The sequence below is a fragment of the Chenopodium album genome, chromosome 15 (genome assembly GCF_948465745.1).
Source record: "Chenopodium album chromosome 15, dcCheAlbu1.1, whole genome shotgun sequence".
NCBI classification, from domain to species: Eukaryota; Viridiplantae; Streptophyta; class Magnoliopsida; order Caryophyllales; family Amaranthaceae; genus Chenopodium; species Chenopodium album.
The window spans coordinates 1,155,327-1,299,505 of NC_137848.1; the positions used below are offsets into that span (position 1 = coordinate 1,155,327).

General features: G+C 33.5%; 11 protein-coding genes, 1 non-coding gene and 2 pseudogenes across 12 annotated transcripts; 3 read left to right on the forward strand and 11 right to left on the reverse strand.

Moving 5' to 3' along the window:
* Nucleotides 1-1,092: 1,092 nt before the first annotated feature.
* LOC145581508 (ribonuclease 3-like) lies at nt 1,093-2,280 on the reverse strand. The gene is made up of 3 exons (XM_081638518.1): nt 2,161-2,280; nt 1,865-2,020; nt 1,093-1,521 (listed from the first exon to the last, which is right to left on the reverse strand). Exons 1-3 carry the CDS (start codon nt 2,272-2,274, stop codon nt 1,093-1,095), a joined length of 699 nt encoding a protein of 232 aa, XP_081494644.1. The 5' UTR covers nt 2,275-2,280.
* A 7,978-nt stretch (nt 2,281-10,258) lies between these two features.
* Nucleotides 10,259-11,743, reverse strand: LOC145581509 (ribonuclease 1-like). The gene is made up of 3 exons (XM_081638519.1): nt 11,564-11,743; nt 11,270-11,425; nt 10,259-10,888 (listed from the first exon to the last, which is right to left on the reverse strand). The coding sequence occupies exons 1-3, from the start codon at nt 11,675-11,677 to the stop codon at nt 10,460-10,462; spliced, it is 699 nt and encodes a 232-aa protein (XP_081494645.1). The 5' UTR covers nt 11,678-11,743; the 3' UTR covers nt 10,259-10,459.
* An 8,319-nt stretch (nt 11,744-20,062) lies between these two features.
* LOC145583436 (ribonuclease 1 pseudogene) lies at nt 20,063-22,681 on the reverse strand (annotated as a pseudogene).
* Nucleotides 22,682-24,971: 2,290 nt separating this feature from the next.
* LOC145581510 (ribonuclease 1-like) lies at nt 24,972-26,353 on the reverse strand. The gene is made up of 3 exons (XM_081638520.1): nt 26,237-26,353; nt 25,933-26,088; nt 24,972-25,417 (listed from the first exon to the last, which is right to left on the reverse strand). The coding sequence occupies exons 1-3, from the start codon at nt 26,351-26,353 to the stop codon at nt 24,989-24,991; spliced, it is 702 nt and encodes a 233-aa protein (XP_081494646.1). The 3' UTR covers nt 24,972-24,988.
* A 1,972-nt stretch (nt 26,354-28,325) lies between these two features.
* LOC145581511 (ribonuclease 1-like) lies at nt 28,326-30,032 on the reverse strand. Its single transcript, XM_081638521.1, has 3 exons — nt 29,866-30,032; nt 29,583-29,738; nt 28,326-28,858 (listed from the first exon to the last, which is right to left on the reverse strand). The coding sequence occupies exons 1-3, from the start codon at nt 29,980-29,982 to the stop codon at nt 28,427-28,429; spliced, it is 705 nt and encodes a 234-aa protein (XP_081494647.1). The 5' UTR covers nt 29,983-30,032; the 3' UTR covers nt 28,326-28,426.
* An 8,438-nt stretch (nt 30,033-38,470) lies between these two features.
* LOC145581512 (ribonuclease 1-like) lies at nt 38,471-40,317 on the reverse strand. The gene is made up of 3 exons (XM_081638522.1): nt 40,075-40,317; nt 39,807-39,962; nt 38,471-38,941 (listed from the first exon to the last, which is right to left on the reverse strand). Exons 1-3 carry the CDS (start codon nt 40,195-40,197, stop codon nt 38,513-38,515), a joined length of 708 nt encoding a protein of 235 aa, XP_081494648.1. The 5' UTR covers nt 40,198-40,317; the 3' UTR covers nt 38,471-38,512.
* A 4,852-nt stretch (nt 40,318-45,169) lies between these two features.
* LOC145583437 (ribonuclease 1 pseudogene) lies at nt 45,170-46,704 on the reverse strand (annotated as a pseudogene).
* A 20,550-nt stretch (nt 46,705-67,254) lies between these two features.
* LOC145583484 (small nucleolar RNA R71) lies at nt 67,255-67,360 on the forward strand. The gene has a single exon (XR_014100128.1). It is a non-coding gene; the product is annotated as a small nucleolar RNA R71 (small nucleolar RNA).
* A 7,513-nt stretch (nt 67,361-74,873) lies between these two features.
* LOC145581514 (ribonuclease 1-like) lies at nt 74,874-77,328 on the reverse strand. The gene is made up of 3 exons (XM_081638523.1): nt 77,148-77,328; nt 76,891-77,046; nt 74,874-75,512 (listed from the first exon to the last, which is right to left on the reverse strand). The coding sequence occupies exons 1-3, from the start codon at nt 77,256-77,258 to the stop codon at nt 75,087-75,089; spliced, it is 693 nt and encodes a 230-aa protein (XP_081494649.1). The 5' UTR covers nt 77,259-77,328; the 3' UTR covers nt 74,874-75,086.
* An 8,689-nt stretch (nt 77,329-86,017) lies between these two features.
* Nucleotides 86,018-89,094, reverse strand: LOC145581515 (ribonuclease 1-like). The gene is made up of 3 exons (XM_081638524.1): nt 88,921-89,094; nt 88,253-88,411; nt 86,018-86,593 (listed from the first exon to the last, which is right to left on the reverse strand). The coding sequence occupies exons 1-3, from the start codon at nt 89,062-89,064 to the stop codon at nt 86,177-86,179; spliced, it is 720 nt and encodes a 239-aa protein (XP_081494650.1). The 5' UTR covers nt 89,065-89,094; the 3' UTR covers nt 86,018-86,176.
* Nucleotides 89,095-92,839: 3,745 nt separating this feature from the next.
* LOC145581516 (ribonuclease 1-like) lies at nt 92,840-95,171 on the reverse strand. The gene is made up of 4 exons (XM_081638525.1): nt 95,053-95,171; nt 94,803-94,958; nt 94,267-94,459; nt 92,840-93,075 (listed from the first exon to the last, which is right to left on the reverse strand). The coding sequence occupies exons 1-4, from the start codon at nt 95,143-95,145 to the stop codon at nt 92,852-92,854; spliced, it is 666 nt and encodes a 221-aa protein (XP_081494651.1). The 5' UTR covers nt 95,146-95,171; the 3' UTR covers nt 92,840-92,851.
* Nucleotides 95,172-100,677: 5,506 nt separating this feature from the next.
* Nucleotides 100,678-103,238, forward strand: LOC145581517 (salicylic acid-binding protein 2-like). Its single transcript, XM_081638527.1, has 3 exons — nt 100,678-101,040; nt 102,493-102,633; nt 102,828-103,238. The coding sequence occupies exons 1-3, from the start codon at nt 100,678-100,680 to the stop codon at nt 103,149-103,151; spliced, it is 828 nt and encodes a 275-aa protein (XP_081494653.1). The 3' UTR covers nt 103,152-103,238.
* Nucleotides 103,239-104,178: 940 nt separating this feature from the next.
* On the reverse strand, nt 104,179-114,152 carry LOC145582650 (putative apyrase 6). Its single transcript, XM_081639631.1, has 8 exons — nt 113,208-114,152; nt 110,805-110,917; nt 108,443-108,550; nt 107,208-107,262; nt 106,501-106,686; nt 105,575-105,672; nt 105,266-105,462; nt 104,179-104,901 (listed from the first exon to the last, which is right to left on the reverse strand). Exons 1-8 carry the CDS (start codon nt 113,833-113,835, stop codon nt 104,637-104,639), a joined length of 1,650 nt encoding a protein of 549 aa, XP_081495757.1. The 5' UTR covers nt 113,836-114,152; the 3' UTR covers nt 104,179-104,636.
* Nucleotides 114,153-117,076: 2,924 nt separating this feature from the next.
* LOC145581518 (uncharacterized) lies at nt 117,077-123,517 on the forward strand. The gene is made up of 8 exons (XM_081638528.1): nt 117,077-117,201; nt 117,474-117,751; nt 119,535-119,606; nt 120,744-120,811; nt 120,994-121,150; nt 121,360-121,440; nt 121,539-121,628; nt 122,961-123,517. Exons 2-8 carry the CDS (start codon nt 117,503-117,505, stop codon nt 123,078-123,080), a joined length of 837 nt encoding a protein of 278 aa, XP_081494654.1. The 5' UTR covers nt 117,077-117,201; nt 117,474-117,502; the 3' UTR covers nt 123,081-123,517.
* The last annotated feature ends 20,662 nt before the right edge of the window (nt 123,518-144,179 follow it).

Genomic DNA, 144,179 nt, shown 5'->3' on the forward strand with positions numbered 1-144,179 from the left:
CTCACTTTCACTAGACCCGACATTGCCTATGCTGTTCAACAAATCTGCTTGTTCATGCATGCTCCCAGAGATCCTAATTTTAATGCATTGAAGCGCATTATCAGGTATATCCAAGGCTCTATTGCTCTACACCTTCTAGATTGATTTCCTACACGGATGCCGATTGGGGCGGCTGTCCGGATACTCGCAGGTCTACATCTGGTTACTACGTATATTTGGGAGATAATCTTGTTTCTTGGTCCGCCAAACGACAGGCTACATTGTCGAAGTTTAGTGCAGAGGCAGAATATCGTGGCGTTGCTAATGTAGTTGCCGAAACTTGTTGGCTCCAGAATCTCCTTCTAGAGCTTCATTGTCCGTTGAGACGGGCAACCCTTGTCTATTGTGATAATGTCTCTGCCGTATACTTTTCTAGTAATCCCGTACAGCACCAACGCACCAAACACATCGAAATGGATATACATTTTGTCAAAGAGAAGGTGGCTATGGGACATATTCGGGTACTCCACATTCCGTCAACCTATCAATATGCAGGCATTTTTACTAAGGGTTTACCTCGACAACTATTCCTTGACTTCAGATCCAGTCTCAGCGTCCGGCCTCCTCCCGCTTCGATTGCGGGGGTGTGATAAAATATGAAATATTCTAGGATATTCTGTAAATAATATACTTTGTGTAAATATTTATATTTCTCTTAGAATTAGGGTTGTACACCTATATATATTAATCTAATGAGAATACTCCAACCCAAGGAGAATTACACAATTTTACAGATAACAATAGATCATCTTTATTTTGTTTAAAATAAGGATCACAATCACATAGGTTGACTTAACTTTGTTTATTTAAAAGACATGGTAATATATTTCGGAGTACTACAATGTAAAACATAATGTCTCAGAGATTGAGATACATTTTAGTTGAATATTATTGAACTTATACGATGAAATAAAGTACATAATTAATAAGGGAATTACATCTTAAAGTAATATAATTGACAATAGGAATAGTGGTAGCTTAATAGTACTAATTATACTTCAAAACAATTGAAGTAATAACTAACCATATTAATTAATTGTCTTAATTTCTTGATTAATAATAGGAGGAGAATTGGATATTGTTGTCGCAATTACCACGTCCACTAGGAAGGTAAGGGCATTGGATGAGTTTCTTCCCCGATTTATCGGAGCATAGAGTGACTTGCCAAATTTGCTTGTTACCTTGAGCATTTGTGTTACAAACAATCCATGGATGAAACCCGGTGGCTCGAGCAATGGCGGTCTTGATGGTCTTGAGAGGGTAAAATCGATTATCCGGTCGGATCCCATATCTCGCTAGGGCTTGTAAGATATTAACCTTCTTCTTAAGGTACAAGGCACCCTCAAAGTAGTCAATTTCACCTAGAATGTCTTTGGTGCATGTGCCATGCTTATTCCACAAATGTACCCAAAATTTCCTTCCGATTTGTGGGCATGTAAATGTTGGCCATGATTCTTGTAACCTCTTCTCCATGTACTTAATCTATACATTAATTAAGAGAAAGTTTGATTAGAATTTAAAATAAGAATTATAATTAATAAGTCAATCTACTAATCTAGGCTTCATTTTGACTTCAGCATTAACTTTTGTGTTCCTAAATTTTTTGTTATACTTTTTAATTTAACATGCAAGCTAAGTCAATATTATTATTAATCCGGTCAATGGTTTTATTATATATATATATATATATATATATATATATATATATATATATATATATATATATATATATATATATATATATATATAGATTTGCACAAAATGATCATTGGTTAAATATACGAAGTATAAGATTAATTGCATGCATTAGTTTTAGAAGATTTACTCGGCCAACGTCATAATTGTCATCGCCGCAATTGTAGGGGAAACTACCATCGTTGTAGTAAGGCCATAGCCCATAAATTGTAAAATCTGGTTTTGGCTTCCCGGTTGGTGGGTCGCAACATTTTGTTCCTCTTTGGTTACAGTATGATCCTAGCCACTGCATGAAATAACGATGTTCAATAGGGTGCACCAAATTGAAAAGAATAATACTCGCAATATTGTGTGTAAAGAATGTTTGTACCTCGTATATATTAAGCAGTGCATAAAGATAAAACCAACATAAAAAATATAATGTACCTGTTGCACAAAGTAGAAAGCACGTAAACCACCAGTTCGATAGCCAAGAGCACCCGTTGATAAACTTAACATTATAACAACCTTCAAAATCATCATGCTCCTATTTGCTGCCATTTTCTTAATTAGTCTTCTTATCTTAGCTTAAATTTTGTATGATGAGATGTTTAAGCTTAATTTGATGAAATATAATGAGGAGATATGCCCGTTATATATAGTATTTGGAAGTAGGGATGGAATACATATCCACCACCTTAGAAATTGTATTTAAAATTATGTTATATGATTGTTACATTAATTACATAATAACGTGTGTCTAACCTAGTGGCATCAAATTATATGGAGAATAATTATTAGGTTGAATTAGGGTACCGCGTCATTGTGATCCAATACAATTGCATGCATATACTTCATCTACTAATTTTAAAATGTTGATCAAATGATGAATGAGTATAATTTTAATTTAAGAAAATTTTAACATAAATTATTAACATGACGTAAACTCTTCATGCTAATTGTACGACTATAATCTCAACTACCCAAATACCCAATAGGCCAATACCAAGCTTAATTTTATTTATTAACATTGCGCACTATAATGAGACATACAATGAAATTTTGTGCGAAAATAATTATCAAGCATAATTAAAGACTATTGTAATTAATGGATGACCTTTAAGTGGCCACAATAAAATTGTGGCCATTATATTAAATTAAATCATAGCCATTCATTTTTATTGACTAATTTAAACCGTTGATATAGTTTACTTTGTTTTTAGTTTTTAAAAAAATTTGAACAAAATAAATTAAAATTTTATCACACGTTCTTAACAGTTTTCTTCAAACAAAAAAAAAAAAAAAAAATCCCTTTACTTCTCTTCAATCTTTCTTGTTTGTTTCCTTTGTTTTGGAATGGATACATATTGCAAAAAATTCAAGCTACTCTATTGGAATGTCTGATCTATTGCCATAACGTATTGCAAAAAATTCAAGCAACTTGATCTATTTGAATGTTTGATCTAATAGCATTGTGGTGATTTCGTTATCCCATTACAAGATTCGTAGCACAGACTCCGAAAAAATGAAATTAATTTATAAACTTGAAAAAATGAACTTGATAATCACCAATCTAATTAGCTGTAATTATTTGAAATCAATTTACGAACTTCCGACTATTTAACCTGAAATAAAGACATAAAAAGCTAAAGACATAATGGAGTAAACTAAAGGGTGGATTCAAGAAAAAAATACAGTGATCGAAGACAACAATAATGGTTGGATAGAAAATCATCATTATCAGTATACATAGATCACGAATAAAAATTGAAGAGAAGTAAAAGGGGGAAAATACAGAGTAAATAAAGAAGAAACAGAAATTGAAACTGAAGAAATTGAACGTGGTTTTTTTTTTTGTTCTTTTTTTGGTCAATTTTTTTAGTTTTAAAATAAAAATAAAAACATAGCATATCAACGGTTTATATTAGTTAATAAAAATGAATGGTTACGATTTGATTTAATACAATAGCCATAATTTTATTGTGGCTATTTGAAAACTGTCTTGTAATTAATAAACCTAACTTTTTACAGTTCATGCAATGTAGTCTTGAAATATTAGTTACGCAAATTAAATCTCTTAATATGAACTTCAAACGGATTATCCTATATTGATTTAATTATTGTTTAAATTTCTATAAATAGATAAGAGATACATAGCCGATGTAGGGGGTCAAATTGCATTTATCGATCTTACATATAACAAGTGTGTATCACAGACACGTAGATCATATAGGTATTAAATTACCTCTAAAAAAAAAAAGTATTGAATTAGTGGTTCAATAACTCTTCAATCGTGTATTTTATTAAACTTGAGCTATAAATAAAATCTATCTGAACGCAGAAACTTCTATGAGGTTAAAAACATAATGCACAACTCGATTGCTAAAAGCAGGTTTAATGTCAAACTTTTAAATAGATTAACTAGTTAAAGTTTTTAGAGAAGGTATATATGAGTATGAGATCACATTATGTACACATTATTAATCTTTTACAGGTTTTTTTTTTTTTTTTTTTTTTTTTTTTTGGATTTTTCTAAGTTATGCCTCCGTGTTTGTTGGGTTTCTAAGTTGTGTCCATGTTTTTAAAAAATTACAAGATGTGCATTCCAACGTAACGTGTTTATTTAACCGTACCCTACTACCCTCTACTGTTAACCCAACATTAGTAGTTGTGTTAACCGTTAACTACTCCACTTTGAAGAGAAATTATTTCACGCCCAAATTGAGTAGGAGTTATATAAGGAGATAAGCATTAAGCATTTTTGTCCACATTTTCTAATCTACGTTTTCTTCTTTCTTTTGAATCAATCATTGATATGTCTAGCTCTTCATGTACTTCATCTTTTTTCTCATCCATTTCTAATTACTTCCCATTTTTTCACAATTATTATTACTAATGTCGAGTTAATGTTAGAGGGTACGATAAATTAAACATCTTAAGTTAAAGAGCATATAATTTTGAAAAAACATGGACACACCTTAAAAACTCAACAACTTCAAGGGCATAACTTAGAAAAACTTTATTTTTTAAAATTTTTTTTATTTACTTAGAAGCAAGAAGGAAATCGCTATATATAAGATTAAAAGTTTAAAACCCATGAGTATCTTGGAAAATTGGAAAGTATGTACCGCACCATAAAGTGAAATTCAGCATGAAAACCGTTAATCATTAATCCGTTTGCTCGGTTGCTCTCCAATCTCCATGCATATTTACTTCTTTTTATTACATGCCACTTTTGAAGCATGCACTCAAGAATAATATAGATTTGATATAGAACGAACACAAAATTCTAGGAGATTGTATGATTTTCATGATACTGAATCAAATGGAGAAAATTAATGTTCAGATTTAAATTAAAGTTAATCATTAATAGTAAGAACACGATTATTGGCGACTTTTAGGAGTAAAAGTGAGGTAATATAGAAGTGAAATCAGTTAGACACAACCGTCATGATGTCTAAACTAGAACAAATTAATACAAGTTCGAGTGACATTTCACTCTTCATAGCTAACAAATTCTGATCAATCAATTAACTAGTTGATATCCACTAATCCACATGATATAGGCATAGTATTAAGAGATGATATACAAATTTTAGAGGATTGATAATAAAATACGGAGTACAATTAACTAGTTTACATCTACTAATCCACATGATTACAAAACAATGCAATGTTTAAAGAGGAAAATGATAACTTTTTTTTTTTTCTTGAAAGGATGGTGGGTATATAAGTTTTGAATCAGTAAACTTCTCGTTTTACAATTTTAAGCCTGATAAGACCTTACTTCAAATTTTTTTTTAATGATTAACCACTGAGCAATAGCTAATTTTATTTACCAAATTGATTCTTTCAACAACAAATTTCTTTTATTCATAGTTAAGATAGATGATATCCGAAGTTATGTTTAAAAATTAACCCTACGCGCAATTATCGACAATCAAGTATAACCGCTGGTGATAATGTATAATGGCCGGTTAATTTTTTTTTTTTTTTAATTTTTTAATTTTTATTTTTTTCGATGGCAAAAATTACCAATGAATGAAATTCCAATGTTCAATTACCGAAGACTTATGATAGGTCGTCGATAAAGATGTGTTTTCAAATCATGTTGTGTAACGTATCTATTACTTTACCAATTGATGCATAATAAACAAACGCAACTATTATTTCTTTAGCCAAACTTTTCACAAGGCCATGACAGCCCACGAGTGAGCCTACGGCCGTACAAGGTACGTACAACAAATACTTTCCGATAGAACATGGAGTTTTTGTAGGTAACAAACATGGGAACTTGCTTGAACTTGGAGGCCGTCGATCGGACATTGTGCATGCAAGCAATGACGGTTATTCACATGGTTTGACTTAAGGAAGAAATGCACATGTTATTGATACGTGATACTACATCTTATAACTTAAAACATACAACCACTATTTACGGTTATTCTCACATGTAACGGCATAGATACAGTTGACTTATAAATCAATTAATATGCATGTTATTCATAAGCTGAAAGGTGAGGTGCCTTAAGGTTATGTTCCCCTCCACTTGCTAGTTGCTACATTTTCATAACTTAATTATATAGTTCCCAATTACATACTTTAATTTTATAATCATTGATTGATGAAACATCATAGATTAATTAAACATAGATAATTTAGAAAAATTTTAGAGATCTAACCAACTAATTATACATATGGAGTAATAGATAATTTATACTTCGTATTATGAAAATTACGATACGTTATCTTCTATAATGATTAATAATGGAAAGAAGAAAAGATAAAATTTATAAAAATAAAACAAGTTCGTCAATTTCATGTGGAATTAGCCGTACACACCGTTAATCCACGATGATAGAGTTTTTGATGCGTTGAATGTACCGTTATTTGTTTTAGTTAGGTAGTGGGAATATTTAAAAATAAAATGAAATACAAGTATTTAAATAAGGTACAATTACAAGGCCGTACACAAAGGATCATGGGGAGTACAACTAGTACAGGTAAACGTGTACACAAGAGTCTTAAAATGCGAAGAAACTACTGTATTTGAGAGAATCTCAACTTCTTCTCTGTCTTTAACTTTTCTTTAAGGAAATTAGGGATGTCCGTTCGGTTTGGATTTAGTCCAAATCCGATCCAATCCGAAATATAATTCGGTTTTTAATTTTTCAATCCGATCCGATCCGAATTTCTCTCTTGATCCAATCCGAATTAAAATTCGGTTATTTGGATCCGATCCGAAATTCCGAATTATAATACATTATTTTTTAGCTCCTAATACAATTATAAAAATAAAGCTTTAATATAAATAAAAGTCTTTAAAATAATGGTTAAAATAAATAGTTCAACGTCAAGTCATTAATTAATTAATACAAAGTCTCCCTAATTTATTTTTTGTAGTAGTAAGAATTTGAGCTAAACTTCAAAAAATGAAGAAATCCATATTTATACAAGCTTAATTTTACAATTCGGTTTTCGGTTTGGATTGGATCCAATTAGGGTCAATCCGATCCAATCCGAAAATCCGAATTTCCAAAAAAATCTCAATCCGATCCGATTTAAAGTTCGGATATGATCCGAATTGATAATTCAGTTTGGATTGGATTGAATTTCGATTTTTATCCGAATTATGGACACCCCTAAAGGAAATTGAGAATAATTCGTTCATTAAAAAGTTAACTTGTAGAGTTGTATAATTTTGAAACTAAATGGAGTATTGAAGTACATAATGTGATATAAGATGGATGTATACGGTGCATCCACAAAAATGACAATTTAGTATGGATCTGACATGATTCAAGTTATTTGTTTTTATATTGAAAATATTGGACGTTAAAAAAAATAGTCAGACGAGTTGGAGTAAGATGTTATGGTCAAATTGATGAAGTCGGATTGTTAGAATCAATTTTTGGAATAGGATTAAATTATAATTCAACAATTATTTATATATAGGGTTGAAGTCGGATTATGCATAATTCAACCTAATGCCATATCTATTGTATATATAATCATATTGCAACCTAATGCCATATCTATTGTATATATAATCATATTGTGTTACGCTACTCGGGTAAGCCCCAACAATCTAGAGGCAATAGATGAGGTACTTTACTAATTAATGATAACCATAATTGTACCATGGTAGCTATGACAACAATCTTGAAAAAAAAAACTATCCGATCCTTGCTAACTTCTTAATTATCTACCGTTCTTTAAAAAAAAAATAGAATTAATAATAATAGTTGCACCATGGTCCATGGATACGATACAATAATTAGTACATGATTTTAGAATAACCGTCAAGTTATAATTGATTTTATTATTTGAAGTAGATTAATATGCTATTAGCATAGAGAGGATGTACAAAATCATATCGAATTTAGTACTTCCTCTTACCACAATCAATTCAACCCCTTTTTGGGTGGGGGGAGGGGGTTTTGAGCATCGATCCTTGGATCTCTTAAAATTGGAATAGAAGCTTTAACCACTTGAACTATCCCTCACCTCTCTTCAACTATGTTAATTTTAATTGAATATTTTTATTTTTATTTTTTATTTTTATTTTTTGTTTTTTAAAAAAGACAAGAATATCAAGGCCTAGAGCCGTCGATAAAACCCAATAATTCTTAAGAGTTGCACTTCTTCTCCCTGTGACCTGTGTAACCTAACCTACCCACCTCCTAAACCTTAAAGGCTTAGACGCATTAGCCCAATTCAACTCCTCATTTTTTAAATTTCTTTCTCCGAAAATGTACATAATTTAATTTATTTTTGATTTTTTAATTTTATGCATTGTAGGAATATGTAATTTGCTGTATTAATTAAAAATAAACTGTTAATAAGTCTGCGTTCATTTAAATTCATTCTTATTTCATTGCACAATTCCCATTTGAAACTTGTGTAATGCTTCATGTAGGTAGGTTTCAGGTTTCTGTTTTTTGCAAACAATTACGGATTTTTTAAAGTAATTAAGGACTGATTGACATTAATTAATGACCGTATATGCAGTCGGTGTATGTATTAGTGACGTCTTCAAAGTAGCCACTATAACTTATACAACCGTCGTTAATTTGTACGGATGGCATGTCCGTCAGTAAAAATCATACGAGTATTTACCAATGTGTGGATTACTGTCTTTATTGGTTTTTTCAAGCTTTAACTCTTGCAATATACGAAGTATATATTTGGCTTTTGCTATTTACAACTACAAGTATATTTTAATAGAATAGTCTCAATAATTACTAAATATAAAATAAGGCCAGGCGTCCCAAATTATAATCAGAGATCCATACAATAGTCAATTAAAAATGGGATTTTATGTATCTGTAAATCATGCTCAGCTCAAAAGATTCATTTATAGGCTATGCAATTAAGTTGTAAAGTATAGGCCACTACTACCACCACCATCATAAATACCTGAATGATAAAACAAGAAAACTGAACCTCATAAAAAAGGAATAACGAGTCGCAGATCAAGCCGATTTACTGGCACGGGTTATTTATGACATGCCCTATTTTTTATTTTTTAGCTGATATTAAATAAAGGCAACCCGCTTTGTGTGTGGCTGACCACCTATAAGAAGAACAAAGCAACCCCTATAACACTGACCGATCCGAGTAACCCTGTTATACTGACCAAGTAACCCCTATAACACTAATGAAGAAGCCCCTATGTGACCGCTTGCATTGTAAATTAATAAAGTAACCCATATAACAATGATAGAGTAACCTCTATAGCAATGATGAAGTAATCACTGTCAAATTGTCTAAGTAACCCTAGTAACATCAACAAAGTAACCTCTATAATGACTAGTCACACCGTGTGGCCAGGTACATATAAGAATTTGTGAATAAACTACCCCTTGATTTAATTTCAGGATGAGAATAGTTCGGTCCAGCAACAATTAAGTAAGGAGTAACTACTTCACATTATAAAGTGAAACATTATTTTTCCTCTTTTCTCCAATCTGGGACAGTTAGAAGTGGATTTACAATTGATTTCAACAAACAATGTTAATATGCTTTTGAGTTTTGATTTGACAAAAAAGTTCATTGGTGCAAATTTTAGATGAGTAAAGATAGTTGTACGTTGTATGTATGATTTTAATATACCATGTTGATCGATAAAAATTAACAATACTATTAACTTGTCTAGCTACTTAAACCATAATCCATACTTCGTATTCTGGTTGTGCAGAATTCTTTGAACTAGATAAATTTTTTGTTCCTTAAAGATCTTTTAAACTACTTCCATTTCATGTGATCCATCACATGAAAAGTCCCATGCACTTTGTTTTATTTACTCCGTAATTTGTATGACGTTTGAGAAAAATGTTAATGTAAGATCTTGTTATATATGTTGCAAATACATATGTAATATATCAAAATTTCTTAATAATAACCATTATAAAAGTGCAAACAAGTAAGAAGACCTTTAATAGCTAACATAGAGAGTATATATATATCGAACTTGAATTAAAATCATAATATTTCAAATATATATGAAATCACATAATGAATCGAGTGGATTGAATATTCAATATACACAATACCGCATCGATTTGTTTGGATACAATGAAGAGAAAAAAAAAAGTAAAATATTTTGTTTGTTGCTTAACAAAAAGGTGCAACAAATTAAAAACACATACGTAGTACTAATAATTGATACAACATTTTAAATACACAAGCAATTGAGCTTTAAAAATAGCTAATTAAGCTTGCATTAATTAATTAGTACCCTTAATTAGTAGAAGGAAGGGAACATAATTTTGGAGGCACAATTACCACGTCCTCTAGGAATGTAAGGGCAATTAACGAGCTTCCTCCCAGTTTTATCAGCACACAATGTGACTTGCCAAATCTGGCTTTTCCCTTGAGCATTATGGTTACATACAACCCAAGGGTGAAACCCGGTTGATCGAGTGATCGCCTTTTTTATGGACTTAAGGGAGTAAAATCGGTTGTTTGGCTTAATCCCAGCTCGGGCCAGGGCCTTGAAGACGTTAGCCCTGTTCTTGAGGTTTAAAGCGGCTTGGAAGTAGGGGATTTCGCCTAGGGAGGATTTCGAGCAGGTTCCGTGCTTGTTCCATTCGTGCACCCAAAACTTCCTTCCTATTTGTGGGCATGTGAATGATGGCCATTCCTTTCGTAACCTGGTCTCCAAGAACTTAATCTGCATACCAAAATATATGTACTTTATTCGCATGTTTTAAGGAATCAAAGAACAGAGCATTATAGAAAAATGATGTCGACAAAATTTGATCTATATCACCCAAAGATTTGAATTGAACCAACTTATATTAGATAATCAACATTTAGAAAACTAAATGATTGTATACGGCTCACTTTAAATCGCAATAATAATAATAATAATAATAATAATAATAATAATTATTATTATTATTAATAATAATAATAATTATTATTAATAATAATAATAATAATTATTATTATTATTATTATTTTAAAAGTAATATGGGACGACAGACCCATTCCAATTCAAGAATATGGTATGTAGTTAAAAGAAATTATCAAAGTTACTATAAGAACATACCCGACCAACGTCGTAGTTGTCATCGCCGCAGTTGTAGGGGAAACTACCGTCCCTATAGTAAGGCCAAAACCCATAGATGGTAAAATCTGGACTAGGCTTCCCTGTAGGTGGGTAACAACATTTCGTCCCTCTTTGGTTACAGTACGATCCTAGCCACTGCACGAAATCATGTTCGTAAGCAAACGTGTATATTAGGAATTCATAGCTATATATATACATTGATCAATAACAAAACAAGAGATTTACAAAAATATATGAACACGAATACATATACGAAACAAAGTATACATGTACCTGCTGGACCAAATAGAAGGCACGTAAACCACTATTGGAATTGGCAAAAGAGACTGTTGCAAAACTTAGAATAAGGACGAATTTCGTCAAAATTGAGCTTTCCCATTTTCCCATTATTCTCTCTTTTATTTTTAAGTTCTCTCTAAAAGAAGTGTAGTGTAGATGTTATAAAAATTGGTAGATATGGTCCTATTATATAGAATTCTTGGCTTCATTAAATATTAGTTAAATTACTTTGTTTGGCAGTTATTATTTTTATGATTTGTTGACATTGATAATTAAGGTTATGCTTTCTTGATTGAGAAGTTATGGCGTACAACAAGGTACCACGTGAAATCAAACAACTTGCATTTCTACAACACTTAATTTCAAGGATTTATAGAATATGAAATGATGATAATAATAATAATAATAAAATTACTTATAAATTTAGGTAGATAGCTAGCTAGAAAATTAGAGATGATTTTGGACGTAATTAGCAAAGGTTCATGTCAATGTCCTCTTAATAATGGGTAGGTGATGAGTCAATTATTTATAATAATGGAGAGAATATTTACAAATCTATGCATATAATTAAAATACAATAATTTATGCCGTACATATATGCTTATGCTAATTCATTTGTTGACTAATGCATACATTGTCAATGAATTGCATTCTGGTTATTATAATTGTTCAATATTAGGATACCATATAATTCACTTGAGAAGTTAAATGACTTATAAGTTAATTGATACAAGTGGTTTAACATAAGTTTCATTTATAGTTCGACCACATATATATCCTATTTTCACAAATAGATTAGACATTAGTTCATAAATTACTAAATAAGTAATTAAGTAGTGTTATCAAAGCTAGCTTTTCATGTGAACATACAATGATACAAGTCATATACAAGTGAACGAAATGTAGTCATGTAGGGGATTTTGAAATCAAGATAAACACACTTTCACATTGCTTGTTTTGGTCTAGAAATAAAGTCTAGTATAGAATGGTCTAATGTGTAAGATTTTTACTCCCTCCATTTTGGAATAATTGACATACAAACGGTCTTTTACATGAAACTAAGAAAATAATACGAAATAGGTGAGAATTATAAAATTAGTTGTTTAGTGTAATTAAAGGAATGGTAATAGATTTAGCTAGGCCTAATCTAATTCTCTTCCCCTTAAAAATAATTTCAATTTAGTAAAAATTATGTTCGATTAAGTAGAAATAAGTTTAGTTTAGCTAGTAAAAATAATATTTAATCAGTAAAAGATTCTTAATTTTGAAGAACAAGTAAAATAAAAAATTCATAAAAATAATCAATTATATAAAAGTTTAATAAAAATAAGGTGGAGAGAACAGAGCCTTTAGTTTATATTATTCCAAAAAAAAAAAAAAACATGTGAGTGAAAAAAGTTGGTGCATGGGACATGGGAATTACAGATTTACAGTATACGAAGTATAATAATTGTTGGCCCTTGTCATGATTTATTTACGGTGGTGAGTCGATTAATATAAAACGACCAAAAAAAAGAAAGTGTGTCAATTATTCGAAAGTATAATGCATCTTACTCCCTTCGTTTTTTCAAATGTTACATATTTTGACCAACACATAATTTTAGACTTTTGGTAAATTAGTTAATTGACTTTTAGGTAAGTGCCTAAGTGGAGTAGTTCATTTCAATCCTCTCCTCTCCATCAACATCACTAGATGAAGCCCGTGCTGCGATGCACGGTTTGTTTGAATTTAAAACAAAAATAATTTATATATATATATATATATATGCTAAAATTTGTTATATATTTAGATAAAATTCCTTATATTAAAAGATAATATTTTATATTTAATTAATTTAAACTGGAAAATCTCAGTCGTCAAGTTTGCTTACGTGTCATTTAAATTATTTAATTCTAAAAGAAATTAATAATCTCGTATTTAATATTGGCTACCACTAAAATTTATTATCCTACATGGCGCGCTAAAAAAATTAAATCCTACGTGGCTCTCTAAAAACTTGGGAAAAAACTCCCCTTTATATATACTAGGGTATCCTACGCACGCGATGCGCGCGGAGGGGCTAGCTCTTGCGGAGAACTTGTATTGGCGTGTATTTACACCTTTGGTTAGGGTGGTAGACCTAGTAATTTTAATACTGACTATTTGATTTATGTGCATATGTGGTGAATTTGTAGAATTATAAGAAAGCCACCAAAATCTTTTAAGACAATTATTTTTTAAATCCTCAAAAGTTTAATAGTGTTATATCAAAATTATTATTATTATATAATATTTGATTGTTTTCCATCCCTTCATATTTTAAGTGGCCATTGTTAGTTTAGAACTCTTAATTGTTGTGCATGTTTCAATAGTACTTAGTATATTTCTATCGTGTTTTTCTTCAAATGGATTTTTTTGTGAGCTTTGGTCATGTGGAGTAATAATATGTAAACAAGTTCTTTAATGTTCTACGACGACCATCTAATATCTATATCAATACTAAAGCAATAGCCAATTAGTTATATTTTTCATCTTAAATTCTCTTCATAATTAATACCATTTTTTTCTACCACCGATTTCCCTTGATTTTAGGATATTTAGTTCTTTATACCTCTTGATAACATACGCCTGCTCAAATATCACCAAACTATTTAATATATGAATCCCATTCAAATTCTATGATGGATGTTGTTTATATGTAGACTTAAAAAGCTAATAAACCACATAGTGAGGGATAACTCAAGTGGTTAGAGCTCCCCTCCCGGTCCAAGAGATCTTTGGATCGATATTCATCATTCGCCCTTGTGGCTCTCTAAACACCAAAACAAAGCTAATAAACCTTAACAATAGTTGCAATTAAAAAACGACAAGATTTTTTTTTTTTTTTTGGGGGGGGGGGGGTGGGGATGATAAGTTAGTAGGATTTTATTCCAAATCAAAATACGCAAGAGTCAAGAGACTTTGCGGAAATAAGAAGAGCAACTATGAAAAAGTAAAAATAAACAGTCACTTGGTAATAAACCGTTTCATTGTACATACAAATTTTTTCTTTTTAAATAATAATAATAATAATAATAATAATAATAATAATAATAATAATAATAATAATAATAATAATAATAATAATATCATATAAGTGTAAAGCATTAGAATTTTTTTATTTAAAAAAAAATCATTACAAATTATTTGTTAACAAAAACAAAATTAATTGATGATATGTTTAATGATAAAATAAAAACATTAAATATATTAATGATAGTAAACATATTAATGAGGGTATTAAAGTAAATACACATTTTGTACATAACTTTGTACATAGTTTTGAGGGTAAGATTGGTAGTACACTATTCCTAAGAGAATGTTTCTACTTATAAGGTAGGGATATATATATATTAGATTTATTATTTTACTCAATTCTTATTTTGCTCTATTTATATAACGACTTAGCTTTTATCAAATTTATTTCTATTAACTAGCTAGTTTTGGACTCTTTCGGTTCCATTTTAAATTACTCTGTGTCATTCATTAGATTTGGATAGAAACAAATCATGATATGTAGGATAAGTCTTTGGTTATAAACTTTGACGCTACATGTTCAAACTGTTCATCAACTATAATTATATTCTTAACATCTTAAAGGAGTGAACCAAAAATTATATCCTGATACAAGGTCAAATTTTCAATTGTATATACAGATAATGAGCTAGTAGCCCCATTTTGTTTTATTTAATTTACCTTTGATTAAACAAACATAACTATGTTGTTGTTTTATTCAACTTCCTATAAATGTGTGCAAATGGAAAATATTTATATACAAGTATATGTTTTAAATATTTGTCAAGTGTTACTACTACTAGTAGTATTAAAAAAAAATGGAAAAAGCTAGTATAGCTAGCATAAAAGTTTTATTTAGAAATTTATCACTCTTTCTTTCACTTTATCTTACTCCATAGTTAAGGTGATTTGGAAGCCAAATACAAACAAAGCTATCAATTACTTTTTTTTTTCAAAAAAATTTAATTTACAATATTTTAAATAATATGGGATTATTAACCCAAATAAAGGTGGTAATAAATATATATAAACTATAAATTGAAGTGTTGAATTGCTTTTTTTTTTTTTTTTTTTTTAAAAAAAAAAAAAATTTATAATTTTGGTGTAGGACAACCATACATAGGATAACATGACAATAGTGTAGATGAAATGTAATCTGGTTTTAATTAATTTAACCAATTAATTTAATTGACATTCACATTTAAATTTTTTATCTCCAAATTTGAAAATCGAAATATTTACGAAAACAGCAAAATAATAAATGCTTTCTCGTCTTTTACATTGATTTTCTCCAGTACCTCGTCATTTTATTTTTGTATCCTTTTTCTTGTTAAATTGGGGGAAGTAGTAGTGTTGGAGACATATGAAAGAACTTGTTAACATGGGCACGTACTTTACGGGTCATCGTCTCACATGCATCACCTCACCATTTATAACTTGTGGTTGACTCTTCGCCTAAAGAATAATGCACATGTTTACGATTTTGAAAATGGCTTTTAGTTTCATAAAAAACCATAAATTATACGGTTGAGGTGGATTAATGTATGAAAACATAACTAAATAATTTTATTAACATTTTGCAGTCCTATAACAATACGGAGTAATATTCAACTATTATATTGTCAGTTTTGCTTGACTAAGTTATTAATAATGTAGAGAACAAAAATTACAATCTGCCGCATAATTAAAGGTCCTACGCGTTAAGAGCGGTGCATTAATAAATTTCCTGCCTTAATTAATAAACCACCGTATGGTCCTTTGCAAATTGCAATAGGCCGTACACTACGGATCGTGAATCATGTTGTACTACGGGCAAGCCGTTACCATATCCGTTTATGTCAAATCTTTCACAGTCTTTTTAGTCTTTATCTTTTATTTTTTACATCGATATGAAAGAGTTGTTATATCAAATGTGTGGTTTAACTAGTTATGAACTTATGAATGGATCAGATCACAAATAAGTTAAGATATTATCTGTGCGACCATTCGGTTAATGTCAACTTGAATTGAATTGGTTTAGGTCATTTAATCATTTCTAATTTATGGAAGTTGGATTATTTGTTATTTTAAATTTGAGATGATATGAGTTTAGTTAGGACCGTGCAGAGCTATTCAACATTTGAATATTTGATCTACTATTTTCGATTTTTTTTAGTTGCAACTTTGAAATAGTTTATATCTCACAAATAATACCTTACAACTAAAAAAATTGGAGGTAGTATATTAAATTGATCCGATAATTTAGAACTACCATAACGTTTTAATGATTATAGTTCATAATTGACATATATTTATATAAGTAATAAATTGTATTAATTTATTTTGGTATAAAATAGTATTATCAACATTTTTTTTTTCAAAACAAAGTCAACAATTTACTCTATAAATTAACAAAATGGTTAATTAATTCCAATAACAGGTACAAAACTAGTCTTTCGATCAACTAGAGACGGAGGAAAGGAAAGATACAAAAGTCTATACCGAATAGAAGATTTAAACTCTTTAGAGAATGGCGATGGAGGTACAATCACAAGGCTTACAAATGGTCCTTGGATCGATACTCATTGTGAATGGTCTCCAAGCGGAGAGTGGATTGTATTTGCATCGAACCACAATAGAGCTTTAAACGATAAAGACCATGGTCTAGACTCTAGACACAGGCTAATTCGCCGTGTATATAATGAAATCAGACGATCCAAATGTGTGTGTGGGAGTTGTAGGAAGTCGAGGCCATGACTTAGCCGGGCATGTGAACCATCCATTCTTTAGTCCTGACGGAAAGAGCCTATTTGTGGTCGCGGATCTTGCTGCAGTTTCTTGTGATCCTATCTCCATGCCACACTTCATCCATACCGTGAGGCCTTATGGAGAGATCTTTATCTTGGATATCGACCACCATGACATACATAAAAATGAAGACGTTGGTCATTTTAGGCGCGTAACGCATACTAGGTATGAAAATTCTACGAATGTTTGGACAAACTTTTCAAGTCATGTGTTTAGCCAAGTGTGGAACACATTCTTCACAAGAAATAAACATAGATTGAAGAATCATAAGCATGATGATGAAGGTGAAACTTGGCATGTCAGTGGTCACATTTGCATACTGTTAGATTATGTAAATAATCTAGTGTATATTATTAGTTGTATTTTACTAATGTATCCTTAGCCCTAACCCTAGTATAATCTTGTATATATACTAATGTTAAATCAATGAGAAAGGCACGAAAAAGTTGTTATTTGCAACGATTAGACATTATTTTTTACTCTTTACTTTTTGTCAAATTGTTGCAAAGAATATGAAATGGAGGTAGTATTTTCTTGGTCTATCATTTTAATAAATTGTAGGAAAATTTGTTATTATTAATCCCAACTTTGGGCTATTTACTTTCATTAATCCCATCTATTGATTATTTTTGAATAATCCCAACTTTGGGGGGGCATTTGCTTTTATCTGGTCAATTGACCGGTGACCGGTTTAAAAGGTAACTTTTTTTATTTTAATTTTCTTAAATGCCACATGTCGCAATTTTATTAGTAAAAAAAAAACCAAAAAAATTAAAAAAAACCAAACCCAGCCACCTTCATCCTACTACACCCCCACCGCCTACCTCCTTAGCACCCACCGACAACTACCATCTCCCACCGAAAATCACCGCATCCTCACTCCCTTCCCCCAAACCACTCGCAGCCCCACCCCCCATCGCCGAAATCAACTCCCAAACCACCATTTTCACCCCTCGTTGCCGAAAACAACCCCAAGCTACTGCAACTCCACTCCCCTTCACCGAAAAATCCCCAAGCCACCGCAACCCCTAAGCGCACCTCCACTCTTTAATTCACCGCTTCCTAGACAAATCTATGCCCTTCATCGGTGCCTATGCGCACCCCCGCCTTCTTCTCTGACACCGATCTCCCAACCTCACTCACGAAAACCGCTGACTTTCCTCCCCCACACACCGAAAATGCTGATTTCCCTCCCCCACTCACGAAAACCATCGAAAACTCGAACGAAATGGTGGGGAAGGGGCGTTTGGTGGTTTTTGTGAGTGGGGGAGGGAGTCAGGGTGGTTTTGTGCGACGCAAAGGTTGGTTACTAGGGCTAGGTGGAGTGGCGATGCTGAAGGTGGGGGTGGGACGGTGGGCCAACGAGGGAGGAGATGAGACTGGGCGGTCAGGGTAGGGGTTAGGGTGGCTCGGTGAATGGAAGGGGGGAGGATGGAGTTTTTTTTTTTTTTTTAATTTTTTTCAATTTTTAATTTTTTTTTGGACCAATCAGAGCTTGACACGTGTCAAGTTATCTGTAACAATAGGTCATTAACTTTTATTAACCGGTCATGACCTGATAAAAGAAAATGCCCTCCAAAGTTGAGATTATTCAATAATAATAGAAAATTGGGATTAATCAAAGTAAATGACCCAAAGTTGGGATTAATAATAACAAATTTTCCTAAATTGTAAGATTTCATTGCTTTTGTATTGTGTTTCTATGCTAGCTAATGGAGACATCGGACATGTATTATTTTTCATTATTGTTTTCCTTTAATCCTAGTACACTTGAATGAAACTAAAAATTAAAGAATGCAACTCCTCAAATTTTATTATCATTTGTTGTTTTGTTTATTTATTACAGAGTAATTTAATTTGGAGTCCTTGAGTAATTTAATTACAGAGTACAAATGCTAAACTATGATCAAAATATATAAGCGTCATACAAGGATGATTATGTGAGATGATGTTCTAGAGATATGGCAAAGTGTAATGTAATCTTTGATAAATTAAAAGTTACATCACAATTATATATTTATATGTTGTTATGGTTGTTGTCCACATCGCGAACGTGTATTCTTTCATTTATCATGTTCATCCCATTGGTTTTAAATTTCAAAGTAGCATAAAAAATTCTACCAAATTGATCCAATCAAATGGATAGCGTCCTCATAAATGTAGTTCAATTCCATCACCCTTTTGCAAGCAAAATATACTAGAACAAGTTTCCCTTCACATGTATGTCACAAAAAAGGTGGATTTTGTTATATATACGCGGGGGTTATTTGCTCATTTAATCAACAACTAAGCAAATAATATTTTTACTCATTTGTTGGTTGAATGAGCAAATGACCATGGGTGTACAATACAAATACACCCGGATGTAAATAATAGGCTCTCTAAAAAAGGATATTCACGAGGAAAACCTTTAGAGGGAAATTTAAAAGGAATTGAATCAAAATCATCTAAATTAGTTAGGAGTTCTAACTCCATTAATTAAATATGAAATCAATATACAATTCCTGAAGTCTTAAAATTTTTTGTCAATCATCTATATGGATCATGCATTTTTTTGTCTAGCTCGAATAAAAAGAAAAAAAATATATATGTTGATTAAGCACAAACCTCATATTTTTATTAATTAAAATATTGATTTATTGATATAAAATACTAACAAACATGAGAATTAATTAAGCAGAAGGAAATTTAATGGTGGAATCACAATTTCCTAGCCCCTTAGGAGTGTTGGAGCAGTTGATAATATTCGTCCCAGTTTTATCAACACAATGAACAACTTGCCAAATCTGATTATTCCCTTGTGCGTCACGGTTACAGAAAACCGTAGGGTGAAATCCGGTGGCTTGAGAGATGGCCGCGTTTATACTTTCAAGCGAATAATTTTGGTTATTGGGTTGGATCCCTGCTTTTGCGAGAGCTTGGATGATGTTGATCTTGTTATTGAGGTTTAGAGTGACATGAAAATATGCCATTTCGTCTAGGACAGATGTTGCGCATGTTCCATGCTTGTTCCATTCATGTTGCCAAAATTTCTTTCCAATTTGTGGGCATGTAAATGATGGCCATTCCTTTTGTAGCATGTCCTCTATGGGTTTAATCTGAAATAATGACAAAATTTTATCAGTTTTATGTTTATTGAGCAAAATGCGTTATGAATTTATACTTTTAACGTTATTATACTACCTCCGGTACACATTATATGCAACTTTTGCCAAAAATGAAAATTTCACATTAGATGCAACTTTCCCATTCTTTCCTTTTTTAGTAAATTTTTTTAAATGAAATTCCTCAAATTCCCTTACTCAAAATATCATAAACACAATTAAACAACTAAATCAGAATTCATTAAATAATAATTTAACTTAATTAAACATAATTCTTCTCATCAATTCAATTCACCCCAAATAAAATCCGTTCAACTTCTATCCATTCATCTTTCACAACGTCACTGACCACCACCTTCAACGTCACCGACCACCACCACCTTCAATGTCACTGGCCACCACCACTTTCAACGTCAACGACCACCACCACCTTCAATGTCACTGGCCACCACCACCTTCAACGTCATCGACCACCAGGGGTCCACCACCACCAGTCGCGCGCGCTATTGTTCTCTATCGCGTAGATCCTTTTTCTCTCTCTTCTTCTCTTAATCAAAGCTTCAATCAAATCTTCAAATCTCATGAACTAGAGGTGGTTGGGCTTGTATTGGGTGGTTTAAGAGGTTTTTAGGGTAGGTTCGAGTAGATCGAGGTTAATGGTGGAACATTTTGATTGGTTTTGGGGGTTTTCGAGGTGGGTTCGACGGGGCTTGGTTGAGTTTGTGGTGGTGTGGGTTAAGGGTGGTTAGGGTGAGTAAGGGTGGGTTCAAGGTGGATTGGGGTGAGTGGGAGATGATTTCTGGTGTTCTGGGGTGAGTGGGGGGGTTATTTCGGGTTGGTTAAGGGGTGGATCTGGGTGAGCATGGTGGTTTTGCAGTGGTTTTGGGTTAGCAGGGTGGTTTTGCGGTGGTTCTAGGTGAGTGGTGGTGGGTTTTGGGGTGGTTCTGGATGAGTACGGTGCTTTTGCGGTGGTTTTGGGGTGGTTTTTTTGGTGGTTTAGGGCGAGTACGGTGGTTTTGCGGTGGTTCTGGGTGAGTGGCCTAGTGGGGTGACTAGTGGTGGTGGTGGTGGTTAATTATCTCCACTCTCTCCTACCCTTAAATACATACTCTTTAATTAATTAATTAACTATTATGAAATTTTGTCTTGGGTTCCGTGAGAGCTCTAAAGTTGCATATAATAAGTACCGGAGGTAGTATTTGAGTATTTGACTGTTGATTTTCGATCTATCTCTCTCTTCATGATACAAGTTTCACTTTGTCTCTCTATTTCTATATGCTACATAAGTATTTATATACTACAAGTTTCACTTTGTCTCTCTATTTCTATATGCTACATAAGTATTTATATACTACGTATTAAACATCCCTCGCATAAAGAACATCAAAGAATGACCAATTATATAAATTGATGCAGTCCTCAACTAAATGAAAAAAAAAATGACGATAAATAAATGAGCAATACTTGGTAGTTTAACATGGTATCATTACTATTATGGTTTAATTTTTGAATTTCATCTGTAACTTAATTTTTATTGGGGATCTTGGTTTTAATTTTTAGCAAAATCAATACGTACCACAGTCTCGTCAAAAGTTGCACCAGGGCAGTTTTCAAGGGCGCTTCCATCATTTTGACAAGGCCAAAGCCCAGCAATTGTAAAATCTGTTACATGCACTTCTGTTGGTGGGTAGCAACAACTTGTTCCTTTTTGGTTACAGTATGATGGTAACCATTGCATTTTTATGGAGAAAAAAAAAATTCACGAGTACAAAATTAGATAGAATTACAATCCATAATTAGAATTCTATTGCAAAAAATAAAGGAAACAATTTATCTTATGTGAAACTTGTTCACAACAATTAAGTTTAATGTTGAGAGAGAGGGATAGCTCAAGTGGTTAGTGCTTGATCAATTTTCATCTACTTGCTCTTGTGGCTCTGTAAACACCCAAAAAAAAATAAAAAGTTCACTCTAATTACTATATCACGCGTCAATTTTCATTCTATACTTTTAGTTGACCCATTTAATGTAAGTCCATACGAAATTTATGTGAGAAAATTTTTAAAAACTCACCTGCTGAATAAAGTAGAATTCGCTAAATTCATTGCTAGTGTGACCACTGAGAGTTAGAACTGCTAAACTTAGCACAAGCATGATCATCAATAGTAAGCCCCCGCATTTCACCATTGATTTTTTCTTAGAGTAATGATAATTTAATTTTTTTAAAAAGGTTAAGCTTAGAATGAACGAAGTAATGGGTAGGTAACCACTATATAATGTAGTCGTTAGAAGTTTACAACATTAAAAAGAAGATATCCCATTAATAAATGCAAATCCTTTTTTTGGGTACTTTGCATTAATTATTTTATGATCTCATGAGATTAAATAACTTTTCCATGTATGAAATCATAGATATTTGTTTTTTTCTAAGAAGTTGTAACTTGTGCTTCACAAGTTTTGTGTTTCATTCACTATCAAATAATCGTGAATCCAAAACAACCTTGAAAAGCTATGGTTGTGTAATTAGTATATATTGGCTTTGTTTGTGTGCACAATAACTTAGCCATTTGGACCTATCCAAAAAAGCCCATAAATTCCAGTCCACGGTCTGATCCGTATGAAAGTCCAGCCCATTTGGCATACGTTAACTAAGTACGTCTGTAAGTGTGCACCAAGTGCACATGATTTTTTTTTTTTTTTTTTTTTTTTTTTTTTTAATTCAACGTTTCTACTTTTTATTGTAAGTAATCTCATTCTCATAGCTTTTCAAGGTTGTTTTGGATTCACGTGAGCATTAACTCCATTTTTCTCGATCTGTCTTTCCATCACACTACATTCATTTAAAGTAGGTGTTGCCGTTAGTTTATGTTAAAGGAATTGTGACATGGACGTACTATTATAAGAGAAGGTATTACAATTCGTGTGTCAAGTAATATGATATGCTGTATTTGATCAGGATATGTATTATTTTATAGAGGATATGTACAACTTATTGGAGGATATGTGTTATTTAATAGAGGAAATGTACAATATTGTTGTAAGATATGTATTGTTTGTTATAGGATGTGTAGTATTTGATAGAGGATATGTACAATTTATATTTGGTAGAGGATATAATCATATAGCTAATAGAGGATATCGTCTAGTTTATAAATGATATCATAGACACAATTATAAATGATATCATATATCCAATAGAGGATATCGTCCAGCCTATTCATGATATCATAAACACAATTATAAATGATATAATATAACCAATAGAGGATGTCATCTAACCAATAAAGGTATCATAGACCAATAAATGATATCATATATCCAATAGAGGATATCATCTAGCCAATAGAGGATATCATAAACACAATTATAAATGATATCATGTAGCTAATAGAGGATATCATCCAGTCTATACATGATATCATCTAGCTTATATCATAGAACCAATAGAGGATATAATCCAACTTATAGGAGATATCATAAAAACAATAGAGAATATCATCTAACTCATAAAAGATACTTGTATCATATAAACAATTGAGGATATAAAAAAACAATAGAGGAGATATCATCTATCGTATAGATTATATTCTAGACACATTACATGATATCATCCGATCTTTAGATAATATCATCTAGACAATGAAAGAATAAAATTATACATATTTAATATTTAGTAATCTTTATTTTTAAAATAATAAACAAATACAATAATTGTCTTCCTATCATTGAAGGTCAACAATGGCAGAACCACCAATGAAGGTCTCATACTAAGCTTATGGGTATAAGTTAACATGCTCATTTTTCAACCAAAATACATGCATTTGTTATCAAAACGCTCACAATTCAACATATAATCACATAGGACATTCAATTTCAACAATTATACATCACACAAGAAGCCCAAATTGATTTTTTGGGGCATTTTTCGAAATATCCGAGAATCTCAAGCTATATCAAGTCAATTCAAGCATAAATCGTGGACAAATATAATCAACAATCAACGAGTTTCTCGCCGTCGTTGACGATACCACCGCCAAGTAACAACGCTGTCGATAGGAACAATCATTGGTATAAAGCAAAAAACCCGCCGCTGGACTGACGAAATATTTGGTCAGTCCGGATTGATGCAATAGTTTGTGCTATTATAATAAGAATTAACGATAAATAAAAACTAAATTAAATGACCATTTGAATCACATAAAATTGACTAGTGAAGACAGTATCAATTATGAATTATCACATAATTAAATAGACTAACAAAGACCATCACATGATTAAATTGACTAGCAAAGACGTACAATATCAGATAAATTGACCGGATTGAATTATTCACAATACCGGATTGAGTACAATAATGATCAATAAATTATGATAGTTGTTGTTTATTCAAAAGTGCAACACAAAACATAATCGAAGAGTTATAATGCAATCGAGGAAACTCAACAAATAACCTAGCTTAGCATGGTACTCCGTGCAATGGTACGTACTATACTATTAATAGTAGGGAGGTAACTGGATATGAGATGCACAATCGTTACGTCCCGAAGGAATGTAAGGGCATTCAATGAGATGCTTCCCACTTTTGTCTGCACAAAATGTGACTTGCCAAATTTGGCTATGTCCTTGAGCATTGTGATTACACCTAACCCATGGGTGAAACCCGATGGATCGAGCTAGAGTCCTCTTGATGTCCTTAAGAGAGTAAAACTTGTTGCCCGGTGTAATACCGGCTTTTGCTAGGGCTTGGTAGATGTTGGCTTGCTTCTTGAGGTTCAAAGCGGCTTCAAAGTATGGGATCTCACCTAAGACTGATTTTGTGCATGTTCCGTGTTTGTTCCATTCATGCACCCAAAACTTCCTTCCGATTTGTGGGCATGTGAAAGATGGCCACGATTTTCGTAGCTCGTCCTGCATGAATTTTATCTACATTGCAATAATGCAATATTGTATTAGTTGATAATATGGATTAAGGCTCTATTCTTCAACTTGTCTAAATAAGTGTCATGTTTAAATCATCTATATTTCAAGCTTAAAAAACTCTTATATGAGTGGTGTATGATATGGTGTCAAGAATGTCATAGTGAATGTCGCTCTAACTTAGTATCTAATGTCAAAGGTTTGAATCTCATCCATCACCCCTTTAAAGTGAAATATTAAGCATTGGGTATGGTGAGGGCCATATATATAACATCTATATTTCAAGCTTAACAGACTCTTATGTGAGTGGGCATGATAAAATACGAAATATATATTCTTGTGCCTCAACCATCAACTTAAAATTTGTGTTGAATTTGGGTTCTTTAACAAGACCTCACATAATTATGTTTGTCCGAACGTTTAAATGGTCATTAACCGTGGTTAAAAAAATTGCGTTGATATTGAAATTTTCAAAAGTTATTACTGAAAAAAAAAATGAAGAAAATGTAAGAGTATCATACCCGACCAACATCATAGTTGTCGTCACCACAATTGTAGGCGAAGTTTCCATCACCGGAGTAAGGCCATAGCCCATCAATAGTAAAATCTGGACTAGGTTTCCCCCATTCAGGGTAGCAACATTTTGTTCCCGCTTGATTACAGTATGAACCTAACCACTGCAACAAATTAAACCAAAATCATATATATTTACTACATTTATTACTTTTAGGTTCGATGAATGATCCAACTAGACCAAACCCTAACAAGTCGCGAAAAGAAGATGATTTAAAATATTATAAAATCAAAATGAAAACAAGTACATACCTGCTGCACCAAATAGAAGGCTTTTAGGTTAGTAACGGTATTACTTCCAAGAGCTACAATTGCAAAACTAAGGATCAAGACGAGTTTCGCCAACAATGAGCTTCCTGTTTTGCCCATTGTTCTCTTTTGAGCCCTTACTAGGTTGAGATGATAATGGTTTGAAATATGTCAATGAATATAGTTGAATTATATAGTATTCCTTCACGCGTTTTAAACTATCTTATAATATCTTAGGTCATAAATTAGCTTATTATGATTGCTTGATTGAAAAGTGTAATTCAGTTACGATACTATAACATGGAGTATTTAGTGTAACTGTGATCTGGGTTGATTATACAAATGAATAGCAAGATCCGAATTTAATGCAAGCAAGTTGTTTAGAAGTGAAGATGTTGATTATTAAGAATAATCTCACATGTAATTTTGTCTTACATATCATTAATATGTGAGTGATGTTTAGATAAAAGTCGGTTGAATTTGTTAAGATTAAACACTCATATATGAGTTATTGTATATGTTATTATTATATGCATAATTTATCTAATATCAAACAATTTAGGTTGATGCTCAACCATCTTGATTTTAGAATCAAGAATTAAGATTCAGCAATTTGGTTCGATATGTGTGTCAGCTAGTTTAGTCACTTGATTAATTGATTTCATCTAAAATCTTAAAAGTGGTGGATATTAGAGTCTTGATATCAATATTATTATCAAATCCTTTAATCGTTAGTATAATATGATATTATGTTATGTGAATAATATTGATTTTATATTTTGTAATCACTTATTATACTATTTGATTGTATTAGCATTATTCTCTTGTAAATAGTGAACATGGTTTTTTTTTAGAGTAAAATAAATGGTTTTAACTAATAAAGATGTGAAGGCATTTGATATGAAAGATAATAACTTAAGCATAAGGTATCTGCTTGTTGGGTTCATCTCGATGAATTTTTTCAAGTTTTTATGTTAAATAATTTTCATTTATACGTAGTTAATTATATTAATGGTAAAGTTATCGGTTGATCGTTAACCATTAATTAAATTTTAAATTAATACTTTTTTTGCTTTTAATAGTTCCAACCTTACTTAATACATCAAGTATTAATTACTATATAAACAATAATAAGTTCCAATTCGTTGGATACAAACCGATAAAATAAGTTCCAATTAGCTATTGGATACAAACCAATAAACAATAATAAGTTCCAATTAACCAATAAACAATAATAAGTTCTAATTAGTTGGATACAAAGTTACAAGCCGATAAAGTAAATAAAATAAAAATTTATCTTAATAGTTAACTGTTTACTCAAAATTATAACCATAATCGTAAACCGCTATTATTAACGATTAGGTTAAACATAACCGTTTAATTCTAACAGTTCGGTTAATTAACCTATAAAATTTGTCGGTTATACCAGTTAACGGTTATAGTTTTTTTTGCACACCCTTATTAAACATCATGCAAACAGACATAAGGCATAGAGGCCATCAGTAATTATTCTTCTCAGAAAGGCTAGTCATTGTACCACGAGCACCGCACATTGAAATCCCTAGTCACAAAAAAATTTGAGAATAAAAAGTAATAACTTGTGTTTACTCCGTAATATTTTGTTTGGGTACAAGGAAAAACAAGGGAGAAAAAGAGAATGGGAAGGGGAAGGGATAATAGGGCCTAGGGAATAGGGATGTCAACAGGGTGGGGCAAGCGAGATTTGACTTCCCCATCCTCGACCTGACGAGCCTAATTCTAAAACCATCCCTGCCCCGTCCCACGCCCTACCTGGATATCACCTTTCCCGCTCCATCACCCACCCTTAATTTCCCAATTTACACTTTATGCAAAGCCATTATCATGATTGACATTTTTAGCCCTGGCTCTGAATTGAAGGCATTGTGAAATGTACAAGTATCTATCATTGACTACTATATGATGTTACAATAAAGTAGACCTAACTAAAAGGATTATTGGATCAAAGAAATTGACTAACAAAGAAGATATCATTATTTCACTACATTGACCAAAATAAATATTCACAATACTAGATTGCGTACAATAAAGATCGGCAAATATGATAATAGTTGTTTATTTAAAAGGTGCAAGGAAAAACGTAATCATAAAGCAAGAAATACAAGTAAAGGAGCACAATAAATAATCTACTAGTATATATATCTTAGTACAAAACTATTGGTAATAGATGGGGTACTGGATTTGAGATTTACAATCGTCAACTCCGGACGGAATGTAAGGGCATTCGATGAGGTTCTTCCCGGTTATATCGGCGCAAAATGTGACTTGCCAAATCTGTTCAATTCCTTGAGCATTTTTGTTACACCTAACCCATGGATTAAACCCGATAGATCGAGCTAGAACCTTCTTGATAACATCTAGAGAGTAAAACTTGTTGCCTGGTGTAATCCCGGCTTTCGCAAGGGCTTGGTAGATGTTGGCCTTGTTCTTAAGGTTCAAAGCGGCTTCAAAGTATGGGATCTCACCCAAAATCGATTTAGTGCATGTTCCGTGCTTGTTCCATTCATGCACCCAAAACTTCCTTCCGATTTGTGGGCATGTGAAGGATGGCCACGATTTTCGTAGCTCGTCTTGCAAGAATTTTATCTGCATATATGGAATACTGTATTAGTTAGTGACATGGATCAAGGTCTTGGTCTCTTCAACTTATAAAATGGATTATACTGAAATATTTAGCTAGTATCAAGGAGTAAAATTACAACACTACTGTTGATTTAAACATAAAATATCAAAATGAGTAGTAATAACTTAAAGTCAATACAAAATTAAATTTAAATTGTAGCGATGTATCAAAACAATATCCACCACTAAACCAATCTTATCACATAACATGGTCTTACAAAAGGTTGTGAACGAAATATATTTCCTATCCTTCATTGTTAATACGATTATCACTACATACACATTTTATATCATTAATATATTTAGTTATATATTTATGAAAAATATATACCTAATTACAATAACGATAATTTATTAGGGGAAATTCCCTGTTTCTTACGGGAGCATTTTCGTGAATAAATCAACAACTTTTTCATTATTGTGGGCTTCACAATTGAATAAAGTTGAATAAAGTTGTTGGTTTATTTACGAAAATGCCATGTGAGAAACAAATTTTGTTTTTTACTATGAGAAACTGGGACATCCCCATTTATTAGTGTGTATCAATAAATCTAACAGGATAGATCTCATGTATGTAACTAAAAATTTTTAACATACAAAATGTCATTGATGATGGTTGAAGCAATGTTTTAATAATGTAAATTACAAAAAAATTTATTAAAATAAATTGAGTAAAATGAGATCATACCCGACCAACATCATAGTTGTCGTTGCCACAATTGTATGCGAAATTTCCATCACCTGAGTAAGGCCATAGTCCATCAATAGTAAAATCAGGACTAGGTTTCCCTGATGGAGGGTAGCAACATTTTGTTCCTGCTTGATTACAGTATGATCCTAACCACTGCAAGAAAATAAACCAAAATCATACAGTGACTACATTTATTATTTTTAGACTCGATGAATGACTCTACAGACCGAACCCTATTAAAAACAATGGTAAAAATTGAAATGAAAACAAGTTAAAGTACCTGCTGCACCAAATAGAAGGCTTTTAGATTAGTAACGGTATTACTTCCAAGAGCTACAACTGCAAAACTAAGGATCAAGACGAGTTTCGCCAACAATGAACTTCCTCTTTCGCCCATTTTGTCTCTCTTAAAGATCGAGTTGAGATGGTTATGGTTGGAAAAACATTAGTAGATAGTTACATTATATAGTATCCCTTTACCGGTTAGAATTATGTTAATTTTTTTGTTACATTTATTATCTTATAATATCTTACGAATCTTAAGCTTAATTATGCGTGCTTGATTGAAGTGAATAAATCAGTGAAGATTTTATATAACATGGTGTATTAATTAGGACTGTGATCCTACATATAGATTGCAAGATCCGAATTTAATGCAAGCTGTTTAGATGGGATGAGGTTTTTAAGAATAAAATCACATGCATGTAAGTTTGTCTTACATTAATATGTGAGTGATTTTGAGATAAAATTCGGTTAAACTTGTATATGATTATATTAAACACTCTTGTGTAAGCTTCTTTATATGCTACTTGTATTAGATGATTCATCTAGATCTAGTATCATCCAATTTGAAATCAATGCTTAACAATCTCCTTAAATATGTGTGTGTCAATCAATTTAGTTAATGTGTTCGATTAATTAGTTTTGATTGTCTTAAAAGTGGTGGATAGATGTACGTGTTTGTGTGATTATATATACCAATCAATAAAAATGTATATGACACGAAGTATATGATAAAATGTATTTACCAATCATATGACTATAACAACCATCAACAATAAGTTTTTAGACCTATTGAGGAACTTAATCCTTTAACATGATATTAGAATCAGGGGTGACAATGAAATCATGAGTTCAAATCTCAACTTATTCTACTCTAACTATCAGTCAACTTACGATACAAATTAAAAAGGCGATCATATAAGGATTTGCAATCAATGGGGATTGGTAGTACGCTTTTTTTTATTTTAGAGAAGGTATTGCGTGCGTACGGACGCACGAACTGTTTGGTGCAGGAGGCTTGGCTGATATATTTCATGTGTTGGCTTATATGTTTCATTTAATCCCCCAAATTTTCAACCTAATTAAAGTATATTTATTTATTATTTATATAGATATTTTTTTATTTTAATTTTATAGTATGAATTATTTTGATGAAAAAGTAACAATATTTTCATTATTAGTAAGCTAAAACTACTAAGTTTTAATTTAAATTATAAGCCTCTCTTAACTTAGTAGCCCAATGTTACTCAAGTCCAAATTACACAATTCCTACTCCTAATAAAATTAGGAAACTAAAGCCCAAATAAAAAACCCCAAAACCCTCAAACCCTTTTTCCTCCTCCTTCTCTCCTCTTTCACGGTTTCACAACAACAACAACCAAAAAAAAAAAAAAAAAAAAAAAAAGAGAAAGCTTCGAACTGTTGCTGCTGCACCACCGCAGACCACCGCGCCGCTGCCCAGCCCACTGCAGTTTGCATCTCTTCTTCCTCCCTTTTCTTTACTTCTTTTTATTTTATTAAGTTGATTTAAAGTTTCAATCTTTGTTTAATTTTGATTCTAAATTATTATTATTATTATGGGCTGATATTATACATGGGTTATAAAAGATTATAAATTTATGAAGTTTAATATGTTTTATTTACAATATAAAATTTCAGATTTGTTTAATTGAGAAAATAAGAGTTTAAGTATTGATTTTTCATGTTTTAGGGCTTGAAAAGTGCTAATCAAGTTATCTAATCATACTATGTTTAAATTACGTTAAAGTATAATTATTTTGATTATGTATAAAATTTTAGATTACTAAAGTTTCAATTTTATGAACAAGTTGTGTTAATTTCATATTTTTATGCTTCTAATCTTATAAAATAATTATTGTGGGTATTTCATGATTAAAAAGCCTTGAACTTTAAATTTTAATCTCAAGAATAAATTTTCAGATTTTATACTTTTTATTTTGAAGCCTCTAATTGCATTGAATTGGTTTTTTTTTTGGGTTTTTAACTCACTAACCTACTATATAATGATTATTTCAAGTAATTATGTTTATGGGGTTATTTTATATACTTAAACCAAATTTTCAGATTTATTCACTGACTTTAAAGTTGCTGGAATTTTATGTTATAAGCTATATTTTTATGATTTTAGCACATAAACTTTTAGTGAACTAATGAATTATTAACTTTGACTATTGGGAGTAATTTAAAAGCATTATTTTGATGGTTTAAGAGGTTTTAAAGTAGTTTGGTATTGCTGTAAATTCATTTGCTTGGGTGTTGATTTAATTCTTGTTGTTTGGTTTAGGAGAGGACTTTGTAGAAGGCGACTTCTAGTTCCTAAAGTGGCTAACCGAATCGTTTACACAAGGTACGTACGAGTTACGGAACCTTGCCTTTAGATGCATGTTTAGGGTTGAATCGAGAACTTAGTATCATGTATAGAGAAGACTGGGCTAAATTGTTTGGTTATACATTGTGATTTCCGTATGTTGTGCACTACTCTATATTGCGAGTATTATTTATGCTTTAATTATGCAAGATGCGCTTAGAGGCAAAGGTATGTGATTTGGTGAAATGATTCAATTATTACTCGTTCATGATCATGGAGATAGAATGAGTAAAGGAGGAATTTAAGTCTTATAAGACGAGGTTATAATTGTGGGGAGCTTTATGCACTCAAGGTGTTTATACACCGAGGTAGTTAAAGGAATAAATAATAAATGTTGTTTGTCACTAATAAATCAAGAATTGAAATTGAAAACTTGCTTTACTTGATTGAATTGATATTGGATTGATTGTATTGTTTTGCATATGAGTCATCACCAAGTCTAAACTTGTAAATCACGTATAGTGCAAGATGGATGAGCAATAAAACTCTGGATTTGTGCACATCTGGAGTAATGACAATCAGGGGTTGGGGTACACGGGGTATTATCCGTGCACTTTTCTAGAGGTCGTCTGATCTACGAGTCTTTTATTTCAAATACTTTTCAAAAACTAGGAGTTTGATGAGATCTCATACTAGCTACGGTCATGGAGTCGCGCCCGTGGTCATTGGATGTTTTATTGATGCTTCCGAAAGGAGGCATGGGGTTTTTCTTTTATTGATATTCCAAATGGAGTATGGGTTGGACAACCTTGTCTATTGCTTAATCCAATGAATAAAATAAAATGAGTTAACTACTATTAATTAGTGAAGTTTTAGTAAACTGACAGTTGAGTAGTGTGTTGAGTCTATAATTTGATGATGTGTGATGATTGATTATTAGTAGCATGCTAGGGATTTCTTATTATGCTTCGCAGCTTGTATGTACTCAGCTTTGCTGATTGCGTGCTTTGTGTGTCTTTCTTTGGTCATGGCCTTCGTCTTTCAATGACCCTATGACGATTCAATTTTTACACTTGTAATATTGGGGAGCAGATTAACCACAGGTTCTTACATATGTAGCATTCGTATCTAGGTGGTGGGATCTTGAGTGGAGTGTTGGTTGCTTTTCTCAATTTATTTGCTATTTACTTTTGAAGTTGCTTAAACTCAATTTCATTTTTATACTACTTCAACTGGTTTGAGTTTTGAATAAGGGCCTTAATGGTTCCAAGTTGTAAGACTTAATTTGGTTTTGTTTGTTGACTTTGAAACTTATTTATAACTGATTTAGTTTTTCCGCTACTAATTTCTGATATAGCCTTAACGTTTGAACACGTGGCGGTAGCACGTCAGCAATTCTCTTGGATATTGTTCAGGGTACTCACAGATTTAAAGAGAGAATTATTGGGGTTGGATAATATGGTTTTTGAGTTGGCTAATATATTCCTTTTGTTGGCTGATATGTTTTTTTTTTCTTTTGTTGGCTGATATCAGACATAATTTGGCTTATATGTTTCTTAAGTTGGATGATATATTTATTTTGTTAGCTGATATGTATATTTTAATTGTTGGCTTATATGTTTCATTTTGTTAGCTGATATGTTTATTTTGTTAGCTTACCTGTTGCTTTGTTGGCTGATACGCTTCATTTGTTGGTTGATATGTTCCTTCTGTTTGCTTATATGTATCTTTTGTTTGCTGATATACTCCTCTTATTGGCCTATATGTATCTTTTGTTGGCTGATATACTGCTCTTGTTGGCTTATATGTATCTTTTGTTGGCTGATATACTCCTCTTGTTGGCTTATATACTCCTCTTGTTGGCTGATATACTCCTAATGTTAACTGATATCAGATATTAATTGGCTAATATATTACTTTTATTGGCTTATATACAAAGTATATACAATTACAAAGTATAAGCTAAGATTTCTTCCTCTATCCTCTTTCTTCCTTTCTCTTTGTTTATCACGTCACCCACCACCCTTTGTTTCTCACGCCACCACCCAAGAACCATCACAAATCACGACCTTGACCTTAACCTCACTCACCCTAACCCACTACCCTAACCTCACGCCACACCCAACCAACCACCACCCTCGCCACCATCCCAACCCAATTCACCAACCCAAGTACCCAACAATAACAACTTGCAACAACAACAACAACCGCACAAACACCAACAAATCAACCCACATCGCCACCACAAAGTCGCACCACCAAATTCGCACCACCAAATGGCACCATCACCACCAGCGAACGCCTCCACCTCCGCATCCGTCATCTAGGGTTTCGTCATCGCCATCGTCGTCATCCACCATTGTTTTCATCGTCGTCGTCTTCATCGTCATCGTCGTCTTCGAGTCTTTAGATGCACAAACACTTGGTAGCGAGTGCCCGCACCCAATAGTTTGCGTTTGTTTTATTAGTAGGTTTCACATACTCTATGGGGATGATGATGATTATTGTTTTGCACTTTTAATTTTGTTTAATTAATTGACTTTATTTGTTTTCTACTATATATGGGTCTTAATAAAAGTTGTTGTGTCTTTTTCAGCTCATTAATATGTATGCCAAAAATTATTCGTAGTATGTTCTTTGTCCTTCCGTTCGTTCTCAAATTTAAATTCAATGGAAAATTGGATACAAAAGGTAAAATTTAGTATTACATGAAGCATGTTCATAAGCAAATGCTTGAATTTTCCAATCGACAAGTTCATGTTAAGAAGTTGTAGTTTTGTTTAACTTGTAATTTGTACTCCATAACACTTGAAACAAATGAGCTAGAAAGACTTCTTTAAATAGTTTAGCAAGATTAATTTAAAAAAGAAAACAATGACCAATGACTATGTTATGGTCCTATGTCAGTATGTCGTATTCAATGAGGAGAGACTTTGGGCATTATATGACCATGTTTCGGACTTTCGGTCCACTATAGTCAACAAGTTTGCGTGATTGAGGTTGCTAATTGATATTCATAATAAATATTAAATGGTACAGAAAATAATAACGAAAATCAACGATATAAAAATGATAATTATACAATGTCAATATGTCATAATCCTGGTGGACCTGGACTCCTGGATTCCGGGAGATTTATTTTTAAAATTATTTTTGAACTCAATCTGAATTTTAGCTTTAATTGGGCATTTACATTAGTTAATCCTCATTATACGATTACTTGACGTTCCTTGTTTGACTTTTTAATGTATGAGATATTGAGCTCAAAGCCCCTCAATCTACTTTGGCTAAGAGCAAATTTTAAATTTGATCCTATTACAATATTAATAGCTCAATCATCAAAACAAAGTTTGCCTCAAAATGTATTTTTCCATCATTGACTATTCCAAAGCACTTACTGGCTAACCGCTATACGGTGTTATGTTGTATCATGTGCACATATTAGTTAATATTGTTTTCTCACAAAAAATATTAGCGCCTGTTTTGTGTGACCCAAATTTATTTAGCCCAAATTATAATTGGTCTTTATCAAGATTAGTGTCATTCTAGAAGAGTTAATAATGATTTCTCTAGTAAATCCACTTAAAGAAATCTAGAAATTTCTTTGACAATTGAAAATTGCAACATGTGATAATATGGAATTCTCTACTTCTTCTTAATCCATCGCCATTTACAAACTATATATATGGAGTTTGGGCACTTCATTGGTGATACATACAAGAGAAGCCACTTCCTAGTTACTAGCCTTCCTACATATTACACCTCCTTATACTATCCACGTCTTATTTTCTCTATGAATACATTATTCCTAATTTTGTACTACTCCTTCCTATACTCCTATAGTAAGAGTTTGCTTGTACCATTCACTGTTTCAAGGGTTCTTGACTTCTTGTATAGCCGGATTATTTTGATGCTCGTTGTTTTTGGGTTCTTTGCCAGTGAGATTTTTTTCACGTTAATTTCTCTTTAACTTTTTTTAGGTTGTCTTATTAGTTTTGTATTTTCTCAATCCCTACATCTTTAATTTGCTTTCGTTTTGCACTTACCGACCCTATCATCACTTATGCTTAAATGTAGGTTATAAATACACTATGCATTATTTTATATATCGCATACTTAACCAAAATCACATACATACACACAAAAATTTAAATCACTCACTCAGCTTACAAATGTTGCAAATATGAATTATTTTTATAAATTACATTAATACATCACTATTCTACACCTAAAAAAAAAAAAAACTATAACCAAAAATATCTCTTCTAATATTGGAGGACATATTTAGCATTTAAAATAAATCATTACAATATATACTAGACGTAAACCCATGTGATATACGATTTTTTAATATTTCATTTTGTATATTTTTTGTAATTTCTTAATATCTAACAATTTAATTTTTTTTTTGTTTTTTTAATTCTATTCTATTATTTTAACATTAATTTAAGGTAAAATATTTTGTTAAGTTTTAAAATTAGTCTTATTCAATTTTTACGCACATAGAACTTGCATTTATAAATTGAAATAAATATTATCTCATTCATCGGATAGTTTTATAAAATCATTAAATCAAAATATATTTTTTAATTTCTAATTATTTTTTAAAATAATTTAATTCCTAATTTAAAAGATAATATAAAATATAATTTTTGTTTTTTTTCATAATTTAAATCTTAAATTACTATTTTTAGTTTTTTGATTCTCAAATTTCATTTGTTAATTTTTTCTTAAGTGGCGATGAAAATTTTAATTCTAAATTAAAATATAAATAAAACTAATTTTTCATTGGTCGAAATAATACTTTTGCTTATGTGGCGGGCGATACACGATTTTTTTTATATACATTTTGTGTATATATATTTTTTTGTGATCTCTTAAATTTTTTCTTGCATTATAAGTTTTAAAATTTTGTATGAAAATATCATATCATCGGATATTTAGATAAAAACCATTAATATCAAATGATAATTTATATTTCTTAAATATCAAAATATAATTTTTAGTTTTTTAAATAATTAAATCCTAATATCTAAAGATAATTTTTAGTTTTGTTAAACAAAGAAAAAAAAAGATAAAATTTAGTTTTCTTAAATAATTAAAATCCTAGTAAATTACTATTCGTCGTTTTCACCTATGTGGCAAAAATTTTAAATTTCGTTCGTCGCTTTTGCTTAGGTGGTGAGTGATTATTTTAATTCTAAAATTAAATACAAATCTAATTTTTAATTGGTCGAAATAATACCTTCGTTTATGTGGCGCGCCAAATGCTCACGGAAAATGCCTACTTTATTTATATATATTAGATTTAGTATTTATAATTGCAACCAAAAAGCTATTTTAACATAGTGTTAATTAGTTATTTATGTCAGAAAGTTTACTACATTTCCTTTGTTAACCGGTTAGAGCGGGTTGCAACTTGTTTGAATACTACCCTATATTCAGTTTTCGAGAGTTGATTGAGTCATTTCCAACTTTTGTAAAACTTGAGTGATTTTTATGTTTACTTTGCATACACATTGTAATACCTTATCTTGCTAAAACATTTGATAAATTAAATTAAATAGGCACAAATATACTCCGTATTTAATTTGTTTCTAATTCAAGTATAGTTATTTTTGAAAAGTTTTAAATAAAAGTTTCTTAAATTTATAAAGAACATAAGAGAATAATTTTTTTCATTAATAGCCTTTTTTTTTTTTACAATATATTGGTAATGAATTTTTGATAACCTATTAACCCCCAACGTTATCAAACAAGTCCAAAAACTCCAATTCAGTTACTACAAAGAAAATGTGATTCTACCGACTACTAACAACACTTGGAAAATTATTTACCGATGACTAACCGGCCCATTTTTTGGATAATTTGTAAATGCTTGGCCTAATTTTCCTTACAAATTAATGTTTGGACGGTTGTCAACAGCTCAAATTCCCTATACAAAATTATGTTCCTCCCATGGGTTTGAATGTTGGATCTAGATTCGACTCGAATCCAAACCCGACCTTGTACATCTAGACCTAAAGCAATAATAAGATCAAAAATAGAAACGGATCCATCAAGGTTTGGATCGGGTCTGAATACATTGTCATCCACTAATTTTTTTAGGCCACAACGAACTTATATTGACGCTACTTGGCCCAATGCTCGGCTCTAGATCTAGATCATTCTCTGATAAAGTAGCTTTTTTTTAAAAAAAATAATAATTATGATCCACCTTTATTTACAGTAATTAAAATCACCTCTTGATAAAATGAATGCACATGTTATAATTTTAATATGAACATAACAAATACATACAACAGCACAAGTAGAATTAATAGGATGGAAACTTGATGGTAGAAGCACAATCCCTTTGCCACTCAGGATAACTGCTAGAGCAGTTGATGAGTGTCGACCCACTTTGATCAACACAATGTAGAACTTGCCAAAGTTGATCATATCCTTGAGCATCGCGGTTACAAAAAATAAAAGGGCGAAATCTAGTGGCTTGAGAGATGGCCGCGCTTATGCTCTCAAGAGGGTAAATTTGATCATTTGGTTGGATACCGGCAATTGCAAGGGCTTGGAAGATATCGATCTTGTTGTTTAGGTTTAGTGCAGCATGAAAATAGGACATCTCATCTAGGACGGATTTTGAGCATGTACCGCGTTTGTTATACTCGTGGAGCCAGAACTTCCTTCCAATCTCTGGGCATGTAAAAGATGGCCACTCCTTTTCTAGCATGCTCTCTATGGGTTTAAGCTGCAAAGAATAATGCATGACATTGTTGGTAATTTAATTAAGATTTCCTCAAAGAAGTAGTAATGGGCTAATGACCTAAAGTTCCTATCGGACAATGTTCATAGTTTACTTGCATCTTATAATTGATTGGTTTCATAACGCTAGCAAATGTATAATTTTGACTATTTATATATGTAAAGATGAAACTACCAACTTCTTAAATAATGGTGTATGTGTTCCTGTATGTTCTAAGAATAAAGTTGTTGTCTCTTATGGCCATGTATGCTATGTAGATGTTAAAGAAATATATTTTATACTCTATCAGTAGCTAACATAATGAGTGATTCAAAAGAGATATATGAGGCTATTCGATCTAGTTGGATAGAGGGCCATATAACTAATAGTTGTATGTGAAGAGATAGACCAACTGATATATGAAAATCATAGGCTAAAGTTTATGAAACCAAAGATATATATAGCCAAATCTACAAAAAAAAAATGTACTCCGTAGCTCTTACTATTGTGTGGTGAGGTAACTCCAAACAAATAACAATTATATTCACACAAGGTTTCATATGTGGCTGACTACATTGTGTGGCCGTGGTTATTTATTCAGCAGTAACTATTGACTGATTGAGTAACCTTGATCGACCAATTGTAATTCTTGACCGACCGAGTAACTTCTAACTGAGTAACCTCTGAATAAATAACTCCGGCCACACAAAAAACTTGTTGTTAAAGTTAAGGTTTGAACAATAAAGATAGAAGTTAGCTAGAAAGAGATAAGGTAAAGTATTGAATTTGTTAAATTTAAAAACTAATATAGGATACCAAAAGTTCATACTAGTGCCGCATGGACACAAAACTGCGCACTTCTAATACATACCGGAGCTACATCGAAGCGTTCTCCAGGACAATTTTCGAGGGCAGTACCATCATCACTGTAAGGCCAAAGTCCATAGATTGTAAAATTTGGTGTAGGCTTTCCTGCTGGTGGGTTGCAACATAATGTCCCTTGTTGATTACAGTACGACGGTAACCACTGCATTTTAAGAATTCAAGATAAAACTTTATTCAAATTCACAAACATTAAGCTGCATTATTAGTTAAAAAAAAAAAAAAAAATTAAGCTTATGTGAGCTCAATTAAATCACCTGTTGGATGAAATAGAAAGCGCGGAAATCAGAAGAAGTTGGCTCATCACCTAGAGCTATGACGGCGAAATTGAGGAGCAGCACAAGCTTAGATATGAATATTAAGCACCCCCATTTCGTCATTATTTCTTTGTTAAGGAAGATTGATTTTTACAAGCTTATACTTAAACGCGAGTCAGCCCACCCCTAACAATTCTTATTATTTCCTCCCTTACATATTACTTGCAACAAAAGATATTATTTGTGAGACATAAAATATTCTTTTATTGCGAGTAATATGTAACGGAAGGAGTATAAGAAATTCTTATTACAAGGGAAGTATATATTTAAATTGGTGAAATTAGATCTTGCCCCAATCAATTAATATGTCACGGGATGTAAAGAAGAAAGAATTGGTGAAAAGAATAATATCGTCCACAAGTGGTACATACTCTATTGCTTTCTTTCTTCTGAAATGTCATCTTGCAAGATCTTGTGAATGTTATGTTGATGACGACGTCTTGTCCATAGTAATAACAATTCGACCCGATCAGGTCAGTTTATATAGCGGATTGACGGACTAAAAATTATTTCGTGGTTCGTTCAACAAAAGTTTACATGTATAAAAATAAGTGGTGACTTATTTTTCTTTTATATTTCTATGTGTTTTCTTGGACATTATAATTGTTGGTTGTTGTCGTATCTTAAACCGTGTCATCGTCTACTCAAAATTTGCGTAAACTCATTACAAGGGTGAAACGTTGAGAAATAAGATGAGTAGTGGTGTACCTCGCTTTCTTTTAACAATGGATACCGATAATTGAGTTGATTTTTATTGAATTAATTAAAATATGTTTGGCAATTTTGAATAACTTATACAATATCATTGATATCGTCTCATTCAAATTGAAAAAGGCATTAGGTCCGGGCGATCTGAGGCATAGTACAACCTAGTATGAAAACAATGGCATAAGAGGCGCGACAAGGTACAACCTACCTAAACCCAATACGCCAACACAACAAAGCACACTAAATTTAGTGAGATTTGGCTTAGGTATGCAAGCCCAACACTAATTGACACGTTGGCATGTGAGCTCTATTAGGTTGTGCGTAGGTTAACCTTTTGAAAATTTTGATCTAAAACATAGCTTGTGGGTTGGGCCTAGATAACCCCTGACATGGACTTAGTATGAGGCTCGAGACCCAGCCTACCACACCCTAATTAGTGAACACTAGACCCTAGTGTAGGTAGGAGACCCTACACCCCCTCTAAACCCGTCATTTAGAGTACTACCCACACCCCCCCCACTAACTTTCATTTTATCTCTCCTCACCCTTTTTTACATTTTCTCACTCCACACCCATTTCTCTGCAAGTTTCTCTATCATCAAAAGCTTTAATTGCAAAATTGTTTTTAAATTATCACAAAAAAATCTTCAAGCACTATGAAATTCAATAAAACAAGGTGTGAAATTTGAAAAAATAAGTTATTTTGTTTAAATGTGGAATGAAAAAAAAGTATAAACCCTAGGTTTTACTAATTTTTTTGTTGCGATGTATTTCGAAAATGTAAACGAAACATCAACCATGAAAAATGTATATCAATGTAAGTATCATACTATAATCTTAGTAATTTTTATTGAAAAACTAGTAAATTATATCAGTACATTCTTCAGTTTTGTTTGCAGTGCGAAGGAAACCGTTTCAGAGAAGACAAACAAAGATTATAGTTCGTAGGTTTTTTTTAATTTAATTTTATTTTTTTTATTTTTATGAATGTTCATTTTCATTTTGTTAAATGTTCATTTATATATTAGTATAACGTCATTCACATTTTAATAAATGATTAATATACATGTTCATTTATATATTAGTACATAGTCATTTATGTAATAATATTCGTCCTTTTTCATAGTTTAGATTGGAATATTATTTTGATGAATGTTCATATATATTTTGGTAGATATTCAATCATATACAAGTATATGATCATTCACAATTTCACATATAAATATACGATTATTAGAATTTTCATAAATATTCATATTTTAGTCATTCTCTTCAAATATTCATGTTTATTTCAATTTTGAAATTCAATATATGTTTTTTCTTATATGGATATATGGTAAATCAAACATTAATAGATTCAAGAGTTTAATTATTTAGTGTATATTTCATGTTCATCAATCGTTATCTTTCATGGTCATTTTCAAACTAATAAATGTTCAATTATATATTAATAGATATAGTTGGATGCTTTAATTAGTAGAATAAAAATGAACTTTTAAGTATATGTACATGTTCATTTTAAAATTAATGCATTTACTTGTTAAAAATGAAATGATCATGAATAAGAATGAAAATGAACATTTATCAATACGTAAATTAACATTTATATATAATAAAAATTAATTTATCTTTTGCAACTAATAAGCATATAACATGTACTATGTAAAGAGGGGGGGTTTGATATACGTTAATTATCATTTTACATATTCAATATTTAAGATGTGTAATAACTAATAATATACAGTAAAAGCAATATCGGATCCAACATATCACTTGATGAAGATATTCATCTTATTGCTAAGGTTGTTTTTCCTATTCCTTTGCATTTATAAATATAAACTTCTCGATCATTCAAATTTGAAAAATTCAAGCACGTGTTATTGGTTCATATTGCTTGGCGACTCCATGCCTTCTCGATTTCTTTATTTTTGTCGTCTTACTTTTTTCTTTGTCATTGTGTGGTTTAACTCATTATATCCACGATTCTTTATTTAACTAACAGACAAAAAAATATATATAAATTACTTTATTAGATTTGAGTAAGAATAAGTGTTAGAATGAACCAATTTTCATATGAATATGAACATGGATGAGTATAACAATTGACATGATCGTTATGGAAATGAACATCTATCAATATAAATGAACATGTATTAATATATAAATGAATTGAACATATATTTGTGTAGAAATGACTATTTATTAATATGAAAATGAACAACTATTAATACATAAATGAACATATTTACGTAATTCAATATGGAAATGAATATCTATTAATATATAATTGAACATTTATTAGTTTGAAAATGACCATGAAAGATAACGATCGATGAACATGAAATATACACTAAATAATTAAACTCTTGAATCTATTAATGTTTGATTTACCATATATCCATATAAGAAAAAACATATATTGAATTTCAAAATTGAAATAAACATGAATATTTGAAGAGAATGACTAAAATATGAATATTTATGAAAATTCTAATAATCGTATATTTATATGTGAAATTGTGAATGATCATATACTTGTATATGATTGAATATCTACCAAAATATATATGAACATTCATCAAAATAATATTCCAATCTAAACTATGAAAAAGGACGAATATTATTACATATATGACTATGTACTAATATATAAATGAACATGTATATTAATCATTTATTAAAATGTGAATGACGTTATACTAATATATAAATGAACATTTAACAAAATGAAAATGAACATTCATAAAAATAAAAAAAAATAAAAAATAAAATTAAAAAAAACCTACGAACTATAATCTTTGTTTGTCTTCTCTGAAACGGTTTCCTTCGCTCTGCAAACAAAACTGAAGAATGTACTGGTATAATTTACTAGTTTTTCAATAAAAATTACTAAGATTATAGTATGATACTTACATTGATATACATTTTTCATGGTTGATGTTTCGATTACATTTTCGAAATACATCGCAACAAAAAAATTAGTAAAACCTAGGGTTTATACTTTTTTTTCATTCCACATTTAAACAAAATAACTTATTTTTTCAAATTTCACACCTTGTTTTATTGAATTTCATAGTGCTTGAAGATTTTTTTGTGATAATTTAAAAACAATTTTGCAATTAAAGCTTTTGATGATAGAGAAACTTGCAGAGAAATGGGTGTGGAGTGAGAAAATGTAAAAAAGGGTGAGGAGAGATAAAATGAAAGTTAGTGGGGGGTGTGGGAAGTACTTTAAACGACGGGTTTAGAGGGGGTGTAGGGTGTCCTACCTACACTAGGGTCTAGTGTTCACTAATTACCCCACAGGCCTACTACAATCTTTATTCACAACTCACAAAAGCCACAAGATATGGTTTTTCTATATAGAGTTCAAATTTCGTGATTAATTTTTTTATTGATTAAACTTTTAGTTATTTGTATGATTTTTTTTTTTGACGGGATTATTTGTGTGAATATACAATGAATATAACTAATCAAATTGATACTTTTGTATTTTCTTGAGGCCTAACGGCCTATAAATTTTGTAATTGTCAATAAATATATAGCGGTAAACATATTGATTTTATATAGGGAGAATTCAAGTTAATTTCTGAGATTAACATGAAAAGTTAATCTCCTCTCACAATATATTATTTTACTTTTATTTTTTAAACAATAAAAGTGAAATAATAAAGTGGCACGAAAACAAATGCATAAAGTTGTGAGAGGAGATTAACTTGGAATGTTAATCTCGGAGATTAATTGGGGCTCCCTCTTTTATATATTTGGTATGTAAGTTTGCGAAAAAATGTGATGCTATACCTTTAGCTCAATACCTTATTTAATTCACAATTTTTCATTATCATTCATTACTATTTTAACGGTTGTAACATCTAGTAATAAAATTTTTTAACAAACGCACATTTTTGAAGGAGCATTTCCATTGACATGGTAGCGAATGTAATATTGATTTCCTAGCATACAAAATCACAATTTTTGACCGCTTGTCAAACATGTTATAAAACCTCCCGATATTAACTTTTTGGTAATAGTAAATAAACAAAAGATATTATAGAAGTGCAAATAGACAATATATTAAATATTCTGTAGAGTACGTTCTAAAAAAAATCTGTAGAGTACGTACTTTTGAAATTCGGCAAGAATGAAAGTCAATATAGACGTCGAATACGTTGTACTGTGGATGGTTTAAACTTAATTCAACGTCAATAAAGACCATTACTACCCGGGGATCTTAACATGAATACCCTCTTGATTCTTGAAAGTAATTAATGGGCTTACAAAGAATGTATCTAGGATTATTAATGTAGACATAAAAAGTGCAAACTAATTAATTATAAGAGGGAAACTTAATGGTAGAAGAACAACCTCCTTGATTCTTAGGAGTACTAGAGCAATTGATAAGTTTCACACCACTTTTATCCACACAATGTATAACTTGCCAAATCTGACTGTTTCCTTGAGCATCATGGTTACAGAAAATCGAAGGGCGAAATCCGGTGGCTCGAGTGATGGCCGTGTTTATGCTCTCTAGAGAGTAAAATTGGTTGTTGGGTTGTATCATGGCTTTCGCGAGGGCTTGGAAGATGTTGATCTTATTCTTGAGGTTTAGAGCTGTGTGAAAGTATGACATCTCGTCTAGGACGGATTTTGAGCATGTTCCGTGCTTGTTCCATTCATGGAGCCAGAATTTCCTCCCAATTTGAGGGCATGTAAAAGAGGGCCATTCAGTTTGTAGCATTTTCTCTATAGGTTTAAGCTGCATTCAATTATTGGATATGTTCATCAATTGGCATTAATATCTAAAAATAAGGTGATGGAGTGAAAGGGACCTTAATATCTCTAATTATCTATTAATCCATAGTAAAAAAAGTATGAAATTTGATATGTTAAAAATATACGGTAAGATAAATCTAAAACTACCTCATATACACACATTTGTCTCTATATTTTACAGAGTACTATTGAAAAACAATATGGTCAAATTAAACATGTAATGAATAGAATAAAAGTCAAATCGTTGCATATAATTCGAATATCACCTTATGGTGATGAGATGCTAATTGATACCCTTAATTTTTAATTTATTCCTTAAAAAAATCTTTAATTACCTATTAAGTAGATAAACCATTTAATGTTATAATTAGTACCAATTATTGTTGATTCTTAGAACAAACAAAAATCATTCTACAAATATAATTTAATTTTTTTGCAAGCATTTAAGATTAAAACATGAAAATATGTCCTAGGTGAGACAATCTTGCAATCTTGCAAATCGCATCACAATAACTTATTTTAATTTGTAACAAATTTGACTCTTTCTATACATCGTAAAATTAAGATTTGATTCTTACAATAAACTTGGTCGTCAAATACACACATGAAAGCAAATAATTGTTCACTCGTAACAAGTACTATATGTACTCATATTACTTACCGGAGCAACATCAAAACTAGAACCAGGGCAATTTTGAAAGGAACTACCATCATTTTTGTAAGGCCATAGCCCATAGATTGCAAAATTTGCTTTAGGTTTTCCAGTTGGTGGGTAACAACATGGCGTCCCTTTTTGGTTACAGTATGATGGTAACCACTGCATACAAATATAATTACATAAGAGAAATTTTAATTAAAAATAAAATTCTATAATTCGAATGCATAATAAAGATTAAAATTTTGTGTGAAGAAAAAAAATAATAATAAAAAAAATTAAAAAAATTAAATAATAATAATAATTATAATAATCACCTGTTGTATATAGTAGAATGCTTGAAAATCATTAGGATCATTTGCAAGAGTCGTTACTGCAAAATTGAGGAGAAGCACAAGTTTAGAGATGAATATTAAGCTCCCCGATTTCGCCATTATTGGTCGCTTGCTTTCTTAATGGCTAGGTTTACAAAATGTGGTTATGCTTATACATTATGAAAAGAATCCGTACGTATCACCATTATATAGAGCATATCAAAGAGGATATACAACCCCCCCCCCCCCCCCCCAAAAAAAAAAAAAAAAAAAAAAAATTATAGAAAAAATCAATCTTTGTTAATCAACATTAATTTGGAAATACTATTAAAATAGATTTATCATTGGGCTTTATGGAAAATATAATGATGAAGTAATAATACCCAAAAGCCAACTCAATTATATGGATGGTGTTTCATCAAAAAAGAATTATATGAATGTGGTTACTCCCTTTATTTTCTTTTTATATTCCTACCTTCCATTTATGTGTATTTTTTTTTATACATGTATTACTATTTTTACTTTATTATAATATATTATGTACTTCAAATACAAGTTAAATACAATAATACGATTAATACCATTGTCTATAGACAACTTTCTCTTTTAATTACCAAAAATTTAAGTATTTAACTAATTCATTTAGGAGAAAACAGTACAGGTTATATAATCATAATGGCCAAAAAAGTCTCGGATTGAGAATAAAGTAATTTTTCAACATTTTAAATACAAATTAGGTATATTTTGAATACTCATACTTTTCATTTTTGAGACTCTACCAACATCACTAAGACCCTGTTCTCTTTACCTTAAAAAAATAATATTCAGTAAAAATAATTTTACTTTAGTAGCTAGAAATAATTTTAGTTTAGTAAAAATCTTTAACTTCAAATAACAAATATAAGGCCATGTTCACTTCATGTTATTTTTGTTAACTGAAATTAATTTTACTGAACTTAAATTATTTTTACTTAAATGAAATTAAATTTATTGAATTGAAATCACTTTTACTAAACTGATATTAATTTTACTGATTGTCTTTTATATTTCTTCTTTAAATTTGTTCAAAAATTTTTATCATACCTCGAGTCTATTTAGGTATGATAATTTATATTTTTTTATATTTTATATTTTTTAAAAAATTTATGTATGATAATTTTTTTGAACTAATTTAGGTATGATAATTGATAACAAATAATTAAAGTAGACTATTTTTGTCTATTGTTTCTACGTATTAGACATGATATCTTGAAAGTTTTAGCCTAGTCAATGCCACGTTTTAGCCTATTCACACTTTTTTTTTTTAATGAATCAAATTCATTAATATAAATATAAATTTCAAACAATATTTACAAAAGCAATCAAAACTTGCAAATAAAAAATAAGTTGGAACAAATAATATTTTAACGGGTAATATCAAAGGAAAATTTGCAAATACGTATAATTAAGAATTAAGAGTTGTAATACATTGAACCTACATAATAATTATTAAGGCACATAATGTAGTGACATTGTGACAAGTTAAGTGATTGATAATTTCATAATTTCATGTGATGGCTTATTAATTTAGTAGCAATTAGACGTGTTGAGTGATCTGAAATTAGCCTTTATATTCGGTGTAAAAAGAACAATAAACTTGTCAATCGTTTAATATAGCTGGTCAGTGTTGAATATTAGTAACTAGCTAATTAGACCTTATTAATTTTGACTTTTAAATGATTGTATACTAATATGCTGGCAAATTCCAATAATGTTTTACGACTTGGAAAATAATTTTATTAACTTAGGGCTTGTTCACATTTACTGAATTGAGCGGAACAGAACTGAACTGAACTGGAATGAGCTGAAATATATATTTTATGAGAGAAGAAAATTAGGAGCTGAAGTGAACTGAACTGATTGGAGTTGAATTGAACTGAAATTAAGCTGAATTGAACAGGCCCTTAGTAATAAGAAATGGTGACACAGGCAAATTACATCTAAGACTTTTTACTCGAGTGTTCTTATTATACAAGTATTAATATCTAAGATTTTTTTTTTTTAAGAACACTTGATTAAAAATAAATTTAGATGATCACAACCTAAAAGAAAAGAAAACTTGGAATTAAAATAATATACCAAGTGCACATTTATAACTATATAACTATCTAAGACTTTTTTTAAAAGTCAATAAAAATATATCATGGGTTTAAAAAAAAAAAAATCACGCCCTCATCAATTCGAGATTTCCCTTTTTATTGTTAGGAAATTTTGTCCTTAAAATACGCAAAATTTTCCAAGCACTACTCTTTAACAGATTCCGTCCAATTTGTCGTTTGTGAAACCCACATTTTCATTTATTTCTTTTCCTTCAACCACAGCGTATAACCATGAGCCCTAAATTTCGAAGTTGTTGAAAACAGTACAGTTACTCATTAAATTCTAACATGTAATTTTATAAGTGATATTTGTAAATCATTTGCAACATAATGGGTTTAGGGCTTTGAATTTTCTTAAATTATCATAATTATGGATTCAATTCATGTGTTAGGGTTTCAATTGAATTAAGGGTTTTGCATTTTTAGGGTTTAAGATTTTAGTGAATTAGGGGTATTAAGATTTTAATGAATTTGGGGTTTCACGTTTCTAGGGTTTAGGGTTTCAATTAAAATAGAGGTTTTGCATTTCAAGGCTTTAGTGTTTATTATTTTTTTATTTTTTTTATTTTTTTATTTTATTTTTTTGGTTGTTGTTGCTAATTTTGCTCCAATTTTCATAAATAGAATGTCTAATTCAACAGTTACTTTTTGTTGTTGTAAATTTTATGATGTTGCATCTGGTTGAAGGGGATGTAGGGCCTGTTCTCTTCAGCTTAATTTCAGTTCAGTTCAGCTTTAATTAGTTCAGTTCATTTCAATTCAGTTCCTAATATCCTTCTCTCATAAACAATTTAGTTCAGATCAGTTCAGTACAGTTCAGCTCCAATCATTTCAGTTCAGTGCAGCTCAATTCGGTAAATCAGAACAGGCCCGTAGAAGGGGTTGATGAAGAATACTGGAATGGTATTGTTACAAATTGATTAGGGTTAAATTACGCAAGAAGTGAAAAATATTGAGAAATTTTGATTAATATGATTTGCTAAGGTTAGAACAAAATGGCGAGAGGTGAAAGAAAATGGAGAAAAATTGAATAAGGGAGGAATCATGCACTCCTTCTATTTTTTTTATTTTTTATTTTTATTATTTGCATTAGTTTGATCGGCACATTTGCCGAGATGCAACTTTAACCATTAATATCTTTAATTGTTAATAAGGAAAAATTATAACAAAATTACATTATGAAAGTAGACATTATGACGAATCTAATGATATATTATATAATAACATGTATTTATTTTATAGAGGTGAAAAAATTAAGTCAACAATGGTATGTGAATAATGCAAAAATTTAAGTGATGCATTAAAAAAACGGAGAAAGTAGTTGAATTGAAGTAAATTGGGTAGGAAAACAGAATATGGGCTCCGCAAATGGCAAAAGTAGCTGGAAAGGTAGTGCTAGACAACATTTTTGCATTTATGGGTATTTGTTTACAAATAATTATTTTCGGGTAGTTTGTTCATAAAATAGGCTTTTTATAGGATAGTTTTGGACAAAATATCCTTATGTTAACAACAATTAGGAAATAAAAAATATAAATGAAGTAGACTTAATTTCTACAAGTAGTTCTTATATATGTATGCAATGGTTGTCAAAAATTTAATAATTAATACACGTATACGTTTGTATCAATTTTAAAAACATAGAATGATATGTAACATTGTAAAATATAGTGCAAAGTAAGTTTAATGCATAAGTTGTGTAAATCTTAAATAAGTGATACTAATTGCAGGGATCCAAGTGTCTAAGCCGCTAACCAACTTGTACAATAATTTATAGAGTTCGTTCATGGTTTTGCAGAAATCGTTATTTTGATAATTCTCATGATTTTGCACACATTTAGATCTCTCTATTAAGCTATTCTCCTTGCTAATCTCCTTCATCTTTAGTTAATTTGATGCATAATAAGAGAATTCTAGTAGTTCTTTTAGATTTGCATCAGTATTACTGTATTAGTTTCTTGTCTGGTGCTTCCCTTCATGTTTCTTGACAATTATGTTTCCCATGACAAGCCCATACACATCAAGCCAGTAGAAGCCTACTCATGCCTTGACCCAAGCCCAATGAAAAAGGATGCCTTGACCCAAGCCCAATGAAAAAGGATGCCTTGACCCAGTAGAAGCCAGAAATTGTTATTTTGATAATTTTCTCTTTTATTTTTTCTCAATATGGAACACTTACATGCATTGTTTAGGAAAACTTATACTTCAACAATATACTCCATAAATATTACAACAATCAAAATAGGGATTAAACTCTACGGGCGTAATTGTGATAATTTTTCTGTCAAGTACCCCGTATCCTATAGCACATTATATTAATTGTGATAATTTTTCTGTCAAGTATCGTCATTTTGGCAGCCATCATTTCGGGTAATGATCCGAAATCTTTCAAAGAAGCAATGAGGCATGAAGGTTGGCGGAAATCAATGCAAGAAGAGATACGAGCCTTGGAGGATAATAGGACTTGGACATTAGAGGAGTTGCCTCCCAGTAAACGAGCCCTTGGTAGCCAATGGGTCTTTAAGACAAAATATTTATCCAATGGTGAGATTGAACGATTGAAGTCTAGATTGGTGATTTTTGGCAATCATCAAATCGAAGGCATCGACTATAATGAGACTTTTGCTTCGGTAGCAAAGATGACAACTGTCCGAGCATTCTTAGGAATTGCTGCCTCCAAGAATTGGGAATTACATCACATGGATGTGCATAATGCATTCTTACATGGTGATCTTGACAAAGAGGTGTACATGAAATTTCCCCCCCCTCCCCCCGAGTTCGAAAGCCAGAATCCGAAATTGGTGTGCTGATGGGCGTTAGAACGGTCGCACATTCCACACTCAATCAAATACATTTATTAACAAACACCTTACAAACCAAGCATAATGACAAGTAAGAGTTCGGTCCACAAGGAACGGGATATGGTTGCCAAAAATCTTAACACTTAAGCTGATTTGAAGTCAATGGTGAATTGGGGTTCGTCAAGAAGACAAACAAACTATGGTTCTAAATCAATGCATTGAGGACACTAGGGAATGAGATCCACTCGACCAAGGCAAATAGACAAACGGGGAGTGAAATTGATAAGATATAGCAAGGACTATATGTAAGATCAACCTCATGCAATTAGGAAACAACTCACACTACTAAACTTAGATTCCTCATTAGTTTAGCAATAGAAGATACATAATCAAATTGCAATAAGTAATGCCATGCTTCATTCACATTTCCATGTCAAACTAAGCATATCATGCTATCAAGCTCCTAAATCAAGGATAGCTAATCCTATCATTGAAGAACTATCAAGCAATCTCATATAATCAATTTAATTGCAATACAAGCATCAATGCTTCTCCCACATTTGCATAATTAACCCAAAAGGTTGAGCTTCACCCAACCCCTAGAAAGTAGACTACTCACAACTCATATTTATCAACATGCAAACAAGTATTAGGGTTCTAACTTCTTCAATAATTGGGAAAAATGATTAACAATTGAAATAACTATCATCCAATAACAAATTATCAAGAACTAAGAAGATTTAAATATCATGCAACAACAAATAAAATCAGAAATTAAATGGAGAAAAGTAGAAGGAAGTTACTAATTGAGGCTTGAAATTGTTGAATACAAAGTGCCAATCTTAAGAAACAAACTTGAAACCAACTATTACAATGATTGAATTGATGAAAATTAAGCTAAATTAATTAAAAGGAATGTTTTAAACTAAGAGGAATCTCTAAAAACTAGGCTATATCTGTCTAGGTTACAAATGAATAAAGGAGGAAGTATTTATACTCCCCGTAACACATAGGAAAATCCGTCAAAGAAAACGGATTTCCCAGCGAGGAGCGCCCGCTCCACAGCCAGGAGCGCCCGCTCCTCAAGGCTGCACGCCCGCTCCTCATAGGGTGTGCAATTCTTGAAGCTTTGGGAGAAAGTTGGCAGAAAGATCGGAGCGCCCGCTCCTGCTGGAGCGCCCTCTCCATTCTTTAATTCTCTTGCCTTAAACACAAACCATGCACCGAAAGCTTGCCAAATTGAGTCCATAGACCTGCAAAACATGGACAAACACAAACCAAGAGGGGGAAAGCCGAGACAAAACATTTTCATTCAAAATTGGGTTAGAAAGAGGGGAAATGATCGTAAAACCGGGTTTAAATTAACACAATAAGTGGTCAAATAAACCACTTATCAAATCCCCCCAAGCTAGTCAAAGGCTTGTCCTCAAGCAATTCACATTGCTCAAAAACAAACCCAAAGATCAATTTGCTCAAAGAAAAGCACATGCATAGATATAAGAATACTTAAGCAATAAAACTCGAGCATGAGGTATATGCCTAAGATCAACCACGGTTAAAGGTGGGCACGGGCCGTGCCGGCACGCGGGCGGCACGGGCCCGGCACGACTCCGGCACGGTGGCGGCACGGCCCGGCACGGGCACGGTGGCGGCACGGCACGGCACGGCGGCCCACCTGTGGGCCGTGCCGTGAACAAAAAAACTGGGGCTGGCACGGGCACGGCACGTGGCACGGCGGGCGGCACGGTGGCCGGCACGACCCGCCGGCACGGCACGTGGCACGGCCAGGCACGGCCCGGCACGGCACGGCACGGCCCGTGCCTTATGGCCGTTGGAAAGTAGCCGTTTATGGCCGTTTTCCAACAGCTATAAACGGCTACTTTTCCACCCAATTTCCCACCCAAATCCCCTATAAATACCTCATATTTTCCTCCAAAATTTTCACAATTCATCAACTCATCTCTTCTCTCTTATTCTCTAATTTTCTTACTCCCAAATTCTCAATTCTCAATTCTCAAATTCCTACAAATCATACAATCTTCCTCTCTTTTGTGAAAAGAAAAAAAAAATTCCTACTCTCTTATAAATTTTACATTTTTACTATTATTACTTTTATTAGTCTACTACCAAAACAAAAAAAAAAAAAATTGTTATATATACATTCGGGAAATTAAAAATTCGGGAAATTATAAGTTCGAGAAATTATAAATTTGGGAAAGCATTGAAGCGTCATTGTAAGATCTAACTCAACTTTATTTTAATTTGTTATTGTTATTGTTATTATTATTGTTATTATTATTATTATTATTATTATTATTATTATTATTATTATTATTGTATTCTTTGAACTACTTAATTATATAAAAACTACTTTCTATTTTAATTGCGGGTTATTTGGATTGTTGAAATCTGTCTAAGGCGGGATTTGGGCTCTGGACAACGTCGATCCTAACCTCTCCTACCTGGGATCTCATTGATCCAAGTAATCTACTATTATTATAATTATTTTTGAAAATTTAATTTATATAAAAACTACTTACTAATTAATTCTCATTGATCTCATTGTTGTTAATTGTTACTTTGTTATTGTTAGTTGTGTTATTATTATTAATTAATCATGGCATCAAACCAGAACGTTTCCTCCTCCTCTAGAAAAGCCAAGTCAAAACGTAGGGAATCACCAAACCCAAACACTTCAATGTCTATGCCCCCCCCCCCCTAACATGCCCTTTCCCTCTTCTAACATGCCCTTTCCAAACACTTCCACCCCTTTCTTTCATCCCCAAAATACAGGAGGGCAAGAACAAATGGATGATATGGCTCCTTGGACCCAATTTCAACAAACCCAATTTCAACAAACCCAATTTCAACAATATGAATTTCCTTTTCCTCCTCCTCCTCCTCCTTCCCAAGGTAGCCAAACACAAGCCTCCGGGTCGAGTGAACCATCCACCCAAAATCCTAACATATTAGAGTGGTGTACCGAAGAGGATTTTGCTCAAACCAAAAGAAAGAGTGAATGTTGGGCACATTATCAATTAAGTAAAGATGGAAAAAAATGCAAGTGTCGGACTTGTGGTAAAATTTTCTCGGCCGATACCAAGGGAGGGACGGGACACCTTACTAGACATACAAAAAAATGTGGTGGACCATCTAGTGATCCAACCCAACCTAAAATTTCTCAATTCCATCCACAAGGTTTCATTTACAATTACGAGAGAGATAGGGATGAACTTGGGAGAATGATTGTACATGCAGAACAACCTTTTCTTTTCGCCGAAAATGATGCCTTCAACAACTATATTAACCGAGCACTACAACCAAAACACAAAAAAATCTCCCGAAAAACCGTTCGATTTGCTGCCATGAAGACTTATCTAGAGTACAAATTGAAATTAGTAAATGAATTAGCTAATCTTCCTAGTAGAGTTTCTTTAACCACCGATGCATGGGATGGTGGGTACGGACTTCACTATTTATGTGTTACTTGTCATTGGTTAGATAATGAGTGGATGTTACAAAAACGCATCATTCATTTCAAAATGCTTGAATACCCTCATACCGGTCTTAACATTTCACATCATTTAATGGAAGCTATTGATGCATATAGTCTTAGGGATAAAATCATGTCTATGACTTTCGATAATGCAACTTCTATGACATATAGTGCGAATTTGGTCAAATCCCAATTGAACGATGTTATATTAGATGGAGATGCACTTCATGTTAGATGCATTTGTCATGTTCTTAACTTGTGTGTGAAGGATGGAACACAAGCAATTGGTCCATTTTATCACAAAATAAGGAATGCTATTTGCACTATTAATAGCTCTAACATGAGATATCAAGAATGGAAAGGTTTTTGCAGGCAACAACGGATAAAAACCATAAAAATAGCACCGGATTTTCCAACTAGGTGGAACTCCACCTATGAAATGTTGAGTCGGGAAATCGAGTACAAGGTTCATTTAACACTTTTTTATAATACGAAATTTCCACAAAATGCTTTACTTGAAGATGATTGGGCTAATTGTGAAAAATATATGCAGTTTTTACAATTACTATATGGTATGACACATTGTTTTTCTTCTGTATATAATCCTTGTGCTCATTCTTTTCTTAGCAATGCATGTTTACTTGCACAACTTTTTGCGGAACACCGATCACAACATGTTTATCGTGGATATCTTCCATCCATGGAGGATAAATGGCGTAAATATTACACCGATATTCCTATGATTTATATTTTTGCTTCTATTTTAGATCCTAGACAAAAATATGATGGCACCTTTTTATTAATTGATATTTATTATAGTAACATGAATTTTGAAGATGATGTTGAAACTTTTAAGAATAAGGTGACGGATGAGTTTTTTAATTTATATAATGTTTATGAAAGTAAATATGGAACCGTGTCTCGATTTTCCCCTTCTCAAACATCCAAAAATGTAAGTAAACGGGCCAAAGGTTTATTTGCACAAGCTGCTAACTTGATGTCTAAGTATTCAGGTACAGAATCATCATCATCTAGGAGAACACAAAGCGATGTTTCGGAGTTGCAAATGTACTTAAGTTACGACTTCATGAAAGGCATGGACGATGAAGAGAAGTTTGGCCTCGACATCCTCGATTGGTGGAAATCACAAGCCGTGAAACATCCAATTTTGTCGGCAATGGCTCGTGATATTTTTGCTATCCAAGTCTCCTCCGTTGCTTCCGAAAGAGCTTTTAGTGCGTCGGGAAGAGTTCTAGACGATAGAAGAACAAGACTAAAACCCGAAACACTTGAAATGTGTGTTTGCTTCAAGGATTGGTTGGATGCCGAAACTCGTTCTCAAGATCGTACTTATGCACAAAACGACGACGATGAAGGAACGTCGACTTCTTTTAGTTCTCATACTTCTCAATCCACTCAATTGGCGGATGAACTTGAACCTCTAGGAGACGAAGACGAAGACGAAGATGAAGACGAAGGCGAAGACGAAGACGACCAATAATAATTACATGATTACATATTTACATTATACACTATTGTATTCTTTTTGTATTATCGAACTTCGTATTCCGTATAATAAATGAAGTTATTCAATATTCATACACTATTGTACGATTTTTAATTATCATTACTTATTTTGTAATTTTGTATTATTGAATTATCGTACATTCGTACCGACTACCGTCATATAATAAAATAAGTTATTCTTCAATTTTTTGTGTTTTCGGATTATCGCACTCGTATTTTTTTTTTATTATATCCATTTTTGTTTTTAATTCGTTTTTTTTAACATTTATTTTTTTAAAAAAAAAAAAAATAAGGTAGGCACGGTTTGGCCCGCGGCCCGGCACGGCACGGCCCGCTAGGCACGTGGGCCGTGCCGTGCCGTGGGCTGGGGTGTGCCAATTTCAGGCACGGCCCGCCGCGGAGCCGGCACGGCACGGCCCCCACCCCGGCACGGCCAGGCACGGCCCGCGGCGGCACGGGCACGGCCCGTGCCCATGTTTAACCACGGTCATGACTAGCCAAAGCCTAGCTAATTCCCGAAAATACTCAACTCAAGCCTATTCAACATATCTTACCGTGTCCCTATCAAAAAGTTCAAATCCCCCCTAATGGTAGTGTCTCGTGACTCCACGAAGGAGCCGGAAAAACATAGATAAAGCGGGTTTCGAACGCTCGACATCTCAATGAAAGAGTACCCTCTCCATATGCTTGCGAATCTACTCCCTCCACCGACAAAGGCATCCACTACTCTCCTAATCATTACAAGACTCAAGGACTACGACACAAGGTTAAGGCATATATATAAAGTGTTTTGCAATAAGAGCCGACTAAATTGTATCATTTATAGCAAACCCAAAAAGGCTTCTAACCTTGACCCAAGTTGCAACTATGAATGAACTTTTTAGAGTACACCCCCAAGCTTATTGGTTGATAAGGCGGTGACAATACATTCCTTCTTCGCACTATTTCCCTTTCTTTTTATTCTTCATTCATCCCCCTTTTTTTTCCCTTTTTTTTCTTTTTTTTTTTTTTTTTTTTTGGTATATACATCACTAACTACTAATTATAGAGAACTAAAAATTAAACTATGGAAATGGTAATAATAGAAATGAGGAAAATGATATGCCTTAACCCTTTGTGAATAAACATTACATGACACCTTTTATCAATACTAAGAGTAGTTTAGGCCACGGCCTTGGGAGTTGAGACTCAAGTTCTCGATCTAGGTACCAAATCAAAGAGGATCCTTGCCACTCATGCAAAATGTAGTAGGCTTGAAAAATAATAAAACCTCACCTTTTTTGGAACAATGCGGGATCAAATACTACCATCCGGGGATCAAATTCCTTTGATATAGGCGACTCCATCTTACCACAAACCTAGACTTTAAGTCTCGTACATTCGGGAAAGTTATTCTCACACTAGCCTAAACTAACCAATTCTATTTTCAACCAAGGGCATCTAAACCATGCTCGAAATTTTATTACGAAAAGAAAACAAACATCCACCACATACAATTCAATATCATCATTGCAAACCGATCAAAGGCAAACAAAATCCTTTTTTTTTTTTTAGCACATTTTTTTTTTCATTTTTCAATTTTTTTTTTTTTATTTTTTTTTATTTTTTTTTATTTATAGAAAGCTGAAAATGGGGGAAAGGAAAACTAATTAAAGAATTTGGATATTAGGGAATTTGGATGTTAGAGGGGTTAGAGGATAAGAAAAAGAAATTTGGATATTAGGGGAAACCATCATCATAAATCCGCACAAATCATCATCAAAATTCATTATCAAGAAAAACCAAGGACAATGCCAATCAACCCATGATACCAACCAACAAGCAAACCAACCAAAGCATAATCATATCAAAGCCATAGGTAAGATGCTCCAAATAGCACACACATAAGGAGAAGTGAGACAAAAACATCAATATGCAATTGTTCTAGCCTAGGCATGCCATAAAAACGTGAAAAGGGCAACGACCAACCTAAAATAGGCATGCAAACTAGAACATAATACCATATGAATCCTACCACAAGTCCCAAAGGCTAAACTAAGCCTTTCATGCCAAACATTCCACATACAAACTCAAACTTCTCCATACATAGCACAAAAAGCATCACAAGAAGGCACACATCCTACCAAAACCAAAACCTACTCATAGGCATAAAAACCCCAAGACTACCCCCCCCCAAGCTAGACTTTTGAATACCGTACCCACAAAAGATAGACACGAAGAGGACAACTCTCCCCCCCAAGCTAGAACTTGACACCGCCCTCGGTGTCACAAAAGACGGGAAAGAGTAAAAGGGAACGGTAAATACAAAAGCCTAAGCCTACTCCCGATCACTCCTCCCTACTCGGCGATGGCATGAAATTGTAGTTAGGATCTACATCGCCGGAGTAGGAAGGTTGATCAACATAGGGAGGGAGATCATAGTTGGGGCTACTACGGTAATGACCGTAGTCCGGTGCATCACTAGTGCCCCAACCACCATTATACCCGGGTGGGAACCCGAAGTATCCCCTTTGGGGGTGGTTATCGATCTCCTCCGGAGTCATCCTACCACATGTCTCGGGGACGTGGTAGTAAGAGGGGTCCCCCCTAAAATCACAACCCTCGGGTTGTGTATAATTGTAGGGAGGGAAGGAACAAAGCTCCGAAATGGAGCTACGGGGTCCTTGCCAATAAGAGTAGGTGGGTTGGTTGTTGTTCCAACCCGCAACCGGCCCTTCTTGAACAGGTCGGTGAGGATAGTTGACATAAGGGAGAAAGTCTCCCCTTTCAACGAGGTTTTGGTAGGACATTTGGGAGACATAGCTTTGATATTCATTTTCTTGGAGAATTCTTTGGTTAGAAAGGTTAAGGTGGTGGAAGGCCGACTCGAGGTTGAAGGAGGAAGATGAGGAGGAGGATTGACCGCCCATGAAATTAGGAATGGTAGAAATGCTATGGCGGCGGGGTTGAGATGGTTGATCAAGGTCGGGAACATTGTCGGGAAGTGGCTCATTTGACACTTGCCAAGTGGTTCCCACGGTGTTCATAACCGCCGCATTAGGGAGAATGCAACGGTGTTTCCCTTTGACCAACCAAGAGTAGGTGGTCACATTTCCCCGGATTTCCACAATCATATTCATTGTGGCAAAACCGGCAAGGTCAAGAGCATTTGGGCCTTCAATTGGGGTTAATTGGTTAACCCAACCGGTGAAACCCAATGCCTTGGCGATGATTGTGATCATCCCACCACACTTAATCTCACCCGTCAACTCCGTGCTCATCTTGATATCGTAGCACCGCTTTATGAATATGTACCCCATGTTCACATTCCCCTCAAGATCCCCCTCAAATCGGGAAGCTATAAAGAGGCATTTAATCTCCTCTTTTGTTAGCTTCCCGAGATCTTGCTTTGTGAAGAAAGCATACCCCATAATTCTCATGAATATACGGAGTACGGGGTGGATGATATGGCTAGCGTGACTAGACCGGGATGTGAATGTGGGGTACCCCGCGATAGTGTTCCACCAGTTACACTCATCGTAATTGGTGAGCTTGTAACTATCGGGTCTGGTTATTTGGTTGCTAACGGGCCACCCGAATATCTGATTGAGGCGAGTTAAGCTTATGAATTGAGGTCTATTGAACATGTTAAACTTAATCTCGCACTCAATCAGCTCTCCTTCCCCACTAGTCTTTACCACGGTTAGGGTGGATAGGAATTCGAGAGTGAGTGATTCGAATGTTTCGTCCCTTTTTTTTTAAGGAATTCTAACCATCCGAAATTAGCAGCCACTTGACGAATTCCGTCGTCTATTCCTAGAATTTGGCACGGCTCTTGGTCATAGAATCGTGTTGGAAGCATTTTTCGCGAGCATAGCTTTTTATGGATACCTTTGGATTTTTATGGTATTTTTATCAAAGAAGGAGGACCGGATTGGCTTATTGCTTTGTTTTGGGCTATTGTTTGGTTTAGGGATTCGGTAGGGCTTCCGGAGGACCGGATTGGCTTATTGCTTTGTTTTGGGCTATTGTTTGGTTTAGGGATTCGGTAGGGCTTCCGGAGGAACGGTTTTCATTTATTTGGATGCCGGAAGTAGTCTTCCTCTTCTTCCCTCCCGCACCTCCAAATAAACGAAGAAGCATTTTGAATTTTTTTTTTTTTTTTGAACAGGAAAGCTTACAAAAATCACCACAAACAACAGTCAACAAACCACAAACAATCTCCTTAACTTCAAACCCCCAAATAAATCCAATGTACCTGCTCACAATTCAATAATAATTCCACACAACCAACCAACAATCTCAACACAACAATTCCCACACAAAAATTCACAAATTCACAAAGTATAATCAATTTTTCATGCACAAGCCATTCTCTTACTCCACAATTATCCACAAAAATCAACAATTTAATTATCAAAGGCAAGAAAATTTTGTTTAAATCACCTAATCATGCAACTAATTACACAACAATCATGAAATAAACAAATTGAGAGAAAGATTGAAGAAAAACCCTTAGGTTTAAGAGGAAAAGTGAAGTAAGGAAGAAGATTATACCACTTAGAGTATGAAAATACTCTAAAATCCTCCAATCTACCCAAATTTCTCCTTTTCTAACAAGCTTGGCCCCTTTCCCTTTGATTTTCTTCAATTCCCACTTGTGGGTCTTCGAATTTTTTGCCCAATTTTTTGTAAAATTGTGGTTTTGGAGAGAGAATTTGATGTAGATTAAGAATTTGTGAATTTTGATTGAATAAAGTTGAGATTTGATGATGAAAATGAAGAGAGAAGTTGGAGAAAGTAAGGGTTTTTAGAGTGAGAAGTAGATGGGGATGAGGAGAGAGAGAGCATGAATGTTAGAATGATTGGTGAAAATGGGTGAAGGAGATTAAAAGAAGGAGAAAGATTCCCCTTTAATTTTTACCCGGATCGGCTGGAGCAGGCGTGCAGGGAAGAGGAGCACCCGCTCCGATCCTGGGAATTCACTTCTGTTTTTTTTTTAATTTGGTTCACCCTGTGAGGAGCGGGCGTGCAAAATTTGGAGCGCCCGCTCCTGGCTTTGGAGCGGGCGTGCAGATCATTGGAGCGCCCGCTCCAATTCTTTGGAGAACCTTCTGTTTTTTTGTTAATTTGGGACACCCTGTGAGGAGCGGGCGTGCAATTTTTGGAGGGCCCGCTCCTGGGGGTGGAGCACCCGCTCCTTATTCCGGAGCGCCCGCTCCGAACTTACTGGAACTTTCTGTTTTTCTTCTGTTTTGGCTGAAATTAATTTCCTGTGACGAGCGGGCGCGCAAGGCTGAGGAGCGCCCGCTCCTCACTGCTTAAAGCTTTGATTAAATCCTTCCTTGCTTTTTTTTTTTTTTGCTTCCTTCTCCTACATTAAAACCACAAGGACATAATTCAACAAAATTAGCCAAAATCAGATATTCTCAACACTCTTATTCTTTTCTTCTCTCACTCATTGTTTTATTTCTCACTCCTTTTATTTTCTTGACTCTCTTTTCTCTGTTTTTTTTTTCTTTTTTTTTTTTACTCGGGTTGCCTCCCGGAAGCGCTTCTTTAACGTCATTAGCTTGACGACCTCCACACTCAGGAGGTAAGATTACATTGAGTTGATTCCAAAACACCTACATGAGCACCCTCGTAGTAAAGCTTGAGGCGATGCCCATTCACCTTGAAAGATCTCTTGCCGTCCATATCCCAAACTTCCACGGCTCCATGAGTAAACACTTTTTTAACAACAAAAGGTCCACTCCACCTTGATAAAAGTTTCCCGGGAAACAATTTCATCCTAGAGTTGTAGAGAAGTACCTTATCGCCTTTTAGAAATGATTTCTTTTCAATGTTCCGGTCGTGGCAATCCTTAGTGCGATTCTTATAGTTGCTAGCACACTCATAGGCTTCCAATCTTAGCTCTTCAAGCTCATGAAAATCAAGCCATCTTTGCTCTCCCGCGCTAGCCAAGTCGAAGTTAATCTTCTTGATTGCCCATTGAGTTCGGTGTTCAAGCTCCACCGGTAGATGACAAGATTTTCCATACACAAGACGATATGGAGTTGTGCCTATTGGGGCTTTGTATGCCGTTCTATATGCCCATAGAGCGTCATCAAGCTTTTCCGACCAATCCTTCCTATTACTTGCAACCGTCTTCTCAAGAATTAATTTAATTTGACGGTTGGACACTTCCACTTGCCCACTAGTTTGTGGATGATAGGTAAGGCCGAATCTTTGGTGAACCCCGTGCTTTCTTAGCATCTTTTGAAAATCACTATGAACGAAATGTGAACCGTTGTCACTTACCACTGCTCTAGGAATTCCGAATCTTGGAAATATGACTTTCTTGAACATCTTCATGACTACCTTGTGGTCATTAGTTGGGGAGGCAATGGCTTCAACCCATTTTGATACGTAATCGACCGCCACAAGGATGTATTGATTTCCATAAGAAGTAGGGAATGGCCCCATGAAATCAACACCCCACACATCAAATACCTCTAGCTCAAGAATCGGTTGTTGAGGCATCTCTTTTCGCTTGGATATATTGCCGGTTCGTTGACACCGGTCACAAGTCTTCACAAACCCCCAAGCATCCTTAAAGATGTGAGGCCACCACAACCCGCTATGCAAAACCTTCAATGCTGTTTTGTTTGCTCCCATATGCCCTCCACAAGGATCGGAATGACACATCTTGAGCACATTTTGCACTTCTTCATCCGGAACACACCTACGGAGCAAACCATCTACTCCTCTCTTGTAGAGAATGGGGTCATCCCACACATAGTGTCTTGCTTCACTTTTTAGCTTCTTCCTTTGATTTTTTGAGAAATCGGGAGGGAATTCTCCACAAGCCAAATAGTTCACCAAGTCGGCGAACCATGGAAGCTTCTTCTCATTCAAGATATAGAGCACATCATCTCTCAATTCATCGCAAATGGGAATTTCATCATCACTAGCTTTCACATTCTCTAATCGGGAAAGATGGTCCGCAACCACATTTTCGGCCCCTTTCTTATCCCGGATTTCAACATGAAATTGTTGGAAAGACAAGACCCATCGAAGAAGATGAGGTTTGGACTCTTTCTTTGCCACAAGGTACCTAATAGCCGCATGATCGGTATAAACAATAGTTTTGGAACCAATTAGGTAGTTCCAAAACTTCTCAAAAGCATGCACCATGGCAAGAAACTCCTTCTCCGTTACGGTGTACTTCCGTTGAGCTTCATTCAAGGTCTTGGACATGTAGTAAATGACGTGAAGTTTCTTCTCAATTCCTTGTCCCAACACCCCTCCAATTGCAACATCACTAGCATCGCACATAAGTTCAAACGGCAAATCCCATCTTGGCCCTTGCATGATTGGAGTAGAGATCAAAGCCTCCTTTAATTTGTTGAAAGTTTGAAGACACTTTTCATCAAAAATAAAGATGGCATCCTTTTGAAGAAGAGCATTTAGGGGTCTAGCAATTTGTGAGAAATCCTTGATAAATCTCCTATAGAAACCGGCATGCCCTAAAAAGGATCTTACTCCTCTCACATTAATTGGAGATGGCAATTTTTCAATCACTTCAACTTTGGCCTTGTCGACCTCAATCCCCTTGCTTGATATCTTGTGACCAAGGACGATTCCCTCTTCAACCATGAAGTGACATTTTTCCCAATTTAGAACCAAGTTGACCTTCTCACATCTTGCTAAGCATTTGCCCAAATTAGACAAACAATCTTCAAATGAAAGGCCCCCAACCGAGAAATCATCCATGAACACTTCCATTTCGGCTTCAAGCATGTCTCCAAATATACTCATCATGCACCTTTGAAAGGTTGCTGGTGCATTGCAAAGTCCAAACGGCATTCTCCTATATGCAAAAGTATCATACGGACAAGTAAAAGTTGTCTTCTCTTGATCATCCGGGTTTATGGGGATTTAAAAGAAACCTGAATAACCATCAAGAAAGCAATAATACTTGTGCTTTGTTAGTCTTTCAAGCATTTGGTCGATAAAAGGAAGAGGAAAATGATCCTTATTAGTGGATGCATTTAGACGTCTATAGTCTATGCACATCCTCCAACCGGTCACCGTTCTAGTTGAAATGAGATCACCATTCTCATTTTCAACTACGGTCATTCCTCCCTTTTTAGGGACCACATGAACGGGGGAAACCCATCTAGAACTCGAAATGGGGAAGATGATGCCGGCATCAAGGAGTTTGGTGATTTCTTTCTTCACCACCTCCCCCATTTGAGGATTGAGTTTCCTTTGCCTCTCAATGGAAGGCTTAGCACCCTCCTCAAGTGTTATGTGGTGCATACATAAAGCGGGACTAATACCTTTGAGGTTATCAATGGTATAGCCCAAAGCACCTTGGTGGTTTCTTAAAATACCACATAACATTTGAGTTTGGCACTCGTTCAAAGAAGAATTCACTATTACCGAAAAAGTTGAATTAGGACCCAAAAACTCATACCTTAGGTGTGATGGTAGAGGTTTCAACTATACCATTGGAACACCCTTACCTTCTCTTGAGGTGGCTATTTTCAAAGCATCAATGCTTGTGATTCCCATGCATACTTGCTCAATGCTTTCTTCCGTACTTCATTCAAGCATTTCTTCATACAATGTCATCTCCTTGCCTTGCTCACCTATCTTTTCCTTATTCAAAAGGACATTCTCAAGGGCATCGTTAGTAGTGAGCAAGTGCTCAAGCATAGAAGTCACAATAGAATCAATAGTATCAATCATCATACAATTATCAAGACTAGAGCTTGGATATTTCATGCTCTCATTCAAATCAAATTCTATCACCTCATCTCCTACTTTTAGTGAAATTTTAGCACTTTTAACATCTATTAAAGCACCCGAAGTAGCAAGAAAAGGTCTTCCAAGAATTATTGGAATGTTAACATCTTCATCCATCTCTAACACAACAAAATCCACCGGGATTACAAACTTCCCCACCCTTAGAGGAACATCCTCTACCTTACCCTTTGGGAATTTAATAGAGCGATCGGCCAATTGTAGGGTGATGTTGGTGGGTAGAAGTTCCCCTATCCCAAGTCTTTGGTATACCGAGTATGGCATTAGGCTAACACTAGCCCCTAGGTCACACAAAGCATTATCAATTTGCATCTTGTATATTACACATGGGATAGAAAAGTTACCGGGGTCTTTCAATTTGGGTGGCATCTTGTTCATGATAATTGCACTACAATTCTCGGTGAGACTTACCGTTTCAATCAATTCACACTTTCTCCTTCCACTCAAAATATCTTTCAAAAACCTAGCATAGTTAGGCATTTGCTTGATAGCATCGGTAAAAGAAATTGAAAGGTGAATTTGTTTCAATGTTTCAAGAAATTTTCCAAATTGCACATCTAATTTGTTTCTAACAAATTTGTGAGGATATGGTAGCTTTTGCAATTGTTTTGTTTCTCTCTCTTTTTCTCTTCTCTCTTCACTCTCTTTTTCAAAATCTTTCTCTTTCTCACATTCTTTCTCTTTTTCATTCTCATGGTTTTGCTCTCTCTCTCTTGTTCAAAATCACTTTTAAGGGGAGGCTCACTCATGTTCATTCTCTCATTGCTTTTTTTAGGAACACTTTCTTCCAACACTTTACCACTCCTTGTTGATATAACATTTACGGGCCTCTTAGGATCTAGTCCTTGGGGTGGTAGTTTAGAAGTGCTAGTCCCTAGCTTCCTTCAAAGCATTGGCCAATTGAGAAATTTGTGTCTCTAGCATTTTATTATGGGTCATCACTTCACTAAATTTCTTTTCACTAGAGGCCATGAAAGTATTGAACATTTTAGTTTGATTTTCCATCATTTCCTCCAAGCTAGACCTACTATGTGGTGCTTGTGCATAGTAGTTGTCTTGGGAAGCCCTATTACCTCTAACATTCGAATTGGACGCATTTTGATTAGAAGAAGCTCTATTATTATTGTTGTTCCAATTGTTCCGATTATTAGAGTTTTCCCCTTGGTGAAATTGCCCTTGATTCCCATAGTTTCCTTGATTATTATGATTATGGTTACCATAACCACCTTGTTGGTTGTAGTTACCTTGGGGATTTTGGTCCCTTTGGTTCCTATTTCCCCATTGATTTTGGTTATGGTAATCGTAATCATTTCCTCTTTGGTTATAGGAATTCCCCCCTTGTTCTCTTCTATTTGGTGATAAGTATCTTTGCTTGTCATTCCTATGTCTATTATCATAAGACAAGGCATTGACTTGTTCATTTTCATTTTCATTACCATCTTCGTATTGGGGTTGGGGTTGGGGTTGGGAATCATAATTACAAGAAGAGGTATCATGGTCATATGACCCACAATTTTCACAAAACAAACATCCATGAGGCATGTTATTAGAAGTAGAGGGATAAGAGTTAGAATTCATACCTCTCCCCTTAGATTGGGAGGGATGCTCTTGTGTTGAACTAGAGGTCTCTAGTTTTGCCTTAATGAACGTCGTCTCCTTTCCAAGGTTGGCGATTTGGGAAGTCAAATTGTTGATGGCATTAAGGTGATCGACGGAGTAAATCGCATTTCCTCCCTTGTTTAGAGAATCTCTCTCTCCTTCTTGCCAATCCATGTGGTGCCTCACCACATCCTCAATTATCTTTATGACTTGCTCCTCCGTCTTGTTCATAATTGGGTCACCCGCTCCCGCATCCAAGCTAGTCTTTCCTTGTAGGCTCAAGCCCCCATAGAAAATTTGAAGCACTTGATATGACGGAATTCCATGATGAGGGCACTCCCTTTGATATTCCTTGTATCGTTCCCATGCTTCATATATGGTTTCACTAGCTTTTTGACGGAAACCGTGGATCAAAGCCCTTGCCTCGGCCGTCTTCTTTTGAGAATAGAATCTTCCTAAGAAAGCCGTGGTGACCTCGTCCCAAGTTCTCAAGGAGTTAGGCCTCACCTCCTTCTCAAGCCATTCAAGAGCCCTTCCTATCAAAGAAAAAGGAAATAACTTTAGTCTCACAAACTCTTGAGTTACCCCATTTACCTTGATCGTGTTGCAATATTTTTCGAACTCGTTCAAGTGTGCAAGAGGGCTCTCATGTTTTGCTCCACTATATTTCCTCCTTTCAATCAAATTAATCACTGCGGGCCGAATCTCGAAGTCATTGGCTTGAGTAACGGGTGGAGCAATGTCGCTTGAAGCTCTATAAGCTCCCGGAGTTCCCAACTCCTTTAAAGGTCTTTGAGGTGGTGGTTCCGCGTCACCCATTTGATCTCGATCCTCCTCGAAATTGGTCTCTCTAGTTGGGGGAGTAGTAAACGGCCTAAAACCGGCTCTCTTTCTCCTTCTATAAGTTTGCTCAATCTCGGGATCGTAAGGTACCAAGATCCTGTTATGAGTTCTGCGCATACACTCTCAAAAAACGCAATTAGTAACAAGGCTACAAGTGTAGCCAAAAAGAAACAATCTTTTTGAATTTTTTTTTTTTTTGTTTTATGGTGAACTAGACTCAAGTAATCAATTAGCAATCAACAACACCGTTCCCCGGCAACGGCGCCATTTTGATAGGCGTTAGAACGGTCGCACATTCCATACTCAATCAAACACATTTATTAACAAACACCTTACAAACCAAGCATAATGACAAGTAAGAGTTCGGTCCACAAGGAACGGGATATGGTTGCCAAAAATCTTAACACTTAAGCTAATTCGAAGTCAATGGTGAATTGGGGTTCGTCAAGAAGACAAACAAACTATGGTTCTAAATCAATGGATTGAGGACACTAGGGAATGGGATCCACTCGACCAAGGCAAATAGACAAACGGGGAGTGAAATTGATAAGATATAGCAAGGACTATATGTAAGATCAACCTCATGCAATTAGGAAACAACTCACACTACTAAACTTAGATTCTTCATTAGTTTAGCAATAGAAGATACATAATCAAATTGCAATAAGTAATGCCATGCTTCATTCACATTTCCATGTCAAACTAAGCATATCATGCTATCAAGCTCCTAAATCAAGGGTAGTTAATCCTATCATTGAAGAACTAACAAGCAATCTCATATAATCAATTTAATTGCAATACAAGCATCAATGCTTCTCCCACATTTGCATAATTAACCCAAAAGGTTGAGCTTCACCCAACCCCTAGCAAGTAGACTACTCACAACTCATATTTATCAACATGCAAACAAGTATTAGGGTTCTAACTTCTTCAATAATTGGGAAAAATGATTAACAATTGAAATAACTATCATCCAATAACAAATTATCAAGAACTAAGAAGATTTAAATACCATGCAACAACAAATAAAATCAGAAATTAAATGGAGAAAAGTAGAAGGAAGTTACTAATTAAGGCTTGAAATTGTTGAATACAAAGTGCCAATCTTGAGAAACAAACTTGAAACCAACTATTACAATGATTGAATTGATGAAAATTAAGCTAAATTAATTAAAAGGAATGTTTTAAACTAAGTGGAGTCTCTAAAAACTAGGCTATATCTGTCTAGGTTACAAATGAATAAAGGAGGAAGTATTTATACTCCCCGTAACACATAAGGAAATTCGTCAAAGAAAACGGATTTCCCAGCGAGGAGCGCCCGCTCCACAGCCAGGAGCGCCTGCTCCTCAAGGCTGCACGCCCGCTCCTCACAGGGTGTGCAATTCTCGAAGCTTTGGCAGAAAGATCGAAGCGCCCGCTCCTGAGGGGTGCACGCCCGCTCCTGCTGGAGCGCCCTCTCCATTCTTTAATTCTCTTGCCTTAAACACAAACCATGCACCGAAAGCTTGCCAAATTGAGTCCATAGACCTGCAAAACCTGGACAAACACAAACCAAGAGGGGGAAAGCCGAGACAAAACATTTTCATTCAAAATTGGGTTAGAAAGAGGGGAAATGCACTACAAGAAAACAGCTTAATTACGACGGAAAAATTTCGTCGTAAAATAAGTCAAATCCGTCGTAAATAAGGTTTACGACGGAATTCCGTCGTAACAGGTTGTCGGAAAATCCTTCGTAGGAAAATGGCCATTTTACGACGGAATTTCCGTCGTAAACCTTATTTACGACGGAATTTACGACGGAAATAATATCGTCGGCAGGGATTTTCAGGCCAGTGAAAATCCGTCGGAAAATTCCGACGGAATATAATCCGACGGAATATTTCGACGGAAATTCCGTCGTAAAAATGTTTCAAAAAAACAAAAAAAAAACAGCCACCCACCACCCCAGACCACCACCCCACACCACCAGTCCCCCCCATCCAAACCCAACCACAACCATATACCACCACCCCACACCGCCAGTCTTCCCCCCATCCGAACCCAACCACAACCCACACCACCACACACCAACACCGACCCTATCCCACCACCATACACCACCACCGACACCACCACAACAAAAAATTAGCCCCAAAAACCATAAAATACCCCCAAAAACCGTAAATTAACCCCAAAAAAAAAAATTACACAACTAAAGCAAGAAATAACACACAAAACCAGTAGATCTTCATATTTAATCAAAATTTCATAAAATAAAACGATGTTTAATCAAAAAAAATTAAATCAACTATATAAATATACAATTATCTATTTAAATTTACAATTTATCATTACAATAACATATAAAATTAACTAGATCTACGAATCTATCCTAAATTAACACAAGATCTACCAAAAAAGACAGTGGTTGTTGGGCGCGATTGATGTTGGTGGTGGTGTGTTGCGCGCGATTGATGTTGGTGGTGGTGTGTTGTTGCGGTTGTTGTTGTTGGTTGGTGGTGGTGTGTTGTTGCGAATCTCGTTGTTGTTGTCGTTGTTTGATGTAGGTGAAGAGAAAAGAAACGAAGGAGAGAGAAAGGGCGGTGAAGAGAAGAAGAAAGGAAAGAGAAGGAGAAGAGAAGAGGGGAGAACGAAGGAGAAGAGAAGAGGGGAGAACGAAGGAGAAGAAGGAGAACAGAGGACTGAGAAAGGGGGAACGAAGGAGGGGAGAGAGAGAAGGAGAGAGCAAAAACTTAGAGAGAGAAAGAGAGGCGGAAATAACAAAGGGGGAAGGGGCTGCTTTAGGGTTTGGGAATTTAAGTATAATTTTTTTAATTATTTTCCGACAGAAAATTCCGTCGAAAATTGTAAGTTTCCGACTGAAAATTCCGTCGTAATTTTCCGACGGAATATAATTCCGTCGGAAATTGTAATTTTCCGACGGAAAATTCCGTCGTAATTTTCCGACGGACTATAATTCCGTCGGAAATTGTAAATTCCGACGGAAAATTCCGTCGTAAATTTCCGACGGACTGTAATTCCGTCGGAAATTGTATATTCCGACGGAAAATTCCGTCGGAAATTAAAATTTCCGACGGAATTTATATTCGTCGGAAATCCGTCGGAAATTTCACTTTTTGCGACGGAAATTCGGGTCCGTCGGAACATGTCCGTCGTAATTTGCTTGTTTTCTAGTAGTGATGATCGCAAAACCGAGTTTAAATTAACACAATAAGTGGTCAAATAAACCACTTATCATGTGCCAATTGCAAAGTCATTGTATGGGTTAAAGCAAGCTCTGTGTTGTTGGTTTGCAAAGCTTGTTACAGGTTTGAAAGGGTACGGGTTTCTTCAATCCTACTCTGATTATTCATTATTTATTACTTTCACTAAAGGGCAGGTTCAACTCAATGTATTAGTTTATATTGATGTAGGGAATATTTCAAGCATCCCACACTTGAGTCCCACTGTGATCATATACTTAAGCATGGTGGCGTCCAAAGGGAATGAAGTTAGAGTAAAAGAGTTGCCAACAAGTTTTAGGAACTTGTAAACCATTCACAGGGTGAAGGTTACACCCCTTAACGATCCAGGTTCCAATAGGTCTGGAACCAAGACTGGAAGTTCGGGGATGAAGGTACAAATCCAACCTAAAAGAGATTGAACTTGCCTTAAAAATAGGTCTCTACTTTATTCTTCTCGTATTTATGTGCGCTTTTTGACTAACATACAATCAATAGGTTAACCCTAAACCTGTTTAATCTATGTTGGTTGAATTTAATGCACAAACAAATCTATTATTGGCGATCACTTGAATTTTAATCATATTAGCCTAAACAAGATTATTAATTATCTTATTAAGCGTGATTACAAGTACAAATTCCCTTTAAACCTGCAAGAGAGGACGTGATCAAGCAACAACAATAAATATCAAGCAACATAACTACAACAATCATCATCATAATAATATTCTCAATAAAGCATAATATTATTAGCAAGATCCTAGGCATGATATTAACAAGATTAATAACAAAATCTAGCATGTCACTAAACAATTAAAGATCAAATGTTTAGTCCTAACATGATATTAGAAAGAATAGGTTGTATCATAATAAACATACATAATATCAAAAATATTAGTTAACCCTAAACATGACACTAGGAAGCAATATAACATCCTAACATGATACTAGGAATCAACAAAATCTAAGCATAATTTCTATATCAAATGATCAATAAAAAAATTAAAGTACTTACTTCGATGCCTTGTACCTCTTTTTAATAACAAAATACACACGTAAGTAACTTTAAGGAAAAATAATAAAACAGTAAATCTAATCAAAGAATTGTAATAAGGTTTGGGACCAAACCCTCATAAATTATCAACCTTTCACGCCTAGGGTAAAGGCAACCTCAAACTTGGCTAGGTGTGTCTAGAGCTAATGTATGTGGAATTTTGTAAAAGGGAAGGTTTTAGAAAAAGAATAGAGAGAAAGAAAGAAAGCTTCTAGCTTTTTTAGAGAGAGAATAGAGAGAGATAATTGTTGTTTGTTGATGAATGAAAACGGAGGAGATACGACCCCTATTTATAGGAAAAATAGCACGGAATCAAATCAAGTCCTATTTGGAATAAAACTAGCATGTGTAGCCAGGCGACATAAATTAGTGCCAGGCGACAGATGTTAGCGCTAGGCGACAGACTTTGTCGTTTGGCGCTAATTAAAAGATAAAACGCGCTTTTGTACGGAATCCTCTTCTTAATATGATTAAGCAGCAAATTCCGTATTAAGCAGATTAAAATCATATTTGTGCCAAATCACATATTTTATTCAAAATAAAACTCTTTAAAATATAATTATCACTCCTAATCTCATTAGAATTAAAAAGGAACCTTCTAAATATTCTAAAAGATTAAAATCAATCCTAATAACCTTAGGAATAATAATTAATAGGCCCTCCTCTAGATCATTGGGCCGCATACAAAAATCATTTCGAGCCCAATTTAATATAATTCATAACTTCCTCATTATTTATCGGAATTAAGCTTATAATATATCATTGGAAAGCTCTTTTCGAGCCCAATCCAACTACACTATTATTGGACCCTTACCATGGACCAAACCAAATTGGAATGACTAATTTTCATAAATAGAGTAAGAGAAGAAATATTTTTTAATACAGAAAGAGAGATATTTTAATAAAAACATCCACATCACTAGACCTTTCACACTTTCACTTCGTTCGATAATTAAATGACGTGAAAGGTATTTATCACTGGGTTTGGTTTTGGAGAGACACATTTGGGTGTCTACAGTTGATGATTTGATTATTTATGGGAATGATTCTGCTGCGTTATTGGCTTTTAAAGCCTATTTGGGTGATTGTTTTAAAATGAAGGATATAGGGCCCTTGAAATATTTTCTTGGCATTGAGGTTGCGCAGAGTGCAACAGGTTTATTTTTGTGTCAGCGTAAATACACGTTAGACATAATTTCCGAGGCAAGTTTGACTGGTGCAAAACCTAGTGAATTTCCGATACAGAAGAATCATATACTGGGTCACGCAACGGGTGAGTACCTTGCGGATCCGGAGCCATACCGTCGACTTATTGGCCGGTTGGTATATCTTGGTGCGACATGGCCAGATCTTACCTATTCCGTGCACATTCTGTCCCAGTTCATGCAGAGTCCACGTATAGAGCATTGGGAGGCGGCCTTGCGTGTGGTACGATACTTGAAGGGTACACCCGGGCAAGGAATTTTGCTACAAGCAGACGGTGATTTGACGCTTCAGGGGTGGTGTGACTCGGATTGGGTTGCTTGACCACTCACTCGACGATCGTTGACAGGATGGCTAGTGTTCCTAGGCCGATCCCCTATTTCATGGAAGACAAAGAAGCAGACTACGGTCTCTACTTCATCGTCAGAGGCCGAATATCATTCTATGTCAGCAGTAACTTGTGAACTGAAGTGGTTAAAAGGCCTGTAATTGAGCTTGGGAGTGCAACATCCCAAGGCCATACCATTGTTTTGTGATAGTCATTCAGCCCTACATATTACTAAAAATCCGTTTTTCATGAAAGATTCAAACACGTTGAGGTTGACTGTCATTTTGTGAGAAATGCCATTATAGATGGTATTATTGCTCCTTCATATGTCCTATAACTTCTCAGTTGGCCGATAATTTTACAAAGGCCCTTGGCAAGCGACAATTGGATTTTCTATTGTCCAAGTTGGACATTTTCGATCCTCACCATGCTCCAACTTGAGGGGGGGTTACAATATATGGAAAGATTTGATATAATGTGATATGATTTGGTCAGGACACTTAGTTGGCAAAGATAAGTTTTATGTTAGGTAGATAATATTCTTAATATTCTTGTTGTATGGTTTTGAGGTGGAACCTCCTTGGTCGTATAAAGTGGACAGTTGTGACGGGTATGACCCACACCCGTTTATCAGTAAGCAAGTGCTACGAGTACGTATAAAGTGTTCTACAATTCAGTGATTCACACCATTCCGCCTGTTTGTCATCCCTAAATCTGCCCTTGTACGTATATTATTGTATACATGGTACATACCCCTAGAGAAAAGCACGAAGCTCTCCCACGGTCTCGTATAGCAACAGTTTGATGTCGGTAAGCGTGAATGGACCAGGCCTTCTATGCTATGTTTCCGTTTCACTATTGGGTCTGCTGTTATTTCGTTGGGCTTTGTGCATTTGACCTTAACTTTGCATTTCGTGAGTAGCGTGTTTGCTTTCACATCTATATTTTCTACTTTGTCTTATCTTCTCAACTATCATTGTTATCTCTAATCAATTTTGTCTCAACCTAACTTATGATTGTTAAATTTGACATACGACTTTAAAACTTTAAATCAATGCAAATAGCAATTTTGTTTTTGGATTTCTACATTTTTTTGGTTGTCAACTGTAGTTTGATTGTGTGTGTAAACTTGAATGTCAAAGTTTGTTAATCCTTTTTTTTATTGTACATCCAAGTATAACCTTATTTGCATAATTTGCTCTTTCAAGACTTGAAATAAGCTATATGAGCATGCATTAGCCATGAGTGTGTGAGTATTATAAGTATATGACTAATGTAAGACTATCGAAGTCATAAGATGTTTATATGGCCAATTTTCCATTAAATTGCGACCAATAGTACAAAAGGGAATAGGTCCATACTTAATAGGCACTTTTAGATAGTCTCTTAGTTAAAAGAAGATACAAGCCTAAACATAAGTACATAGCATAAGCGAGCACTAAAAATGGCACGCTACATGAAATTTTCTTGAACAAACCACATTTAGCTAGGCCTTTCTATATTTAGTAAGAAGGAAACTTAATTTGAGACCCACAATCACCCTGCCCCTTAGGAACGAAGGGACAGTTGATGAGTCTAGTGCCAGTTCTATCCACACACATAGAAACTTGCCAAATCTGGCTAACCCCTTGAGAATTGCTGTTACAAACAACCCAAGGATGGAATCCTGTTGCCCGAGCAATCGCCTTCTTCACGGCCTTGAGAGGATACATCTGGTTGTTTGGTCGAATCCCGGCTCTTGTGAGGGCTTGGAGGATATTCACCCTGTTCTTTAGGGCCAAAGCTGCTTTGAAGTAGGCGACTTCACCTAGGACTGATTTCGAGCATGTGCCATGTTTGTTCCATTCATGAACCCAAAACTTTCTACCGATTTGTGGGCATGTAAATGATGGCCACTCCTTCCTTAGGCTGTCTTGCATAGGTTTAAGCTACATAAGTTAAAGATCTTGGTTAGCAATCAAAAGTACAATAAAGGAATATGGGAAATTTAGGAACAAGTTTACAATCACCTACATTGCCTCCCTAGCTCAAATCAATATTATGAAACAAAATAATTTTAAGACCTAGGAGCTACAATTTATTCCATTCGGGTTATAATCGAGCAATTATCACTAAATTAGATCTAAATTATCAGGTCGATTCAATTGGGTTTATTGTCAATTAGTTTATCATGATAACTCAATCAATATCAATCAACTTCAATTCTAATCAAATTTAAATAGCGTCAAAATCGAGTTTAATTTCTAAGATCAATTTTAAATATGGTCTAAATTTAGTAGAATACGAGTCAGTTATGCAAAGTTTATTTCCTTGTTGGAAAGTCGCTATCACGCTATCTCACAAGCACCCAAATTGCTCAAACCCCTCTTTTTAATCCGCCTAAAATCCACAACTTCACAGTTCACGTCATACAAGTACATGTTACAAAAAACGGTGATCTGACAATTCCTACTTCGTATTTATTTCAATAATTTAACACCAAATTAATTACTGTATGTTACTGCAACAGAAGACATTATGTTAGCTTTTTGTACTGAGTTGTTTTCTGATGTTATAATACATTAATACTTCGTACCTTTGATGTTACCAAGGAACATTATGTCTAATTATATTTAACAATTGTCAATTGAGTCCTTCAAAGGAATTATCAGAGGATTAAGAAGATAATTTATTTTAAATGTGAAAAATATTTGTATTGACTATTGTCCCGGGTTAATCGGACTATGAGTCAAGGTTCGTCCAAGTAACCCACCGACCTTGGCGTTGAACATGGTCTTGTGTTTGGCACTATTATAATTTTTAAGCCGGGTTTAGTCTTCCGAATAGTTCAGACAAGTTTAGTTTATGCCGATAGTTTCAAACAAATTTAATTACGGCTTTAGAGAACACTTCAAGCTATATAAGTAAAATTTACTAATTAATTCTGATCAATTTAGATAAGAGTCAATAAGTTTATATTACGAATAGTAAGGAAAAGAACTAACCCTGATTATTATACAGAATTTTATGTCTTTTTATTAATAATAATTTATAAATTAAAGTAAGAATATTAAAATTAGAGCTTCATCAATAACAATAATTAGTACATAAATCTGTAAAGTTTTGTCACTAACTAATTAAACGAAACCTTCAAAATTAAAAATAAATTAACATCTCTGTTTTTGGTTAGTATCTCCTTAATTATGTGTGATTTTGATTCTTGACAGTTGAGTACTCCCTTCGTTTCATATTAATCGCAACAGTTTAACATTAAGCTACGGAATATGAAAAAATAAAAAAAAATCAAGAAAAAAAGGAGAAAAATACCAGAGCTTCATTAAAGTTGCCGCCACCACAATTGTAAGGAAAACTACCGTCATTGTAGTAAGGCCAAAGCCCATAAATTGAAAACTCTGCTGCTGGTTTTCCTGAATCTGGGAAACAACATCTTTCCCCGTGTTGGTCGCAGTACGATCCTAACCACTGCACAGTAATAGTCACGTTAATAGTGTACTTTGAACTAGCTCGTAATAACAATGTAACAACTAAATCCGGACAGAACAACAAAGAAATTATATTATTACCTGTTGCACAAAGTAGAACAAATGAAAATCACCATTGTTAGCAAGAGCTACAACAGATAAACTCAGCATTACACTAAGTTTGATTAACAAAGAATTTCCCCATTTTCCCATTCTCACTCACTTACTCAAATTGGATCTTGTGTTAGTTGGGAGGGTTGGATATATTATGAAGATAGTAAATGGGTTGAAGGCCTTATTTATAATAGTTGGTCCATTATTAAAATAATAATTATTTTAATATAGTAATAAGAATAATGATAAAAATAGTATGTGGATGTGAAGAGGGAAAAAGACACTGCTATTTTGTAACCCTTTTTCTGCTTCTATTCTGATGCTTTGATATTTTTTCACTTAAATCACGCAAATAATTTTGGAAACTATATACTGTATGGTCTGTATCACATGGAGTGATGTAGTTGCAACAAACATACTTCGTATTAACGTGTGCATTCGTATTTCAGAGGGATGTTACATTATCTGTTTATAGATAAAATATTCCTTATCCGTATTCAGGACGGGTAGTTAATAAGAATTACACAAGTTTAATTTACAATTAAAAAACGGTCTAATAAGTTCAAGTGATTTAAACAATCCTTGATAACATATTTCTAAATTCCTTACATCAGTAAAAATCAAGTAAATCAAATGTATTCGTTTAAGCTTATAAGTACTCCGTTTTAGTTTCTTTAAGACATTAAATAACTATTTCATCATGATCATGGAGGGGGTTGGAAATTTTCTTTAGATGTTACGGTAAAATAAAAATTAAAAAATTAAAAAAAAAAAAAAAAAAACTATGAAATTTTCAGGATCCTTTAACCAATTAATTAAGTACGTGCAATGTTTAATAGGAAGACAAGGTTTGAATTTGATTATTTGTAGACAATTTTACAACAATTCATAGTATTAGAAGTTGTACTGGATTATAGACTGCATTATTAGTTTTAAAAGTTAAAGCTAGTACTCTGTAATATTGATTGATAATGATTTTTTTCTAAATATTGAATAGTAATTTTTAAGTTGAGTTAAACTTGACATTGTTATTTTTTTAAATTTACTTACTAATAATGTTTTTCATGTTACTTTAAAGCATATTAGGTAGTTTATGATAATATGAAGTAGTAATATATACTTTTGCTAGGAATAAAACTACAAAAGGGAAATTATACTAAACACATCCGCACATGGTCACTTTAATATGTGCCTTAAAAGTTAATGAGAAGCCTTTCCTTTAAATGAACATAATAATATCAAGCAATTATAACTACTAATATGTACGAGTACGTATGTATTATTACCATTATTGATGCGTGGCAAGCTTTCCGGGGGGAAGAGAGATGAATCCTTTAACCGATCAATTAAATGCAAAATATAGGTAATGAAACAGAAAATGACCTGATTTAAACTGAACTTGAATGATTTTTATCAGACATATGTCGATTCAAAGTGATTTGAATTAAACTCGACTTGAATGACCAATTGCCTCTTCAATCTTGTCTCATATATTTTACTTGATGGGATATATTTATATGTCTGCTTTCAATAAGTTCACACATCTAATATTCATTTTCATTTAAAATGTTGTTTTTAGTTTTGTTAGTTCCTTTTGTCAAAAAAAAAAAAAAAAAATAAATAAATAAAAATAAATAAATAAATAAATAGTAACATACTACAGTAATTCTTTCTAATTTAAGATTACATGCAACTATATATGCAAGTCCAAGTTATTAGTGTAACAAGTATTCAATAAAAATGTTATTTTATGTATCAAACCTAAAATTTTGTTTGAGATAGAACAATTTCCTTACTAACTCATCTAAGCAATTATAGATTTGCAAGATTATTAATAAGGCGAGTATTATTCGGTATAGATAAGGGTGTAGACGACTTATACACTTATACTATAACATGGGAGGTCACTTAACGGGCCCATCCCCACATGAATGAGCCTAAAGTTCAATGGTTGTGACATAGACCACATAGTTGCACATGTTACCGATAACCAGAAAGGTGTGCAGTGTCTTCCTTTGGCTTCTACATACACAAGTACACAACATATATATATTACACATCATTTATCCTAAATTCCTAATTAATTTCTGACTCTAACGTCTATTTTTTCATGTGATCTGATTGCAGATCATTTACTATAAGACGGTATTATTGGTATGGTAACTGACATATAAGTCAGCAGTCCACCACCAACCAATTTTTCTCATTCAATTTTTATTAATTCACTTCTATAACATGAATGAATGAATCCTAAAATATTTTGGATCATGTGTTCTATCCTTACAATTTTTTTTTCAAAATATTCTTAAAAATGACAAATATTGTAAAAGACTATATTATTAATATAATTAAGTATTTGCTTGGAATGATTCTATATACCGCGTATATTTTGTTTTTCTGAAACATCAACTTCGTAAGTTGAGGTGAATGTAGTCGGATGAGTAGAAAAGTACTATGGTAAGTAGACCTGGCAATCCTGACCCAGACCCGATGACCCGACCCGAATGACCCGACCCATGACCCGAAATCGACCCGAAAACAGTGACCCGAAATTGACCCGAAACCCGAAATCAACCCGACCCGACCCATACCCGACCCGAAGTGGAATTGACCCGACCTTGACCCGAAACCCGAAGTGACCCGACCCGAAACGACCCGACCCGAAATGACCCGACCCGAAGTTGACCCGAGACCCGAAATAACCCGACCCGAAGTTGACCCGAGACCCGAAGTGACCCGAGACCCGAAGTTGACCCGACCCGAAGTTGACCCGATACCCAAAGTGACCCGACCTTTAACTTGAATTAATTGACCCAAATAGACTCGAAACCCAAAGTGACCCTAACTAAAATTACCTTATACCTGAAATGACCAGAATCTATTTAAGCTAAAGACTTGACCTGAGCAAACCGAAATAGAAAATAACCGCAATTAAACTGACTTAATTTTTTTTTATTAATCTGTAATGTGTAACAGTGTAAGTAATTTACATATTTTGAGCATTACTTTTCTCGATTTCTTCGGCCTATTCTCTTTATAAGTTATTAAAAATTCGTAAAAAGATTGAAATTTAACGACTATTCTACGGAGTTTGTCCATAAAATTAAGAAAAAATTTACTAAAGCTTGAAATAAAAGTCACAATTCTCACCAGTCTAGAGAAAAAAATAGTACAATAATAATGCGTACATAACATAATGTTCAATACCAAATGAAATTACAAAATATTCTAAATAATTATACTCCAATATTCGACTCTTGAAATTGTTGACATTTAACACTTGGAGTCGCCGCCCAATCCACATAAGAACCAAAAAAATCCATCATCCTCATTTGCTACATAAATATAAAAACAATAATATAAGCAAATACAATAATACACTATAAATGCAAAAATAAAGAAACAAGAATGTACAACTCTGAAAAATGTAGGAACATGAATATACATATTTTAAAAAAATATAATAAAATACTTACTTTCAAAAGAGTACATCCAACTACGAGTTGTTATTAAAGCCTCCACATTTTCAGGAATTGATGAACTTTTCCATTTATTCAATACTCGACTCCCAATGCTGAAAGTTGATTCGGAAGCGACGGTTGTCAGGGGCACGGCCAAAATATCTCTAGCCAAATGAGAAAGGCCTTTATATCGATGCTCATTTTCTTTCCAAAAAGCTAATATGTCAAGCTCCGCTTTCCGATCTAGTTTAGGGTCCTCAAGGTAAACATCCAATATTGACCTCTCACCAAAAGAAGATGAGGCCTCTTTATCGTCATATTCCTGTATTCAACACAACGAGTCAACGACAAACCATAAAACACATCACCAAACAAAACAACATAAACTTAACTTATAATCTTAATAACAACTACTTAACTTATAACATAAACTTAACTTATAATCTTAATAACAACTACTTAACTTATAACATAAACTTAACTTATAATCTTAAAAAAAAACCAGTAATTGACAGAAAAAATAAAGTAAACACAAGAAAAACAGAAGGCAAATATGTAAAAAAAAAACAGTCTAGTCAATAGATTAAGAATGAAAGATAATCAAAAGGATTATAATTGACAGAAAAAATAAAGTAAACACAAGAAAAACAGAAGGCAAACATGTAAAAAACAGTCTAATCAATAGATTAAGAATGAAGGATAATCAAAAGGATTATAATTGACAGATTAAATAAAGTAAACACAAGAAAAACAGAATCCAAATATGTAAAAAAAGTCTAATCAATAGATTAAGAATGAAGGATAATCAAAAGGATTAAAAAAACAGAAGAACAATTACAATTACCGCAAAATAGTCGAATTTTCGCTTGCGGTTTCCAGTTGAAGTGCTGCTTATGGAGGCTCTGGAATGTGAGGCATGTGCCATATCAGTGTTGTTGTTCAATGTTGATGATGTTCCAGTTTGGGCATATAGCTTATAAAATTTCTCCAACTTAAGATGGAGATCACTAACTCTCAAGGTAGCCTCAACATCTCCAAATATGTTTTCATAACAAAACTTTAGCACTGATAATTTGCAACGAGGATCAAGAATCATAGCAAACGCAAATAACATGCCATAATCATCTTGTTCTGAGTTAAACCAATACTTATCAAACTTGCTCTTCATTTCTATTGCCATTGTCCTCAAAACATCATCATCATCGTGCTCCAACTCTATCAAAAGCATGAGAATCTTCCAAACATTCCCAAAATAAAGATTTGAGGTAGGATACTCACTTCCCGAAAACATCTTAGTTATCTCATAAAAGGGTTCTAAAACATCTCGAATCTTCTCAAGAACATCCCACTCTTCAGAGGTAGGACACCATTTTTGAACTTCAGACATCTCCCTAAAAGCCTCACGATATAAGATAGCCCTATCAAGCATCATGTATGTAGAATTCCACCTCGTAGGAACATCAAGCCACAATGATTTTGTTTCTTTTATCTTAGCTAGACTTACACAAGATCGAAAAGTGTTTTTTCTTGTTTCAGAATATTTTACCTTCTTCACACAATGTCTTACTTTCTCAACTATATGTTCAATGACCTTAAGTCCATCTTTAACAATGAGATTTAATACATGTGCAGCACATCGTACATGAAAAAACTCACCATTATACAATAAAGCATCTCGTGCAAGTAGAGTTTCCTTCAAATAGTCTTGCATTCTATCATTACTAGAGGCATTGTCTAATGTGAAGCAAAAAATCTTATCATCAATACCCCAATCTTGAAGCATGGACAACACAGCAGAATACATGGTCTTTCCAGTGTGTGGTGAATCAATATGACTAAAGTTAAGCACTGTACTAATTAATTTCCAATTATCATCCACATAGTGAGCTGTCAGACACAAATATCCCTCTGTTTGACAAGAGGTCCACATATCACATGTTAATGAGATACGACTAGAGACTTTACTTAGAGTTTCCTTTAACTGGGCCTTCAAAGTTTTATGCATTTTTAAACAATCAGCTTTAGCAGTGTTCCTACAAATGAATTTTACATCATCACTTAAATATGCATGAATTTCTCTATTACCATCATGCTCAACCCAAGAGAAAGCATACCCATGTTTTATTATTGCTTTAGCTACCAGATTTCTGTACACAATTTGGTTAAAGATTTTACCTTTGTTTGAAGCGTTTCCTCCTTGGTTTTTCATATATTTCTCATATGCACTGCATTTTCTGAGATGTCTTTGCATATTTTGGGTTCCATAATGGGGGTCGGTTATGAAGGATGCTTTCTGGCAATGTTTGCAAATTGACCTCTGTTTCCCATCACTAGATTCCGTCTTGTCAAACGTGAGGAATTCCAGCCAAACTAGACTCCGTTTCTTTTCTACAGCTTGAAATCCAGATTCCATAGTGCTCACATTGTTGTTTTGACCCGAAATTGACCCGACCTGAAATGACCCGACCCATACCCGACCCGAATGACCCATTTGCCAGGTCTAATGGTAAGTAGTTATATGCATATAGTAGAAATTTAAGGTCAAATGACTAAAATATCTAGTGTTCTATAAGACGATATTATCGGTATGGTAACTGCTTATATGTTGTTTTTCTGAAACATCAACTTAGTAGGTTGAAGTGAATATAGTTGGATGAGTAGAAAAGTACTATAGTGAGTAGTTATATGCATATACTATCTCCGTTTTTTTTTAGTTGACATGTTTTGAATTTAGCACTATTCACACATCTCTCTTTAACCGTGTTTTGTGATTTATACGTAATGAAAAATATAATCATGTGGAGTCTTATTAGATTCATCGCGAGATATATTTTCAAAATATCAACTTTTTATACTTGTTGCTTTTCGGTAATTAAAGATATTAACGATTGAAATTATGTATTGGCAAACGTGACTAAAGAAACGTGTCAACTAAAAAGAAACGGAGGAAATATATATTTAAGGTCAAATGACTAAAAAATCTAGTTTAATACAATAAGTTAAAGAAAAATTGACATGAATAATCCCAACTTTGCTCGATTCGTCCAAAATAATCCCAATTTTGGATTATATTTTTAAATAATGCGAACTTTAATGTGAATTTTCTTCTAATGATCCCAACCGGTTTTTTTAACTTGTAATAATAAGTTAATTGACACGTGTTAGAGTGTAATTGGCCAAGATAAATAAATTAAATTACAAAAAAATTAAAAAAATAATTAACTAAAAAAACCCACCACCATCACCAGCCCAACCACCGTCCCTGCCCCCACCCATGGTCCCCCCCCAACTCTCCCGCTCCGGTACCTACTTCTCCGTTGCTTCCAGACCCACGATTCTCCTCGTCGGCGCTTCCCCTACCCTTACCCCTAAACCACCATAGCACAAACCCCTGTCAAAACTCAAATAGCCATTGATTTTGGTGAAGTTCCAGAAGATATTTTTCAAGGGTTTGATTCTGATTCAGAGGAGGAAGATTGTTAATGGGCTTTCTTAATATTGATGGTTAATGGGCTTCTTAATGTTGATGGTTATGGTGATGATTTTTGAGTATGATTTCGAGTTCGTTGATGATGATTTAGTGGATTTCGTGAGGGGATTTCGTGGTGGGGTTGTGGTGGTTAAGTGGCGAAGCAGGCGGTAGGGGAGGGGAAGCGCCGGCGAGGTTAATCGGTGGGTCTGGGCTCGATGGGGGTGGGGCGGAGGGCTGGGCAGGGTGTGGGGGCAGGGAGGTTTGCTGGTGGTGGTGGGTTTTTTTTTCATTATTTTTAAATAATTTGTTATATTTACTTAGTTAAGTGTTGTTTAGTAACAAATAATTTATTTGTTTTGTAAGTTAATTTTTTTGTAAAAAAAAAATAAAAATTACCCATTCAACCGGCTATAAGTCACCTGGGACCATTAGAAGAAAATTCACATTAAAGTTCGCATTATTTAAAAATATAATCCAAAATTGGGATTATTTTAGGTGAATCGAACAAAGTTGGGATTATTTTTGTCAATTATTCAAGTTAACTGATATATTATACATGTATTTGATTAAGGTCTAACAAAAGGATCAGATGTTAAGTGGTCTGGATGTCAAAAATTTAATTGTTTTTAGTTTACGTGGTACTCATAACTATTTTTTGGGACACTTTCTACTCCATTAAATAAAAAAAATAAAAAAAAATGTTTACATATATAATGAGAAAGAATTTATGTAAAGGAAGGGCTTTACTGGACTGTTTGTGAGATTGTGAAGCTAGGTAGGTACCTTAATGATGATGACCTACATTGTTTGGAAAGTGAGCATAGATCAAGTAATAAGAGCTCGTTATCTAGCTAATGATTGTAGGAGAAATTTAACTTATTTAGTAGCTAATTCTTACTTTAGTTGCTTTGTCAAAAATAAGACATTTTACACCTAGTTGGCATTGTTGTGAAATAAAAATAATAATAATAATAATAATAATAATAATAATAATAATAATAATAATAATAATAATAATAAAACGTTTATTTTAAATTATAATTGCACCGATTAAACATTTTTTACTTTTACATTGTACTAAGGGCTTATTCTCATACGTTTATTTTCAGTTCAGTTCAATTCAGCTCAATTCAGTTCAGTTCAGTTCAGCTCAGCTCCTAATTTCCTTCTCTTATAAAATATTCATTTCAGTTCAATTCAGTTCAGCTCAGCTCTTAATTTCCTTCTCTTATAAAATATTCATTTCAATTCAGTTCAGCTTAATTCAATTCAGTTCAGTTCAGCTGATTTCAGTTTATTAGAACAGGTCCTAAATCGTTGCAACGGGTATAATAAATAAAATTACCGTATCATAAATTAGTGAGGTAATGGAGAAAAGGCAGTCAAATCGCACCACGTGCAGCAATAATTCCAAGCATGGACTCCTGTCTGGGACTCAAGAATTCTTTATGTTAAGTGTCGGTCACCCTCATACTTTAATTATTCCAACAAAATCATACTCATGTATGTATGTTAAAATTTATTGTCAAGGTGGCATTGGGCAAGGTTGGGCCGAGTCAAGCCCACGGTCTTCAGTGTTGTCTAGTAACAGTCGACATCCTGGCCCAACACCAATGAGTTAGCTGGGCGGAGCTCAAATTTTAAAAAGTAAGGCCCAAATATGGCATGGACCCATGGGCCTTGACGACTGGGTTGGGTAGACCCACGAGCTTCTTAATATTACTGGGTTATCCTGGCCCACCACCATTAAACCCTGTTATTTTTTTAGATTTTTGGAAACTATTATTATTATTATTAGTCGTCAAATATATTGAATCTAGTACAAATAATTTTAGGCTCTCCACTACTTGTGAATTTCCCTAAATTAATAGTATGATGAACTCCATGTGAAATTTCCAACAAGATAAAAAGAAACCTAACAAGTGTTATTAAGTAAAGTTTTAGTCGTTCAAACAATCAATAATGTGAAGTTACAAATGTCTGAATTGTGAGAATGGTGAAAAATATGATTCACCAAATTCAAGGAATTAGACATAACCAGTTGATCAATCCTGTTAAAAACCATTTAATTACAATTAGCTACCTTAAAATTTAGGAAACTGGACCCTAGAGGCACAATTACCACTAGGAAGGACAGGACATTTGATAAGGTCCTTTCCATTAGCATCTACACAAATGTACACTTGGTAAAGCTGGCTATTTCCTTCGGAATCACGGTTACACTCGATCCAAGGATAATATCCGATCTTCTCCTTGATGGCCTCCTTCATGTCCTCGACGTTATAGAACTCATCGTTGGGTTCGATATTTGCATTCTTAAGGGCTTGGAGAAGGTTGGTTTTGTCCTTAAGGTCTAGACCAGCTTGGAAGTACTCTTGTTGGCTAGAGAATGATGAGCATGTACCGTGTTTGTTCCATTCATGTGCCCAAAACTTTGTTCCTATGTTAGGGCACGCTAGTGATGGCCAATCCGTTTCGAGCCTGCTCTCGAGTTCTTCTATCTGCATAGTAATAAGGGTAGATAAATGTTAAAGTTAAGTTCTGGTGATTGATGGGCTAGGGAAGAGGGCGAATATTTGCTATTGCAATATTTTGACTTTTACGATACATCAGCTAATAATGAATAAATTTGACTGTAAATATTTTTATTTATTAATTTGTACTCCTTCTCCATATGAAGAAGAATTTTTACTCCATAAAAGTTACTCCGTATAAGTTTTAAATATATGATACTTTGAAAAAACTAATCCCTTAATTACGTCCCTATATTTTTGTCTCATTAATTAGGTTTTTTTTTACGGTCTTCAACACACATCTTACAATGTAAGTATCTCCATTTTAATACATGTAATGATATTATAAAAACTTAATATTAAAATGAAAAACACAATAAAACGAATTCAACAAATTAAAACTGCACGTGACTATAATATTCCTTATAGATTCATGGAAATTTATGTTCGACGTTTTTAAAGTTTGGCACGAGTATTGGATATGAGTCAAAAAAATAAGTGACTGAGGGAGTATATTATAAGTAATCCAATAACATAGCACAACATATTATCTTTTCTACCTATATTTTAGTAAATTACTAAATATAATTTGTTTAGGTGACAAAAATAATTATTGTTGGCTTAGTAAAGATAATTGGTTAACTATATATGTTTAATAAGTCAAATTGTAGCACTTTCTATATCCATTTCTGTTAAATACGGGTTTGGGCTGCACCTGTCACGGGAGAGTGTAAGTCCACCATTTTACAAGATCAAAGAGGTTCCACCTCAAAACCATATGGCAATGAGGGGAGTAGCCCCTTAGCCTTATACAGTGGTGGTAATTCTTGAATTCTTTCAATGTGGGATTCTATTACCACTACACTCTCCCTTTAATCTTTTTAGTGTGGAACAAGAGAATGCTCACATGTGGGTTGTTCATGGTTCAACAGTTTCCCTCATATTTGCAATGTTTGCTTATTTCAATTATTGCTATGTTTCTGACACAGTATCTATTATTGAAAATTCACGGTCAAAGTTGATGCACTTTTACTTTAAAAGAGAAATTAGAGCAAAAAATTAGAGATGCCGGACAGCCGGAGGCGAAATAATTTTAATATTTCTAAATGAGATTGTCATGCTTGTTCGTTGTTAGGTTAGGACTTATTATCCAGGGAAGTCTTTTACTAGCGACAATCTGGCACTTGATTAGCACCTAAGAAACATTTAAGATTTTACTAATAACGTAGTTGTATACTTTTGTTATCTTCAGATGGAATTAAACATCACGCATTAACTTTTAAGTCATTTTCAAATATAAACAATAATAACGTACATTATTAAGATTTAACCAACAATTCGGTCTTTAATACTACTATCTCAAACACAAAATTCCCCTCCCCAACCTTTTTCTATTTGGAGTTCAAAAGTGAAGAATTTCATTCCCTTTATAATTAATTTACATGATCATAGCCATTTTTCAAAATAGGATAGATGTTCCGATCCAGCCATACTTAATTACGTAGTCATCATATATGTTTGCCATAGAAAATTACCGTTTAGTACTTTCTTTGTTTTTTAAAATTATAAGTGCAATATATACGTATTATGCAGTAGCTAACGAACGCGTTACAAATTAAATAAAAACTATATATGTGTAGAGAATACCTCAGATTCATCAAAAGGTTTTGTGTTATCACAGTTGGAAGGGTAACCACCATCATTGTAATTAGGCCAAAGGCCATGAATTGAGAAATCTGTTGTTGGCTTCCCACTTCCAGGAAAACAACATTTTTTCCCTTTTGCATCACAATATGCTCCTGGCCACTGCATAATTTTCACATAAATCAGTTAATTAGTCTTTTCATAAACTAATCACGCTCACATTAATATCATCACTTCTTCCAAAAAAAAAAAAAAAAAAAAAAAAACCATCACCATTTCACCATATATCATAATAAATTCATAATATGCCTATAGATATACTTTATGTGCAATATTAAAACAGCAAATAAAGGAAAAAAAAAATCACTTTTAATAGGTCAATTTTTTTGCTTTTCTAAATGACAAAATTTCAAAATAAGTAATCATCGTATCCTATTTTACTTCTTTTTTTTTCGATTATTTACCATTTTACCACCTTTAAAACATCAATTTAACATATTTTTTTTGTATATATGATGTGAGTTGGAGAACAATTGTGCTGTGTTTTCTTGAGTGTTATATAATTTATTTATATAAAATGATAAATCAGGTCGATAAAGGTGATAGGAAATTAAAATATTAGCATTTTTTTTCTAAGACGCGGGAAAGGGGTATAATATAGTGAAATTTACCTGTTGCACGAAGTAGAAAAAATCAAAAGTAGAACTTGTAGGGTGGTCATCAGGGTGATGATGAGGTTTTTTGCTCTTACATAAAGCATCATCAACTAAACATAAAACAACCAAAAGCTTGATCATCGTAGAAACTTTCCCCATATTTTCTTTCTATCTTTTTTATGTGTTAGAATTGAAATGTGATGAGTTTTAATGAGTTCATTGAGTTTAATAGGTATTTATATACATAAATTCTAGTAACTTAATTTTTATAAAGAGTTTACGTAACGGAATATCCAACATGAAATAGCTTGGCATATCCCATGAGCCAATTGCACGTTATCATGCCCAATAATAAACGAATTTAAATTTAATTACAACCTACTCATGCGTGTTCATACTTCATTCGTTCTTAAGCTTATTAATTTTGTCACCAAAATTATAAATTAATGTTTGGTAATATTAAATTAAGGGTACGAGGATGAGGTGTGGTCGTGCTTGATTAATTATGAATGCGATTAGAGATTATAATTATATTAGCTGATTAGCAGATAATTTTGCTAAGTAAAGAATTGTGTCATTACTAGGCACGTTCATGAAGTTTCTTACTCATCAAGGTCCTATTAAATCGGGATTATGTAATCGGGGTTGTGTGATTAGATTGTTAATTTAAAACTCTGATAGTTTTATAACTCCGTTCCTAATAATACATTTAAATTAATGGGAGATAGTGCTTACATTTCATTTTATCTCTTCATTATTACACTAATTTATGAGATTATGAGTTTAATTTGTAAATTAAACTTATCTAATTAGTGAAGGATGTTATATGCTGGTATTTTGATTAACAAAATTCGATCATGTTGCAACATGTAGCATAATACGTAATATATATAATATACTCGGAAAATAGAGTCAGTGTGACAATAAGATCACAAGTCAAATCTCATTCTCGGCCTCATCTTGCCCTAACAAATTTGATGTTGCATCTACATTTCAACCCCAAATGACTCTTGCAAAATAGAACTCAATAACATACATAAAATTAATACCGTGAGATTTCAACCAATAGCTTAACCTTTTGGTTAAGTTGAATTGGACATTTAATATATACATAGTAGCCTAAGCCAATTTGTACGTAATGATCTCTAATATAAAATGTCCAACAAAACATTCCTCAATGAAAATTAGTCTAACACAAGAGTTACTAGATCTGTCTTTCATGATATATTGCCTATCAAATTTATAATAGCCATCCGTATTCTCTTTCCATTCAAAATTAATTGTCACTACTTATACGATGGCTAAATGTAAATGCCGGAATTAAGAAATTTGTGCACATACTTTTCTTAAATAGTACTAGGCCTACGTACTTCCAAGATAAGTATAAACAGCCAAGGTAAGGGAGAAATTAGTGATACTAAATCTACGTGGGCTTGGTGGCGTAAACGTAGAGAATGTAGCAAGGAAAAAAGCAAGTTATGGGAAAGTATTATTGATGCTTGAAAGTCATATCTTTATGGACAATGCGTGATATACAATAAGTAATAACAAAGCCAAGATTGCTAGTTAAACTAAATAATAACATTGTACTGTATATAATTCCTTTTCTCTTTTCGGCAACATAATGTACGTATTGTTATGCAATTTATGTCAATATCATTTAATGTGATATACTAATTTACTAAAGAATCGAAATTGTTCAAATTTGGCCCACAATTTGAGGCTCAAAGTCATTTTTAAGTTGAGTTAGTTGTATCAATTTTAACATAATTGACCACTTGGCTAGTTGGCTCTTGTACGTCATCCATGCTTATTAGATTACGTCTCTTGTGGACTCTTTTTGTCTTTTTTTTTTGTTTTTTTTTGTTTTTTTTTTTTTTTTTTTTTGACAAGAGCTTAAGCAAACAACTACCAAGTAAAAATTACATAACATTATTAAAGGAAGACAAACTACTGTTTGCTATAGTAGCAAGCACATGTGCTCTCTCCACTGTTGCCCGATCCACTTTGTGAACGCTACACCACTCAAGACCGTTACTGATGCGCCGGATATTAGCAATCGTCCAACAAATGGAAGAATCTGAAACATGTGCATCCCGCAGGCATCGAACCACTGTAGTAGAATTTGTATAAATAGTAACCGCCAGAATTGACCTTGTGACCGCCCACTGTAGGTCGGCAAGACAAGCATTCAACTCTGCATGCAGAGTCGATTAAGCAAGGCTAGAAGAAGCCCCTCCTAACCAACCTTGTCCCCCTTACTCCCTAATTTCTGGGCACCAACCCATCCCTGATCAGTTAGTGCTCCTATTCCACGAGCCATCAACAAGAATAACTGTTGGCACCAGCGAGTGAGCAGAGTTGGAGTCCTGCAATATAGCCCGTAAAAACCTCGGTGGATAATCAGCAACCTATTCAGGTGGGTGCATATTGCCCGAAGCTCACCTTCCTTCTTAGCAGCAAATAACCCTTGTTGTCGCAGACCCTCTGAGATAATAGCCGGTGTTGACACAGCAACTGCTATAGGAGCGTTGAAAATCCTGTTATTACGTGAAATCCACAACACCCAGAGAGTTGCGATAAAAAAGGTCGTCCTGTGACCATCATAACCATCCTGGCTTAGAAACAGTCGGATATAGTACAGAATCCAATCATCAAGAGATTGGTTTGCATTAGCTTGTGAGTGAATATGTAAAATACCACCCCTCCATGCATCCTGTGCAGGCATGCAAAATCTGAACAAGTGTTGTAAATCCTCCTCTTGTGTCCCGCGGAGATCACAGTGTATACTTACAGTTAGGCCCCTCCTCCCCACATTATTCATGATCAATTTATGTTGTTCCACTAGCCATTAGTGTGGTTATGGCACATATCGGCTATTTCCCCCTAGTATATTTGGATTGTATTTATACTCCCGTGTATAACGTATTACTACGTATTATACTCCTATTGTTAAGAAGGAATTTGTTATGCAAGGTTGTATTAGACAATTCATTTTAATTTGTCTTTACAAAATACGAAATTTCAATTTTTAGTAATACAAAGTATAAGATTAAATTTATTAATAGTCATAATTCCTCTTGCATTTTATTTGTCAATTTGTTTTTAGAATATTAAATGATGAAATATATTAAATAATATTCGTCAATTTAATATTATTAGATAATTAATTGACAAATTAATAAATAATATACAATTAAATCCTAAATATTAATTAAATATTAGGTATAATATTCCATTCAGTAATATACGATTAAATTTTATTTGTCAATCTGTTTTTAGAAAAAATAATATATGTCAATATAGGGAACAATAATATTATTTTTAGAACAAATAATATATGTCAATTTGTTTTTAGAACCTCAGCTCACTTAATTGATAAAATAATATGTGTCCAATAATATTATTTTTGTAGGATTTCAAATTATACATAAGTAATTAATTAGAGGTAACATTGCTCAAAGATAAGTAATGAAAACTTGAAAGTCAAATAGAACAAACATTAGAGAATGAAGGGAGTATGTATTAAGAATTTAAGATTAATGCTTCAAACTAGTGAATTGAAGGGAGAATGTATTAATTAAGATTAATGCATCAAACAAGAGGATCAAACCAAATGTTAACGTGGATCACGCGTAGGATCCATCATTTATTATTTTATTTATGTGTAGTCTTAGATCCATAATTGTTTCCGCTTATCTTCCGAGTATGGGTCGTATCAGGTGATTAGATATAACTTATTCTGTATATTCATCTAGTCCTCTCCTTGATAGATTCATTATTCATTTGAAAATGTGAAATCACACCATAAGATATTTAAAATTATCATTATAAACAAAATACGAGTATAAGAAATTAAGATTCTTATTCGAAAAATGATAGTAAAAACATTTGTAACAAACATCAAAGGTATTTTGATGCCCAAATCATTAACTTGATTACAAAATCAAAAGGATGGAAATTCAATTTGAGAACCACATTTGCCATGAGGGAAAGTAGGACACTCAATAAGGTTAGATGCAGATTTGTCAACGCAAAGGTAAATCTGGTAGAGTTGACTATTGCCAGATGTATCATCATTGCACTCCACAAAAGGTGTAATTCCAACACCTTGCTTGATTGCATCCTTTATGCTTTCTAATGTGTACGAGTTTCCATTTGGCTCAATTCCTACATGGCAAATAGAAAAAACATTATTTAAATTAAAAAAATAAATAAAATTTTGCTACGTAAATACGTACTCAGAGTTAAAATCGTAACGATTAATAAAAACAAAGAAAGTATTATTATACTTAAGTGTTGAAGATAAAATCTCAGAAATAATCATAAAGATTTTCAATGTGTTGATTATGGAAGAGATATTATCTTCTTGATCATAGCCTTTAAATTAGGTTGATTTTATACTAATGGGAATTTATTATTTAAACAATTATAAATTATCTCATACGATTGCAAACAAAAAAAATGTTGAGCCCATGAACAACCCACATGTGAGCATTCTTCTTGTCCCACACTAAACACTAAAGGGGGAGTGTAGTGGTTATGAAATCCCACATTGAAAGAATTCAAGAGTTACCACCACAATATAAGGCTAAGGGGCTACTCCCCTCATTGCCTTATGGTTTTGAGGTGGAACCTCCTTGGTCTTGTAAAGTGGTGGACTTACACTCTCCCGTAACGGGTGCGGCCCAGACCCGTATTTAACAAAAAAAAAAAAAAAAAAAAAAAAAAAAAAAAAAGTCAAAGGAAATAATCCTCATTAATTATGGTATCCTAATAATTATAGGAATAATCATTCATCATGAGATTTTTTTTTTTTTTTTTTAAATTTGGAGGAAAATTATTCGTGAGAATTTTCTTCAAAATTAAGTAAATGCTTGAAAAATGCATCAAGTTTCATTACAAAAGGACATGAACATTAAAGGTTTATCTAAAGTTTTTTTAAACTGATTAATACAGTACTACTAGTATTAGTATTAGTTTTTCTTAATAAGTTACGGAATTATGTAATGCAATCACTCCGTTTTAAGTCAAAAAATATTCGCAAACAACTTATTTTAAAGGCAAAAGCTAATGAGCGCCTCCAGGGCGTTAGATAAGAGAATTAAGAGTTGATAATATTAGAGTAAAACTAACATTAATTACACCAAACGACGCGTGATTTTGTCATGCATTCATAATTTAATATTATTTCAACCAATATAATTATTCCTTATCTAATGTCCCGACAAGATCCTATTTTAAAATATCATTAATAATTTGTCATCATTTATTACTCCCAAAAAAGTAAATGAAAGGCCTTAAATGTAAGAAAAAGCAACAAATATTGTAATATAGCAAAAGTTAATAGTAAAAAGTTACCTGCACTTGTAAGTGATTGAAGAAGATTAGCTTGACTTTTGAGGTCAAGAGCAGTTTGGAAGTAGGCATGTTGTCCAAGGGCTGAACAAGTCCCATGCTTTTCCCATTCATGTGACCAAAATTTCAATCCATCACCACTTGGACATGCCAATGTTGGCCATTCTGTTCTCATTCTCTTCAATAGACTTGATACCTGTTTTTAAACCCATACCTTCAATTAACTTATCGTCATTTTATCAACAAGCACAATACTTACGATAAACTCTATATTTTCTAGTAATTTTTTTTTTTTTTAACGTGTCGCTACTGATTTAAATTAAAATTATTCATTAAAGAAATTATCATCATCCACGGTCCCACCCCTCGGGCTTACCAACAAAGTAAGGAATTTGTATTCATAGGACATGTCATAATTCTTTCAGCCACCTCCAATTCCACCCCTCGGACTTGTTATATTTAAAGTAACACGACTATACGAGTAACTCATAAACAACCTTTACTCGATTTACGTACACATCGAACACAATCGTACGTACCTGAGATTGATCGAATTGGCTGCTAGGATCACAGCTAGAAGGGTAAGAACCATCATTATAATTAGGCCAAAGTCCATGAATTCCAAAATCTGCTTCTGGTTTTCCTGTACTTGGATAGCAGCAACTCTTCTCTGTATCACAGTATGATCCAGGCCACTACAAAACCATCATCAATACAAATTATTAATCTCTATATAACCAAAAATCAAATTAATAATAAATTGAAAAAACTAGCAATTATTATATTTACCTGTTGAACAAAGTAAAAGAAATCAAAATCCTGAGAAAATGCTGAAACTACAAAAAGAAATTGTACAGCCAAAGTGTAGTAAATGGCTTTCATGTTTAATTTCTCTATTTTTTCTTGGGCACGAGGATTATTATTGCAAATCGAGTTGCCCCAAAGTAATAATTCTAGCTGTATGATAGTGAATAATGTACAACTATCTTAAGTTTATATATATAGTCAGAGTGAATGAGTGATTATGGTAGGCATATAATTATAATTACAAATAAGGAAGAATATCCGTTGGTTGATAATCTGAATATGCTATTTATGCAAAAAAAAATATGTTCATATTATTAGGATTATGAAAGGTCAATATGTTCACATTATATTATTGGAGACCTTGCTTTTTATATTAATGCAAAATTTGAGAATATATACATCAAAATCAATACATGTGTTGACGTGTTGCACATACACTAATATAATCTGTTGCATTTAATTTGTGGAATGTATAAAAATTGAAGCTCAAATGATTGTCCCATTATAGATAAAGTCGGCAACAAATATACAAGACAATTGTTTTTTTGTTTTTTGTTTTTTTTTTTTTTAATTTTAATTTTAATTTTTTTATTTTCGTCCGAACTAAGTGATCGTTTCCTCACTTGTCTTGTATTATTGGGCTTGCTTAACTACTTGTACTTCTACTACTAGTCGCTTTTGGATGAAGTATTTTTGTTTTATTTTCTCGAAATTTATGACATGTAAGTTTTTCAAATCGGATCAATCAAATGATTACATGACAACTAATTATCTATAATTGGACTAATACATATCTAGATGTACCTTAAAAATGTAGTTACGTTTATTTTAGAAAAACTAGTCTACTCAATTGGAAAATGAAAATTAGCTTTATAAGTATTTGTATTCAAAATCAAATTGATAAGTATAATGTACATATGGAAATAAATTAGAAAAGATTGAGAACAAATTTGGAAAAAACTAAGCTCTTCTGGAAGCAAAAGATAATTAAAATCCCGGAATTAAGATGAGCAATAAGAATATTATGGAAAAGTTCAGCATAAGGCCCCGTTCTCTTCACATTATTTTTGCTGAACTGAAATTATTTTTACCGAAACAAAATTATATTTGCTGAACTTAAATTATTTTTACTGAACTTAAATTAATTTTACTGAAATGAAAATATTTTTGCTGAATTGAAATTATTTTTACTAATTTTCTATTATAATTCTTCTTAAAGAAAACTGAATTTTATTGAACTGAACTTATTTTTACTGAACGGAAATTATTTTTACTAAACTGAAATTAATTTTACTGAACTGAACTTATTTTTACTGAACTGAAATTATTTTTACTTAATATTATTTTTTTAAGGTGAAGAGAACAGGGCCTAATTCCGCTTTAATTATGTTTTAAGTTGTCACCTATAACTCTGCTATAAGAACATGGTCTCTTTACCTTAAAATAATACTCCGTAATATTTAGTTAAAATAAGGTTAGTTTAGTAAAAATTAAGTTCAACTCAGTAAAAATAACTCTAGTTTAATAAAAATTAATTTTAAATAAATTAGTTAAAATCAGTAAATATAAAAAACAAATATAATAAAGAATCGATAAAAAAATAAGTTTTAATCAGTAAAAATAATTTTAATTCTATAAAATTAATTTAAGTTCAACAAAAATAATTTCAATTTATAAAAAATGAAGAGAAAAGGGTCTAAGTACAAATAAATACAGAGTAATAACAATTGAGCAAGTTTATCTAAACAATACAGCATTTGATACAAAGTAATTCGATTTTTTTTTTTTTTTTGAAATAAAATACACGGTCTTTGTTTTATTGCCCATAGAAAAATACAATAATACTCCGTAATAAACATGTGATTTGAAATTCCTAAAGAACAAAAGTTGAAATCTTCAGGTTATTAAACTTAAAATCGCAATGAAAATGTGGGTATCTAATATTTAGTTGGAGATTAGGATAGTTAGGGCATTATCTTCAACTTATTTTTAATTCAGTTCAGCTCCAATTAGTTCATTTCAGTTCACTTTAATTCCTAATTTCCTTCTCTCATAAAATATTCAGTCCAGTTCAATTCAATTCAGCTCAGTTCAGAAAATCAGAACAGGCCCCTAAGCTCTTTAGTTTAGCCGGAAGAACTTTTAGCCCTTTAAAAGAACTTTCTCTCTAGCCATTTGCCCATATGCTATGAGTGGCCCAAAATGTCCAATAAAACCTGTTCCCTATATTTTTAACATTTGAATAATTTTTGTTAATTTTAAATGAATTGGATCTTTAATTTCTCACAAATAAAAAAGTTAAAAAGCATTTCATTTAAGTGCTTCAACTTAGCTGTGTTAAAATATGTAAAGAAGTGGATAATCAACTAACTTAATTAGTTAAAGTGTTAAAGAAGTGATACTCATAGAACTATTATTAACCTCTTAGGTACATATCTAACTTTCATACTCTCACCATTAAGATTAACAAATTCTCACGTCAAAAAATATGGAGTAAAACAAAAGTTAAAAACACGAATTAATATGGCTAATATTTAGTGACAAAGTGAGTAATAGTGTAATACACATTTTTAAACACGAAGAGTAGTCACATTACATTCAAGTGTCAGTCTCTATCTTTCTCTCTCTTACATGTCGAATATCAACTTTAAACCTTTTATAATTGATAATTGAGTGTATTGATGTAATAATTTAATTACACAGTGGCAAATACGGAGTATATTTAAAGAAATGTGTTAGTTAATATAACAAGATAAGGAAGAATGTTTATATCTTTTTTTCGACAGTAGGAAAAAGAAGAAAACTTTTGTTTGCCAAGATCAGCCCCGTTTCTGAGATTTTGGTGGCCTAGGGCGAACTATTAATTCGGGGCCCTAATTTAAAAGTGATCTTATAAAATTTTGAATTTTAAGGGTATGCCGGTATGCCAAAATTTGATAAAATGAATATTGCTTATTATCATCATAATTCACGGAAAATATAAAATTTTCTTTATCTAGATTAAAAAAAATAAAGAAAAAAAAAAAAAAAATCACTTCCACCATAGTGTATATAATTGTCTTCTAAACACACACGAATTAGTCACTATAAAGTTTGATTTTATTGTTCAAAAAATATACTAGTATATAATGTTGATTTTACATGAATTAGGCCAATTAACATCAAAACATTCAACATGCACACCAAAAATTGTTTATCTTTAAAACACAAAACCCACCAATTTTCTGCGCTACATCAAAAACATCAATAACTGCATCAAAATTTTGACATAGACCCCTAAAAATTAAATGAGGAACAAATAAATTTAAGCTTCAAGAGGTGTGACGAATTCCTTGCGAGTAAAATTTTGAATGGAAAGTTTTTCTTATTGATTGCTCAACATTTTTTCTTACTGTATCATTTTGTCAACAACCTTCAATTTCTTACCTCATTATATTTTGTATGAAGTATTTATTGTTACCTTGCTCTATCCTCACGATGATCGGATTTGAATATGGGTTAGAGTAATTAGATTGAGAAATTGAAAATTTTGATGAGGTTATTAAGGAATTTAAGTCAATAAAGGAAACAATAGAAACTTTTGGAGTCATTTTTGGGAAATGAAAATCTTTTATTTTCAATAATACGGAGTATGTGAACACGAGATAATTATAGGGAGGAGTGAAGAAATATAATGTGTTTGACTTGTGTTCTTTAACTACAGAACTCATTTTAACAAAAGTTGGGCTTCCCATTCTGGGGCCCAGGGCAGCCGCCCCGCCTGCCCTGCCCCAAATACGGGCCTGGCCAAGATATGGATACCGGCATATCCAACGTCAAAAATAAGAGTTGGTAAAAATAAAGTTACATGAGATCATGAATTGGTTTGCAGTTTTGCACACATTCTACGTGACCCAATAGGCCAATATATTCAAGTTTTAATTGTTTGTCAAAAAAAAACAATCAGGCTTTAATTGCATGGATACAACTGAATTCAGTCATGACTGACCCGATTGAAACCAGCTTGAAAGAAGAACTAAATTCAAGTTTTAATTGTATGAACACAATAATATAGCATGATTCAAATTTAAAATAAACATAACCCTAGCCAACCTTGCCGAACCCGACTTGGTCACTCCATTTGCCATCATTCATGGGATTGGACCTCTTAATTGGTCATTTAGAGAGAAGTTTTCTGGCACAAAAAAACTTTATTTATTTAAAATTTAAAAATCTTTTGTTGAGATAATTTTAGGTTTACGTCAAACTTATTATATTAATATTAACTATGTATCTCTAATCTCCTTCTCCTTTTTCTAAAATTCTAACCTTCATTACTGAATTTTAAAAGAGAGTGGAAAGCCCTTTTTTTTTTTTTGCGTGCTTTTTTCTTTAATCTTATATGTTTTAAGTTTATAATAATTCTTTCTTTTTAGTAGGAATTGTTCTTCTCGAATATTAGGGTTTTTTTTTCTTCTATAAGAGGACAATTTTAGATTAAAATTAAAATTTAATTAATTTTATTTTATAGATGTCGTATGACTTTTTATCAATTAATTGATTTAAGTATTCAAAAACATATACTCCGTATAATAAAATTAATTAAATTTTAATACAAACAACACATATAGCAAAGCTACTGGACAATGTGTCAGAAGACCAACTGAAATCGCCACCTGGAAAAAGCTTCCCCATGCATGATTTCATGGATATGGTTGCGAGAAGTCAAAGAGGGTATCAAAGGATTGTATTGTTCATGCAAATCCAACGACCAATAACATCTTTCATGTTTTCATGGCCTTTGCTTGCTTCATTGTTATTGACGTTGCATTTATTATACTAAGTTTTTAAGGTTGCTTGTGCTCTCATTGGGATTTGGAATATTTATAAATAAGGTTGGTTATGAGTTTTGGTCATCCATGGATTAAGTGGAAAAGAAATTACAAACAACTTTAAATAATTCAAATATGCAAAATAAATATATACTCGTATGAGTTTTGGTCATCCGGAATACATTAAAAGTAAATTAAACTTACACTAAGATAATCAACCTTTATATAATAAAAGTACACCCCGTCTTGTGTGTGACTGATCATACCGTATGACCATTTATAAAATATCAAAATAACTTATATAATACTAACAAGTAATTCCTGCATATAATACTGATTGGACAACCCTATAACACTGACAGAGTAACCCTTTAACACTGACCAAGTAACACTATTACACTAACGAAATAACCCCTATAATGGCTAGCCACACCGTGTGACCAGCTACATATAAGAATTTAATCTATTTTATACAAATAAATTTGCTCTCATCTCTTTTTAAGAAATTGATTTTGTAAAAACCAATCCTAGTATAAGCTCAACCATATTGTTTAAAAAAAACGTAGCTAGGTTTAAAAAAAGCGTCATTTATAAAATGAAGGGAGTAATAAATAAATAGATGGCCAAAATAAAGAGAAAAGAAAAGAATACATGCCCAAAAGTCCAAAATACACCTTGTAAAAAAAAAAAAAAAAGTCCAAAATACACAGATTTGAAACTCTTTATATGAGGCACACATTCTCCTACATGTCCAATTAATCCAACACCCAAAAGAAGAAAAAAAAAATATAGAAAAATGGAAGAAACTAATTTTAGGAAAAAACATTTTGTACTAGTACATGGTGCATGGTGCTGGTACAAGCTTAAGCCTCTACTAGAGCACGCCGGGCAACGTGTAACGGTGCTCGACTTGGCGGCTTCGGGGATTAACCCGGCAAAGATCTTTGAACTTCATTCTCTTCACGATTACACCGAGCCATTAATTCAATTAATGACATCTATTCCTGATGATGAGAAAGTTGTTCTTGTTGGGCATAGTCTTGGAGGTCTTAGCATTGCTTTGGTTACGGAAATGTTCCCTCAAAAAATTGAAGTTGCTGTTTTTCTTACTGCTTTTATGCCTGATACTAGTCACACCCCTTCTTTTATTTTTGATCAGGTATTCATACGCTTCTCAATTTTTATATGCTATTGATAAATAAATTACTCTTGTTATATTGATTTGTTGTACGAGGACATGTTATGATGTAAAATTTTTTTGGCTACGTTTCAATTTTTACACGTAGTTTAAAATGATTAAAGATATTAGTTATATTTACAAAATCAAATTAATTGTGAGAGACACTCAAGAAATCGAATGTAGTAGAATTATATAAGGGGAGATGTTCAAATTTTTAAAAAATTATAATTATCTTCACATTAAAGGAAATATATAAGTGTTTCTTCAAAAAAAAAAAAAAAAAAAAAAAAAAAAAAAAAAAAAAAGGAAACATATCAGTGAGTATGCGCTATGAAATAAAACTAGTCTAAATGTAAAATCATCATACATATTAATTAGAATTCCTTTTCTAATTTGATCACAGAAATAAAAAAAAGTCTAATTCTTTTTTTATTTTATTTTATTCTTCTTGACAATATATATTATTAAAGTAATTTTCTGTAAAAATGATTCTATGATAATTTATTTTTTATTTTTTAAAAAAAAGAAGTCATTTTCTTAATCACAATACTCCAAAACGTTAATTCTTCATTTTTGTAAAAATTGATTCCGTAAACTCTAATATGATCGTGATATATTAACCTCCACTAAGGCACATTAGTGTTATTTTAATTTCTTTAACCGGCAAAAAGTAGGTCTTATTTTTGTTACATACAATTAAGCAATATAATACAAATTTTGGTCCTTGTAGCTTATTGAATAAAAGAAAGTTTTGGTTAGCTAAAAATTACTGTAATTAAACAAAAGAATACATTTAAAGTATATGAAACATTGAAACTACCCTTGAAAGATACCTAACCATCGATGATTAGATACAATTATTTTTTCATTATGCTCTTTTCTTATACATATTTTAAATTAAATACTTTTTTCCAAATTATTTTTTGAATTTAAAACTAACCGCATACCTTCCGATCTAGTATGAATACCCTATATAGGCAAAGTCATGTTTTGTCCAAATTATTTACACTTATTTCAAGGAAAATAGGTTCGTTAATAAGTAAGTTAAAACTAGCTAATTTAAAATAATTTCTAATTTGTTCAAATAAGTTTGAGTAAGTTAATAATCTAAATATAACATATGCGAAAACCAGTTGAATTAATTAAAAGCGCCCTTCAAATAATAAATCTAACAAGGGCATGCAAATAGAAGAGAATCAATTCATATAAAATCCCAAGATGAACTCCATTCTCAAGAATATGGTTTTTTTTTTTTTTTTTTTGTTACATAACATATGTACGGTGTATGATTGAATATAAATTTATAATGTTTATTTTTAAGAAATTCACATTGGTTTGTTTATAAGATTCTAACAATTGCAGATGTGGTATTGTTTAATAAAATCATCCAAAATAATTAATGCTTCATGTTTTATTTTTATATTGGAAAAGTTCGTGGCAAGTATGCCATCAGCAGAAGAATATTGGTTGGACACAGAATTCAAGAGCTCTGATGACCCAAATGACACAATTACATCATTTTTATTTGGTCCTCGTTTCACGTCTAAGCTTTATAAGTTGTCCCCCCCTGAGGTATGTAACTTGTTTTCTTACTCCGTTTTTAATTAAATTCACAAAATTAAACTAAGATGTAATCGTGCTAATGCACGAGATGTTTAATCACGTACTTACGGAGTATTACATATTATTATGTGGATACGTTATTACATTTTGTTCCTATATTATACAGTACTTAACTAAGTGTTATTTTGTGGAAATTTTACAAGGATTATGAGCTTGCTATGACATTGAAAAGGCCATCGTCGATGTTCCTTGAGGATCTGTCGAGGCCAGAGAGTAAGCTTTCCGAGGAGAAATATGGATCAGTTCGGCGTGTTTATGTGATGTGCGACGAAGATGAAGCAATACCACCAGCATTCCAATCATGGATGATTAAGAATGATGAGGTGAAAGAAGTGAGGATGCTTAAACACTCAGATCACATGCCCATGTTCTGCATGCCTAAACAGCTTTGTTACTGTCTTTTGGAGATTGCTCTGAAACATTTTGCTGCCAACTCTGATGACTCTCCAACTTCTGATCCCATTTAAGTCAAGACTATCTGTTATGCTAAGTAATTAAAGGATTATTGTCCCTTAATAACTCATTTTATTGGTAATTTTGAACTCTTAATTACCTATGTTTGTCGCCTTTACATGTTTATGATCGTTTCATTTTATTGTAAGCTCTTGTGCCGTTAATGTTTAATATGTATGGTGTACAAGATGAAAGTTTCCTAAAGAACATCTGTTACTCTATTAATTTGCCTTGGATTGTGCAAGGTGACTTTAAAAATCCTCTTATTGACGTGGATAGGTTAGGTTATTTGTGTTTTTGTAATCCCTCCATTTCCAAATAAAAGTCTTATTTGTCTTTTATACGAAGTATGTATTTTTCGAAAGGTGAAATAGTAAAAATATAATAGTACAGATTACTTTGATCAAGCATTTTAAGGTGAGCTTATATACAGTCATTGTGGCCTGTGAAATATGACTACCTCTGTTAATTTTTATGTGCAACTTTGGGGTATTATTTGTAAGATATAAAATATTCCAAAGTTGCACATAAAAATTAACGGAGGTAGTAATTTAAGATATTTTAAAATCATAGTGAGCATTATAGTGAGGTTATTGAGAAATTGAGAATGAATAAGATAGGCTTATTCCAACTTTGCACAAGCTTGTGTGCCAATCACAGTTTTATAACTTAGCTAACCATAAAATTCTTCCTCGATTGTGAAGTCAGTTAACTTGTCAACTTATCAATCATCGTTGGTTCAAGAGTAATACTCCCTATAGAAGTACTTGCATGCAGGTTGTTCAAAAATAGGTCTCTAAATGAAGGTTAACATCTGCTTCAAAAGGTCAGTCTTGGGCTCTATCAATGTGTCCTTTGTGCTACGTAACCACCTGCACAAGGAGTATGCAGAGTTGCAGACACGCATATAGTTCTTGATGTTGCACTAATTTTCGCTGTTGTCGCCTAATTCCCTCTTTTGTTCATACTGAAAGCATTAAGCTCCTATCCCATCCATACTATTAAATACAATTTGACTACAGAATTGACGGGGAAAAAAAATTGAATATAGGTCGAAAGCATTTAGAAGCTTGTAAAGAATTGCATCACTGAGCTTTAACACAACAGGCTTCTTACAGTAGATTGTATTAGTATAATTCCTAACAGTCCAAAGCTAAACTTAGTGGCAGAACTTCATACAGCTCAACTAGACAGTATGCATTTTATATCTGCACCAGGACGAGGGCTTCACCTTGCCCTACTTTACATCAAGGACTAATGCTTTACAGACAAAACGTGTGGATGTACTGAATGCTATGGTGGAAAATTTGGCTCCGACAATTTGCCCCCTTTAAAAAATGGTAATCTTGATCAAATTCACGAGAAAATACTATAAGGCATCCCAGAATACTTTTATGAAAGAATTATATAGGGCACCAAAAAGGAACATAGACCCATTCCTTTGTTGAGCAGCCGACCAGGCAAGGTATTTGATTTTATGTTGGTAAGAATTGTGAGCTTTACCTATTGATTCGAGTTATTATGTAACGTCCTTTCTCCAAATCATAAATAGTTTTGAAGTATGGTTTCCTCCATTGGGAAACATAACAGGCTGCAAAGGTTAACAAGATTGTGGCACCCATAATTAAGAAAGAGTTCGGGAAGTTGTCACTAATCAAAGAAACCCACCCATAGTTTGCTCCATTTATAGTTGTTGTCTGTAAGATGAAAGCACCTAATGCCCAATCGAGAGGTACATTCTCCACCTGATTGGTATATCCAATGCTGTAAAATAAGAATTTCCATCAATCAGCAATTAGCAGAATACCAAAGCATATTAAAACAAGGGGAAAATGGATTAAACTACATGATAAATCACGACATTTCCTTCTTCACTAATCCAACTCAAAAATAAACGACATCATAATAGACTTATAAGAAAAGCATTCAAGATATCAGGTCACTGGACCGCGGGGAACCAACAACCATTAGTGAGCAAGACGGCCTGAAACAGCTTAGAATAGGAATAGCAAATTTCGATCCAAAATAAAAGTTGTATTCAACCTCAAATTAGGATTAGGGCAGGGGTTCAGGGGATTGAAAAGCTAGTTAGAACCAGAATATAAACTATTGTTACAAAGAAAATTACCTTGTGTCATCCAATGCAATGTTAAGGCTGTCATGTAAAAGGGCCACAATGTAGGCAGATGAGAAGCAGTAGTGTAAGAGATCTTCCTCAGCAAGTGAAGAATATTTCTTTCGAATATTTGGCCAATTCTCTTCACAAAATTCTTGACCAGCTTCCATTAGATCAGAGAGAACTGCCTTTGAAGCCAAGCCAAAGAACTAAACAGAAATTGAAAAGGAATCGTTGTGAATGTAATATCCAATAAAATGGAGAGCAACAAGTTTTTACAATATATTCTCACAGCTCCATCAAAAGAAAAGAATTTCAAACCTGTGATGTATGAAAAAAATTCTCAGTAGCCAAGAATCTGCCATGCAGCTTAGGCATAAATGTGGCTCCCAAAGTGCAATGATCGTAGGCACAACCCTCTAGAAAATAACTTGATGTAAGTGATTAAGTGTTTAATTACCAAAAATAAATTAAAAAAAAAAATTAAAAAAAGGTATTATCATATCAAAATGGAAAATTTTGCCAATTACAACCGGTAAAAATACCCATTTTGCGGGTTACAACCATCAAAGTTTATTTTTGCAAATTACAACCAAAAAAGTCACCCAACATTTTAAACTACAACCAAAATTCGATTTTCTACCACTTTCACAAAAATATGACGTCGTTATATCACTAAATGATTCCAAACTAGTGTTGGTTGGGGGTTATTTTTTATATCAATAAATGATTAACATCATATTCTGGTAAAAGTGGCCGAAAATTGGGTATTGGTTGTAAGTTGAAAGTTTATTTTTGCAAATTACAACCAAAAAAGTCGCCCAACATTTTAAGCTACAACCAAAATTCAATTTTCAACCACTTTCACAAAAAATATGATGTCATTATATCATTACATGATTCCAAACTAGTATTGGTTAGGAGTTATTTTTTATATCAATAAATGATTAACATCATATTCCGATAAAAAGTGGCCGAAAACTGGATTTTGGTTGTAATTTAAATTTTTTGGTGACTTTTTTTGGTTGTAATTTGCAAAAATAAACTTAGATAATTGTAACCCGCAAAATGGGTACTTTTATCAGATGTAATTGGCAAATTTTCCTATCAAAATTGATAAACACATTTAAAAATCTTACCAAAAGTATAACATTTAACTATATAAAAATATAAAAAAAATCATGGGCAATGCATGCTGAACAGATCAAACATAGCATCATTTCAGACAGAAAGGAACAAATGACAACCTTTGCCCCTCTGTAACAGCTTCAAGGCAGCAGCTCTGCACGCTGAGAAGTTCCCAGCTGCATGGAAAGTGGATAAATATTTTTTGGCCGAAGAATCAGGAGCAAGATTAAATGAATTAATGCTCTCAGCATATCCCTTAGGAGTACAAGGGTCCATGGTTAGTTCCTCTTCAGATGATTTAGTAGCTGCACAAGAAAGTTTATAAAGAACTTGTGCTAATACCGTAAATTCATAATAACAAACCACAGCCATTGATCTGCATGGCCTTTTACAACAGCATCAAGTACATATAAGATGCAATTCTGTATCCTAATTCCTAACAATCACATAAGTGAAGCTCTGGGTTATATATCATCAATCCAAAAGCTAATAAATAACCTACTCTGAATTGAACGCCATATCAATTGACACATTTAGTCACAGGAGAACACCATTCACAAAAAGTTGCACAAGGCATTTGTCACTTAGCTCATCATATAGTACCAACACATCACTGTTTACCACCAAGAAAAGGCGTAAAAATAGTGTGTTCTATCAGTTTCACTGACATTACTTTGTAAAATGGGTTTGTTTCAAATGTAATGTCCAAATGACTTCACAGCTTTGTTCATACAATGTACAATTTAAAACCGGTTATAATGAGACCTTTAAACTTTTTTAGTATCCATGTTTGAGCATCTATAGAGTAAGGAATATAGTCACTTACCCAAGGTTATGTCACTTGAAACAAGTAAATCCTTCAGTGTATCAAAAGCTACATTCTGAAAAAGATAAAATATAAAAAGCAAATGAAGTTAAACATATGGCTACAAATATATTCACACTATCTTTGAGCTAATAGAGATGTGTAGAAAATTTAGAGTGATGAGCTGCTAACAGACACTTAAGCTCCACACATCAAATATGTGGCACAATGCCATTTTAATCCAGGTCAAAGGAATGTTGATTCTAAGAAACAAGTCAAGCTAACAATAGAACAGGGATTTAAAACATAAATGTTCTATACGCAATGGCAACTTGGTAACAGTCGAAGTCCAAGGTTGGGAAAAAAAAATCCCTAAGCAGGAGCCATACAATTAACAAAAACAATCTCTAAAGAGGATTTCCCCTTCCTAAAATGAGGGGAAAAAAAATCACTGTTCCAATCCCTCCAAAGAATATTCTGGTTGGTTAGTTAAAAATAATGTTGAAAATTTTAAGGTCCTCAAAAACAAGAGAGGACTCCACAAATTTAATTGCTGCCAACGGCCAGAAAAAAAATAAATAAAATAAAAATAAAAATAAAAAAAATCGAGTAATAAATGAATTAAAAAAATATATAAAAGGCATATAGGGTTGTTACTGCATAATTAAATATTTTGAGAGGAAAAAATCAAGAGACAAATCGGAAGCGGGAGAGAAAAGGGGTTTTTCTGCCGTGAAAAGAGAGGATGCACCACCCCCCCCCCCCCGGCGGGTGGTGGGATTGGCCACAATCCTGAGTTTCTCACAATTCAAGTAGCCTTTTTTACCAGATCTACTGTTACGAGTGAGATGTCTCAACGGAAGAGAACCTAATTTTACTAAGAAAACAAAAGATTTTTCTTTTTAAAAATTTAAATACATACTGAAAACCCATACAAGCTAGTGGCCACTATTACAAGTTAACTACTTCACATGTAACAGTGAAATCAAATAAAGCTCCAACACAAGAATTATTAGGTCTTCAGCTAAGGGAAACCGTTGCTAAGCTCATAAAACAAATACTAATAAGTTCTGATGTTGCACGACAAAAACTCGTCATAGATGCACATTGTAGGGAAGAGATGTTCACTGACTTCGCATTGGTCCAAATCTTGTTATCTTGCTCCATCTTAAATACTTTCATTTAGAAGACCAATAAAAACAATGTGGAAGTATATTTCAAACACAATTACCAAACTCCATTGGTTTTAAAGATACCTGACCAAAGTGAAGCAAGCTGTTACTGTAGAGATGATAGGTCACATTTCCATAATTAAGCGAACGGGAGAACTCTGAAGGCACCGACTCTCTTGAGACAAAAGTGACCTAAGTAAGAGCATCAGCATGAAGATTAGTCAGAACTTCAAACCAATAACATTATAACCATTCACATGTAAGTATGTAACAGACATAACAAGCTTCTAAGACACAGAATAAACTGTAACATCAATGTATACAGATGAACTCAAAAGATATGTCCTGCAACTGCAATTCAACATCCATAAGCACTAAGCCGTTGAACATAGCATCAATCACCACCACCCAATACCAAGGATAAGGTCTGGGGAGGTCCAAGAGTACACAGCTTACCCCCAATCACGTAAGCGAGATAAAGTTACCAAATATTTTGTTGATCATTACATATTCCAGAACTACCAAAGGCTCAATATTATAAACAATGCTTAAGGTGGGTTCAGGTTATATCTTTAAGTCATTCACCTTCATTGGTTTTAAAAGATATTGAGAAGTTTCTAAGCCCCACAAGACAATTTAGGATTCTCTGAGACAAACCATCAGCAGATGTGTTTCAAAGGAGTTAACAAATATAACAGCAATTCTACAAGGAAGACAAGAAAACACAAAACAACTTAAAGCTAAATACAGTGAGAGATGATCAAAAATATTACCAAACCAAAATAACTATCAGTAGAGATGGAACTTCAGTTCCTTTGTAAAGGGTAAGATCTTAAAAATGGCACAGATCTATCGCACGGGTGCACCCAATTTATCCAAAAAAAAAATTGCAATAATAATTAGCCTCAGTCATTTGAAAAGCTAATGCTATGATAGTAAAACATATTGTACATTTAAAAGAGGTGTGTATGGATAAACGTGTTCAAGGGCCCACTACGCTTCTAAAGTATGTAAATAATATCTTAGGGGGCGTTTGGTTGGGGGTATTCAACGAACGGAAAGGCAATCAACTACCATTAATCCCTTTGATGATATTTGTTAGACAAATTCAATCATTCCCATTACCCCACTTTCCTTTACTCTCATTCCCCACCCCCACCCCCAAGTAATCAATATAAGTCTCTAACCCTCAAGCTCCTCTTCACCCAACTACCTTGACCACTTTCATAACTACCTAGACCACCTTTGAAAACACCAACTGACCACCCAAATTACCGCCCAGCCACTAAAACCACTGCCTAGCCACCAGAAACACCTACACCGACTACCCACATAAACCATTGCCCAGCCGCGATGAGAACTTCCGCATAGCTGCCACAAGAACCTCCACCCATCCAAATTCACCCTAAATCCAGTAATCCACTCAAACCACCCTTTCCTACCAAAAACCACCAAAAAAAAAAAAAAACACCCAACCCCACTTGAAAATAGCCCCACACCCACCACAGTCACCATCACCATAAAAAAAACCATACCCACCACGAAAACCACCCAAAAATCCCAAACCATCTAAATAAACACCTCTTAAACAACCCCCAAGCACCCAAAAAAACAACCCTTAACACTCTAAAAACAACCAAGCAACCAGATCAACTAAAAGTTTACTCAAAAAAAAAAAAAGAAACAAAAAAGAGAAGAGGGACGACAGTAGCGTCAGTGTTGGGAGTTGGGCGGAGGGAGAGGCGCAGTGTTGGAGGCATAAGAATGATATTTGCAATGGAGGTGGTGGAGAATAATGGTGGTGGCTGTGCATGGAAGAGTACACTTGATTCCCTTTCTTTTTTCTTTTTTTTTATAAAACAAACAGCCAGTGACAAATAAAGGAGTTGCTTTCCTTCCTCTCTTATTCCCTTACTTAATGTCTTTCCCTTTCCCCCCACCCAACCAAAAGCCCCCTTATTATCTTCTTACAATTAATCATGTTTCCTTTACCCCTAAAATATCACTTCAACTTATCAATGCAAGCTTGAAAAATTCAGACAAACCCTTACAAATATATAATTACCGCAAATATTGCATATAAGATGTTATGCGTGTGAAATTCTACTCATGGATTGCATGCATAGAGAGCTAATATGGTTATAATTAAACCCCACCAAAAGATCCTTTTAAAGACTCAAATAGAGCAAAGTGCCAAATAATCCAAATTTACTAAATCATCAACCAAACAACCACCTATTTTACAAACATATAGTGGATTAACATACAAAGCTTATTATATATGAAGATACTATAACCTTATCTCCTTTCAACTAATGACAAATACTTCACTAGCACACAATATAAAAACACACCCCCAAAAAAAATGTAGTGATGAAAACAAACAATTAAAATTTGATCAGCATTGAATGAATTAATTATGGAAGGTAAAGAACAACTATCATACCTGAGCAGAAGCCCCACCAAGCTCAATGATACCAGTAGTTAAGTGAGGATCGCCTCCAAGAGTACCAAGGGCATAATTAGCCACAACCCAAGCATACAAACCTTCATCTGAGCCTAATATAGCAACAACCATCAATTAGTGATCATTGCCAATAAGTTAAAACATTTCCAACTGATGTATCATCAACTTATAAAAATAAACAAAAAAAAAATTAGGGGAAAAAAAAAGGGCTAAAGGCACACCAAGGTGATTCGGAGTTCCTTGCAACTTAAAAAAGCCACAATGTGACTCACTTGAATCAGAATAATATATATATATATATATAGACCACAGACTTCCTAACAACACACTGTCACCAGAGCTAACTCCTCATGGATTATGGGCCCAAGATAAGCCTCCAAGAGGTCTTACCCATCAAAAATCTTGCACTTTCACTCACTCCAAATCATGTGATATTTCCTCTCTCCAACAGAATTAAAGCACAATAGTGACAATACACCCATCTTCATAAATTGAAATATAGAAACCTCCTCAAAAGTCCAAATCTATAGAAACCTACCAGCTATAAAACTAGAAATCCAGGTATATAAGCCAAATTTTAGCTTAGTGAAAAACATCTACCTACTCAGTCTCAAAACTCAAAATTATACATCAATTGGCTTACAACTCACCAATTTAACCAAAATTTGTTCAAACAATGCAGTATGAAACTAAATGGCTTGCAACTCACTGAAAGCAAATACAGCAATAGGACTACAGTTTATGTAATTCTAAAATAAAAATTAAAAAACTTCTACTACTGGAAAAAAAAAAAAAAAAAAAAAAATTACAAGCAAATTTCCACTATTAAAAGACAATAGTTGGTACAGCAGTTACACTAGGTTTACTATGTATTTCACATTACACCATATTGTATACAACCTATCTAATAACATACCAACAACAACATCCAAAGCAAATACAGCAATAGGACTACAGTTTATGTAATTCTAAAATAAAAAATAAAAATTAAAAAACTTTAACTACTGAAATAAAATAAAATAAATTACAAGCAAATTTACACTATTAAAAGACAATAGTTGGTACAGCAGTTACACAAGGTTTACTATGTATTTCACATTACACCATATTGTATACAACCTATCTAATAACATACCAACAACAACGTCCAAAGCATAGTCTGAATGATGGAGTCATTTGCATGAAGCTAGGTTTTATTTCCAATGGTCGTCATCCATGATCCTTTCCCTCCATTCCCTTCTATCAAATGATATATACACCTTAACTCTTTATATCTCAGTCACAATCAATCTTGGTCAATGTAGGGAAAATTTTGCTCAATTTCTCAACGAAGTAGACATGAGGACACCTATGGTTAAATATTCCCTCTTAGACAACTCTTCATCAAATAATGCTACTATATCCTCTCCGGACTCCCTTTTAGTGCTAAACCAATATTACACGTACTCAATTTTGCTTCAACTTAATCTAAACCCTTTAGACTCTTAACAATTGCCTCCATTGCTCAAAATTAGCATAAACCTGAACACTCCTACCCATACAACAATGCTTGTCTAATAATCATTTGATAAAATTTTCACTTTTAACTTCAAAGGAATACTTGGGTAACATCTTGGTCAATTCCTCCATTCTTAGGCAACTTTATCATTTAATGTCATTAAATCTTTGCTTGGCTCTCTCCTAGTGCTAAAACAATATTCCAGGTACTTAATTTTGCTTAACATTAATCTGAACCCTATAGATTTGAATGGTTGCTTCCATCGCTCCAATTTAGCATTAACCCAAACTTTGGTCTCGTCCACCAATATAATTTACAACATACACCCTAGTATCTCATCATAGGTAAAACCTTATTAGTTCATCTAATGCTGCTACAAAGAGGAAAGGACTAAATGTAAAACTTTGGTGTAGTGTTGTAGTCTAATAATAACAAGAAAATCCTTTGTTATTCCATCTAGCCACCACAAGTCCAAACATTAATTTTCACGACTTGATATAGAATAGAAATCAATATAATTATGATAAATACTCTTCATAATCATTACCCATCAAATCATATCTCTCCGCAAGGTCCTTGTCCTAATTCATGTGGAGATCCATTTTTCCTCTCCCTATAATACTCAATCAATTCCCTTATCAAATTTATAGATTCTACATTAGACTACAGCTAAATCATCCCCTTTGTTCTTATAAAAGGTTACCAAGGTCCTCTATCATGTTAATCTTCTAAATCTTGACCTTACAACATATAAAATTGCATCAGTGAACAAAATGATTATAGGTAGTTAATAACTGAGAAAACAAGCCAAGCTAATCAATCCATCAAGCTAGTAAATAAATATCATAATTGCAACTCAGCTCATATTACTTATATAGTTATACCTGTAATCACCAACGCCCAATCATCACGAAACTTCAATCCCGACGACCTCATAAGTCTCCGACAAGACTCCAGAATCCGATTTTGAACTTCCACATCAAGTAACCGAAGTCCAGCAGTAGCCATTAACCTAACCTCAGTATCTCCCCACAATTCCCTGGGCACAATCTTCTTCCCAAAATCCAACAGCTCTAGCAACGACTCGCCAGCTCGCTCCGGATTGTCCTCAAACGATGACAACCCCGGATTAACCCTCATCGACGAATGCCCATCCGGCCCAAAATCAAACCTTGGCACCCCACCTTCAACCTTATACTCAAAAACATGAATGCGCGACCCAGTACTCCCACCATCAATAATAATCCCAAATTTCCGGCCATTACCAGGTGTTCTCTGCCCCAAAAACACAAATGATAAGTAAAAAACAATAACAAATGCAACAGAAATAAAGAAAACAGTAACCCAATTAAATTTAGGTTGTGCTTTTGGGATTCTTGAAAAGGAACTGGATCTGGAATTAGGGTTTTGCTTAAATTGAAACGATTTGATAGAAAGGGGCTCCATTTTAGGATCTGGGTCGGATTTTATCTCGGAATTGGGCTTCAAAGATCGGGCATTAGGTCGGCGCATCAAAGAAGATGATGATCAATTGAGAAAATCATGGAATTGCCCCCTTTTTCTAGAATTTCGAAAGAGGAAGTTGAAATTAGGGATTTTTTTGTGTGAAAAAGAGCAGAGAAGATTGAAAATTGAAAATGGGGGAAGGAGGAAAATCGAGAAGAATTTTGTGCGTCTTCTCTGCGTTTCTTCCTTCCCACGGCGTTAACGCACGCTCACTCTCTCTTGATTTCTGAGTGCCGACGTTTGGCAGAAAAGATGGTATTTTGTTTATGTTTTTCAAAATCTGAGTTTCATTTTTGGATTCACTCGCATAGAAAACTTCTGACTGTAGTCAGCACACAGCAGAATGCCATCAAGGATTAGGATGGTAGATGGTTAATCATGATTCAAGAATGGTAATGGCTACCCAACTTTGGGTTAGGATGGTTAATCATATTTGTTTGCTTAGCATTAAAAAAATTATATATGTGGAAGACCTCGTGGTGTAGTGGTCAAGGGTAAGTCTCGTATCCTCAAACTGCGAGGTCAAGCCTCACAGAGTAATAGGTAGACTTGTCAATACCTGATCCGATCCGGTAACCCGACCCAAATGACCCGAAATAGATTCAATTTGACCCATTTATCATAATTTGTAATGATCCTAACAATCCTAACCACTTGAAACAAACGACCCAAACAACCCGAAATTTGACCCGAACTCGACCCGTTGACCCAAATTGACAGGTCTACTCACAGGCAATCACAACAAGTATCCTGTGTAGGATTTTGACTGGAGTCCAATCAACCTTACCTTATTAAAAAAAAAATTATACAAAAATTAGCTTAGTCATGTGGTAACGCTACTTCTCTGATTCATATAGAGTAAATACCTTGAGCTAGAAGGATAACAATGGTAATATTGGTCATACTTGTGGATTGCTTATTGAAATCTTGATGGTGACAATTGGTAAGTTTCAAGTTAGTTTCATTTCAGTCTTTAAAAATGTTGCTCAATCTTGTCATTAATTATGAGTTAAGTCGGATTATTGTATACACTATTTATCTGTATGCTAATCAATTTGTTCTAGTCATAAAATAGTATTGTACTATTATTTTACTAGGGTTTTCATATTAACAAAACATGATTCTTGATATCGCCATGACATCACTAATAGTCAAAAGAGTACAACTATTTTTGCTACTGAAATTGATGTGAATTGTTTCACATATAACAGTATAGAATTTGACTTTAGAATTCTAGTGGATTTATTTCAACGGATGGCTTCTTATATGGTCTAAATGCGAGTGTAATAATGACCTTAAAGGGTTTTTTTCATGCACTTATAGGTGAATCCCATCGCTTGTGTGATCATCAACATGAACTAGTACTTGGTAAATGTGGTTAGATGATGGGTTTTTTGTATTATGCGCCTAGAATAGATAATTTTGTGGCTAAATTTGTTAGCTATTAGAAGCCTTTGAGGTCTTTGACAAGTTAGCTAGGCAATAGCCAAAAGTTGTAGTTAGTCACATTGGATGGTGCTTTGTAATGTCTTATACTCTAGTAGATTGTGGGAATTTAGGAATTCGAATTACATCCCACATTCTACACCAAGTACCTAGAGGTCCATGTAAATTTCCTCGTTATGTTAACTAGGTTATCGCATATCGAAGCCAACAATAGATATCCTCGTTGCCTCAAAATTCAAGCAATGAAAGAGTATTTGGTGACATAAACTCTCATCAATCTCTTATAGACATATTATATATGAAGTAACATTTATTCACCTAAATTTAAATCAAATGATCATTATCGATTATATAACTTATAAATGTCAGTAATTAATAATTCGTAAATACACATAACTAAACCTTTCATGAAAAGAAACATTTAATGTTTATGATAATGTAAACTCAACCTCAAACTTGTAATTTTCTTCATTAATTTCTTTTACTACATACAACTTAGGGAGAAAACGAAATAATTAGGACGAATTGGCATTAGCATGAATATTGATAAAAGATGTCAATTTGGGTATTTAGGTCATATTTGAGTCGGGTCAAATCAAGTCAAATATCAAATTTAGATAATATTAATCTAGTCTCCAAATTGCGTTTAAGTTCAAATCAAGTCAAGTTATCTACTCTTATTGATTGATGCAAGATAGGTTCGATTAAAGTCAAATTCAAGTAAGGTTCAATTTTGAGTTTAGGTTAGTCGTATTTAGTCAAGTTTAGGGTAGGTTTATTCGGGGTCGGGTGATCTTCAAGTCGTGTCTTTCTTGTTTTTGGGTCTAGTTTAAGTCAATTTAATATTGTTCCTCTCAAGTTAGTTGTAATACCCCTCATGATTGCTTTAAAAGGATTTGATATATTACTCATATCAACAAGATGCATCTTCTTTTTAGGGAGCCCATATGTTAAGATACTCCATAGTTAAGCGTGCTTGGCTGGGAGTAGTCTTGGGATGGGTGATCTCTTGAGAAGTTTTCCCGAGATCCGCATGAATAAGGACAATATGCGCCTGAAGGACTCATGTTGGTTTGTGAGGACAGTTGTTGGCCCTTGATGCGCATTTCATGACAATAGGCCCCTTCCTAATTTGTTTGGGGTCAGGGTGTTACATTAGTTCTTTCGGTCAACTAGTTCAACCTACATGTTATTGAACCCATATAATTGCAAACAAAATGTATCAATATGTTGTCAAGCCAAAATTAAAGCCCATGTATTAATAAAATCGAGTCACCATGGATTTTATATCAGGACGGCCAGACGAGTGCAAGTTTAGGAGCGATCCATTGCCACATTATAGTTAAATTTTGATAGCTCTTAATAACAACATATGATATCCTCCCACATTTTTTTTCACTAACAAGAAATATAAAAAAACTAAAAAAAAAAAAAAGGCACAAGAAAAAACACCTAAAAAACATAGGTAATATTAAAGAAAATGTCGGCGACAAACACAAGTAGCTAACTAATGAGCCGGGACAACCCAAGCATGCGGAACCTTTCGAACACCCTCCCATGATTTGGTTTACCACAATACCACCTACACGACTAGGCACCTCCGCACCTAGCTACCATGAGCATGAATGCATGACTATTAAAAATAGACCGTTAATGAAATGACATAAATCAATTATAAGTTCAATAACGTACACTTGACAAAAAACAAAAGGAAAATAGCCGTAACGAAAGGATGACATCATGTGATGTTGTAGTTATAGTAATGAGCTAATGACATTTATTTATTACCAAAACGCGGTCATCTGCTGTTATCCAAGACACTTTCTTTCTCTATTGTATCTGTAATTTCATTGTACTCCATTTTCTCTCTCCTCCATTTTAAGCCTTTCTCTTTCTTTCGCCATTGTCAACTTCTCCGTCATTCAGGTATCTTCTCTCTCCTTTCTCTCTCTCTTATCCTCTGCATTCTTCCAATTTTTTCCCCAATTTTTAATTTTTTTCTTCCAATTTATTTATCTGCATTTTGAAATCCTCCGATCCGCTGGTTTTTCTTCAGCGTGATCTTGGATTTCCTTAAAAAAAATCCCCCCATTTTTCGATTCAATTCAATTTTTGTTATAATGTTGGGTATGTGATTGCATTTAATTGTTTTTTGGGGTTGAATTGATTGACTTATCACTATTTGGGGTAAATTTTAGGGATTTGGATAATCAGATTAATTGTATAAATGGGAGAGCATTTGGTGTTGTATGTGGACCGCTTGGTGAATCCTACAGAGGCGGAGGGGGCGTCGACATCAGCGGCGTCGTCTTCGTCGAATTCGGGGTTGGAGGAGAAAATTGAGGAGAGGGTTGAAGATGATTCAGCTGGAGGGGAAGATGAACCCCTAATTCAGCTCGCCGAATGTCGTATTTGCCAGGAGGAAGATTGCATTGCTAGTTTGGAAGTTCCCTGCCGTTGTAGTGGCAGCTTGAAGGTATTCTATTCCATCATGAACTTTTTTCTTTCAGCCCTCCTTTTCTTGTATACATTATAAAGATTATAAACTAACCGTTATTCACCATTTGCAACGAATGTTGTTATAGCTTGATTGAGATTGGACGAAGGTTGGTTTTTGCAATTAACTTTTGAAATTCTATAGAGTTTTTATGAGTATTGGTAGCCAACATTCTATTATGGGTTTGTATCATTGGTAACTTGTGGTTTGACATGATTCTGATGTGTTTGAATGGTTAATCTTGATCATGCAGATAATTAAAAGTTGACAAATTTGCTAAAAAGAATAAAATTTCAGAAATATTTGAGGTTACTAATTCAATGTTTTTAATTATGTTGCTGGGTAATAGATTATCGATTATTAGGTTATTAAATTATGTTTTACGGTTTAGTTATGCTGCTTTAGGGGAATCCCGGATTAGGAGGTGCCCTTGATTCTAAGCACGTTAGCAACATCAGGAACATAAACCTTCATTGAAGTCTTATCATTTAAAAAATTAAGATAAACACCTTTTATTTTGCATGGTAATTCACATAAAGCTTTAACAAGTTTGGTCAAACCTTTTTTGTTATTAACTACCCTCAACAAACTAAGGTATTGAAATTTCTTGTAAAATATATAATAAAATAAAAAAACTAAGGAATTGAAATTTTTATTATTTATATCTTAATCTCATGACTCTAATCCAATGTGAGGGATTATACTTGCTTGGAGAGACAATTGGTATCAGCCATTGGTTGTTGACCTTACAATATACTTCATACTCCGTAATAAACATTGATTAAACATTTGGAAACTAGCGCAGTAGCTATGTTACATTATCATGTAGATTTGAACATAAATTACACCCTCAAATATGTACAACATAACATCTTTACTACGGAGTAACAAATATAGCATAAAGTTACAAAAAAATCAAGACCCAATAGGATTGTTTGTTACTATGTCACGCTTGCCCATGTATTGGCATCATTAATGTTTGTATATTGTTTGAATAGGCTGCGTTTTTTCCCACTGTTTTGCAAGTTTCATTCTTGTTTAGTTGCGTGAATGCAAAAGATGGTCATTAAAAAATATTACATGTAACAAAAGGGAAAAAAAAAAAAAAAAAACTCCAGAGATGTAAGTTTTGTAAAGCTTTATGCAGGATGTTTTTAATTTTTGTACTTTTCTTCAGTGGCAGCTGCTTGCTGTGTATTAGGTTGTTGTGTTATTCTTATATATGTGATATGTTATATTGGTTAAGGTATGCCAGGATATGTAATTAGATATTGTAATTAGATATTGTAATAAAGTGTTAAGAGCTAGTCTCAAGGAGGAGATCTGTGGAAGTAGACTGATGACAGAGACTGAACATTTTGATGTCCTTCATGATTGTGGGATACATATTTGAATGAGGTTGTATGAAAGAAGTAGAATATATGTAGAGAAGCAAGCTGGACATGCTTGTTGGTTATATCAGTAGTCTTAATTGATTACTTGCCTGAAAAGGGGGAGAAAAAAAAAACAAAAAACAAAAAAACAAAAAAACCTAGTATTATTGTGTTGCTGCCAGTCAATGACAGATTACTACTCTGGCTTGAAAATAAAGTATTTCATTGAAGGTGTATAAATTATTATTTGTATGTCTCTTTATTTGGCTATCAGATATTAAGATTTGGGTATTAGTGTTGTTGACTTGTTAGCTCATCTTTAAGCAGCTCTCAGTTTCTTATACCCTTACACTACACAGAATTGACCTTTCCTGGTTTGTTATGTACAGTATGCACATAGAAAATGTGTTCAGCGCTGGTGCAATGAGAAAGGGGACATAACATGTGAGATCTGCCACCAGGTATGCTACAAGTATTCTTCTTTATACGTTTCATCTGACAGATGGCTGTGAATTGGAGTATTTAATAATTCATGCTGATTGTTTGGCTGTGGCAATTGCTCCTATAACCTTTAACCTTAAGAGTAAAAGTACAGAGTACAATGTTTAGGAGATCTTTTGGATTGAGTAATTTTAAATATGTCAAGTTTTTGTATAGCCCCTATTTCTTGTCAAGTGCAATTTCTTGAATGTGTTTTTAGGTGGTCCATGTCAGTTATAGGATTTTGATTTTCAGTTTGTGGTTTACTTCTGTGGTGTATGTTTATTGACTGTTTGTTTCTTGAGAAGAGTCTGAACATTTGAATTATCAGGTTATACTGAAACAAAGTTATAAAGTTAAATTTCTTACAAGGTTCTGAACTAAATGAGGTGTGTGGAGCTCGCTGGAATTTGCTATTTGTTGTGGTCCATAGATTGTCCAGTGGCTCACTATGTGACTGAGTGTATGCTTCAAAGCACATATTCAAGGTTCAGATAGCTTTTGGAAAATAAAATAATGTTTACTAGCTGAGACAGAGTGGCATTTTACAAAATCTAACTTCTGGGAAAAGGCTATTTGATTATTAAAGTACTTTATGAAGAATTGGTCTCACTTTTCCTTTTTGTCCTGTGCCATTATGTATAGCTTCCATCTCTTTTGTAATCTTTCATGCCTTCCCCCTTCTCCCATTTCAAATTCTGCCATATGAAGTACAAAGCTTGTTTTAAGAAGAAGGAGAATTTGTTTGAAGGTTTTTACTTGTGAGGTATGAAATGTGGGAATTTTCTCCCATTGTGTTAATATTTTAGAGCTGGGACCAAGCAGCCAAGCACTGATGTCAGGTCCCTTAAACTGCTTAATCAAAATAGCACTGGTTTCCTCCATAGTACTTGAGAAGTTGCTATACCCCATGTTTTACATTAAGGAAGCTGCAAATACAGACTGTGGGTAATTCAAAGGGTTAGCATGGTAAATCTTGGGACCTGCTAGAAGCCATATTTCTTAATCACCTCCTACATCTGATACCCTGTGATCACTAGTTAACTGCTTTCTGTCTGTGTGAATGTATTTATTTGTTTATGTTATTATTCTGATGATGGATTTCTGCATAATTTCAGCCTTACCAACCCAATTACACTGCTCCACCACCACCACCCCATCCTGAAGACACTGCAATTGATATTGGGTATGTAGTTTTTCTTGAGTAATTCTTGTTGTGGCTCCCACTCCATGGAGTAGAATAGTACAATACTACAATATTCATATGTCCATTGACTACACCATTTTTTATATTTCATAATTCATACCAAACTCTTTTTTTTCCCCCCTATTTACCATCTAATGCTGCTTGCTAATTGTAATTTGCAGTGGAGGCTGGACAATATCTGGCACTCCTTTGGATTTGCATGATCCTCGTCTTCTCGCAATTGCTGAGGCAGAGCGACAGTTTCTGGAAGCTGAGTATGATGATTATGCTGCTACTAGTGCTAGTGGAGCTGCATTTTGTCGTTCAGCTGCGCTCATTGTAAGCTTCAAAAGCCAATGTGTGAAAAATCTGAAATAGAGCTATCAGATATAGAAATATATGCAGACTCCATAAACAATATCTATACTTGTCATCTGTGTCTATAACAAATATGCTAAAACGTGGCATCATGCACATTGTTAAGGTTCTTGTCAGCAGTTTAAAACTGAACACGCCCACAACATGCTGACTCTTATTTTTTCTGGCAGCTGATGGCTCTTCTGCTCTTAAGGCATGCTTGGAGTTCACCAGATGCTGATAGTGAAGATGATATGTCAGCCTTTTTCTCGGTAAGTAAGATGTAGATTGGATACTATTTTCTGTCCATAATTATTACTTAGCTGCGCAAAGTCTTGTAATACTTTGTGTTCACTGTTTTCCTTTGCAGCTTTTCTTGCTTAGGGCTGCTGGATTTCTTTTGCCTTGTTACATTATGGCGTGGGCTATCAGTATCTTGCAGCGTAGAAGACAACAACAGGTAGGCAGACAATAATGTTCCCTTTCTCTTTATTCAATACTCTCTCCGTCCCTTAGAGTGTGCTCTGTTCCCATTTTAGTTAGCTTGTCTCCACGACAGTGTTCCGTCCCTTAGAGTGTGCTCTGTTCCCATTTTAGTTAGCTTGTCTCCACGACAGTGTTTGAAAAAGCGCGTCTAGGCACTGAGGCGCAAGGCAATATGGGGTAGGCGCTTAACTTGGTCTGGGCGAGGCGTTTTTTGCTAGGCGCAGGTTAGGTGCACGAGGCGCATTCGAAGCTAATTTCTGCCAAAATTTTTAACTGTTTATATGGTGCGCCCTAGACGCTGCATAACCCTTCCCTTCTCGCTTCAGCACGCCTTGAGCTGTTTTATACATTGCTCCATGATTCCTCTCCGCTATATTCACTGCCCCACACTAAAATACAAATCTACCTACCCACTCATTACAACCCTTGATACAGTGAAAATTGGGATGGGGATATCTTTAAGGGACAAAGTACTAATTAATCATTTTATCTTTTGGTTCAAGGCTTATATGAGATTATATCACTCTTTGTTTTGGTGGTTAATGTTTTTGGTTGGATGGTCTTGTACTCTTGTATAGTTGTATCCTTGATTTGGTGTTTACTTCTAGAAAATAAGGCCCATTGGCTCTGAATTCCCTGTAGTGCAACTGCTGAATACAAGTGGAACTACATCTGCAATTTGATTTTACAGATAGTATTAACTATTAATTGATTTGTGAACTATTTTCTGGTTGCAAATTCTACCTTTAATTAGCTACCCACCTTTATTATATTGGTTAGTCAATTGTGGAGGCACTAGCCTACACCGGCCAGTTGCCAAAAAAAAAAAAAAAAGGCATGACACATCACAAAACTGTGCCTGTCGGGCCTGGGCCACTTTTTGGAAAAGCACTAGGAAAGACACAATACAACCTGATACGACAAAGGCCGCTAACATAAGTGAAATTTGGCTTAGGTTATGTAGGCCTTAGTTATGCCTAGTCCGTCCTTTTGAAAATTTCGGGTCAGTAGATAGCTAGTGGGATGGCAGAGCTAGCCAGACTCAGGACATGTGGGCTTGGCCAAAGGCACGACACAAACTCTTTCCTAAATAGAATTAAAAAATAAAACTAACTTATCTTGCTTACTAGCCATATTGACATCCGAGGTAGACATGATTTCATATCTTTATATGAGCAAGAAATTCTTATTAGTTATCAACTACAAAGCCTGTTTTATTGTTTCATACATAGTGACTGGCAGCTTAGTAAATGAGCTGTAATTATTACTTTGGTTTGCTTAACCAGAAAAGTTTTTTTGTATTCAGGAAGCTGCAGCGTTGGCAGCAACTCAAGTCGCTTTTGTGCTTCAATCAGGGCAACGCAGGGGCTTGCAGTTTATGATAGCTCCACGTTCTCCTTCAGCTGTGGCTCAAGAAGCTGTTTAGTGCTCTCTTAATAGCAACACCTGCCATCCACGGGGGAAAATGGTGACTACATCACCCCTATTCAAGTCATGTTCTATTTGTTTTTAATTGTTATTACTGTAACCTAAATTTCACCATCGTCTGTGATTATCTGCTAGTCTTAAGAGTCCAGAAGCCATCTATTCTTTGCAAGTGTTTGTATTCATCGGCTTGATGCTGTATATGAGGTCATATCTTGAGTTGGTAAAGAAAATCGTGGGCATTTCCCAGTTGAGTCCTTGGTTTTCTCTAGGCAAATATATGTATTTTAGAAATATATAGAATTGCACCAGAAACCTTTTTTTTTTTTAATCGAAAGTGTCTGTAATCTAACTACTAATGGTGGCGGCAAATTCTGGTAATTTTCCGAAGTGTTTAGGACTCGGTAGCTTAAAATTAATAGAGCTGTGCTACTTTGTTCAGATTGTACACATAAATCTCACTATAGTACAATCCTCAAATCTGAATTGTTTAATATGTTTGGTTTAGGGGTAGTGTTTCCAAGATTAATCCAATTATGCTAATAAAAAGTTAAAGCAGGTAAAGAATATATTCTACATGATTGTGGTGGATATTAACCTTTGTAAAAGCCGTGAATCAGGTTCATTTCATCTCGATTAACTTACTAATATAATCCGCTGTGAATCAGGTTCATTTCATTATGATTAACATACTAATCTAATCCTTTGAGGACATCGTTACAGCTAAACTCAGCGCAATTATTATCATACTCTATGTAACAAAAGCAACTTCTTAACAATATTATACACTGATTCATTTGTTATTATATGGTTTTTATGCAACAAATTTACCATGAAGTTAATGATTATGAGAGTACATCCTGTCATCAAAGGCGGCTGGCAAACAAAGCTCTTTACATTCAAACTAAAGTAGCAAAAAAACTAACCTTTAAGACCAATCTTGAGAATCAAAAAAGATAAAGACAGTCCAAAATTTATAATTTCCTTAACCCAAAATTTTCATTTTTGATGAAGTACAGAGACTGATGGATGGGTAACTCTTATCCCAAGAACACAGAAACTTTAATTAAAGCAAAAAGGGTATCTAATAAGTACTTAATGCAACCCTTAAAATAGCACTAAATGCCCGTACAAAAATCTCATAAACACACCCATTTTAAGTATCTCTTCTTTGGAAATAACCAAGGACAATTGCTTAATTGTGAGGTTATCTATCCAAATTAGAGCAAATCTCATCTAATGAAACTAGCTAATTCTTGAATTCCTCACGGCCATAGTCAAAACCTGAAATTATTCAAAGAAGACGGGTGAAACTTGAGATTATCAGAATCAAAATATTCAAAACAAAATCGCAAATAAAGTTAGCATTATTTACGGCCAATTCAATATATCAATCTAGGCACAATGCACAAGTTCTATTGAAAAATTTGACATAAGAATTTCTCATATTCATACAAAAAATACGGGTTGAAATTGGGGCGATTGTTCCAGAGAAAAAAAATGCTTGGGTAACAAACAGTTACCTTAGTTACAATAGGACCACCAACCAGGATGATAGAAGCATGTTTAAGTGCTCCAAGCTTTTAAAAGTTTGTGCTGAAGATTACATGAAATAATCAATGTAACAAAGCATCCTTCATCCAATGGCCCTCTTTATTTTCACTTTGATTTGGTAGATAAAGAAAAGCAGAGAATCAGCACATCATAACTACATCTCAGCAAGAGTTTATGACCAGTCTCCCTTTAATTTTACGGCACAATAGAATATAATCACCTCATTTTCATAAAGCATCACAACTTGTACTTTAGAATGTTTTTAAATTACATGTCATATACTTGTAATTAGGATTTCGGCATTGATCTATGCAGCCCTAAGGCGAGCTACCTTTAGTACTTGTATTAATCTAGAATTCTTTAATAAACCATGTATTAATTGAAGTTATAAATGTTAAATTTATACTTAATATTGTATTCTAGTCCTAGTTCTCGTAGTTAGAGCTTGTGTATTATTTTCTTTAACATTTTGAACTGATAAATAGGATTTAAAAGATAAAGTTGGTCTACAATCTAAATGGATGATAATTGGAAATTAATATAAATGAAAAAAGAGCGGGAAGTGGGTCTGTCAAACATAATATGAAGAATGTAGGATTTGGAAACAGAAAGAAAGAAGAAGAAAAGCATAAAAGAAACACATTTAGCACAAGAAACCATAATTTTTGGTGCATAGAGAAAAGAGCTTGGAATTCTAAAGTGACAAGAAGCAGATCTTAGTGGCATAAAGCAGCAGTTTGGTGTTTTTTAGGGGGGGCTGTTACATTCCCCCAATCTTTTCTCTTCCATTTTATTCTTTATATGCCAGACTACTGTACCAGTTTAGTTATATTGTTGGGTGGCTCATGGCATGTCCCTCACTCACTTAACTTATATATTTCCTTTTCTTAACAACAAAGGAATCACAAAGTGACCTAAGTAACCCTCTCAAAGCCGTTCAAGGCGCGACTCCATCCCTCTATCTGGAATTAATAATCACACGTTACATCATCCTAACCCTTCATAATTCAGGGTTTACCATGATTTCACTAAAACACACTCTACATAGGTCTCCTTACAACCTCACTAGGGTGCGGATGTATTTGGAAACCAACTGTAACATATTTCTTTTCTGAGATCAGTGACAGTTTTTCGGACATCCAAAACTAATACTACTACATAACACTATTGTTTACAGAGGTCTAGACAGATGACGTAGTTTAGTAATGATTTAACGATAATTCAGGCAAAGAACGGCCAATAACTAAGAATAATTTATCAGTCTCAAATTCAAATAACGAGTAAGCATGGCCAGGTGAAATGGCAAGAAGGCAGGGGGGACACCGAGAGAACTTTATGTCTGGTCACCAAGACAAAAAAAGCTAAGCAAATGATAGGGATGTAGGATACAAATGAAAAAGATACTTGGCTTCCCTAGGGTATTGTTCCAAGCCCCTTTATTCATCCTATTTAGATTCTTCCATAACAGCCTTAAATTTGCATATCTCACACTAGTCTAAATTTCGGGTGAATCTAAAACTTCTTCTGCCAGTTTTGGGTCCCTCTGCTTTATGCTTTAAAGCACCCTCTAAATCTTATAACAGATATATTACACTCCTGTTTCTACAGGAATGGTGTCACAACAATAGAAGGATTACATACAATCTCAGACTTTGCTCATTCTCTCATTACTCTCTAGAGAAATACTAGGACTTTTCCCAACCTCAGTCTGTTTCGAGTGTTAGTAGAGCAATATGAACCTAAGTGCTAATAAAACATTCATTCTTCTATTGTGTATTGGTTTGTTAGCATTAAAACCAGAGAGAGGTTGTAGTCTAAGGCGGGCAGAAATGACCCTGGCTCCGAACAAAGGAGATTTACAGCATGTGCCAAGCAATCGAGTCCTGCAGGGAGTCTCAAGGCAGGAACTCAATGCTAGCAGAAGATCAACTCCGGAAAACAAGAAATATGATCCAACCCAGTCAAGTGAACGGAGGGTTCGAAGAGGTTCTGATCCCATCCACAATAGGGCTTAGAAGGGAGGAGCTGAGCAAGTTCAAAGAGACAGACAAAGCAAGATGAAGCAAACCAGAGATAAGTTAAAGGTCTGTTGTGAGTGATTAACACTTCAAGGGATTCTATGCGGCTTGATTGTTGAATTTTTGGTCTTTTTGGAGGTTCTGTCAGCAAAATATGTACAGTTGTAGCAAGTGAAACACAAACCCAGAGAGCAGACAGCGGCAATGCATGAAGTGAGCCAATGATATCTCTTGTTTTGCAGTTGATATCTTATTAAAAAAAAAAACGAGTGAGTACAGTTATTATGATGTTATCGGCTCTCACAAAGGACAATATATAGTGCTTTTTTATACATCTTGATTCTTTTTTGTTGGAAGTTTAGTTTTGTTTGCATCAGGAAGCTTCTCAAGGTTTAATTTTGATTCTTTCTTTTGGTTTTCCGGCAATCTAATCAATGCCATTTGTTTCTTAAATTCTCTGATCGAAAGACAACTTGTTTGTGATCATCTGTGTCAAAGACATTTGCATAGTCCTGACTGTCAATGCATTAGGTTAAATTTTCATTTTTTTTTTTTTTAAATATTTCTTCTCCAATTCCTAATTCTCAAATCATATTTCTCACGATCATGATCGTGAGAGGGATTGGGGGAGTGGAGGTAAGAAATGTTAGAATTTCCATCCTTTCTATGAAGAATCGGTGCAAGAAATTGGACCAGGAAAAGATGCTAACATGAGAGGACCAGCAGAGCTCTTCAACAAGCTTTGCATCTTTTCTGGACATATGCACAGCCAAATGGTTGAAGCATCTTTGATGGTTCCAGTAAAATTGACACCTATCCTCAAGAGAGCATCTAACTCCTAACTTCTCAATCAGCCCAATCTATTTTTTAGTCGTTGGAATAATATGTCATATCAACTGTCATTATTTCATCCCATTAACCCTGATTAAGATAAATTGGTGCATGTTTCAGTAGGATTTTCAATTTAGTTCCATAGTAAATTTGATGCCTTAAGGGAATACACGAATATATCAATTCTGTATAAAGGACAACCCTTTAAACAGATGCAAAGCTTCACACAATAGTTTCATTCAACAGCAAGCATTGTAAGTGGGTGTATAAGTATAGTTAAGGATTATCAGTATTGACCACGTACGAGCTCTTTCTATTAGGATGTCTACACAACATAGTGTGTTTCGAAGAAAGGGTTTTGGGTGGATAAAAGATATCTGCACAAGTTCCAACATCTAGGAAAGCATCAGTAAACTGACTCAGTAGTGATTAGATGACTCGAGTAGAAGAAGTAGGAAACTGGTAAAGTATAAGATAATCCTTTACCAATCCCAAAGCATATCTATAGAAAGTAGATATTGAAATAGGGCAGGATATAGACAGAGGAGCTATAGGTAATAGCAAAAGGCTTGGAGAAGCCTTACACCACCAAATATAATGAAATTGGCTAAGACTATCATTTTCACAAAACAGGGTTATGTTCCTAGAAAAAGTCAGCAAGAAGGTTACTAGGGTCTTTACTCTTTGGAATGGAGAACTTAAGGAAACAAATAATGCATGTCAAAAAGTACTATATAGGAACACAAGCAGAGGACTTCTCTGTGAACTTGTGAATGGGTCAGCAAAATTTGAGATTGGAGTATTGGAGCTACGGAAAATGTGACTCATCCTTTAAGTACAACACCTAATAAAGCTTTCTAGGCATTTCTCTTCATGATACTTAACTTGTTTAGCTTTTAATAAACAGAATTCTAATGTTCTCACCTCAAGGCATACTGAACATTAAAAGTTTCATCTTTTCGTCTATCTGAGCTGTTTATTGATTTACATAAATAAGAAGCAAGTGAGAAAGATAGAAGTTAAAACTGTGAAGCTCAGTAATTCACTCATACACCCTTAATTCTGTAGGCATGTACATCTTCATCATGCTGTTATTGTGAACCTTTACTAAGAGTTAAGACATACGAAGCATATAGGATAAACCTACAAGGCATGAGTAAATAGGCAATGCACTAGTTTCATTCCATGACCGCCTCCACTCCATCTATAAGAGAAAAGGGTTTGAATAAAAATCATGTCTTCTTTTTTCTTTTCTTAGGGAAGATATACATAGTGGCTAGGGAATCACCTCTTTCAATTCCTTTCTCTTTTCCTGTTTACCAAAAATCTTCCAGTCTTGAAGTAAGTATATCATTCTCGGTTAAAATTTGGAGTTCAGAGGGTGCATTCTGTTGTTAAATAAAAAGCCATCGCAGTAAATGCTCCCAACATGAATGGCTCCCAACACGACTCAAGCCCAGGCAGACCAAATGGATCTAAGACTTCAAGTTGCTTATTACATATTCTAAGTTGTAAAAGGGTTGACAGGCCTACACTTCTGCTTCACAAATCAGAAATTCAAGTCAAGGATGATTAAGTGAGACATATAGTTTAGACAAGTGTACATTATTCACGTTTTTTTTATGCCAGTATCTAATTTAGACAGAAGTACGCTATCCACAATTTTTTGATGTCAGCATCTAATGTTTCTATGAAATTACATGCTGGCATAAAAAAACCGCAGATAATGTACTCATGTCTTCGAAACTAAACATCTCACTTTATGTGTACAGATTGCATGTCTATGAATTTAGATATCTGATATTTTGTAGTAGCATCAATGGCAAATCAGATACTAGTATTTCTAAACTCTTAAAATCATAAACTCTTTTGCCTTAAATCAGATACTAGCTGTTCGCATTAAACATTTTGTAAACCAGCAAATTCTATTATCAGCTGAATGTATCTAGAAGTTGGAATCGTCCCATTAAGTCAGCAAATCCAAGTACCAAACTCTAGCCACATCACACCTCAAGGATTTAAAAAAAAAATGCATTTTGTAAACTGTAAACTATACATTATAATGTAAATAATTTCTAGGTGATATAGATAAGGTAAAAAAGGTAGCATTTTTAGAACAAAATGGTCCAACAGAATAGTTCAACATGGACAAAATTACATATTTCTTTCAGCATCAAACTTAGGAATTAAGGGTCCCCAGTAAAAGAAAAGGACACCCCACAATTCCCCAACTAAAAAGGGGCAGAAAAAAGACAGCAATTAACATAATTACGGAATTTTGCAGAAGTTTTGTTGGCAATTTAAGGCGAAAATGATAGCACATATTAACAATTGATTAATACAGGTTGTTGAACAAGAAAATGATTTGAAAATGAATTTGTGTACCTGAGCAACATAGATGAGATGCAGGGTTTATTAGATGTTCTTCAATGGAGCTACATGAAGTGATGCGTTTGGAGAGATAAGAGTTCTCATTTAGTTAATTTGTTTACTTGTATGTTTAGTTGGATCTGATCTGATCTGATATAATCATATTTTTAGATTTGAGTAAATTTTGACATAATTTGTACACTAGTTGGAAAAATTTTAAGAATAATCATATGAAATGTTATTAGATTCGTATTAATGTGAAATTTTCATAATTTTTTATATTATGTTAATAAAAATATTCAACGATAAATAAACGCAAATAAAAAGATATGATATAATCTAAGCGAATCTAATTATTTATTTCCTCTATATTTTAATAAGTGTTCTACTTCTCATTTCCGGTTGTATTTGCTAGGGTCGATCAAAGGTCTCCTATATCTAGTTGAATTTTGGCTAGTTGAATTTTGGCACTTGCATTCTCAATCTTCTCATGTCTAAGAAATCCTCATGACAGTCATAACTCATAAGTGCTCCATTTATATTTTTGTAAACTTATAACAATATTTTATTAATCCTCCCTACTAGTGGTTCATTTCATTTCACTACTGGTATAGTCGTATTATTTTTCAGATTATCCCTCCTCTCACTTATACATTCTATAGTTCAATTGCTTTTTCAGTTTTTTTTTTTCCCCTTAATTTCTTATGTTTCAACCTACCCTACTTCAGTAATTGCATTTTACTATTCATGCTAAAACTTTATGCCCATATAAATTGAGCATTTATTAAAATACAGAGGAAATATGAAATAAGTTGATATCAACTTAAATAAAATTGAGCTGAACATACCCTTCACTTATTAGAAATTAATTACAACAATTAAAAGGAGAGGTGATCGTATCTGACTCGGTGACCCTTAAAAATGTGTTATTAACTCATAAGATATTGTTGTGAGTAAAAATGGACAAAGTGTACTCCCTTCGTCCCAAATTACTTGCTACAAAGTATACTTTTCTTTATCATTTGTTCTATGTAATGTTTATTACACCTTCATTTTAGAAACGAGCTTACCAATATTTTAGCCATTGTTTCTTTTCTTTATCATTTGTTCTATGTAATGTTTATTACACCTTCATTTTAGAAACGAGCTTACCAATATTTTAGCCATTGTTTCCACTAATACATAACTTTGATCCCCCACACTCTCTTTCATTACAAGAATTTAATGTGTAATGTGTCCCATTTGCCTGGGATAAAACTTGTGTAAAAACATAGTAGTATAATGAAAGTCAAGTGCATGGGCTTAAATGGGCTTTCTTTTACTGTAGAGCCCACATTGTGGGGTGGGCTGAAGTTCATCCAGCTAATTATTCGATACAACCCAATCAAAGTCCATCCATTTCAGGTCGGTGTTATGCGATCCAATTATTCATTTTAGCCTGTGGGCTGAGGCCCTTATATATATATATATGATATATTTGACATAATAGTACTATAATCTCAATTCTTAATGTACGTAAAATCAATCATCAATCAATAACATAATACCAAAACAGACACCAAGAATGACACGTGTCATTTCTTGGTGCTATTTTTTCCCTCTAAAACTTTTTTTCTTTTTATTTTTTCTTTTTAATTCACTTCCTAAAAAAAATTCACTTTTTATTTAATTGTGTTTCACTTCCTTAAAAAAATATTCACCAAATCATATAATTGTAGTATTCACTTCCTAAATTTTTTTTTCACATATTTTCCATATCTTTTATTTTATAAAATATTTTTTTATATCTTTTACTTTTTGATTCGGAACACAATTTTGGATATAAATTATGATCCAAACCTTTTCAATTTCATTTAATAATATGAGGATTATTTTTGGTAGATTTTGAATTAACATTATAAGTCATTATAAAATTTTGTGAAAACCGTGCGTGGCATGGGACTTAATCTAGTTATGAAATATTTTATACACAATTACACCCTACTAACCCAATTACCCAAAGTTTGTTTTGCTCTTTATTTGATGATTAAATGAAAAATAATTATTAAAATGAGAATAAAATGTTCATGGATGTACCTTGCACCCGAATGTATATAACAATCTCTTGTAAAATTATATCGATTGGATTTTTGACCCTATTTACATAAGTCTTTTAGGTTACATATCATGATTGATTCACGTGAACCACATTATAGTTATGTGAATAATTTCGCGGTAAACTTTTATAACTGCCCCCTCTCCATTCTTTGTAGGTTATATAATTTTTTGGGTTTTCTAGGTTGAAAGTAAGTACTTGTTCTCTCCACCTGAAACAAGTAGATCTGGTCTGATTTTATTAAGGTCCGGTTTGATCTGAATTTTTCTGGTCTGGTCTGATCTAATCTGATTCAATAATTTGACTAAAATTTGACTGCATTTTAATACTAATTTATAAAGAAAAACATTATCAAAATGGATCTTGTTAAATTCATCTCATTATGAACTTTTTAAATATATAATTTTCATAATTTTTTTAAATATGCAATTTATGATATTTAGCAATAAGTAAATGATAATTAAAAATTTCTAATCTAAATGTTTCTGATCCGATCTGAATTTATTAAGGAATAAGTAATAAGTACCTAAAACAAGTTTTATCCTTGGCTAATTCAGTTTTATCTTTCAATTTCAATAATTCTACAAGTTATGAAGTGATGGATACACTTTTGTTTGTTCATCTTTATACAATGGACTGAATGGAGTAGTGTTAAATAATTATTTTATGCATTCCCTACGGCCTACGGTGGGTTCTGATTTTATTTGCTTCGAAACTTATACATGCACATAAAGGATCACATCAAATGTCAAATTTTAGAATACAATCAAATGATGAAATGAATTAGGTTGAAATCATTTATAAAGCTCTAGCAAATCGTTAATAGAACCAGCCTTCACTCTATAATTGTTTTTTTAAAAAAACAAATCAATTCGTCATAAAAAAAGTCATACCACAAATGCATGAAATTGAATAAAATAAGGTTTTCTTCGTCAAAGCTACAATAGCTGAATAAATCTTGCAATATGGTATATTTCTCACGCACATCGCTGGAATATATAGCCTTTTCGAAGAGACAACCTAACGATTTGTTATATCCATAAAGTTTATTTCACTTGAACGTATTTGAAATTTGACAACAGTTGGATAGCAGTTTTATTATGTAAATATATGATTTATATTTCATAAAAATTAAATAATTAATTTTACTATCAACAAAAAGAGTGTTTTTTTGTATGAAAAAAAAAGAAAAGAACTTTAATATGTAATAAGTCATCATAATTTTTTTTTTTAAAAAATGAAATTTTGGCTGGAAAACATCTTTAAAAAATATTCTAAAATTAGAAAATTAAAAGAGTTACAGCTAATTTATGTATAAAATTGAAATAACTAACTAAATATTGAAACTTGGAAAATTCAAAACATATACTCCATATAGACTAGACTCAATATGCTTATTTTTAGTCCCTTTTTTTTTTTGCCCGTGAATATTGTACTATTATGCCTATATATAGTAAAAATAGCATGTATTAGGGAAAAAAAAAAAAAAACTGATATACTTTTTACAATTTTCAAGTACAAGAAAGGAGCAATCTACCATAAAGAATCAGAATAAATATGATGAATATCTTTTAGTTATCAAAAACAGGATTTATATTAGTAAAGGGACTAAAATAGATTGGTGTCATCTGATCTAATGACAAATTAAAAGTTTAATCAAAATTTAATTATTAGTTAGTTACAAGTATGCAAGTACAGTTAACCAAATAGGTAATCATGGGACAATCAAACAAGGGGTACTTGTATTGTATCTTGTAAGTTGTACTTTAAATCTGTCTTCAAAACTACGTAAGTTCATGAACCTAATCCCTGGGTGTCACCAGGGGCGGATCTATTAAGGTGCACAGTGAGTCACGTGACTCACCAGCACAAAAAAAAAAAAAAAAAAAAAAAAAAAAAAAAAAAAAAAAAACTTAAGAGACCGCATATTAAAGATAGGTGGTCTCTTTGTTGCTTCTATTTGAGATTAGGCCATTGTCAGTTTTTTAAATATCAAAGAGACCGCCTATTAAAATATCAGATAGGTGGTCTCTTTATTGCTGCTATTGCCACCACGTCATTAGAGACCTGTTATCTAGATAACAGGTCTCTTTTTATCAGCCTTTTGCTTTCATATTTCATTAAAGAGCCCTGTTAGATTTGATAACTGGTCTCTTAAGTTATCTTTTTTTTTTTTTTTAATAATTCTTGTTTTTAAGTAAAAAAATCATAAAGTTAGTTTAATGTAATAGTTTTATAGTATGTATTTTTATATCCTATTTTTGGATTGAAATCAATTTGGTGAAATATAATTTTTTTACATAGCTTTTGGATTGAAACAAGTGATCAATTATTGACGGTGACTCATAAGTTTGAAAATCCTGGATCCGCCACTGGGTGTCACAAAGATCTGATAGAATTATTCATTAATTTTCCAGTACTAATTTCAAACTGTACGAATATTTTGAATGATTCTTACAAGAGTCACAACTTACAACTCATATACAAGCAATTTGCTCGACTTCTCAACTGACTAGAATTTGTTGATTATATACTGTATTAAAGAAGAAAAATAATATATACTCTCATTGTATTAGAAGTCGGTTGGTTATATTTGTTAATATTGTATTTATGTCAGGTTTATCTGATTAGGAGTTTTAGGCAAGTTATGTTTCCTTTTGTATTGTGTATATCTATCGTCGTTATAATCAATGCAAGAGCCAAGCCATTTTCTCCAATTGTTCTTGAGTTTGGGCCTATTCAATTCAGCTTAATTTCAGTTAAATTAAGTTCAGTTCAGTTCAGCTCCAATCAGTTCAGTTCAGTTCAGCTCCTAACTTCCTTCCCTCATAAAATATTCAATTCTGCTATATTCAGTTTAGCTCAGTTCAGTGAATCAGAACGGTTCAGCTCCAATCAGTTCAGTTCAGTTCAGCTCAATTCAGTAAATATGAATAAGGATCACATTGTTTCAATTTGTTAATCACATTTGCAATATTTCATTTAAAGAGACAAACTTTCACCATGATTGACACACACTGTGCTAATTCAAGCAGCATGATGAATGTTTACATTAGCAATGCCTAGTTAGTAGATATTCATTCAAGAAATGTCTATTAGTAACAAGTACACTCAATATTAGCGCAACAGCGGCATCACCAAGTAATAATACGTAATAAGCTTAAGTTCATCCATTACTATATTTTTTACCAGCCTACACTTTTTTCGACAAAAACAATGGACAATGTTAGTTATTGATGTATTTAATAAAAGATCGTTTTTGCCAATTACATATAGTAATTTTTCCGCTGCATAACTTATTTGAATTAGTTTGAGCTAAATTTGTTAACCTTTAACTAAAATTATTCGTTTTTGCTAATTTGTTAACCTTTAACTAAAATTATTTTTCATAAATTAATTTTTTTTGAAGGCTTTCTTAAAATAATTTTGTTTGGACTCATTAGTCTTTACTTGAGCTAAATTTAAGTGGAAAAGAAAAAATTACTTGAACTTAAAAAAAATTAAATTAAATTAAAAATTAGAAAAGGAAAATAAAAGTGGTTAATTTAATTGGGTAATATTGTCATATGGCTAATTTAAGTAGGGAGACTAGGGACGTAGGGTAGCTAGGAGGCTAAGTTGGGTTAGCCAATAGGCAATAGTCGTAGGTGATGGGTTAAGTTCTTCCATTATTGCGAAAAAAGGGCATTATGTTTTTTTTTACAGCTATACTGATGTCATTGTGGTGGTTGACTACGATTTCTTGACTTTCATGATTTTGTTGAAATTTCACGTCAATTATTATTATTTTCAATTTGTCTTTCATAGGCTTCATCGCCCTTGTCATTGTTTTTTGAGCGGCAATTCCCGATTGCCCGAATGCTCTTTTCAGCAAAATGGACCGCAAATCAAATTACTCAGTTATTTCGTATTTCCTCCGTTTTAGTAATATTGCAATAACTAGACTTTTATACTAATTATTTATCACGCTTATTTGATCACATATTATAATCCTATCATATAACTAATATATAAAGTCAAACTTTTAGTCAGGGCACGAGACAGCGACATTTGGCGTCTCAATTTTTTGCCAAGTGTCGCGTCGCGTATACAACAATTAATAATTAGTATGACATGCAGGATGAAAATATTACATAGATTTAGATAGATTTGTATGATTAAAAAAAATTAGTTTAGAGTTTTACCTTCAATAAATTTAGATATATTTTTAGGATAAAATTATTGATTTAGAGTTTTATGTTCAATAAACAATATTTTAAATATTATATATGTCGTCGTATCTATAGAAAACACCACTGAATTATAAAGGCCGTCCAACACTATCAAATAGAATTTGACTCGTAATTTCATAACACTAAGCTTTTTGAAGCTTTTTAACTTCTTTCTCTGTTATTAAGTCGAATTCTACTTCCTTCGAACTCTATGTAACAAACTTTAGTAATATAGATACGTTAATATTTATCATTAATTATAGTAAATTACAAATATAGTTAGTGGCATTAATTGATCACTAATATCCTATACCTACTGTAACACTTTTCACATATTAAAAAAATGGAATCATACATTTATATTAATCGGATAATTAGCAGTACAAATCTAGGCACTACTCTTAACATCTTATTTTTGCTTCATACCCTTCCTACCACAATAGGTATTTGCTTCAAGAGTAAAAATAGAGCTTTAATTAATTATGCCTTAGGTCATATTGGAGTTAATTATGTACAAAGTATTTTTTTTTAATCGTGGTGTCTTATAGACTAAAGCAGTATGATGATCCCATTAATCCTATTATTTTTAAAGTTTGATAGAGGTAGTCAGGTAGATTAGAAGTTAATTGGTTTTAATAATTTTTGTGTGTGTTTGTATAGTACATCTATGATACATCAAATAGTTTGTATCCCAAATTACCAACAATCAACTTTTATCAGTTGTAATATATTTATTATTTTACAAATATAATTATTTTGCAAATATACCTATTTGTTGACCATTAATTAATGGGTTGCAGATTGAAATAATATAGAAATCATCATACTACTGAAACTATAAAAAGTATACCATTGTTTTCACATACAGAGTTTGTTTCTTTTTCTTTTTTTTTTAATAGTTTAAAAACAATCCGAACATCACACGGGCACAAAACTAGTGTATATTAAAGTAAAATATAATCATATAAGGTCTTGATTCGTCTCGTAAAATACTTTCACAATATCAACTTTTTTTTTAATTTTTACTCTTATATAAATTTAGATATTTAGCATACAAAATGTGCTTTGAGATGCATAATTTCATCCTTGCAATATTTGTGGAAATGAGGAAGTATTAAACTACTACAATACGTATTTTACTTCACAAAGTTATTTGACACTAGTTTAAGAAGAGGGATTCACACTTGATAACTTTTCGGAATGGAGCAAATGCAACTCAAATAGACTTCCTGCTCACAAGGAGCATAGATAGACAAAGTTGCATAAACTGTAAGGTTATCCCAGGGGAGAGTGTGGTCACCCAACACCGGCTATTGGTAATGACTATTCGTCTGAAAGAGAAGGCGAAGAAAAAAGTTAGACAAGAAGAACCAAGGATAAGATGGTGGACCCTAAGGGATGCAAAAGCTAAGGTTTTTACAGAAAAGGTAATTGAAGAAGCGGATTGGGATGGAGAGGTGGATCCGGACATGACTTGGTTACGAATGAAGAACTGTTTCCTAAGAGTGGCCAAAGAGGTCTTAGGGGAAGTAAGGGGAAGAACTTCGGTACAGAGAGATACTTCGTGGTGGAATGAAGAGGTGAAAGCAGTAATTAAGCAAAAAAGGGAATGCTATCAAGCCTTAGGAAAATGTAGGAGTGATGAAACCTTTGCAGCGTATAAGGAGGCTAAGAGTAAGGCAAAGGCAGCTGTTCGCCAAGCAAAAGAAAAGGCATATCAGGAGGTTTATGAAAAGCTTGATTCCAAGGAGGGAGAAAGGATCATTTATAAGATGGCAAAGAGAAGACAAGAGGCAAGGAAGGATATTGGCATGGTGAAGTGTGTCAAAGATAAGAACCAAATGGTCCTAGTGCAAGAGGAGGGCATCAAGGACAGGTGGAAGGGGTACTTCGATGAATTATTTAATGGAAGTAATGGAGTTGTGATAGGAGATACCTCTATGAGTGATGAAGAAATCAACATGGAGTATGTGCGAAGGATTAGGAGAGTAGAGGTGGAGATTGCACTGAGGAAGATGAAACCTAAGAAGGCGGTTGGCCCTGATGGGGTACCGATAGAGGTGTGGAGGTGTTTGGGTAAGATTGGTATTGATTGGTTAACAAACCTTTTCAACAAGATATGGACGGCTACAAGGATCCCACAAGATTGGAGGAAGAGCACCTTGGTCCCGGTTTATAAAAACAAAGGAGACGCTCAAGATTGTTCTAACTATCGAGGAATTAAGCTTATGAGCCATACTATGAAGTTGTGGGAAAGGGTGATTGAACAAAGGTTGAGGGCATGCACAAGCATTTCAGATAACCAATTTGGTTTTATGCCTGGGAGATCTACTATGGAGGCAATCCATTTGATAAGACAAATGATGGAGTTTTATAGGGTAAAGAAGAAAGATCTTCATATGGTCTTTATTGATTTAGAGAAGGCATATGACAAGGTGCCAAGAGAGATACTTTGGTGGGCAATGTTGAAGAAAGGTATCCCACGAAGGTATGTAGACCTAGTTAAGGATATGTATCGGGATGTGTCAACAAATGTGAGGACATGCGGAGGGTTGACAAAAGATTTCCCTATTACAATCGGATTGCATCAAGGGTCTGCATTAAGCCCTTTTCTTTTTGCAACGGTTCTAGATGAAGTAACTAGACCAATTCAAGATGAGGTTCCATGGTGTATGTTGTTCGCAGATGATATCGTTTTGGTGGATGAGACTAAGGATGGGGTTAATGTCAAGTTGGAGCAATGGAGGCAAAGGTTGGAATCTAGAGGGTTTAAGCTAAGTCGGAGTAAGACTGAATATTTGGTTTGTCGTTTTGGCACTCAGAGGGGGACACGCAATGAAGTGGTGAGTTTGGATGGAAAGGATTTGACCATGAGTGAATGTTTTAAGTACCTAGGGTCGATCATCCAGAAGAATGGTGACATTGATCAAGACGTGACCCACAGGATTAAGTCAGGGTGGCTTAAATGGAGAGCGGCCACGGGAGTGTTATGCGACCGCAGCATTCCCTTAAAGTTGAAGGGAAAATTCTACAGGACTGCCATAAGACCAGTGTTGCTCTATGGTACAGAATGTTGGGCTTCTAAGAAAGAGCATATTAAAAAGATGGAGGTTACGGAAATGCGCATGTTAAGGTGGATGTGTGGAAACACTTTAAGAGATAGAATCAGAAATGAGGTTATTCGCAAGAAAGTAGGTGTGGCGGGCATTGTAGATAAATTAAGGGAAAATCGTCTGCGTTGGTTTGGACATGTAAGACGGAGACCCGAGGGTGCACCGGTGCGAAGAGTGGAAGAGTGGGACCATGGAGGGATTAAACGAGGAAGAGGGAGACCAAAGATGACTTGGTTGGAAGGAGTGAGGAAGGATATGAAGTGCATGGATTTACGTGAGGATGAAGTTTTGGATCGTAAGGGATGGAGGAGAAAGATTTATGTTGATGACTACACGGAATAATCAAATTTGGTTCATGTTAGCCGACCCCACTTTTGGGATTAAGGCTTTGATTGATTGATTGATTGATTGATTTATAAAATGCCCCTCATCCAGGAATGCTATATCGCCTATATCATGCATTCATGTCTCTACTTTAGCGAGGTGTTTGACAAGAGGGATAGGAAAATGATAGAGTATAAATCAAATTCCTGAGCCTCAACCATCAACTTAGGCCTTGTTCACTTCACCTTAAAAAAATAATATTAAGTAAAAATAATTTCAATTCAGTAAAATTAATTTCAATTCTGTAAAATTCAGTTTTCTTAAAGAAGAATTATAATAGAAAATTAGTAAAAATAATTTCAATTCAGTAAAAATAATTTCAATTCAGCAAAAATAATTTCAAATTCAGTAAAATTAATTCAAGTTCAGTAAAAATAATTTAAGTTCAGCAAACATAATCTTATTTCAGTAAAAATAATTTCAATTCAGCAAAAATAAGGTGAAGTGAACGGGAGCCTTAGGCTTTTGGTTGAGATGATCCTTTAACATGGGATCGAGGCCACCGTGACATAGGGGTCACAGATTCAAATGTCATCCACCCCTCCTTCAAACTGGAATTAATTCGCGCCAGGTATGAGAGGGTCTGTGCTCCATCCACATTTCAAGCTCAAAGGACCTTTCATGTGAGAGGGAGTGATACATTATAAAAATATGATAAGGGATTGATGGAAGGGATAAAAATAAACTTTAGTCCATCCCTTGTTCGGTAAGAAATTAAGAATTGAGAATATATTGGAATGAAAGGCAAATATACTAAAATACCCTTATTGGTACTTCCCTTCTCTTTTATCTTCTTTTTTTTTGGAAGGGTCTAATGGTTTTTAAAATAAAAATCCTTATCACTCTTCTTATACGGTTATACCACAATCCTAGGTATAGAATGGTTATACCACAATCCTAGGTATAGAAATTAGAGGGATAAGAGGAGGGATTTTGCCCCTACCCCTAATTTCTATCCACCAAAACAAGTACTACATCTTATCGGTCTCTCTTTATCTCTATCCATTTCCCCTTATCCCTCCTAGTAAACACCCTTTTAATTATCTAGCCTCCTCCCTCTTCCTCCACACCATCCTTTATCCACTTCTTCATCAGGTCTGTACGTATATCGGTATATGTGCAAGCCGGTTCGAAACTAGGCCAGGGGGCTAATGTAGGTCATGACCAATTGACCACCCTTTTTACTATTGTATAAAAATAAGTTATGCATATATTATAATGACGCTAGTTTGTTTACTTGACCGATATAAAAAGAAATTATCTTTTACGTAATTGCAAGTCAAAATCTTGTTTGCTACACTCATGGTGATCCTCACAAAATACAGGATTTATTTGTCTAAACAAAATTACACTAATATGAGAGTTAATTCAATTTTTTTGAAAGCATAGGAATTAATTTAGTTCGATCTAGCTAATTCCACACCAAAGTAACTAAGCTAGTAAACTTGTTTTTTAAACTCGTTCATATCCTTGAACTCTTTAAAACACACATATATACGTACTAACTAATCTTATAAATTCCAATAATTTGGTAAAATAATAAAAAAAAATAAAAAATTTGTAATATACGTAAATGAGGTGCGTAGGGTTTTGTGCGACAAATTATTGAAATATATTTGGATTCAAATCTGATATATATTTTTTTCCCTTCTTCTAGTTTACTAACAAGCTAGGCCACTTATTATGGTATAGAAACGTAATTTTGGTCGAATCTTTGATATGCCCTACAATGTGAGTGTAATGAAGTTATCCTTGTTAGTCAAATTCCAATATGCTGCTATTGATCTCACTTATCACGCGTGCTATTATGGACGGTAAGGAAGTTTATACTATACTGTCAGAACATTATTCTAATCCCACTATAAATTTGTTATCTTATGTAAAATTTTGATTGCTACCGCTATTTATTAGTGAGTTATTATTATTACCTGAGATTAATTGTGAATTTTAGTCAATATTTTTTTCATAGAACAATAATCTATGTGTTAGATACCCTACATACACCACCCCTTCTAGTTTTGGGTGCATACCACGTGTTAAAGGACCATCGTAACCAAGAGATTAAGCTGATGGTTGAAATCCAATATTATTCTATATACTCTATCACGTCCCCTCACATAAGCATCACTTGAACTTGAAATGTGGATGCATCATGCATTTCTTCTGTTCTGCATATTCAACATGAAATATTTCACTAAATAAAGCTATAAAAGATGTGGATGAAATTTAAACTTATTATCTTTTGTCAAGTTGACTTTGATACCATATTAAAATATCAACTCAACAAAAAAACTTAAGCTGATAGTTGAAATTCATGATCGTTTTATATACTTTACAGAGGTCAAAAATTACTATCAAAAAAGTTAAATCTTACTAATTCTATTATTTTCTTTATTTCTGATATTTTTAAATTATTTTTGTTAACACCCACCCATGTGGCTTCTTCTCTATCTTATTTCTCCACCTATAAACATATAATCTCAATTCAGTTTCCTAACCTCCAAAAACCTTAACACACACGTAACAAACAATAACATCAGTTCAACGATAAATAAAAGAAATTATCAAAGATTAATAATGAGGATGATATACAAAGTCCTACATTCTAACAATAACTTTAGGCAATTTTAACTTTTACTTCCTCCAAAAAATGACTTATTGGTTTTTACCATCTACATTTAAAAAAAATAAAAATAAAAAAAATTATATCACCACATAAAAAAAATGAAAGTTGATTTTTACCACCAATCACCTTCAACTAACAGATTCCGTCCATAAATCCATAAGAGGGGCCTACCGTGTACGCGTGTCACCATATTATTGGGTAAAATTAAAAAAAAATAAAAAAACAAAAAAAAAAAATAAAGAAACCCAGCCACCAACCGGCACCTAGCCACGCACCAGACCGATTACCAGACCCACCGCCGGACCGGCTACCAATCCTACCACCGGACCGACTACTAAACCCACCACCAACTCGCCACATGGCATCCACAGCCCACTACACAGCCACAACCACCGCACAACGCACACAATCATCACACAACCACCACACCCACAATGCACCCCACTGCACCCACAACGCACTAGCTCAGCCACCGCATCGCCAACGCACCACACATAAAGCCCCCTCCTCCCGAATTTCGACCAATCCTAAAACCCTAGCCACCACCAAATTTCGCACTCCTAAAACCCTAACCACCACCTAATTCTGACATCCTCCTTAACCAACACCAAGTTTCGACCGTCCCTAGCCCCACTCGAAATTCCGACCAACCGAGGTGAGTTAATTCCGCTGCCCACTGGTTGACATGGAAAATCGGGGGAAATGAAGAGGAAATGTCAAAAATGTGGGCCCTATTAACTGATTCATGGACGGAATCCGTTAGTTGGTGGTGAAATCCAATTTTTAAAAATTTTGTTGGTGGTAAAATAAAACTTTTTTTTTTATTATGTAGGTGGTAAAAGCCAATAAATCATTTGTTGGATGTAGTAAAAATAAAAATTTCAAATTTTATAACAACCATAATGAACAAATACCTCTAATTATGCGCAAATAAAACGAAATTGTCAAAGATTCTTCAATAAAAACTTATAAAATTACACAAGCAAGGCCATACAAATGCTTGCATACTTCGGAGAATTTCCTTTTTTTTTTTTTTTTTTTTTTTTTTTTACCAAATACAGGTGTTTCGGGTGAAAACAATGGGACCTTGCCGAAGGTCCAGTGAAATGGGGAAGACTGGGCTCGGTCCAAATGATGTTGGGCCGGGGATTTCCTGCACAGCAAACACACGTAAACTAGCCTCGGGGGTGTTGCCGAGGAAGGCCCCTCCGATGCTAAAGTCAGTACAATGTGTAGAGAGAAAGCTATACAAGAGAATTAATTGCTTGAGGCTTTGTGTATATCCCCGTACAAATGTAATATTGATGGCTTTTATACCTTGGCATATATAAGAGAAGTGGGCCTTGGCCCAATTGACTTGCCTTGCGGACTGATCTTGACTTTAGCATTGGAGAGTTGAACCTTGACCTTGGGCTTTTAATTGGATCATTTAATGACTAGGCCCAATTGGACTAAATTGGACCCAAACAACTTGCCCCCCAGACCCGATTTGGAAGGATGACGGGTCGGGTTTAATTAACCAGAAAAAGGAGGGAGGTAAATGATTTAACTAATCCAGAAATTTGAATTTAAACCGCAATTAATGAAATAACGGCGGCTGGATGGATAATTTGTGGAAGTTGGACGGATAATGGGCGGTTAATCAAGAGGAAATGTGTTTAACGGTTACTTAGTGAGGTATTTAAGAGGAATTAAAGATGCGGACTCCCAGAATTCCAATTTCTGGAGATATAAGCAAGAGAACCGCTCTCTCTCTCTCTCCTCACTTCTTCACAAACACGAACTCCGACTTGCGCAAAACCCTTGAATCCGCATCAAAACTTCCTTGAATCCCCGAGAATTAAGCTTAGAAACCGAAATTCGTCATTCCGAACTCATAGATCGGCAAACTCCGCTTC

What these genes read in the sequence shown, in the direction of transcription:
- LOC145581508 (XM_081638518.1), bottom strand. Translation starts at nt 2,274, where the DNA reads ATGGCAGCAAATAGGAGCATGATGATTTTGAAGGTTGTTATAATGTTA. An exon ending in CTTTCTACTTTGTGCAACAG is followed by an intron (nt 2,021 to 2,160) that starts GTACATTATATT and finishes TATTTCATGCAG; the next exon opens with TGGCTAGGATCATACTGTAA. An exon ending in ACAATTATGACGTTGGCCGA is followed by an intron (nt 1,522 to 1,864) that starts GTAAATCTTCTA and finishes ATTAATGTATAG; the next exon opens with ATTAAGTACATGGAGAAGAG.
- LOC145581509 (XM_081638519.1), bottom strand. Translation starts at nt 11,677, where the DNA reads ATGGGAAAATGGGAAAGCTCAATTTTGACGAAATTCGTCCTTATTCTA. An exon ending in CCTTCTATTTGGTCCAGCAG is followed by an intron (nt 11,426 to 11,563) that starts GTACATGTATAC and finishes GATTTCGTGCAG; the next exon opens with TGGCTAGGATCGTACTGTAA. An exon ending in ACAACTACGACGTTGGTCGG is followed by an intron (nt 10,889 to 11,269) that starts GTATGTTCTTAT and finishes TTTGGTATGCAG; the next exon opens with ATTAAGTTCTTGGAGACCAG.
- LOC145581510 (XM_081638520.1), bottom strand. Translation starts at nt 26,353, where the DNA reads ATGGGCAAAACAGGAAGCTCATTGTTGGCGAAACTCGTCTTGATCCTT. An exon ending in CCTTCTATTTGGTGCAGCAG is followed by an intron (nt 26,089 to 26,236) that starts GTATGTACTTGT and finishes AATTTGTTGCAG; the next exon opens with TGGTTAGGTTCATACTGTAA. An exon ending in ACAACTATGATGTTGGTCGG is followed by an intron (nt 25,418 to 25,932) that starts GTATGATACTCT and finishes ATTGCAATGTAG; the next exon opens with ATAAAATTCATGCAGGACGA.
- LOC145581511 (XM_081638521.1), bottom strand. Translation starts at nt 29,982, where the DNA reads ATGGGCGAAAGAGGAAGTTCATTGTTGGCGAAACTCGTCTTGATCCTT. An exon ending in CCTTCTATTTGGTGCAGCAG is followed by an intron (nt 29,739 to 29,865) that starts GTACTTTAACTT and finishes ATTTTCTTGCAG; the next exon opens with TGGTTAGGATCATACTGTAA. An exon ending in ACAACTATGATGTTGGTCGG is followed by an intron (nt 28,859 to 29,582) that starts GTATGATCTCAT and finishes CCATATATGCAG; the next exon opens with ATAAAATTCTTGCAAGACGA.
- LOC145581512 (XM_081638522.1), bottom strand. Translation starts at nt 40,197, where the DNA reads ATGACGAAATGGGGGTGCTTAATATTCATATCTAAGCTTGTGCTGCTC. An exon ending in CTTTCTATTTCATCCAACAG is followed by an intron (nt 39,963 to 40,074) that starts GTGATTTAATTG and finishes CTTAAAATGCAG; the next exon opens with TGGTTACCGTCGTACTGTAA. An exon ending in AACGCTTCGATGTAGCTCCG is followed by an intron (nt 38,942 to 39,806) that starts GTATGTATTAGA and finishes TATTCTTTGCAG; the next exon opens with CTTAAACCCATAGAGAGCAT.
- LOC145581514 (XM_081638523.1), bottom strand. Translation starts at nt 77,258, where the DNA reads ATGGGAAAATGGGGAAATTCTTTGTTAATCAAACTTAGTGTAATGCTG. An exon ending in TGTTCTACTTTGTGCAACAG is followed by an intron (nt 77,047 to 77,147) that starts GTAATAATATAA and finishes ATTACTGTGCAG; the next exon opens with TGGTTAGGATCGTACTGCGA. An exon ending in GCAACTTTAATGAAGCTCTG is followed by an intron (nt 75,513 to 76,890) that starts GTATTTTTCTCC and finishes TAACTTATGTAG; the next exon opens with CTTAAACCTATGCAAGACAG.
- LOC145581515 (XM_081638524.1), bottom strand. Translation starts at nt 89,064, where the DNA reads ATGGGGAAAGTTTCTACGATGATCAAGCTTTTGGTTGTTTTATGTTTA. An exon ending in TTTTCTACTTCGTGCAACAG is followed by an intron (nt 88,412 to 88,920) that starts GTAAATTTCACT and finishes AAAATTATGCAG; the next exon opens with TGGCCAGGAGCATATTGTGA. An exon ending in AACCTTTTGATGAATCTGAG is followed by an intron (nt 86,594 to 88,252) that starts GTATTCTCTACA and finishes ATTACTATGCAG; the next exon opens with ATAGAAGAACTCGAGAGCAG.
- LOC145581516 (XM_081638525.1), bottom strand. Translation starts at nt 95,145, where the DNA reads ATGAAAGCCATTTACTACACTTTGGCTGTACAATTTCTTTTTGTAGTT. An exon ending in TCTTTTACTTTGTTCAACAG is followed by an intron (nt 94,959 to 95,052) that starts GTAAATATAATA and finishes ATGGTTTTGTAG; the next exon opens with TGGCCTGGATCATACTGTGA. An exon ending in TCAATCACTTACAAGTGCAG is followed by an intron (nt 93,076 to 94,266) that starts GTAACTTTTTAC and finishes TTTGCCATGTAG; the next exon opens with GAATTGAGCCAAATGGAAAC.
- LOC145581517 (XM_081638527.1), top strand. Translation starts at nt 100,678, where the DNA reads ATGGAAGAAACTAATTTTAGGAAAAAACATTTTGTACTAGTACATGGT. An exon ending in CTTCTTTTATTTTTGATCAG is followed by an intron (nt 101,041 to 102,492) that starts GTATTCATACGC and finishes ATATTGGAAAAG; the next exon opens with TTCGTGGCAAGTATGCCATC. An exon ending in ATAAGTTGTCCCCCCCTGAG is followed by an intron (nt 102,634 to 102,827) that starts GTATGTAACTTG and finishes AAATTTTACAAG; the next exon opens with GATTATGAGCTTGCTATGAC.
- LOC145582650 (XM_081639631.1), bottom strand. Translation starts at nt 113,835, where the DNA reads ATGCGCCGACCTAATGCCCGATCTTTGAAGCCCAATTCCGAGATAAAA. An exon ending in TTGGTGGGGCTTCTGCTCAG is followed by an intron (nt 108,551 to 110,804) that starts GTATGATAGTTG and finishes GCTCTTACTTAG; the next exon opens with GTCACTTTTGTCTCAAGAGA. An exon ending in GCTTGCTTCACTTTGGTCAG is followed by an intron (nt 107,263 to 108,442) that starts GTATCTTTAAAA and finishes TATCTTTTTCAG; the next exon opens with AATGTAGCTTTTGATACACT.
- LOC145581518 (XM_081638528.1), top strand. Translation starts at nt 117,503, where the DNA reads ATGGGAGAGCATTTGGTGTTGTATGTGGACCGCTTGGTGAATCCTACA. An exon ending in GTTGTAGTGGCAGCTTGAAG is followed by an intron (nt 117,752 to 119,534) that starts GTATTCTATTCC and finishes TGTTATGTACAG; the next exon opens with TATGCACATAGAAAATGTGT. An exon ending in CATGTGAGATCTGCCACCAG is followed by an intron (nt 119,607 to 120,743) that starts GTATGCTACAAG and finishes GCATAATTTCAG; the next exon opens with CCTTACCAACCCAATTACAC.